Genomic DNA, 144,179 nt, shown 5'->3' with positions numbered 1-144,179 from the left:
AGGCGTCTCAGAGGTGAAACTCAACTGGGATCAACGCCTGCAGGATTGGTGGGAGTAACATTCCTACGTTTTCCTCATTACATCCACTATTGTCAAAAGAAGAACCAGGACCCGCGTTAGATTTTGAAGGAGAGGTAAGCCTGCAAAGATCAGATGATGTCATTCAGGTCACGCGTGATATTCGTGTTGATGTGCAATGCCTGAACGATCGATTCGACCTCTTCAAACGTACAACAGAGGACTCAAACAAATTAAACGAATAATTAACGGCGCACAATAGAAGCTTACGCGATAAATAAAACAATCTCACTGAATCAATGTTAAGTCTAGAAGTAAAAAGCTTCCGACAAACGAAACGAAACTAGAAAATAAGGAGGTCCCATTACACAGGGACAGCTTAATCTTCCATGGCATGCCATAAATCAAGGGAAGCGACTCTGAAAACATGATAAAAGAATATGCAAGGCAGACTCTGGCAAGTCGAAACTGAAACTGAACGCGAGAACCGTCAATATTCGAATCGGAATCCAAGGTCTGCAATTGTTAAATTTTTCTCGCATTAAAAACAAGGAAACAGTTTTGAAGAAGTCGAAAGAAGGCACAGTAGAAATATAGAGAAGGGTTCGCAACTGAAAGTGACAAGGTGTTCCAGAGATAGCTGAACCACATATCCTTAGTTCTGAGGACCTCCCAGAAAGAGTACGTTTAAAGGAGGTTAAAGGAGCTAGTCTTTTCAGATCGCTCACACAGCCCACGTGGGTTCTAGTCTAGGCTTGGCCAACGTGTGTATGTGACAAGGTTTGCGAGTAGTTTCTTCTAGGTCGGTGGTCCCTTTTTAGTTTTCCCGGGCTCTTCCTCCACCAACTATACTAGTCCCCATGTATAGCCTATCATGTGCTGAAACACATAGTGTGAAACCAACAAAAGCAAACAAACGCCGTGAACAAACAGTTCTCTAACTTTTCATCTCCCAGACGCTCAGATATAATTATACTGAATTATGAAGGACTTGTTATAAATGAACTATTACGTATTCAGTTATGCATTACACGAATAAACGATAAACAGGGGACTGGCCCAAACCTATGCGGCATGTGAGGTACGTAAGAATACTGAAACTAAGACCTGTATCTGGGCTATTTCAGGTTTGACAAGAAAATTATCTGGTGAACAGTCTAATGTAGATTGCATTGATTTGATTAGTGTTACGCGTGGTTTTGATATTTTTGCACTGATCGAGACGAAGGCTCACGATAAAATTTATGTAAATGGTTTAATGACTACACAAGTATTAGAGATAACGAGCTTAATGCAGAAAGGTATTCTTGAGATACTGCTCTCTTTGTAAAAAGAAAACATGATGGGTAGACTTTCAATATCTATCGTCTTGAGTGTAAATTTAAAAAAAAATAATGTTTGATTGATGTTGTTTCCCGACCACGGTACCTATTTTAGTCCATTCTGAATAAATTATTTCATCTCAGGACCGCTCCGATGGCATAGTGGTTAGAGCGTCCGCCTCAGATGCGGGAGGTCGCGAGTTCGAATCCCGGCCGAGTCATATCTAAGACTGATTAAAATGGTACTAGCAGCTGCCTGGCTTGGCGCTCAGCATTAAGAAGTCGGTGTTAGTATTGGTGTCAGGATAATGTGACTGGGTGGGACATCATGTTACATGTCTGCGGAATGCATCGCTATAAACTGCCACACTGCAGACATCGTAGCGAGTAGACTGAAAAATTGTAAGGCTACGTTAAACACACACACACACACACACACACACACACACACACACATTTCATCTCAGATACTTTCCGAAGTGCTCGAGAACAGCTGTTTTCGCACCCATTCACAATAAAGAGGAATATAACTATAACTTAAATAATTGAGGGATTAACCTTTTCCCAGTCATCAGAAAATTATTTTCCTCAATATTAAATGAAAGATTACTTAACTTGGTCAATGAAAAATAACATTTTAGGTGAAGAACAAGCAAGTTTTAGAAGTGGGATATTATATTTACTCCAAGCACCTTGATATGTAAATATCTGAAGAAAGGTAAAGTTACAGTTGTTTTTGTTAATTGTGAAAAAGCGTCTAATCGTATTGATCAGAGCTAACATTACCATAACTTAGTAAATAAAAATATAAACGGTAAAATGCTTACGGCATTGAAAGCTATGTATATAAATATCAAAACATTCACGAAAACGCCAAAATGGCTTGACAAAAATGCTTCAATATCTTGATGGGGTGAAGTTGTGTTTTATCACACATTTCATTTACATTGTTTCTAGATGTCTGTAAGACATACATTTTTGACCAGCATAGCGGTATAACATTACAATTGCTCAGATGTTTGCAATGTTTTATGCAGATGACGTGATTGCCTTTGCCGAAAATGCTATTCAGCTTCAAAGACTTCTAAATAAATTAAAGGAATACTGCAAGATCTGGAAACTAGAGATAAATCTGGAAAGGACTCAAATCGCAGTTTTTAGAAAAACGTGGATGTTTGATGGGATATGAAAGTTGGCATTTTGGTGATAACCTGATAATGTCATCTCATCATAAATTTCTTGGTTGTGTATTCTCTTTAAAAAAAAAAAACTCTTGGAATATGTATCACAAACCTCAGCAGAACTATCAGCATTTTATGGACTGAAGACTATATTAAATCGTTTTGGTAAAAAGGCTACACAGACTCTATTCCAAATATTCGATAATAAAATAGCAGCAAACTTGAATTATAGATCAGAGAAGTTTGGAATTTTTACAAAGCAAATGACGTAGATCTCTATATAAGTTATTTTACAGATATGTTACTGGTATTACAAAATACACACCGAATGCTTTTATCTACCACGAATCAGGTAGAATGCCGATGTAATTAGCAAAATATAGTAGAATTCTAAAGTACTAGTTCAGATGACCGATCTATTTCCAAAACAAAGCTTTAATATACATTTGACTAGGGGAGATAACTGTGAATGTTGGGTAAATAAAGTCACAACTATGTTGTTGCTTCTCACACGAAATAGAGGAAATTTCGGTAAATCAATGGGTGATGGGAACCTCTTACTGATTCTAATTAAACAACGATATAAAGATATTATGGTACAAGAACTAAATGGAGATTCAAATACAATGAGTATATTACGATTGTATATACGATCAGAAACAAGTTGAGTTGTCAGTAGTGTAGAGAATATATTGTTTAAATTCTCTGCACAGCCTTCGCTTATTTAATATATATGTTCAGAAATGCCACGTCTGTGGCATGATGCCCCAGTGCTAGACTCCACTATAAACTGCTACACTGCAGACATGGTAGCGATATGACTGGAAAATTGTTAAAGTTACGTCAAAAGTCCAAATCAAGCACACACACAAGAATTATTATTATTATTATTATTATTATTATTATTAGTAGTAGTAGTAGTAGTAGTAGTAGTAGTAGTAGCAGTAGTAGTGTTTACTGGCTTGACTTTGCTTTATCGAAATTCAGATACTCTAGAGAAAGTTTTTGTAGAAAATGTAACATAACTCATTTCTAAATTACTTGCTATTGTACAAAAGTATATCTGAAATCACTCGGCAAAATCATACGGAATGATTTGACTTGACTCAAAGACTTTTCTGTAGTAGAGATACTAATTTTTTCATTTTAGGGGATTATTATTATTATTGGCTATTATCCTAAATATTTATATTGTCACAATCAATATTTATTATTGTACTTCGTACGAGATTATGGGTAGTTATGCTATTTAACAGTTGCAATATATAGCAAAATGGGTGACTTTGTTACCGATAGAAGATAGGTTGGATGGAGGGAAAATGGAGGAGTTTTGCCATTGACTAAAATGTACACCTTGATGTTGCAAGGTTCTTCTTTCATCGTTAACAGAGACGGCGAATTGCACGTGTATTCAACCGGCAGCCTGGTGGAAACAAATACACTACTAACAGTACAATAGTTTTCTCGTATACCATTTGTGACTTGCACCATTATCTTGATATGACAATATAAAAGCAAACTACTGCTAAAAAAATTTGAAACAAACCTTTATTATCTCAGTGTAAACACTGTAGTTTCCGTTTCCATTCGAAGTGACTGACTTTCCTGGTGTTAGCCCTTCGCAAGTTCAATCGGTACGTCCTCGATCTTTTCCGTCATAACGAGAAGATACCTCGGATGTAATTCGTCGCCATTGAGAACTATATTCTGAACTACTTTTGTTTAAATGAAACCATCCGGTCGCGGAAGAAGACTAAGTCACAATCGGAATATTCTCGGTTTTTATTGTTATAACGTATATGATACATTCCGTCTGAGGCGAATCACCAAACACATCAAACTATTGTGGATTCCTAAAACCAATTCTGAGGTTACTTCACGACCTGACAGAAATAGCCAAGCGATGTTCTGATAAACGCCTGTTTCATCCAAGTTATTTAGACGTTTGTTCATTGCTGTGATCCCACACGCTCTTCTACTTTTGAATGAGAGAATAAGATTCAATTTGCAAGAGTGCGCTGTTTCAAAACAATCGGCTACTTTCCGATACGTCCCCAAGTCGTTTTTCACCACATGCATATGGATAAACCTAGTCTTTATCACGACGAGGTATATCCGGTTTCAACCTAATGGCGAAGGATTAACATTAGTAACGCCAATAACTTCGAATGGGAACGGACACGACAGTATTTACATAGAAATACGACAGGTTGGTTTGAAAATCTAAAATAATTTAAAGAAGTTATTAACTTTCATCCTGTTTTATGCAAGAATGTGCCTTTTGTCGTCAGATCTAAATAAGGGCACGCATCTCCATGAGTCCCGCATCTTCGCCGGCCATGGTTCCGATGTGTTAACCATATCTTCACCTTGCAGGATCGATCAGATATTTCGGTGCTTCGGGTCTATGAATTTAATTGGATACGGCAGCAGGCCACTGCATGCAATCAAAATCAAGTTAATCAAATTTGAACACTGTTCATACATAATCGAGACAAGGGGAGCACACAACTAGAATGGACTCATAAATAAGCAATTTTCCACACGAAGTCAGGTAGGGGACGGTTCTCTAAGTATTTCAGAAAACGTCAATTCCATGAGTATTTTCAATGGAGAAAGATTGAAGTAAACAAATAACTAAATTCATTTCAAGATAACTCATTCTCGGTATCTTAGATGCGACAATCAACATTTCTTAGTTAGCAGTTGCTACCATGTGTACTCGCATAAAAGTCCCGTCAAACTGCAAAAAACATCCACCCAGATCTCCTGGCGTATTATGCATTCGATTTGTGTGGTTTGCAGACGGAATGGACTTATCCTCGATTGGTATATGGCAATTATAATTTTATTGTTGCGCAATTAGGGATCGACAAAAATTCTGTAATAGTAACCTCACTATTACACCTTGATAGTATTGCTTATTGACAATATTATTTCATAGATTCAAATACACGCGTGCATGTGATTTGGATTTTTAACGTAGCATTAATAATTTTAATCGTATCGCTACGATGTCTGCAGCCTTGAAGTTGATAGTAATGTCTAGCTTTGGGGCATCATGCCGCAGACATATATCATCATGTCCCACCCAGGCACATTATCATGATACCAGGCCGACCAGTCCTAACACTACCCTCTTAATGCTGAGCACCAAGCCAGGCAGCTGTTAGTACGATTTTTATAAGTCTTTGGTATGACTCGGCCGGGATACGAACCCTCGACCTCCCGCATCCGAGGCAAACGTTCTAACCACTTAGGCCACCGGAGCGGTAATTTATTTTACTGAATATCCAAGCATGAAATTCTTCGCGTCAGGTGTTACGTGTTTAGGCTCTAATAAACAGTAACAAAGAAAGAGTGAAAACAACAAGCTTTGAAAAATGTAACAAATAATTTATTTCCCTGGAAAAACAATGTAAAAATGAAGAAAAAAAATTAAGAACTTACGGTTTTAAGAATAAAATCCGAAAATAATCCAAGAATAATCACGAACTAAATTTTAGAAGTCCTAGTAATGAAATGTTCTAATAAATTCAAGTTCGAATCTCGACGAAAAATCCAAAATGGAAGGCAATGACTCATGCTGTAACCATTATATTACGGATGTGTCTACAGTTCTTTGTTGATCCACAAACAATATTCCGGTGTTTGAATATCCGAATAAAAGTTAAATAAATGTCTTTGTCCAAGAATTATGTATGAGCACTCACATATTACCAGGAAAAAGAATTAATCTTTTAGAATCCAATTAATTTGGGCAAAAACTAAAATGTAACTCCAAACTGGTCACAAACAAACACTTTCCAGTGTAAAAACCCATCTAATTTCTCTATAGACAAAGGTTTTACAGTCAAATAAGGCGCAAAATAGATACCCGTATGAGGGTCGCGTGATCACATTCTAGAACAGTTTAGAAGGTATTTAAATGTTAAGGTCACATATTCCAGTACAGCCTCGATCTCACTCTGTTTCCCACAATATAAATTAAAAAAGGAAGTTGTTTACTTGATTCTCTCTCAAGGCCAGGAAATAATTAGCAGAAAGATACAAAATTCTATTTTTAGGTGTTTTCGACTAAACAGTCAGGTCAAACTAATTTTTGGAAAGTATCAAATTCCAGTAAACAAAATTACATTACTTAACATGTAATGAAATAAAAATAAAAAGATTTTAAAACTTACAAACAATTAAATTAAATCAAATGTAAACTAAATCAAATATACATAAAACAGGAGTGAACACAACCCACTATTATGAATAAAGGTAGGTTGTTTCTTTCTTTTATCTCCCCGTCCGATTGGAAAGGAACAGCATGCTCATGTTCATGTGCGTGTCTCTCCGTCTGTCTGCATAAGAACTTAATAATTCGAGAACTGTTTGAACGAATTCGGTGAAATTTGAAACGATTGCACGGGTTATAGAAGGTAAGACTTATTGGTATTGATGTTCGAGTATAGCCTTCATTAAGAAGTAGAACCTGTAAGCACAGTGTTCAGTACCAGTGACGGCGTATCTAATTTCTGCTATAGATAGTATAGCAAACGCAGGTTGCTTTGGAGCTAGGGCGTCTCCAAGCGATAGGTGAAGATTAGAGTTCGAGCGCACGCATTGGTAGGTATGTTTTTCATAGGGCTGCAACGATATGCCTTTGCCGTATCGCGATATTTCATGTTCCATCACGATACTATCGATATATTTTTGAAACATTCATATAAAATGATAAAACTAGTACAAATTTAAGTAAATGTATATGCTTTAATGAAAAACTCGTTCTCTAAAGGGATCTACAAGTGTCTTTAACAAATGCATTAAAATTTGATGACCGTAACAACGAGTATCTTATAAATGTCTCAGCACAAATGTAGATAGGGGCCCCGAGTGGCCGAGTGGTCTAAAACGCTCACCGTTACGGATCACTGCCATCTCACCTCTGTCTGCGTGGGTTCGAGTCGCGGGTTCGGCCTATGTGGGTATGTGAGAAAGTAGCTTCTTGTGGGTCGGTGGTTCTTTCCGGGGGTTTTCCGGGTTCTTCCTCCACCATTAATACTGGCCGCCATGTACAGCCTATCTTGTGTTGAAAAATGGCGTTAAACTCCACAACAACAACAACAACAAATGTAGATACATGTACATTTAAACTGAGTGATTATATGTCATGATATCATGACATGTTCTTTGAGAAATATTAACATATCGACATTCTTCTGAATTTGGGATGCCCACTGTGCTTGTCCCTGATAGTGCTAAATACTCGTTCTGATGGACGGATTTCGCCTGAACACACATTTTTTTATTTTTTGTTGTTGCTAGATACACAAAGAGAGGCACTAGATCTTGTTTTCTTTTCACCAGTGTAATGGGTCATCTGTCATTGAAATCACAGACACGTCTTTGTACAAATTAGTTTCCATTTTCGCTCTATCAAGCCTTGACTTGGTTCCCTTTTGTTCATGCACAACGAATACATTGTCGAAGATGGATGTTAACCCTGTGAATATAGGTTTCGAAGTCACCGTCGTATCCATGGCGTCTACTGGAGGTTTGACATTTGTGAGTACAAGGTTCACACCTATGCAGGTGTGCAGTGTTCCGTTACTTTTTTGCGCTCGCCATTTTCTAACGCATTCGTGTAACATGTGTTCCTCACTTCTTTATTGCATTTGCTCGCTTATTTATTTAGCATTACCCCACTGCATCTATATATACAAAAATTTAAACGACGTTTTTCATATGTTTCTAATAAAATATTACATAAGTGTTATTGATAACGCCAATTAAATCACTTTTTTTTTTATTTCGATATTATATTACGATCCATTTAGTTTTTAATTAGGATATATAGGCTTGGATAAATGAAAATATTTCGCAAATCTGTACTAGAATTCGAATAGCATCACTCTGTCTACAATTTGTCTAAGGCATAACGCTTCAAAAAAGTCCTCTTTTATTGTGTGTCACAAATATCCTAAAAAGGAAAATACGTTTCACAAATACGTGCATCAATGTTATTCAGCTTGAACAACTGTCAAATTTGCACATATTAACTGCAAACTGCAGCATTGGCAAAGGTGACTGCATATGGAGGGGGGTTACCGCCATAATTTCATGCATGTATTTTCTAATCTTCCTTGATGCATTATTGTAAATGGCTGCTTGCAAGTGCTACTTTCATAATTCTATCAATGTATATTGTATTCTTCATTGATGCAGAGTGTACGTAGCAGTTTGCAAGTGCTACTATCCTTCTGCATTGTTGTAAATGACTGCTTGCAAGTGCTACATTCAAAATTCTAGTCATGAGTTTTCTATTCTTCATTGATGCAAGCTGTAAATTGCAGCTTGAAAGTGCCTAAATATACTTTCCTTCTGCGTCATTGTATCTTGCGCCAACTACTGAATTGATTCTGTAGTTTGTCGTATGTCAGTTATTACAAGTTTTAACATTCTATTTATAAACTTGCTATATTACAAGTTACACAAATTGCACCTTCCAAAATCATGACTATAATGTAGCATCAAGCACGTTGCAAGTTAGAATCAAGGAAGTTAGCATAAAATAATGCATCATTATGACAACAGATGGCGCTGTGACACGTTAATTTCTTACAATACGACTACTCTCCTGACCCTAGGAACATGAGGTTATACCACTTTACGACATGTTTGGGCGTCTTATTTAAAATAGCATTCGAATTATATTACAGCAGCTGATGTCTCAGAGTATTAACATTCGGAAGAGAGGTGGCCTGCAAGTAGCACAAAACAAATTAAATGTATCACATTGTATACAATTAGATGTATTTACACAACGTTATATTTCCGCTGACCCTTTCCACCCCATTTTATTTGAGCATTTTGTCTATTTAATTTACCGCTGACGCACGAGGGCAGAATAGCGTAGCCGCTTAGAAGCAAAATTTAAGGCCCTAATTTGTTTATATATTCTCATTCACAATGCTATCAGTTTAAAGCATATTTATTATTTTAGAGTGCATTGCAAATTCTGCTTTTTGTAGCAGTAAAGACCTCATAAGGTTTGAACAAATTGCAGATTATTGCACCTCGAGGTCATACTTTCATTTCTTCTTTATTCACGAGAGAGTGAGTGAGAGAGAGAGAGTACATTACAGAGATGAAGATCCTGTTTATTCTCTCAACCCTATGTAATTAAATTTTACTGTTAATCTGCAGTTTACAGTGGCAGTTAAATTATATATATATATATATATATATATTTGTCTGTGACAAGTATGTCATATCTCCAATTTCATTTTAAGTCTCCAATTCCAATACAATAGCAAGAGGCAAATGACTTGAAAAATGGACATCACATACAAAGCATATATGCTACAAAAATATGAACTTATTTCATTATATAAGAAAAGAAATTCTAAAAGTATGAAATATATTTTCTATATGTAAACATAAAGAACACTTCCATACAATTATGAGATGCTTTATTTCGACAGATATCAAACTGGAAACAAATTTTTTTTTAATTATTTAAAACCGTATTCATCCATATATGAAGCGATATTTATAGTACAGATAAGATGCCTGTTTGTATGGTACTTCAATGATAAAACATCAGACTTCTTTGGTAGCAATTATAAAAATATAATATATTGAATATAAATAACATTGCTACCGCTACCAGTAGCTAGCTCAATTTGTTTGTATTATTACTGCTACAGTACAGTACTAAAAGTGCTTTATACATTGGGATATGAAATTAATGTAGTAGTTAAAAAGATTAATACAAATTTTTACATGTATCTTCTACAGATGTGATTGTTTTCTGTTAGAAGAGTAAGACACCACCCCCACATACTTTTCTACAAAACTTGTAAAGTTTTAAGGCTACTCACAGCTCAGGCTGTTGTAGCATCTACCACCCCAAATAAACATCTTCATTTGTCTGTGAATTTATCATTATTTTATCCTGTTTAAAATATAAGTTAATATTGTCATGACACAACAAATATCAGCACAATACAACTATGCAATAAAGCAAAATAAATAAATAAAAACAATATACAGTCCTATGTTTAACTTTTCATAGGAAATATAAGAGAAAGAAAAGTTGAATTTAAACTGGCATTCATAAAAACAATATTTTAGATGAATTAGTCTGAAACAAAAATTATCATACAGGATGGCAATTATAAGGAACAAATACCTTGGTTGTCTTCTTACATTGTTCTTATAGATTTATTTGCCGATCCCTTTTGTTTTTCACTTTCACGTGAATAAAACATGAATGAAGACAAGCTTTTCAGGCAGTCTGGCTTTTGGATTGGACATACACTCATCATTGCAAATTCTGAGGAATTAAAATTCTGGATTGGCCAGGATACATTACCTTTTGTATACCACAAGCATTTGTAAATTATGACTCAAGAACAGTCAGGTTATATTCCCTAGTGTCTGTGTCAAGAATTAATCCCCAAAAACATTCCATTAATGGATCTGTATTCAATATATAAACTATACAAAAGTGCTCACTTTTTGGAGAATTTATCTTGCGGGCTATACAAAAAAAAAAATGTTTGCACTTGCTCTGAGCAAAAAAACCATGAAAAGGATTATATTTTATTTGCTAATTTGTTATTTCTGATACTTTGACCTTCACAAAACTATTATATTTATGAAACTGAGATGAAAGTTTAAATTTGGCCTCTTATCCCTAATGTATGTGCCTTGTAGCAATGGATAAGGTAAATTCCATAATTTAAATGTCTTAATCAATCAGAGAGAGAGAGAGAGAGAGAGAGAGAGAGAGAGCAGCTACTTTATTAGCATGCAAGTCATTTTAGTGTGAGTTAGAGGCCCCCAAGTACTATTCCTCAGAGAAGACACAAGACTAGGTTTTGGAAATTAAAGCCACGCAAGTACCAGTTTGTTACTTTGTGAAAAATGGGGTCATTATGAGAAAATGGAGACACCTGATGTACCTGATGGTGACGAGTAGTCAGTGAGCAATCAAATTGTTTTTCCTAAGTCATACAGACAGGATATGCATAGTCTAGCCCATAACACTCATCAAGCTGGTCATTTTGGTGTCAATAAGACTTATCACAAGATCCTCAATCATTTTTTTTTGCCGAAAATTAAAAGTGATGTTTATAAGTACCTTAGATCTTGTCACACTTGTCAAATGGTAGGAAATCCCAATCAGACGATATCTAAGGCACATCTGCAACCTATTCGCAATTTATAAGGAAATGAAAAGAATGACCCATCCAACTATCGACCCATATCTGTTTTATCCGTACTTTCAAAAATTATGGAAAAACATGTCAGCAAGCATATTTTCAGATATCTTGACAAGTACCAACTCCTCCATAGATCACAAACAGGTTTTCGAAGGAATCATTCATGTCAGACTGCATAGACAAAACTTATAGACCAATGGCTACTAGCAGTAGAATCAGGTGAACTTACTGGTGCAATCTTCATTGATTTTAAAAAAGCATTAGATTTGGTTGACCATTCGGTGCTCATTAAAAAACTTTCAGCCAACAAGTTTTCTCCAAACTCAGTTGCCTGGTTCACGTCGTATCTCACAAACAGACACCAGGTTGTTTGCACGAGTAAACATATATCCGAACCAAGTCATATCTTAAGTGGTGTTCCTCAAGGATCTATATTATGGCCTCTTCTTTTTCTACTATTTATCAATCACTTAGCCTTGTATCCAGCGCACGCTAACACAGACCTTTTTGCTGACGATTCGACATTGCATTTATCTGATAAATCTCTAGACTCCATTAAAAATAAACTTCAAATCGACCTCAACAATATATCAGTTTGGTGTCATCAAAACAAAATGCATATTAACATCTCTAAAACGAAATGTATGACAATTGGAACAAGGCAGCGTCTATCTACTAACATGGATTTACTTCTAACTGAAAATGGCTTAGACGTATCTATTGTCAAAAATCAAAAACTTCTTGGTATCTACATTGATCAAAACCTCAACTGGAATGCGCATATCGATCACTTATGTGCAATGGTAGTCAAAAGAATAACTATTAAAATTGCTTTCGAAATTTCTACCTCCACAATCATTTGAAATTTATTTTTCGGGTTATATACTACCACTGATAGATTACGGCTGTACCTTATGGGGAAACACATCAAATTATAATCTGTCCAGAACTGATAGACTCCAGAAAAGGGTAGCCCGAATAATACTGAAACTTCCTGTTATAACTCCCTCAAATGTTTTGTTTTCACGTCTGAAATGGCTACCTATACAAAAACGTATTCTTTATTTTAAAGGAATCATGACATAAAAGGCTTTAAACGGTCTTTCTCCAGATTATATCTCTAACATAATTGAACTAAGATCATCGAATACTGAGCGTAATCTCCGATCGACGACTAACAACGATCTCCAGATTCCTTAGTCGAAAACCAATCATTACAAAAGCTCATTTGCTGTATCAGCACCTACTGTATGGAATTCCTTACCAGTGAGGATACGTAATTCAACTTCCGTTGCTTCTTTTAAAATATCTTTAAAGAAATTCCTTCTAGACCAGCTGGAATGACATATTAATAGCTCTGACTAGAAAACTTTATAATCATATCCATAATTGATATATATTTGTATGTTTCCCAGTATAGTCACACAAAGTCATTCATGTCAAATATGTACGAATGAATGTGCGACGATACATGGTTATGTGCATGGTCTACTATTTTTTTTATTTTTTTTTTTATTATTACAAAACTGAGGACCACATGGCAGATGGGTCAGCCATGACCAAATGTGTTATCCTCGTTAAAGATAGTTTATTATTATTATTATTATTATTACTGCATTTGACCATTTTACAAGCCATTTAACAGAAAAATGATCGGCTGGAATCAGGTCACAATTAGTATTTCCAGTTCAGTACCCACGAATGTAGTTCTAGTCTTTTTTTAAGAACATTTATTCCTCTTTCATTTTGGTGATGATAGAAGAGTTATATTTATGGATTTTTAGTAGGGATTTAAAGGTAATTGTTTATTCTTGAGAATATGAGCTCAGGGTGTGGTGTTCCGTGTGTATTTCGGCGACAGTGCACAGTGAGTAATAAGGCCTTGGTGATGATTCGGAAGTGAAATCTGCGTTCTGTTTACATGCTGCTCTGTTGAGAGTCCAGCCTCTCCAAATAATGCAGGTCAACCTTTGACAAGAACGTCACCGTGAAGTCATCGTTGAAGGTATTTTAGATTGACATATGATTTGTAATGATTGTCACACAGTGGATAGGTCAGTATTTAGAAACAAATGTAGAGAACATATAGTAACATTAATTGTGTTCTGTGTCCTTATGTACACAGGAAAAGATAGACGTCTGTGAGGTGCGTCAAAATGGGTGAAGTACAATACAATCCTTACAACCAGGGTTCGTCTGATGAAAGCTCGTTAAGAAGAGTACGAGGGAATATACCATTTTCATTTCTGATCCTTACTTTGCTAAAATAACTAATGTTTCCAAAGTAATGAGAGATATTACTAAGAAGTAGATTTCTTAAATGGTGAGGGTAAATTCTTAAGTGCATCAAAACTGGGGTTGAAAAAGATGGACCACCCTGCTGTAGTGAATGCGTTTTTGTTTTCGTAAGGTATTTTAAATCACTTCGATCTTCGAGAAAGCATATGGTTTTAGAGACGATTAAAAATTGTTGCTAACGTACACCTTAAAAAGGGGACTGAAAGAGTTATCGAGACAAAACGAATGCCGTAAAGCTCCGTGGGGAGCATTCATTATTTCTGGTAAAGGAAACTATAAATTTAGAGCGCTGTCTGTTGTCATAATGCCATGCTAATCGTGCCATTATGACGACAGATGCCGACACGAGTTGGACAACAAAGACGATACTGATAAAATTTATATTTACATTGTTGCAAGGCCAAATCTGTATGAAAACAGCAGTTGGAATGTTGTAATTGTAAAGTTTATAAACAGAATATACAAAACTTGTAATAACTGACATAGAATTTGTCATACAACAAACTATAGAATCAGTTCAGAAGTTGGCAAATCGCAAGATACAATGATGTAGAAGGAAAGGAGATCGAATAAATTGCAAGCAACCATTTACAGCTTGGATCAATGAAAAATAGAAAATTCATGCCTAGAATTGTGAATGTAGCACTTGCAATCAGTCATTTACAATAATGCAGAAGGAAAGTAGCAATTGCCAACTGCCACGTACAATTTGCATCAATGAAAATATAATATACATTGATAGAATTATGAAAGTAGCACTTGCAAGCAGCCATTTACAATAACGCATCAAGGAAGTTTAGGAAATACATGCATATAATTATGGCGGCAATCCCCCTCCATAACTGCAGTGAATGGTTCATTACCAGCTGCAGTGGATGCTCCAGTTCCGGTTTTACTTTAGCAGAAGACTCTTCTACGGCGACCGCCAACCTCTTGTAAACGTCTAAATGCTCTTGTTCGAGAGGCCAGCATCTTTGGACCTTGTATTTAGCATCATGCATTTCTGAAGAAGAAAGAAAGTCCTGCTTATCGTCATGACTTGAAAACAAACAAAGAAAGTCCTGCTTATCGTCATGACTTGAAAACAAAGAAAGTCCTGCTTATCGTCATGACTTGAAAACAAAGTCCTGCTTATCATCATGACTTGAAAACAAAGAAAGTCCTGCTTATCGTCATGACTTGAAAACGAACACATGGTTTAATTATGTCGTAAATATTCTGATAGCTATTTTTCCGAAACCTAAACATCTAAACAACATTGCTTAGTGAACGCTTGAGAATATTTGGACAAGTACATAAGAATATAATTTAAATAATTTATCATGTAGTTAAACGTGGAAGACGAAATGTAAATTAGTTTCGCATACGTTTGAAATAGCATTACCATGACGACAAGTTAACTGCTACAGCTCTCTTCATTTACCTCACCGAGTATGAATCATTTTCTTAGACGACCAAGTCTTTTGACGAGAATTTTCGTCTGAAGTGGATGTATGATCGAGACCGTGGTCATGTGCTCTGTGCACAATACCGTGTTGATGGTTCTCAGTGGAACAAGACGCGCCATGATATCCTAAGTAATACCGTATCTGCTTTAAACAAGATTCCTATATCACCAAAATTACATCGAACATCCTTAACGATAAGGCAGTGGCGTCGCTAGGGGGGTGCGGGGGGTGAGGACCGCACCGGGTGACACCATCTCAGAGGGGTGACACCAAAATAAAAAATTGCAAATTTTACAGAGCACACACTGCTCGGTCTAGTCGGATTTCATAAGCGGATAACCGATCATAGTTGAATACATGACTAGCAGGCACAGCAGTGGCGTCGCTAGGTGGATGCGGGGGGTGCGGACTGCACCATGTGACACCATCAGAGGGGGTGACACCAAAATGACATTACTAAGGATTCTGTATGGTCTGTTACAGAAGGAGGACCATGGGGGTGACACCATGAGCTACCGCACTGGGTGACACCAACCCGAGTGACGCCACTGCGATAAGGGTAGCATATATCGCGTTGTGCATCTCTAGAAACTTCTCTAAGGTGTCAGCAGCAGAGTTCCATCTTGTGCAGACAGCTGTGACTAAGGTAACCCTTTGCTATCCCAGACGTTTTGCCTTTTTCCCTATGTATCGCCGCAGCAGTATTACATCTATGGAAACTTGATGCTATTGGGCGGATATGGACCAGGATTGGGGATAAATTACTGATATGTCAGGCTTTCCTGGCAGCCAAATTTAGTGTATGTGCGTATCAGTCTACATGGATAGAGCACCCCGCCTCCTTGTTTGCCATAGTTATGTTCGCTGCATTGTCCGTTACCAAAGGCGGGTTATCCCACAAATTCCGCAGCAATCGCGTCTGACAACGCATTAGTGATATTAGTCTCAGCATGGATCTCGAGAAGCTTCAGCGTTGGAAAACGTGCGACTTGAGCTCACAGTCACCTGTAATATGCGATGTTGTTATGATAATGAAGACTATGTGACAGGCCCGTCCACCCATCAGTTGTCAAGGCGACGGACACGTTCTTAACAATATGTCTGACCCTTTCTTTACACTCGTTGCACATCTCTGGAATAAGCTTTCTCCAAAGTGCGCCTGTGACGGTAAAGTTTATCTCGGGGCCAACACATTAATTAAATTCCCAAAATCATAATTACTCACGACACTAAATGGTCTCAGATCCGTGACAGTTGCATATGAAGTTGCATTGTACCTGTCACTGTTTGCACTGTATTTCGTGGATTGTGCAAACAAAGGTGGAATTGTACCCTTTTCACTCGAGCACTCTTCGCCGGGAGTTTAAGTTGACTAGGCAGACGGCTAGTTAAACTGGTTGCATTTCCACTATATTTGACGTCATATTTACCCTGCTTGCACACAGCGACACCACAAATCTCATCGTCTTATTTTCCTTTCATTTAAGTCCAAAATAATCTCAAACATAACATTGCGCGCTTGTATTTGGAACCAATTCGTAATTCTATTCCTTGAATGTGTCGCTCTGTGTGCTTCTCAGTAGAACATTTCAATGTTACCTTTAAACTTTTCACAGCTGGATTCGTTTTTGGTTTGGTTTTGTGTTTTATGGCACTGTAACTCCTGAAGATAATATAGCGCCGAGGCATCTAAACTGAAGTGTCTTGCATAGGGGCACATTTGGTAACTAACTTGGGATGATATGAAAGTAGGATTAGAACCCGCACCCTTGTGGTCGCGTGTTAGGAGTGTTAATCACTTAGCAAAACTCTTGGTTCACAGCTTTGAGCTAGAAACGACTACAAACGAAAATCATTCCTAATATCAACGTAACAGCATCCAATTTTAAAAGAAACCAGTATCGTTTCCTTATTCCTTTATATGCTTGCCGGTGGATTATTTCTGAAAACAAGTAGAATATATGATACTTTTTTGATACTTGTAACGCACAACGAAATACTGGTTAGTGGGTTATTTTTGATGCACTCAAATTTCGCGTTGTTTAACTATGTTTATGTGGTGTTTGATTTCACACTGAGCTGGTGGAAGATGTTCTTTGTTATTCATCATTATTTCATTTGTTTTCTTCTCTTAAATGTATGTCCTTTTGCCATGTTATTGTGAAAGAAAACTGAACAATACAGCAACAACAAAAACAACAAATACAAAAAATAAACAATTAGACACAAAAAAGCACAGTACAACAGGTGGTGCAACAGGTGTCACGAGCCATACGAGCCCTATTATGAATCTCATACTTAAATAAACGTCATCTTTGACCTCTGAATACCAATTAGTACACTGAAAACCTTGTTGTATACTTAACTCATACTGTTAAACTAGTGACAAATATATAAATATATACATACTACTATTAAGCTAGCGACTATCGTATGCTTATATCCCTTTACGAATGAACAAGATAGAGTGTGTGTGTGTGTGTGTGTGTGTGTGTGATTTGAATTTTTAACGTGGGTTTAACAGTTTTCAGCCATATCGCTAAGATGTCTGCAGTGTGGCAATTTATAGTGATGTCTAGAACGGGGGCATCATGCCGCAGACATAGTATCATATCCCACCCTGTCACGTTATCCTCACATCAGTCATAACATTAACATCTTAATCCTGAACGCCAAGCCAGGCAGATGCTAGTACCATTTTTATAAGTCTTTGGTATGACTCGGTCGGGGTTCGAACCCGCGACCTCCCGTATCCGAGACGGACGCTCTAACCACTTTAGCCACCGGGTCGGTCAACGGAGCGGTGAATATATGGTATGGTGATAAATATCAATGTGGCAGGGGATAGTTTCGTAAAATTGGGCCTTGTAAAATTTCTTAACTTTTGGCTATGATATGGCTTTTTCAGATATTTTTGTTTACTAATTAAAGATATGATTTAGGTGTTTCGGGTTTGTGTTGTTCACAAAATTGATGTAAAGCATATACATCTCCCAAAGTTACTTTACATTAGGTAGACAGTGGCATGCCAATAGTCTGCTAACAGTTGATATGTGGGTTCAGGGCAAGTAGAATATCTCAAAACGGATAAGATGGCAACCATTTTGAAGTGCATCAAATCTGTTTAGTGCACAGTGGTGTTTTTTTAAATTGTTTTGTTTGATTTATCACATAGGAAACGCAATGCTGTTATGAGAAAGTAAATATTTGAGATACCAACCATAACCGTTTGATAGGAACACATGTCAAATAGTTATTTTCAATGGGAAGTTGATTGCAAGGTACGTCAGAGATTCTAGGCAATCCCAAATCTGACGAAAAAAATGATGTTCTTGGGAACAATTTAGGAACCACTGCGTACGATTGGTAAATTAAGGCGTACACTTTGGAAGTAATGTGAATTTAAAGTGATGATCTTGGTTGAAATTCTCTAGTCCGAAATTTCATGAGAGAGGAGAAGTTTGACTCTGATGACGCCTGAAAAGAATAGTGTTTTCCTCGTTAAACAAGAAAAGGGTACCAGGTGGCTGTCTTGTAAGAGAAGAGAGGTTTTAGTGCTATGACGCACTATTTCTGAAAGAGAACAGCATTAAGGTACGCAATTTTAATTTTTTCACTTAATTTTCTGTTTTTGATTGCTTGTTTTATGCAAATGTGTTTGTATGACTATGATCCATATTATGCATCGTTTATTCGATTTCATGGAAATCTGTTGATGCTAGAGTTGTTATGCAATTTTTCTCTTTAATTTTACAGTTATTAGTTCATTGATAGAATTGACGGATTGCATGCGATCCAGATTGATATATGTGTAGTGGTTCATAGGGTAATATGAAATAATTTACTTTGTTAGGACGATACTGATTATCATGAGTTAACGATACTCGCAAGTTATATCTGATTTTGTAATGTTTGAATAATCTGGTAAGTTAGGTATTGATGTAAGGTAGAATTTTGTGAATTTTATGCGATAGTAATTAAGCATTTGGCAGCGTAAGTGAAGATATAGGGTAATGTTAGATACACCGCTCACGTGTTAATTTATGGTCGGTCGCTTTGAAGTAAGAATGATGATCTATCGAATTAGGTCAGAATTTATGCAGTATTTGGATAGCTAGTTATGCTTCTGAGTAACGTAAGTGACGAAATTTTATGTACGTATAGAAAGTGATACGTATAGAGATTATGGGATAATTTTGTCCTTTAAGGAAACGACTTTCTGGGAGAGACAGGGCAGATAGAAGACGAAAGTTGGAAGTCCGGAAATAAATGACGTGTTCAGAATAAAGGACTAGGAGGTCCAGGAAAAGATGTAGAGTTCAGAGTAGGAAGACTAGAGAATTGGAAAGCGTGATCTACGGGTCACGAGAGGAGGTAATGCAACCAGTGGTGGACATTGAGCTCTTTTCGCCACTCGTTATTATGGTGAAATAAATCCAAATTAGACACTGCTATTAAATTATGTTGACATAACGTAGATTGAATTGGAGTTGTCGCTATTAATTGACTTTGATTAAATTTTGTTATTTTTCGTGTCTAAGGGGGCTCGTATTGCATTATTTCTTCCCAAAAGTCTTGCTCAGTTCTCTGTTGATATCCTATCTATCCAATCCCACCGGGATATAAAATCGAGGGTGGTCATCCCCTAGATAACGCCAGCCAAATCCAGTTAACCACCCCTCTTACTAAGAGGGCGACGTTACAATGGTATTTAAACAGTTTAATTAGTTCAGAAAGATTTCTGCTGTAACAATGCAGTTTCACCTATGAAATTCTCAAGTTTCCACTGAGTATTAAAAGAGCAGCAGTATTACTCGATTCATTCTCTTTTACAGGTCTCAGTTTGCATGGTAAAATATCAGGATTAATTAATTTATCACGCTGAGAGAAGCACTAGCTTGAACCTCATTCAGATCCACGTCCTGATCTAAGTGCACAAGAGGGTGACATTGACGGACATTTAAGCTTCCGCAAGAGTTGTATTTTGTGTTATACGCTTAATAAAAGCCAAACAGTGAAATGATTTTCCTTTTGAACATAACTTTCCACTGTTAATATATGTTATATACCTTACGTCACTACTTCCCATCATATTATAAACTCCACAAAATCATTAAAGTCATTTGTAAGTGAATTCGGGTCCGAAAAGAAAATTTCTTTGCTAAATTTTTTTATGGATTATGAATATATATGTATGACCCGTTTCAGTAGCCATGTATCAAGACATTTATTTGATATGTTACTAATGTTGTTTGTTGATTAAGCTTTAATCTATCCTGATTAGCTAGAATGTTGTGATTACCCCCACCCCACCCCATCACCAAGACCCACACCCACAAAACATTGCTGCTGCTACAAGCACCGCCAGAACAATAATGAAAAGCTATTAACTGTCTATTTTATATCAGACAAAAATTGCTTCTAAACCAGAATATTTACTTGACTGGGTGTTTCCTTTCTGTTAAGTTAGCTAGAATAGTTCAGAAAACCTGTTCAGTTTTGTCACGGATTACTAACACAGCTTTTATGTCGTTCACTCCTGAAATTTGTAACTCCATAGTCCCTTCTCGGCACTCAAGCAGCATTGTACGGGAGTTTTTGGTTCTGTCCTGATGCTATAGTGGAAAATGAAGGCAAGAAGCATCTAACGTTACACACAGTTTTAAATCTTTGAAGAAAAGCAGTCAGCCATAACTCACAACAAAACACTTCTTTTTACTGCAAAGTAGTCATTTTCTAAATGAGTACTAAGATTATTTGCAAACAAATACTTTTCAATTCTACCATTTTACTACTTAATGTCTAAATATTTGATATGTACACAACCTGGATAAGCAATTTTGAGCTAAATGTTTAAGGTGGCAGGGGATAGTTTCGTAAATTGGCCCGTAAAATTTCTTAACTTAAGGCTGTGAAGTGACTTTTTCAGATATTATTGATTAATAGTTAAATATATGGATGTATTTGTGAATTAAGCGTTTCTAGCTTGTGTTGTTCTTGAAAGTGATGTGAAGCATGCACTCCTCCCATAGTTACTTTACAGTATGTAAACAGTGAAATGTCAATAGTCATCTAGGAAAAAGACCTATCCACCATAGCAGTAAACATGCCGATTTAGGGCACGTAGAATATCTCAAAAACGGCTTGCTTGGCAACGATTTTCAATCGCATTCAGTCCATTTAGTACACAATGTTTTTCAGAATTGTCAGCTAGGAAAGATGTTAGGTTTACAGTGAGTATCACTTGGTGTCAAAAATGACTTCCGGACCTAAAAAATGAAGATATACATTTTGTGTTAGGTTGCATGAACTTCTTTTGCAATGAACTGCTGCTATTGGCTACTCAGGTCAAGTAAATAATATTCTTATGATTTGTTTTAATATAGCAATCAGAGAAATGGCACTTTCTGATCTTGTGTATTTTAATTTTTATAAAAAAATTTTATTTCAGACAGGAGGATGCGGCATTGAATTTGTGCATAAAATCTGTCCCTTGTACCTCAAGTATACCTCTAAATTGGAGCTAATGAGGAAATAGACTGCCCCTTGTGTGGTCCATACCTTTGCAATCCAAATAAAAACCACCGACCCACTACTGCCTCTGCTATTCGGCTGGCTGCAGACTGATAATGCACGAGGCATTCTTCTTCATACATTCCTTCAAAGCAGCAGGTGCAGCACTGTGTACATAATGCTTTCGATAGTAAATAGTGAAATCACTAGTGGTATGAGTACCAGCTGTAGCGATAGTAGTAGTAGATGTGGTGGTAGTAGCTTGGGGCACGTAGTTGTATTGTTAATAACATTCTTAGTGGTGGTAGTCAGTGGTAGTTACTACTTGGCTTGTAGTAGCAGTAGTTTTGTTTGTTTGTTTTATTGTTGGTGTACGACACAGCAACATAAATAGGTTATTTAGTGTGGAGGCAACTTGAGTAATGTGTCTTGCCCAAGGACACACCATGGTAGCTCACTCAGGCTGATCCGATGGTAGTATTCGAACCCACTCCATTTCGGTCGTGCGTCCGGCACACTAACTACTGAACCACAGCAGTTCCCAGTATTATAATAATAATAATAATAATAATAATAATAATAATAATAATAATGTAAGAAGAACGCTAGAGGTAGCAAAAGTATTTACTTTAAACCCACACAGATTTATGAGAACCAATATATGTGGTGATTGCAGCAGTGGGTTTTAGAGCTTGGTTTTGTAACAAGGCATACAAAATCACAATTAAATCTGTGTTCTTCCTGAGTGATAACATTTGATTCAGTGCTGTACTTATGCCCTCCCCACCCCAACCTAAAAATAGAACCCATTAAAAGGTATTAATCGATTTGTCTTGGCGTTTGTTTTAGTGCTGATCTTGCGTATTAACGAGTTGTCTATCCGCCACCCCACCCACACCCCCGTCCTCATTTACGCTGCGTGAACGTGACCGTGTTAAATACTGTATTTCATCAGAACTCGCAGATTATCTATTCCATCAAACCTTTCTTTTTTAATATTACTTACATATTCTACTTTTTAAAATAAAGTTTAGTATTTAATATAATCCAAATTATAATATTTGTGACTTAACCAAACCAGCGATTCTTTTCAGATTAAATTTCACTTGTAAAAATAATCGTCTGTCCTTAGCAGTATAATAACGATCATTTTAGTGCTGAAAGTTTTGTTCCAAACATGCGATCAGGTACGTTTTAACTGAGTGCAAATTTCTCGTTCACTTTTCCACTTTTTTATTGAAGTAAAGTTCTGATGGTGTGTGTCATTTTATTTTATACCTTGGTCATTTATATTGATCACGTTCCTTTTTTTCGCCCTTTTTAACCACACAAAATTGCTTAGTATGAACGATGACTTAGTCCATATTCAAAATTTAAAACACACATCCGTTACCATTCTTTTCACGCCTTTCCATAGTTAAGTTTACGCTCGCGAGAACGCGCACGTGGAGGTAAAGTTTATTTTAATTAAAGACCTGGTCCGTGTGGCTTTAAATTCGGAAAGAAAAGCTTATTGATAACGAGCCCGACTGATGTGCATAAAGTAATGGGGCTTCCTTTTGTTCAGCTACCAGCTGTTTATCTGTTTAGTAAATCGCGTCCAAGTTTTATGAGGGGAAAAGACAAACACAATCCTGAACTTGTGATGGAGAGCAAACGGTTCAATGGGTAGACGGATTAAGTCATATAAGACGCATCCGTCTGTTCTCATACGAAGTATATGTACCAATCTAAAAGCAGAAATTGTAAAGGCAGTTATGTCGGAGCACACAGTGACCTCCGTTTGACCCAGGTTCGGAGTTTAAAACTTTCTGATAATCTGAAATTTATCTTGGAGACGCTAGCACGCGCCGCATCATTACAACTGTCGACAGATGCCTTGCTACGCGCGTGCATATATTAAGATGAGTGCACAACCACCGGAGCTACTTTAAAATTGGAGGTGCATGTGAAAGCGTTTCGTTTGTGAGCTCTAACAAAGTGAACATATTCTCTTTGGATTATATTTTACAATACTTTCATTGCGCTCACTGATTTATCGGGAAACATTTCGTTCAGTTACTCAGCTTCAGCATGAGACAAGAACGTCATGACTGGCAATCTTAATAACAAATTTAGCCATATTATTACTCAAGCTGACTGCATTCGATAACGTACGCCGGACTATTAACGTAGGTTGTAAAGGTAAGTACATTTTGATCCGAACCTTTGAAAGAATTTATTATTGCTTTTTATAATTTGTGATATCAGTGTCCTGCAGTTATATTTTACGACTGTTTGATCGCTTTGGATACATCAGAAGAACGTGAAGAAACAAGACTTAATCATAATATTGCCCTACTCTCGGTATCTGTTGATAACACAGGGAGTGTTTTATTTATAAATTAAATAGGAAACATTTTTTAAAATAAATTCTAATGTGTGGAGATACCACAAGAAGGTATATCCTATATCTTATCGATACTGCTACTACTATTACCACTACTACTATTGGTTTTGCTATTCCGACTGCTGCTGCTGTTGCCGCTCCTCCTCTTCCTCCTACTACCTATTATTTTAAATTTATTTTATGTCTGTTTTATTTCATAAACCTTTTAAAGAATTTGAACATACTTACCTTTTAACTCGTATATTTTCGGATTATGTGCTTACGTTTAGTTTGGAATGATTTTTCTTCATACAGTAATTTTTGCATTTTTTTCTTCTGTACATCTTTAGAACTTAGCTTTTAATTGTCGCTTTATTGCCTTGATTGTGTTGATGTGCCGTTAACAATTACACACACACACACACACACACACATACATACATACATACATACATACATACTTTACTTAAAGTGGGTTTGTGCTTAGTACTATTCTGTCATTCAGGAGTTACAGCATATCAGAAGTAACCCAAAATTGTACTTATTCTTGTGTTTCCTGCTATTGTTTGTATTACTTCTGCATCTACATTTGCAACTCCTATTATTATCACTACCACCACCACCATTACTACTGCTGCTTTTATTGCTTTTACTATCACTGCTACTGGTACAAATACTATCACCATGTGGTCGACTACTGGCCAATGGCTTGCAGAGACACTGCATACACCGTTAGCTCATTCCATTGAAATTATATATCGTAAACTGTGTAAAATAACGATGCGAATAACTTCATTCCTCTGTACTTTTTATAAATGAACACTTTCTAAATGGTATTGTTTTTAGCTATGCCCAATATGTTTGTCTTGAAGGCAGTCATCTTTTCCATGCTCATATATTTGAAAGTGTCTAAGTGGGAAACTATTAGGATGTAAATGTTTCTAATCCAGTGCTGGACTTCTGATTCTCTACTTCTTCTTGCATCAAATGTCAAATTTTTACTTTTTAGCCTAAGGGTTGAAAGCTTGCAGTCCTAATGAATGTACTTTTTCTTTAAAGTGATTACTATGAATTCTGTACAAATCGTATTAAAGGCACACGCACACAGATAGATATATATATATATATATATATATATATATATATATATATATATATATATATATATATATATATATATAACACCATACTGCATTATGTAAAATGTAATGCAATAATAATAATAATAATAATAATAATTTATTATTATTTTTATTATTATTATTATTATTATTATTTATTTATTTATTTATTATTATTATTATTGATAATAATACGTTACAACCGACGTATGATTATTTTGGTCTGGAACGGAAGTTCGAATGTTTATGCGATAACATACACAACTGTTGCAGACTAACATAAGAAACGTGCTTTCCCAGCTATGATACCAAAGAAGCCAAATCAGGAAGTCTGTTGGTATTAGAACATAGTGAGTGATGCAGTGGCGGTGCGAGAGGAGGTCGGGGCAATTGCGCCCGGGTGCCAGGCAAAGGGGTCACCGTCGGGAACTTCTGTTTTGTTGGAGCTGCATTTTTTTAGTATTTCAAATGCACCTTAGTCTAACGGGGGATAATTCTTCACGAAATTTTTTAGTATTTCATGTGCACCTTAGTCTAACGGGGGATAATTCTTCACGAAATTTTTTAGTATTTCAAATGCACCTTAGTCTAACGGGTGATAATTCTTCACGAAAAGTTTTATTAGGAGCGGAGGAGAGAGGTTGGCAATTGACATAAAAGCTGTTCTATGTAGCAATATAGGGGCGCTACTAAAGAACATTGCCTCCGGGCGCCAAGGTAGGAGAACGCTAAGGAATATTACTCGCGTGAGCCTTGAACCCTCAGGCCACCACTGGAGTGATGACAGAAATCGTAATATCCCGCTTCAATTTACACAGCATCACGCACCATCACCAAGAAAAATCCCCGTCTCTTTAGAAATGACAGACATGAATGCAATGTGTGTTGTTCCACGAAAGAACCACAAACGACACATATCATTCACCCATTTATTAAATCACGTAATTTGCTATCAGTATTGAAGAAGTTCCGCTTGAACGAAATTGCAATTAGTGTAGAGGTATCTGCTGCTGATATAATTAGATGTTTTGGACACCTATCCGCTCTCCAGATATCCTAAATCCTGGGGACCATTAATGTGACCCCTTTTGCTCCGAAAGTTAGGAAGAATTTGAAATGTTCTTTTCCCCCATGATATGTTGTTTTGTGTAAGAAAAATGGAATAGAATTTGGTTTTTCTTTTACATAATTTTGATTAGGTTCATTCATTTTATTTTGATGGACGCGTACTTGTTCAGACTCCTTTTCAGGATTATGTTGTTGTTTTTTTTCTTCTGCTTCTGGGCCTAAAAGTGTACTACCATCCATAAGGTATTGTACCTTTTGTCTGGTTTCCTTGCCAAGTTCCCTATCAGGGACCTCTTGGTGACCGGTGTTTGCTATGTATAGTTATGCTATATTGCTTGGACATTGCTATATCTTGTTTGTACTTGGGCAGGCTGTAATTGATCAAATTGTTTGGTTTTCATGATTCTTTGTTTATTGAAGGAACTTTCGTTAAGAAAAGGAAAACAAAAAGAGTTGGAGGTGATCCATCGGGCGAGGCGGATTGATGCCTTTCAGCTACCAACTAGCTGAATTTGGTATATCTTCCAACTCTTTCACAGAAGCCTCCTTTTCTTCCTCCATTTCTGCCCATCATGGATCTTAATTAGATTTGGTTTCGTGAAATATCTTTCTCATTTCTAATTGTTATTACTGGTCATTACTTTTACACGTACTTTTAATTAACAGTTAATACAAATTTATAAGTTCCGTACATCGTGATATAAACATCCTGCCTTTGTGGAAACAATGCCTGTACCTCGTGGAATGTGCATGCACATGTACTTCTTAACCATATTGTGTTAGAAATGTGTACTTGGATATGTGTACACCCCAGAATTATGCAGTTATAGGGCAAAGTTCTAAAGACAAACCGGCCATAACTCCATTATATTTTGTCGAAAAATGCTGAACATCGAACTTGACTTAGAGCTTCTTAATCCAAGGCATCATCATAAATGTGGTTTTCATCATCATAACTGTGGTTTTCATCATCATAAACGTGGTTTCAATCCATAAAGTCCTTCAAAAGTGTTTGAACGTAAACAAATTTCGCGACTGACGGTACGCGATAGAACGTGCGGACATGGATACAGTATATGCGATCTCCACACGTATAGCGCGTGCATTTAAATATATCATCTTACTCTAAGCAAAACCAAATAATAACAGAATGTATTAAGATACCATGTATACACACTTTTAAGTAAAATCCGACTGCAAAGAGCTGAGACTCTGATCTGCAGTAGCATAATGCGCCGGCATATAAGTGTATATGTTGTATCTTCTACTGATTACTCTTAACAAACATCATAGAGCCAGATCTGCTGGCGCATTTTACGATGGAAGATCTGGACTATGCAGATTGTAGATTGACCTGGCTTATAAACGAGTACAAAAGATATACCGTAAAGCCCCAAAGCTACCGTTGCCTGCAAAAAGTCGTATAAGCCAAATCATCTGAATAATAATGAATCTGAAAAGATACTGGTCCAAACCATCGTTAGATTCCATTAAAACGAATTAATCTGATGTTTATAGGCTACATCCGTGGGTGAACAGATTTCAGTCGAAAGCTGGAACACAAGATTTGAAGACGTCAACGTTGTAAACCTAAAAGTCTACGTCACGCTATGTCGGATTGTCTTCAGCCCAAGTTCGCGCCTCAAAGTATTCAAGAACCCCATCTAATCACCATTATTTACCTGAGTGTTATCTTTTGTATAATAAACGCTTTTCCTTCTCAGATCCACTTTAAAGTAAAGCGGGCTTACCACTCTTCATTCCCTCTCGAATCAGTTTGTGCGTCACGTGCAAATATTGTTAAATTTGTCACTTAACAGAATTTGTCGAATGTATACTTTTGGAGCGTTCCAGAAAAAGAACGGAATTACGAGCGACTTCTTTGACTGAATTAATGGGTGGCACCTCTTAATTCTAAACTGAATATTTTAACGTCGTTTAAACCTGACGTCTTGACTATGTCAAGTAACGGTTTATGTCAGATAAATTATGTCAGATAAACCATTGGTTCTTGAGCAGCCTGCGAGCAAAAAAACACCTTCCCTGAAATTTCCTGTAATATCCAAATTATTTTGGATTTTAATTTTGGTGAGCGTGAAAGATGTTTCAGCTTCAGATATTGTTACCTTCGTCCACGTTAGACATATGTCCTTTGTATAAATGACGTTGACATGTGTCCTTTGTATAAATGACGTTGACATATGTCCTTTGTATAAATTACGTTAACATCAGTCTTTTGTATAAATGACGTTGACATATGTCCTTTGCATAAATGACATTAACATATGTCCTTTGTAAAAAAAATGTTGACATATGTCTTTTGTATAAATGAGTTGACGTATGTCCTTTATATAAATGACGTTGACATATGTGCTTTCACTGGTGATCCTTAATGTATCCTTTATCTCAGTTCCGACAAAATTGTAATCAATACCCATGCTTGGTTACCAGAGCATAACAATGTTGTTTAAAGTCCATCTTCCACTATACAAGCAACGCACACTCACTCACACACACACACACGCACACGCACACACACACAGAGAAATATATATTAAATTAAAAGTTAATTTGTGAAGACAAAGTTTTAATTCATTGAAGCTACATGTGTTTTTACTCAAAAGGATGAACGTGATTTGAGTCACGAAATCTCGGTCTGAAAAACTTCGTTCTGCCTGGTCTTACAAATTACTCATGTAAATAATTTTTCATTGTATAGTGACATAGTTCAGCAGAAACTAGTTATTGTCAGTTAACCCTCTCGATGGGAGGGGGAAGTGGTATATTTGTCTTACAACTTGCATGTCTTGAGGAATGTTCTGTATCCAACGAAATTTAAAGGCACGACTTTAAAAAAAGCACACGCATATGCACAGTTAACATACACAACGCTTAGAACAAAGCTAATGTAAATAAAATTATTTGCACTTTCAACTGTATCATAGCTTTCTCTTTGCAGGATAGTGTTATTTATCCATCTGCAAAAACGGATTTCTCTGCATTAGATTATTATTTTACATCTGGAAGGACATTCCTATAAACAAATAGGAAATTCCAGCTGTGAATAAAGTGCACAGCACTGATGGAAAAAAATGGTAAAGATGCAAGCTATTAGAGTGATGGTAACTATAAAGATCAGTTTTCCGGTTAAATATTTTTAAATAGGCAGCAAACGCCAACATTTGATTTCAGGTTTGATAACAATATCAGATGCACCTTTGAACGTAATGGAAATCGTTCTCTTGATTTTGAGAACCAAGAGCCATCGCAGATTGTGGTTTCTCTCAAATTTCGATTTGGCTAAACATTAATGTCAATTTCAGACTTTGTCCTTAAACTTTTAGCAGATTGAAGAAAAATGTGTCATCCACTTTGTATTCATTGAATCTGATCTTCTGGCAAAACAACAGGTGTTGCGGATAATATATCCCATTCTTACTTGTGCAGTACGATCGTGCTTTCGTTTCTTTCATGCTTTCTTTTAATACTAGTGCATAAGCTACGTGCGGGGGTAATTCAGTAGAAATGGTTCAGAGGTTAAAACAAAGCTTTGTACTGAAACATATTTCTTACTACAGATGAAATTGCAAAAAGAACTCTGCCTGAAGATCAAAAGTGTTATTTGCCGCCAAAATATTAGCTTTAGTTCTCATTTATTACACACACACACACACACACACACACACATTCATCTCTCTCTCTATCTATATATCTATATCTATCTATCTATCTATCTATCTATCTGTCTATCTATCTATCTATCTATATATATATATATATATATATATATATATATATATATATATATATATATATATATATATATATATATATATATATATATATATATATATATACTTCAATAACGCAAAGTTTAATGTTATTGAGACTCGTTTTCACGTTCACTATATCATAATTGTACAATTATTTAACTCGTGCTAGATTTTAGTTGTTAATAATCTAATGATGACAAAGATGATAAATAAAAAAGTCAAGGTTGGAATAATCATTATTCATAGGTACGTCACACGGTTTTGAGAAAGGTTTCAAAGGAGCCCAAAAAGTAACACATAAACAATGACGCATAATTATTTTTGTGTCCTCGATCCTACATCGATTGGAAAAAAATGTACACTGTTCACCTTTTGGCTTGAAAAGAAATTTTGGCAACGTATTAAGCTCAGTGAATGACACATCTTACCAAAATATTTACTATACACAAGGAATTCTACCTTGCAGTAACTGGACTATTAGAAACATTTCTTCATTGTAATGTACCTTACTGTGCTAGTTCTGTTAGCGTAGTTTCAAAGACGAGATTGAGGCCAGATTATTGGAGGAGGAATAGTCATTTACGTTGCAAACAGCTTAAAGTACAGAAGAAGAACTGATTTCGAAATATTCACTGCGGAATCAATATGGTTCGAATTAAGTTCCTTTAATAGTAAATCTTTTTATATCTGCTCTGCCTACCGGTCTACAAACACTTTCTAATCATGGACCGGCCAATTTGAACGCGGGACAGAGGTCACATTTGATTTTTACTTTGAAGTAATTATCGTGGGAGACTTTAATATTGATTTCCTCTCCGAAACTAACACTAAATAGTTTCATTTGATACAACTCCACGACTTTACAGACGTAATTCATGTTCATATAAGAGTGACAGCCTGTGCTTGACCCTCTTTAACCATATCAACACTAACCACCCCGACAACCTCTACTAGATTTTAGTAATCAATAACCCAGATATACAACTCATAAACAACAAAGCGCAACGACAAACATTTCACACTCAAATATGCAATGCCGATGCTTTACAAATTTTATGAAAATTAATTCTATCTGAACTCTCTCCCAACAGTCGCTGATTAACTTTCTCTAATACAGGCAATAATTATAATTTGTCTACCGGGAACCATTGTTTTCTTACTATCTTAAAAAAACATGCACCCAAACAATTCACAAGAAGTAAATGATCAAAACAACCAGAATGTTATACAAATGAAATCGCTAATGCGCAACGTAAACGAAACAACTGTAATAAATGTAAGGAATGCACCAATTATAGTTTACAGCAGAGGAAAGTCAAATCACTCATTGTAAATCATGAACTTTCCTTTTTAAAATAAGCCCTGGCCTCAAATTCTGATAACAGGTCCATCGGAATCATTTGAGAGAATTAATTTCCACAAAACCAGTTTGTCCATGGCCATGTGAAATGATAGTTACTGTAATGATACTAGTTGCACTGATGATCACAATATTGCAATCCAACTGAACATCATTTGTTTTACTAATATTTCCCAAACACTTAACAGGTAAAATTTTACGGAACCTAACACAGCTTATGTTAGTTTCGATTATCTTCATAATTACATTACCTGATACTATTAATATTATCAAAACAAACACTAACAAATCCACGGGTCTAGATGGAATTCAACCTAAAACTCCGCAAATGTCGGCTTTACCCATCTCAGAGTCATTGAAATAAGTAATTAACTGCAGTATCACTTTCTGTATAGAGTCATGTCATTAAAATTAGCAAAAGTATTCGCAGTTCGTAAAAGAAATGGAAAGAATGAACCATAAAAGATATAAAGGTATGAAACAGAGTAATTTAATGCATATCGTAACGACTATAGGTCTTAAACTATATAACAGAAAGAAGCTAAACCAACAAGATTAATAAAATGAACAGATTATTTATTTCTCTAAGATAAGACCGCTCCGATGGCCTGGTGGTTAGAACATCCGCCTCGGATGCGGGAGGTCGGGGGTTCGAACCCCTGTTCAAGTCATACCAAAGATTTTTAAAAATGGTAATAACACCTGCCTCGCTAGACGCTCACCATTAAGAGGCTAGTGTTAGGACTGGTCGGCCTGGTGTCAGGATAATGTGAATGGGTGGGACATCATGCTAAATGTCTGCGGCATGATGCTCCAGTGCTAGACATAACTACAAACTGCCAAACTGCAGCCATTGTAGCGACATGACTGAAATTTTTTAAAGCTAAGTTAAAAATCAAAATCATACACACAAACACACACGTACAGACACACACGTACAGACACACACACACACACACACACACACACACACATTCTCTCTAAGGTACGAGAATTTAAGAGACGGTTACAGTATTTGTAAATGATCACAAATTTGTAGTCAGGCGGAGGCCCCAGAGCTCGATCATCGACTTGTTTTCGCCCAATCTTTGAATATAGGCATTTCAAAATTTAACTCTACCCCAGTTTTGTGTCGAAGATAGGTTGCCTTTAGTGATAGTTTTCTATTTTTATCCCCCCTCTCCAGAACACATCTGACACTCCAATTTGAATTTTTCGGACGTTGCTCTATTCACAACACTGCAGAGACTCTTATAAATCACAAATTATCTTAAATTTTCTTTCACAATTCCAAAAGTATAGAATGTTCCGAATGAAGTCCAATGGTCTTTAATGTCCTGATGTATCACAGTGATACAGTCCAGAATGTATTAGAATTAGTTCTCAAGAAAATCCCAAAGTAGTGTTTTAGTCCAAAAGGTGAATAAGCACTTTGTAATTCCAATTAATAATTTCAATAAATACTTCCTCTAAAGTTATATATGAACTCATCTATACATTATCCTGCAGACTTATCATAAACGGGAACTAATAATTGTTTACCTAACCTCTCTCTATATACAAATACCCATTTGACCTACTCCGCAACAGATTGTTTTGGAAACCAACATTTCCGATGGAAATTCCACTAATTCTTGAATCTCGTTTGCTACTTAAATCATGACAAAAATCAGGTAGGCAACAAAACAAAAAAAAAACAACCCCAAAAACATTCACGACCCTCATGGGATCGTGATTGAAGGTAATAACCACCAGTCTCTCCCCCCCCCAGTTTATAAGGTAAGCAAGACACCAAGGTTGTCTATAATAATAAGGTGTCCTTTATGTTGATAAACACTTCTTGATTCAATCCGAATTGATATGTACACGTGCATGTACTAAGGCGTGCTTATCAGTTAAGACTGACAGGCATTTTTACGTCTCGAATTAAACTGTTCTCATTGACAGCAGTTAACGAGAGAACACGTGTATTCTAAAATCTGCGAGAAAGATTACAGTTTTAACTGTCTTATCTAGTACAGAATTCTGACTATGTGTTAGAGTTGAGATACGTGTCGAAATAAGTCTTTCGTCCACGTTAATCAGATGTTCTTGCATCAGTGACATTCACATAAGGGTTTTCATTCCTTTACATGTCCTTTATGGTCAGGTGTCCCTTCATACACAGGTATTATTTGCTGCATGTGTCACCGCAGATTCCATCTTCCCCTTAATAAGCATGGTCTTATGGTCTCTAATCTGTTAAAAATAATATTGTCTACCACTATAACCTCATCCAGATATTTAAGGGTTAACCCCCCCGCCCCCAATTATCATCGTGAGAAAAATGTACCTTGGTCCGAGCTCAAGGTAACTTTTCTGAAAAATCGATACAACCCGAGAAGCGATAATGTCTACAAAGACATCGACTTCTATCCATCACATTTTTGCGACGTATTTCTTTTGCTATAAAACCCGTGCAAGTTACCAACCTTTATTATCACTACTACACAAAGGTTCGGATCAGTGCCAATATATTTGAATGAAATGATTTTTTTTACTATCATTGCGACCAGTAAATTTTCCTAATTTGAAATAAATGAATAGTTAATTTTTGGGCCGGGCGTATCGATTATTAAACGCTTATGAAGATAACGATGTATGTAACATTCTTTGTGTATAAACCAAGTAAAGTTTTGAACCGAGATTACACGACACTTTATCTCTGTTGCTTATCAACTTTGAGGCGGACAAGTTATTCAAACTGACATTCTCATTGTGAGAACAATTTGGTGGTCACATTTATATCAGGATTGCTCCCTATTTTAGAGGTATTACATAAGACTGACACTGATAGATAGAAGTCAAATGTGACCTGGAAAAGCAATACTGTTTGGGGAAGGGGATTCAGATCGTTATTATACAAATAAAGTCACATTGCTAGATGTAGTTTAAAATATTCACTGTGTTCTCTCTGTACTAAAAAAAAAACCGTTAGGTTATGTGCTACGAGACATCGGTTACCGCAGCACAGAACAATTTGTCTTGACTACCACAGAGGGGAAACAAAATGCACCAGCCAAAGTTTTTGCCCGGAATGTTTTTGAGACGTCACCATTATCAGTTTTTTTTTTTGCAGTTTTATGTGAAATGCCATTGAAATTATTTTGTAAAGAACTAATTAGAAATGAAGTTGGAGTCCATAGCCTAAATACGTTTATACGTTTAAAATCGGAATTCAGATTAAAATCAAGTTGTAAGTGGGAGTTAAGGTGGGCCTCACATTCTTTCTGAACTCGTTTACGTCTGCTTGGGGATAGTGATGTAAATATAATACGTTATAAAGCTGGAAGTAAAATCCACGATAACTTCTCTTTTTCTTTTTTTATTACAAACGAAGAGTCGGATAATATATTTCACAACATTCCGAGTTCCCTGAGTTAATTCTCCATGCAATGCAGTAAGTGATTTTCTTTATTCTTATTTCAGCTAGGATTAAGATATGTTCCGAAAAAGTACATACAGTGACGTACTCACTGTATGGGAGAGAATCAAAGGCAAAGCATTCTACATCCTGTGAGATCCTTATCTTTGAAAAGTTTTTACAGTTTAGGCAAAATTGAGAGGATGGACGATGACGACAGATTTTCTGTAGGTCCCGTTTAGCTCCCTTTTTGCCAGGAAAGGATACTGCACTATTCCGTGTAAAAAATAAACTTTTAACGAAACAACCGTTTTAAAAATGATCAACCCTTTGGAACACCCCTCCCAAAAAAAAAACAAAAACAAAACAAAAAAAAACATCCGACTGTGCACAATTGTGAATGGACATGAACCGATTATTCACAATTGTGTAGCCAGGCGGAGGTCTCTGAGTTCGAGCATCAACATGTTTTCGCTCGATATTTGAATATAGGCATCTAAGAATTATCTACCCCAGTTTTGTGTCGAAGATAAGTTGCCTTAGGGGATAGTTTCCTATTTTTATCCCCCAACTCTTTAACACTTCTCTAACATTCCAATAATAATCAGCAAATTTAAATTTTTCGGACTTTGCTTTATTCACAACACTGCAGAGACTCTTGTACAGAAAGCCCCAGGAAACATGGTAACTAAGTAGTTTGCGTGCTCGATTCGCAACTGAAAGGATGCGTGTTCGAATACCAACATTGGATCAGTTTGTATATACTACTGTAGCGTGTCCATAGGAATGGCAATTCATTTTAATTGTCTCACACAAAATAACCTATATGTTTTACTGTACCGTTAAACACCAATCCAAAATAAACTTAAACATATTTGGAACCTTAAGATGCCACGGGGTCGACTTGTCCCCAGTGTTAAGTGCGTATCATTTGTGGCAGAGAGAAATTTAGATAATAAACGCGACAATGAATAGTAGCCTGAAAAGCTCAAAAATTAAGCTCGATTTGAATTTTAGGGGCTCTTCAGCTATGACAAATTATAAACCTCACTGATACTTCAAATTTTATTTTCATTTTGATCAATTTCACAAAAGTAATGATAGATCGTTTTGATTTATTACCCTGAATATATTTTGTTTCGCGAAAATTTGTCCGAATTTTAAAAAAAAAAACAATTTCTCGAATGACATCAACTTTCTTTTTCTCTAATTAGAGCAAACTATCTCCATTACACATATACACGATTATAAATGGTTTGACGTTAACCTCAGTAGAGGAAATAACGAACACAGTAACGATTTCTAATCAGGTACACACAAAAAACGTGAAATGGGAGTATTAAAACATATTGCACAGAAAAAAATTGATCAACATTATTAGGACTATGATTCCCCAATATGATACGTATACTTTTACCGCTCTGATATATAAAAATAAAACAAAATAAATTATAATAAATTATCATTTATACTTTGTTTTAGTCGGCAAAAATCATACAAAAACTTCACATCTCCTTGCCATAAATTTGTTCACCGCTTTAGATAGTGAATCCATATATTTTAGGAAACAGTCAACCCCCATTCCCCCATCTCTAGACTCACCGCCTCCAGAACACACGAAAGAAAGACCCACAAAAAATGCTCTCTCAGTACATATATCAAATTAAGAAAGACTGATTGTGTATTCAGTATCACAGATAAAATGTTTATATCTAATTTAAATCTGACAATATGAATGTAAATATATACGGTATTTATTATGCTAGTACTTCTTGCAGCAGAGCCATCTTGATCTGGTCAAGTTTCTTCCGTACGTCTCGGGGGCCCCGAGTGGCCGAGTTGTCTAAACCGCTCACCGTTACGGATCACTGTCATCTCACCTCCGTCAGCGCGGGTTCGAGTCTCGGATTCGGCCAATATGGGTATGTGAGAAATTTTGCCAGTAGCTTCTCGTGGGTCGGTGGTTCTTCCCGGGGTTTTCCCGGGTTCTTCCTCCACCATTAATACTGGCCGCCATACATAGCCTATCGTGTGCTGAAAAATGGTGTTAAACCCCACAACAACAATCCGTACGTCCCTAGTCAGTCTTGGGAAACGTGTATGTGTGATTACGTAAAACCTATTTGACACAGAACACCCCCAATTTAATCATTTCTCCGATTTGAAATGGTTTTCATATCAAACAAATTGCTTAACAAGAACTTCAAAGCTAATGTGTCAACCAACCTTAAATCGTTGCAGTAGTGTGCTAATTGTCCTCTTTTATATTGTTTTGCGCTATTGCTTCATTTTTAAATCGCAGATAGAGTTACATGTCTTTAGTTCCACTTTCCGTTTCTTTCTCGTCTTCTCTCACTGGCTTTCGATTCCTCCAAATCGCCCTCTCCAGCTTCCACACACCCTCTATTATTCCAGCTCGTTCTCTTCCGTTTGCCCTACGATCACCCCTGATCGCCCAATTACATATCCAGGCTACTCCAGTTCACCCCATAATCCTCCCAGTTCGCCTTCACCTTCTCGCTCTCGGTTATTGGAGCTCGATTTCGATGTTTTTTTCTCTCGTCAATTTGAACGATTTGGCATTCGATACAAAACCATTCAGCTTTGTAGGATAGCTATTTAATATATATGGACTTGGAACATTTAATTGCATATTGTACGGTACATTTAATTCTATTGTTTACGTGTCAATAGATTCAGTTAAACGGTCATTTGCGGCAAAAATAAAACCATTTTCATTCTCAAGCTTCAGACTCCCAAATTTAAAACTCTTGTATCTTATCTAAGATAAATTCGCTTATTTTGTCGAAATCTTATTGAAAATATAGTTCTCCGTGTGGCCGACGTCTCCAACAGGGCCATGACGTCACAATGCTGTTAATGTTTCTGACACTATTTAAATTTTAGACTATGCTTATCTTGCCGAGGGAACAGGACTATGATGACCCTTCCGCCATATTGTTTCTTTCTTAGATGAGGAGTGAATGCTTGCAACGCTCTTTTCATTTGTGATTACATAGTACTTACTCATACGCCAAACACCGAGCGTTACAAAGACGGAGTAAAACAGAAACAGACAAGAACATCTAAATCGTGGAAAACGAAGAATTATTTTTTATGGAAACAGAATCACTATATCCAACGTACAGGAAAGCGAGGGAAATGACCTTTAAGGATAATAGAGAAAACAAAATAATAATCTCACATCAATATGTTGCTAATTCGGAAAATGTGAGAAAACTCGCCAGTAGCTTCCTGTGGGACGGTGGTTCTTCCCGCTCTCTACCTCAGCGAAATATACAGGCCGCTATACGGCCTATCATGTGCTAAAAGTTGCATTAAACAGCCAAAACCACAATGTAGTTTTTAAAAAGATAATTATTCTCTTATATAAGAAAACTAATTTTTATGGACTAAGTTACAATAAGTTCCTTAAAACAAGAAGAAAATAATATAGATGGCGGAGGACCGAAATACTCTCGTCCTGTCTGCCAGTATGAGATCTGTAAATGGACTAGGTGTATTGAGTCTTCCTAATTGTCCGTACATAGATTAGGCAGTATTCTTGGATTTTTAACTGCCAGACATTTTGACATTCATCTAACAAGAAGGCCCTTTACATTCAGATGTGTACTTGAATTTTATCAATCAAAGCGATTTTCAATCTACAAATATGTTCAAAATGAAAAATTTGTTACTAAAGAGAAAAAAAAGGTATTGGCTAGCAAAATTAACTTTTTATAAGCATGAGGGTCCAAGTTTATGTTATCAACAAGACATCTAATGGGATAGTAATTACTACAACGATACTGACGCTCGGCGCATAGTGACGTTTACTAGAAATGACATGAAATTCACTTTGGCATAAATTAAAAAACCCAAGAATACAACAGCACATACAGAAAGATTTCTGAGATGAGAAACATAGCTCTTGGTGCTTTCATACTTGACTTCTAATTTACTCAACGTCATTCGAATAGGATTGGTTTACTTTGGATTTTATACGATACAGCGACACAGGTTGGATATTCTTACAAAAACAAAAGAAACATGTAGGACAAGGTCGAGATAAAACTTGAACTACTTACATGCATATATGGAAAGTGAAATATAAAAAAAGAAAATCATTTGAAAATAAATAAATAAATAAATAAATAAATAAACCCAGATGAAAACAATTTTGAAATGTGTTTCTACGTGTCTGTTTTATGTGGTTGGAAAACAGCAATATGTAAAAAGAGTGTGATTAGTGTAAATGGGTGTGATCCGTGTAAATGGGTATGATCCGTGTAAATGGGTAAGATCCGTGTAAATGGGTGTGATCAGTGTAAATGGGTATGATCCGGATGAGCAACTTACTGAACCTAAAGACAAAAGACGGATACCGTGCGTAGGGAAAAGCGATGCCATTAAAGATCAGAATAATAATAATTTCATGTGATGTTTCAAGGAGTATTTTTACATGGGTAAGAATTGTAACAGCAAAGTTGCATAAAAACTGATGTCCAGCTGGAATATTGACAAAACTGAATCGGGAAGATTATTTGTCTTCATTTAGACCCAGTTCCCTGTGTTTTCAGTTAAACAGTTCAATATGGTTGCTTACGTGCGCGTTCTATATCGGTCCACACCGGGTTAGACTCAGAATGCTGAATATACTGTTAAGTTATAGTGGTTGGCGAGTTTCGCAATGATTTAATTGCCAACGTGAGTCTTGTGGTTATTCATTCGTTTTCTGAAGTCAACGGTTTCACTTACATATTGGATGGCACACATTCAGGATGGCAGACAAAATCAATTTGCACGTGCAATAATAATAAAATAAATTAATCGGACTCCCTCGGTGTTTGATTTTGTTCAGCTTGCTTCACAGAGCTCCTAGAATTGGCTAGCAGCTAATGAGAAATACATATTGCCGAATGGAAGCTTTCTGATTCAGTCCGACGTGATGACTGGAAATGATACTGATTGCTTCATGAAAGCAATATATCCATAGAAGACGAATGTAGTCTACGTAATTTCTTCACCTCCAGGGAAATCTTGACCCCCCCCCCCCCATCTAATTGCTCGCGACAAGGGGTTTTGAAAGGGAAGTTCTGCTAACGATTATTTTGGTTTTTGCCAATAACCATGTTTGTGATCCAGTTACTCATGCGTCTGTTTTCACTTCAACCGTAAACATAATCGCCGATCCCTGCATTATTAAATTACGAACTTCCGCGTATGAAGAAAACCTCGTATAGCACATTAGTGATTCAGAATAAATACTTGTCACTTCTGCTTTCCTCTACTCAAGCACACTTGAGAATGGGCAGATTACTACTGGAGAGTCCACTGAACATTATTATTGAGAGTCCACTGAACATTATTATTGAGAGTCCATTGAACGTTAATATTGAGAGTTCATTAACCATTACAGTTAGAGAATTCATTGAATATTACTATTTGAGAATTCATTGAACATTACTATTTAAGAGTCCATTGAACGTTACACTTGATCATTCTGAATTAAACTTAGTCATTTACCATTTAAGATGAAGAACTATTCCGAGTTTCAGCCTTGTAACAAGAATAAAAATGGTTCAAAGCTAGACGCGATCATGCATATATATAATCACTGCGCATCCTTTTAGTCATATTTAAATTCAAAGGAAATATAACCCATTTAACAAAAAATAAAGAATTGCTTGGTTTCTTTGTACACACACACACACACACACACACACACACACACACACATATATATATATATATATATATATATATATATATATATATATATATATATATATATATATATATATATATATATATAAGCTTTAGTTGTCGGAATTACCACTGCTTTTGTGACCTTCGATATAAACAAAAGTTGTTTTTTATTGTTATGGTCAACCGTTTTGGCGGTCCTTTCTTTGTGGTCGTATGACGTCATGTGTAACCGAGGATTATAATTTCTTCCAAGTCAACAAGATGGCGAACACATCGGCCCACCATATTTAGTCTACATTTATGCACTGAAATAAGATGGTCGACAAGAGATTCATCTATGTTTGTTTTCAACTCGTTTTCGCACGCGGAGAAGAATATCTTCCTGTTTGACTAATAACATTGTCCGGGTCGTGATGGTTTCCAAATGGTAATATGAACGACCCGTGCAAATGACCTTACCCCAGACAATCATTCCTGAATCATGATCCGTCCTAACATAATACACTGACAGTCGCAGGCAAATTTGCAAAATTAAACTAAATTCAAAGCGACTTTAGCTGGGTTATGTTTATATCTTTCCAACAAGCCTACAAGCAAACTTCCTTCACGTCTGGTTAAAGCGGGAGATCAGTGGCATCTCATTTGATAGAACGCGTGACTCGTATTCTAAGGGACACGTGCTTGATACCAGATTAGCCCGGGTCGGCTGCTTTTGTATGTCCTTGGGAACGGTAGTTAGCTCTTATCTTTTCAGAATGATATAGCCAATACTGTTTTTTTATATTAAGAAGGAGCCATTTTCATTTTTACAGCTACTCACCGACACTCTTCTGTTATGTATAGTAATTTATATTGTGTGCTTAACTTTTGTCCATGATTGCAAGTTGTAATTAGAAAGTTTACATAACATTCGAGTATAAGGTCAGTCTCGTTTAAACTTCTGCTGGGTTTAACCTTTAGAGTGCTTGACATTCAATTACATTACTGGTCTTATATGTATATAGGCATTTGACCATGCGTATAAATGTGGATTGATAAACAAATAATTAATTCCTTTTTTAAGACAGTAATTGGTAATCCATTTTGACCAGAATTTATAGTTATGTTCAGCTATAATTCGAGAATGATTTATCTAAAATATCAATTGGAATTATTAAAGTGCTCGATGACGTTTGGATTAATACATTACTTTGGATTTGTGTAAACTCATTCAAATACATTCTGGATTGCATCATTGTCGTATATCAGGGCATTCAAGACTATCGGAATTCATTCACAGCGAAAAATAATTATGGACTCCTGATAGGATATTTATGATTATTTGGGATTTAATTCACAATACTGTGTATCTTCAATTTTCACTTTGTATTGAAGAGAAATAAATTACCTGTTGAGTTTACTTAAATTGTTGGTTTCAATTTCTTTCTGAAATATCTGCAGGTCATGTTTGATGTGTGCTGTACACATCATGTTGGCTCAGAGTAGAAAAGAAATTATTGGTCTTTTATAAGCTGCTCAAAGTAAATTACTGGTGGAAAGCTATTGCTGTATGTAGGAGCGTAGCGCCGATCATCGGAAACACATCATTCATTACATGCCCATAGCAGAATGAACAATGTGATGTGACATCGTATTTGATCAAAAAGCATTATTTCGATCAGAATTATCTTCAACTTGTAATTATATAATTATTTCATCAAAGCGATATGAGAGATTATTAAAGAATTACTATTATTATTACTATTATTATTGTTTTTATTATTGTTGTTGTTGTTGTTATTATTATTATTGTTGTTATTATTATTATTATTATTATTATTGTTGTTGTTGTTGTTATTATTATTGTTGTTGTTATTATTATTATTATTATTATTATTATTATTGAGAACGTTATTTGGTTCATCTCTGCTGCTTTTTCTGGTCTTGACCAGTAATATAAGAAAATAATTGAAAGAGACTGAACAACTATTAGTCATGATCGTTCGAGTTGTGACAGGGATGAAATATGCCGGTCTGAAGAATATCACTGTTTTATGCTCTATTACAGTAATGGTTTGATTCTTTTCTTTCCTTATCAACGTCTGTTATATTTGAACTCTTTTTAAAAAATTACAAACGGTATAAAATGCATGTGAAATTACACTATAAAATTCAAAAATTGGATTGATTGTCTGACATACGGCTAGTTATTGCGCCATACTTACAGTGTTTGTGAGACAGCAGCAAAAACATCAACCACCACTTTAATCCCAGCATGCACCATGCTAATATGAAACTACCACTCAGTCGTTGGAGTTCATGGGGGAGTGGGGAGCAGTCATCAACGTAGAAATAATGACACCCGATGTTTTTAATCGGGTACCCGTTTTGCTTTCTGTCCTCTTGATGACCATCATCCCGAGCATACATGAACAGCAAATGTAAAAAAGGTTACAATTTGATAAGCCTAGGTTTCCGTTGGATGTACCAGACATTACAAAGTTTGAGAAACTTAACTACCATTGTTGTTAACGACGTTGGATGGGACCACACGCTTTACTTTATACACATTTCCGATAAAGTGCTGAAAAAGAACCGCCAGACTGATGCGGTAAAGGCTCCGAGTCACAGATGACCTCTCTAACAGAACCTGAAAGAACAAGCTTTACTCTAAGCACATCTTTCATCAGATGACGTAATCCTACGTTATCTATGATGATCTCAAGGTATATGAAAAGGGATAAGATTGAACCCACGCACACCGTTACCTATACAACTTCCAGTAAGCCTCCCTGCGGCTTCTGCTACGTCACTTAAGCGATGTGACGGCGAAACTATCACCCCACCCCTGTAATCGAACAGAACACTGAGGGGACGTTCATTAATTATGTCAACAATTTTTAGGCAATTTTTTACCCACCCCCCTTGTCAACAACTGTCAAACTTTCAATGACCCCCCTAATAAAATTGTCAATTTTTTTACCCCCCCCCCCACAAATTAGCAATATTTTATACGGCTGGCTTTTATGCTAAAAATAGAATTATGGAAATTAAAAGGTCTACAAATAAATTTTAATACATTTTTTAAACTTGTTTAACAGATTTCAAATTGACTATAACACTTTAAATTCATGAAAAAATCGAGACTTTATATTCTAGCTTCTATCATCTTCCCATGGGGAAGCCAAATGTTCCTCAATTGTTATAATGGGCATAGTGGCCGATTCATTAATTTCTTCAGATTAATACCATATGTGGTTAATCTGTCTACAGTCTACAATCTACACTGAATAAAAACAAAATATGATGATACAAGACTATGACTTCCTTGGCAAGAGCTCAACCGGTTTAGGATTAAACTGGTGGGCTGTTGACGGGCGAGCGTGTGCCATACCAACGCACCGACTAATTTCCTATTTTTTTATTTATTAAATTTATTGTAAAAAATAACATTGTTGACGTCAGTTTATCTTGAACTCCCCCCTCCTCCATGTCAACAATTGTCAAACTTCTTCAAACCCCCTCCCCCCATTTTGTTGACATAATTAATGGACGACCCCTGATGGATAAGCTATGTTTTAAGCCATCCGAGGATTTATCAGCTTCACCTGCCTTGAGAAATTATGCTGCCGTAACATTTCACAATCTAATACTATGATATTCCTGTTTCTGTGGCATTTTGCAGACGTTAATATAATGTTGTTCTCGCTTCAAAACATGTTTAGATTGCGAGAGTTGTGTAGTCACGTGACTAGGAATGCAAATAGCCAGATCCAGGTCAAATTTCAGCAACGATGTACTTTCGTCTCGTCTGTCAGCGGATTAAAGACAGAACGATTGCTATGATCGCAATTTCTGAGAAAATAAATCATATACCTATCAATTTCATGCAGGTATATCTCGATGAAAGGTCGTTCAAGTTTGCTGGGCCGGTCAGTAAGCGGCTACCCCATGCGACACTAAATGGTGTCGGCGAATTCCAACTTTTCGATAGGGAATTGACTCTGACCCTACATCCCAACATATATGTCGAAATATGAAAAATGGGGTGGCAAGGGTCAGAGGAAACTCGGACTAGGTTATTCCATACGTCCAAGCCACATGCTCCGTCGGGATCCCCATATTTTACAGAATCTCCGCAATCCGCGCGAGAGTCGGTTTGAACGAGACTAACATTGATCTGACAGCGCTTTTTCTCAGTCGGACCTTTCGTCAGCGCGCTTAAAGCACGCCGAAGAATGACCTTTAGTGGGCTATTTATAATGATGTATTTCACCCGAAGAAATAGTCTTTACTCGCATATAAAACGGAACAAACAGGACACTGTAAAGACCCAGATCTGCCGTACCATAATGCGGAATAGTAGAACAATCAGCGTAGACCCCGATCTTCTCCTACACGACGACAGAGCAGGATCGGAGCTGCATGCAGCTGGCTCCAACATATAAACGAGTACAACATATTGCAATGCATGCACCTGGCACCATGCGTGATTTCGATGACTTATCTAGTTCACGTCAATCCAGGAAGCAGACCGTTGTGCCATTTCATAGATGGGCTAGGCCCTACTAGCTATGTGAATGCAAGGTCAAAGGGACAGGACATGTCGGTCTAGCCGTAGCATTCATTCACTCAATTCACATATCGAAATAAATTTCCTCTTGTTCAAGTATCAGGTTTCAGGAAATCAAAGATTTTGATCCTACCTTTGAGTTTAAGAAGTGGCATCAGCCAGTAAAAAAGAAACACCACCAAAAGACCTATTTGGCAAAGACACTTGTTTGGCTGGGAGTGAGAACTGAGTCTCATACTTCATGCTTTATGATCAGTTATTTTCAGCTATGGTTTGTTTCAACTCAAGAACAGGAAATGATGCTGTAATTGTTAATTTTCACAGAAGCGTTTTGATGAAGTTTAAGTTGGCGAATATCGTTTATCACGCCAATCAAAGTTTATTTTAATCTGAGCTATTTTATACAAAAGTAACATAAAATGTTATATATAATTCTTGTTTTCAGAAACAATTTAACCCAAATGTGTACTTTAGTTTTATCCATCAATTAATGATTTCTGTGTGAGCAATACCGTCCCACAACTCGGCCTGTTTCACCGGTAAAGACTGATTTATGCATCGACGTTACTTGTATTGTAATAACGTTGCATTGGCTGCACCATCTGCGATTTGATTACATTAACAACACGTGGTGTACAGTTTCAAGGCGATATAAAAGCATGAGCAAATGAAATGAAGAACATGTTAACATAATGATAGTGATTAATGAAGGTTAATCTCTCTTTTTCAGTTATGGGTTTATATTATGCAGAATATCGTGAATCGTTTTTTTCTTCTTCTTCAATCTTATCGTGTCGTTATGTTTCTAGAGTAATAAAAAAGGACATGTAAACAAGCGGTTTTATGCTCTCATTTGCCAAGTTTTGAGGGATGTAAGATATTGATGAGAGCATACACGTGGAGGTACAAACAAAATTCGATCTACACTCCTACCCCTAAAAATATTGCATTTTTTTATAATTTCGGAAGCTACGAGTAAAATTTTAAAAAATTCACATTTTATACACAAATTTTATGTAATCTTCTAGCTCTGTTCTCTCGCTAAAGAAACACATGAATGGTTGCTTCTGAGAAACTAATTAGCATAACAAGATTAAAACTGAGAACAAGAAAATATGGTGTTGTCAGATTGGAATTATCTGTATTGTTGCAGAAAACGATGTTTCATTTCTCTCTGTTGCCTTGGGTTTGACAAATGCGTTCTATCTGAATTGTTGTTCATTAATTGGGTCTCGGGAACTCAAAGGAGGTACACATTTTACCAAATATGAATAAGTAGATTCTGTTTCTGCGAATTCTACAAGATCGCAACGTATCCAAAACGCGCAACCAAGTGATGACATTTGGCAAGACAGCCCAGGCTATTACATAGCAAGTAGTTGTATTGCGTAGTCACTTTTGGTATTGCTACACGAAGGAATTGTAAGGTAAGGAACTTTCGTGCATTTTTCATGAGGATACTTTTTCTGATTTGGAAATCGAGATTATATGACGATGAAACTGATTATATTAAAGTATCTTTGTATGTACATTTTGAAAGATGTTATCGCAATTAACTTAGAACCAATTCAGTATATTGCGTTATTCAATCTTTTATCTATCAACTGTTGTGTTGTTGGGGAATTAATCCCATGGACAGACAGATAGACAGATAGAGAGATAGACAGACATACAGACAGATAGATCGATAGATAGATATGATTTTGTATCGAGTATTGTTCATACACATTTATGAGTATATTTTTTATTTGCTTTTTAAAAAGCAACTGTGTTTTGATGAAGGCTCTTTCCTTTCTGTTTGCATGAATTTTGAACCGGTTCTTCAAGAAATTAGAATTGAGAGTGAAATAAAATCACTCTCGTATGAATACTCTGCATGGAGTTACTCTAGAACATAAAGAGGTGTTTACAATCAATACTCCAAGAAATAAGTTTTATTAAGAATTTGGGTATTTCGCAGTGCTGTAAATGATTGCCCGATTGGGCGACAAGTAGTTATTTTAAGTCGAAGAAGAAATGGTAGTATGACACTTGTCACGTTTAGCATAGCCTGTCTCACCAGGTGAATATGACATTATACATAGCCTGTCTCACCAGGTGAATATGACATTATACACAGCCTATCTTACCAGGTGAATATGACATTATACATAGCCTGTCTCACCAGGTGAATATGACATTATACATAGCCTGTCTTACCAGGTGAATATGACATTATACATAGCCTGTCTCACCAGGTGAATATGACATTATACATAGCCTGTCTCACCAGGTGAATATGACATTATACATAGCCTATCTTACCAGGTGAATATGACATTATACATAGCCTGTCTCACCAGGTGAATATGACATTATACATAGCCTGTCTCACCAGGTGAATATGACATTATACATAGCCTATTTCACCAGGTGAATATGACATTATACATAGCCTGTCTCACCAGGTGTATATGACATTATACATAGCCTGTCTCACCAGGTGAATATGACATTATACATAGCCTATCTTACCAGGTGAATATGACATTATACATAGCCTATCTTACCAGGTGAATATGACATTATACATAGCCTATCTTACCAGGTGAATATGACATTATACATAGCCTATCTTACCAGGTGAATATGACATTATACATAGCCTATCTTACCAGGTGAATATGACATTATACATAGCCTATCTTACCAGGTGAATATGACATTATACATAGCCTGTCTCACCAGGTGAATATTCACATTATAAGCCAATCGCACGAGGTGAATATCACATTATACATGGCAATCACACCAGATGAATATTATATTGTATTTGACCTATATCACAGGTGAATATCACATTTACAGAGCTTATCTCACCAGGTGAATAACACATTGTGCGGTCTGTCTTACGAGGTGAATATCACAGTATACATAGACTATCTCACCAGGTGAATATGACAATTTACAGAGCCTATCTCACCAGGTGAATAACTCATTATACAGTCAATCTTACCAGGTGAATATCACATTATACATAGTCTGTCTCACAAGGTGGACATCTCATTTTACATAGTCTATCTCACCCGTTGAATATCACACTCAACATTCTACACAGTCCGTCTCACCAGGTTAACATCACATTAGAAAGTCTATCTCAACAGGTGAATATCATATTCCACACAGTCTCTCACCAGGTAAATATTATGATATACATAGTCTATCTCACCAGGTGAACGTCACATTCCATATTGTCTCTCTCGCCAGGTGAACCACACTAAATTCTGCTAAGATCCACTGTTTTAAAATTTAATTGTAAGGTAGCTCTCTCACGAGGGTCACAAGAGATTTTTTTTCAACCTGTTCAAATAATCACTTTGGGATAGCATTTTCTAGGAGACATATTTTAGGGATACAATATGTATAACAATTATATACAGTACATCAACGGAAAAAACTCTTATACATACAAAAACAACAACTTAACAGTGATGGTTCGATGTATCCATCTTTCCTGGGAAATGTGGAAATCTGAGAATCAATATGTTGTTGTTTTTTTTTATTAATTGGGTCAGCCTGTTTTGCGGTCATGTCAGTGCAGTTCGCATGCTTTCTTACTCCATGTTTTCATTATATGTCATGGCTGTTCAAATTGTTTTATCACAGTTATACCTTATTGCAAATGCGAAATCTTGTAATATCAGTGATTAACTCAGCTTCTGGTTATCATGTACTTCTTTCTTCGATACTACAGACTACAGGTAGAAAGACATTGACGCAATCACCGTACTAATTGGAAAGACTGTATTTTAAACCGTTAGGGATCATTTTACTTGGTCTTATAAATTTTTACTTACTTTTGTTCTGATGGCGGATAATATTGACTGTTTTACCTTTATGTATGTAATACTGTAACGTGTTTTATTATTTTCAAGGCCATACCTCCAGTGATAAAGGCCGTATAATGGACAGCATCTGTTTTTACCATAATTTGGAATAAGAAACCTTACATAACAGATGTGCGATCTGAGGAGCTTGGTGGGATTGGTGGTTTTCGCTACCTGTTTCACGAAGGTGAGTGGAAAGATAAACTACTCGTTTCGGCTCTTAAGCAGACGAACATTTTTGCAGATGTTATAAATATTTTCTTTGCTTTTTTATTTTTATTAATATTTGTGAGGTTGTTATCTTATTGTTGCATTGCTATTATATTGTATTGTATTAATAATAGTTGTTAATACTAGTATCATTATTATTATTATTATCATTATTATTATTATTATTATTATTATTATTATTATTATTATTATTATTATTAAATTAGGGGATCAATTTCAGAATTCACGAAACAGCGTTAACACCTAAAGTGAACTGCTATTAGACGATAACGTTAATCTAAATAGATGGAAACGTATTTATTTTCGTAGCTGTTATTTTGAAGATATTTTGGACTGATTATTTATTGTAGAAATTAAGGCATTTCGGGCGAAAGAAAACTCGTCCCATCTATTTAATTTATGTTCATACTTTCAGGATCTACTAAAAACCAAGGATAACAAAACTTTTAAGCGACCAACCTCTAAAGCCGCCAATTCTAAATTATTTTTTTTCCCTCCATTTTACGGCATTGATCATTGTCCCTTAAATGATGATTTAATGCTAAAGAAATCTTAAGTTTTCTATCAACATTTGTTAAAATAAATGAGCGATTCAATTATTCTTCATTTATATAATGGTATGATCGGATTTATAATTAGTAAATGGATAAATGGTTAGTCTTCTCCCCGAAAACTGATGTATCTTTTAAATTAATTATATTTCTACACAGACAGCTAACAGAATTGAAATTGCCTTGTCCAAATGCAGTTTGAATTTGCACATGGCCATGAGTCATACGCTTGTTCTAAAAAAATCTTGCTAATTGCTGACTTCCTTGCATGTTGGTTCTAGTAGAGACGATATTTGTCGTATTCACTGATTCTGAACTTTTCACCATTTCAAGCATTTATCTGTGGATTGAAATTCATATTTTGCAAGATTCATGATGTCACGAAGCTTGAAAAGCGGTTGCACGTGCATGAGCGACCGTAGCGAAGCGAAGCCGTTCGTGCATAGGCAGTAAAAGATTTTCGAGTTCAAGACTTCATGATTTCTGTAAACTATAAGTTCAGTTCGCCTCACTGCAAATGGTTATAAAAAAAACAAAAAACACAAGAAATAAATAACTATATCTTGGCCATTGTTAACAAATATTGTCAAAGCGCATGAATACAGAAGTAGTTCATTTCTGGTGTCGCTCTAATAACTTAAAGTTTTCTGCATCACATGATACAGTTTTAACCAATTATAATGTTTGTTACAGAGGGTTCGTAAAATCATGTAATTATAATATGGTCCTTAAAATTTACTATAAAACAATATGTGCAAGCTGTGTGGAAATCACGACAACAGTGAACTAAAACACCTTTCTTAAACAAAAATCAAATTAAGGACGCCTTATTGGATTGAATAAACCGTCAGTCATTGATATCCTGGCATAAAAAGAAAAAAGTCATCGCCACTCCACCCCACCCACCCCCAAAATTCCAAACATTTAAGCACATGCATACACCTGATTCTTTGGATTAACACCTAAATTTACTTGGCACGAAATTTTCGCATAGCTAGCATTAGTCTAACAACCAGGTTTACCTTTGGGATTATTTAAGTTTGTCATTAATTGTAATCTTTAGGTGCATCTGAAACAAAAAAAAAAAACAAAAACGAGAGAAAAAAAGACCCATGTGGGACACATGTGGCTAAAGGAAGACCTAAAACGTGAAACTAGTGTCGGATATAAAATTCCTACTAACGCGAAAATAACTTTCTTTCAAAATGGTAACTTTTGGAATAAGTTTAGTCTTAGGTAGCAGCTAGTAGTTTCGTATGATTAGCCCTGGGGTCGCAGAGTTATTCATACTTTATCTCTATTAGCCCAGGGGTCGCAGCGTTATTCATACTTTATTTCTATTAGCCCAGGGGTCGCAGAGTTATTCATACTTTATCTCTGTTAGGCCTGGGGTCGCAGAGTTATTCATACTTTATCTCTATTAGGCCTGGGGTCGCAGAGTTATTCATACTTTATCTCTATTAGCCCTGGGGTCGCAGAGTTATTCATACTTTATCTCTATTAGCCCTGGGGTCGCATATTTATTCATACTTTATCTCTATTGGCCCTGGGGTCGCATATTTATTCATACTTTATCTCTATTAGCCCTGGGGTCGCAGAGTTAGTCATACTTTATCTCTATCAGACCTGGGGTCGCAGAGTTGTTCATACTTTATCTCTATTAGGCCTGGGGTCGCAGAGTTAATCATACTTTATCTCTATTAGGCCTGGGGTCGCAGAGTTATTCATACTTTATCGCTATTAGACCTGGGGTCGCAGAGTTATTCATATTTTATCCCTGTGTTTCGCCCTCGTAAATTACAGTGGTATAACAAATGCACGATTTATTGTTGCACGCACAAAAGTCCGATTTTAATACGGAAACACGTTTGTGATAAAAGGTTTAAAGATTAGGTTTGGAATATAATGTACATGAACGGCTGCCCATTTTCTCCTAGCTCTATTTTTATTTGCTTATATAAATTTTCATAGTAATTTTGTAGGAAATTGGTCACGTTCCTTTTCAGTAATGTAATATCCGAAACGCAATCTTCACCTCCTTATATATGAAATATCACTGATTTGTTTGGTGTACGTTCACAATGGTGTTGAAAATCGTGATTTTTTTAAATAGGAATTTTCACGCGTTCGGTGGAGGGGGATAAATGTCAAAAGAGAAGGGTCAGCTTTACCAAGTCAATCTTGTTACTGATTCGCCATTTTTCTCCATTCTCTGACGATTTTCAAAAGCATATACTTATTGATGGCTGGACGTTTTACTTTGATAGCGGGTGGGATCAAAGGTTAGATGATATGAAAATTATTTAGTGCTACCGTAACCAACATTTACATATGGTTTAGGCTTGCTTCTTTGGATATTAATGTCATATTTGACATTAAGTGATATTACTCCTGTCCCTGAAAAAGAGTTTCCCTAGAATAAAGTATGATTAAAAACCTTAAATCTTATGAAACATGGCCTCTCTCTCCCCCCCCCCCCCCCCCCCCCCCGTATAAACCTACAGGATACAGGAAAACAATTGTCAGCATTAGCGTACTAAGTGGGATGGGGTGGTGGACGGGGCGGTTGCCAGGGCTCAAGAGGTCTTGGGGTGCCAAAACCCCTTTGGGCCATCATCTTCGCCCCGCGCGCCATTAACCTTATCACGCCACTGATTTTCAGTATGCGAACAAACAATTTGTTCACCCTAGCAAAGTTAACTATGGTAATATACAAAAATTTGAAACTTTCATATTACAGTGTGTATTCACTGGAAACAAAATTCAAGGTCACCGGGGTCAAGAGTCAGAAATGGCAAAAGCATGGCATTTATAAATGTATGGTATCTGTATTCAGAAAATCGTTATTAATTTTTGTGCTGATGGACTATGGTATAGATGGAACAGACGAGAAGCATGGCTGATAGACACTAGAGTCAGGTTTTTTCTCTTGTCGTAATCATGGTGAATATTTTAAGCCGGCTTAAAAATTTCACAGCAAAGTACGTCTTTATTATCGGAATCTTAATAGAAGCAGAACTGGTCCATATTAAGGTAGGAATAGTGACATTTCTGTTTGTTATACAGGTCCCAGTGACTACTTTCTGCTGTTTTTGTTCTTGCGGTTCGAGTTTTTCATAGAATTCCACCTCACTGAACATGAAAATCTGCAACACCTGTGCCATCAGAGCTGCAATTAACCGCAGTTGGTTCTGCTTGGGGGGGGGAGTGGCAGTTTGAAGCTGAAAGCTTATGAAAATGACATCTTCTATGCGCTCAGGAAACAAACGTTAAAACGTCCAAATTATACAGACATTTCCTGTTTGTAAAATGATACAACGGATTTTTCACATTGTGGGAATTAATATTGTTTTAAAGTGTACTTATTAATTTTGCAAAATATGTTTTAAAAACATACAACAAAGGTGTTGGCTTGGTATTAAAAAAACTAGCGGTGAAGTGCAGAAAGTGAAAATAACCCTGCTTAAGGGGGTCCGGGCCAAACAGCAACTTTTAATTTTATAAAAATGTAATATCAGTATTATCTCTACAAACTGTGAGGATCACAGTCTGTCTGTCAAATTAATAAGGACTTGCAGCTTCCGTGTTCGCTCCATGCTCTATCCGAGATAGTGCCTACTTGAAAGATGCAGATCTGAGATCTAGGGCTCCGTGGATGATGCAATACACTAGAGATGCTCCGTCTTAATCTAATACCCTACTGACTCGTTTAAGATATATATATATATATATATATATATATATATATATATATATATATATATATATATATATATATACAGAGAGGGGGGGGGGAAGCGGGTGACACGTGTGCCTCATTTTCTATTTACCTCGATCCATCTGATACACTCTTATCACCTGCTTATCAGCCTCTTATGACAGATACGCCATATCGCATGACCTTTTCTCGTGTCTGAATGTATCAAGTAACATTTCTGTAATGAATTATCCATTAGAATAAACAACAATAATACATTAAATAAATATGTCTTAATACCGCATTTTCAAGCGAATTAAAACAATGGAATATTGTATATCTTTGTAAATATTTATAAAATATGAAAAGAAAAAAAAATGTTAAGAAATATTATCTCATGGACACAATTTTAGAAGCGAGATTCAGGTGCGTAACCGGGTGGTGGCGTGGAAAGGAGTGCGGAGCCGGCACCCCTCCCCCCGAAAAATGAGCGCGTGACAACCAATACCTTTTCTGGATTAAGTTTTTCTTTACAGTTAGTTTAAATTATGTCCGGGAAACGCTTAAAATGCAGGAATTATGCCCCCACCGGGAGTTATTTCATAGATTAGATTTTAGCTGAACGTTGAATGAATCTGACAGCCAATTCTTGCGCCAAACAGTCGAACAAAGGATTTTTACAGAATGCTGCGCACCGAGTTAAACAACTGATACCAGGAAATTATATCGTTCCTAACTGGAACTAATCGGAAAAAAGATCCGTGTTTAGATATGTACCACCATCCTACTAAAGCTTATAAAAGGTATTCCATTCGAACGTATAGAGTTTTTTTATGAAGGCAAATGAAGCACAACAATAACATTTGACCGTTATATTGATGTTTTTTTCTGTTCTTTTATGACTCTATCTCCATTCCTAAATAGCTGTAATAAATCTTCATGTACGGATAAAGTTTTGTATTGTAATCCTATTCACCTGCAACACAGTTGTGACTGCTGCTGAACAGGAAAACACAAGCTTGACACCATGCAGACCAAGTTAGCTAATACTTCGAATACTCCCCCATTTACCACCAATTAAAAACGTTAATTATGAAATTTAAAACAATAATTGAAACGGGAAAACGAAATTTCGCCGTCTTGATATTTAAATCATACGATAATGTTGTTCTTCGTTTCATATCTGCTGATACCAGTGATGTTGTACGGTATGACAACCGTAAACACATGCATTTAAGAGATATGAACTCAAGTCATGTCTGGACAACAATCACTCGTTGTTAGATTTAGACGGTATAAAAATATTTGATTGATTCGAATTACATTAAGCATTTCCCTGGAAGACTATTTTCTTACAAAATTTCTCATCTGTTTACATAATGAAATGATGCTGGGCTTCACCAGGAAAAAAAAACAACAACAGCTCCTTCATCAGCTAAATTTTCATTTAATTTATTTCAGTAATTTATTTTCAGTATGTGTGGAAAAGAGCAGAGCAAACTTTTTGGTTCAAAACAGATATTCTCGAAACATTTGAGTACGATAATGAAGTTCAGAAAAAAACAAGAAAACAATCAAAATCAAATAGGGTTACTTCAAGTACATCGTATGTCATAGACAAGTTAATTTGAATTTGTTCTGGTGTTTTACGACACACAGCATAACTAGGTTATGTGGTGCTGAGGCTATTGCAGCATATTTCCTGGCCAAGGATAAAGCACACTAGCAGACCAGGGCTGATCCAACGGTAAAACTCAAACGAGCATCCTTTCGGTTGCGAATCAGATATGTTAACAGCTGAACAAAGCGGCTTCTTGAAATTTAGCATTCTATTAGATGAACGATATTTTTATTTTCCTTGTAACGTTCCATCATTTAAACTTTAAGTATAACAAAAGAAGAAAGACATAACGTTAAAATTGTCTGATTCCAAGCATGAATCCAATGATGTCTTGCACAAAATTGTCATTCAGAGCCCTGTATAGCCATGTGGTCTGATCACTCATACACCTCACCTCTATCCACACGAGTTCGAGTTTCGGCTCGACCAATCTATTTTTCAACACATTTTGCAGAACATGACAGGCTGCACATGGCAGCCGCCGGTGTTGTTGGTGGAGGAAGAATCTTGGAACACCTCGGCTTGGAACCAACGACCCACTGAAAGCTACCGGTAAGCTTTGTCACACACTCACGTTGGTCGGGCCAAAACTCGAATTCACGCGGACAAGATGTGACGTCCAATGTAGGTATGTGGGAAAGCTGACCAGTAGCTTCCCGTTGATCGGTGGTTGTTCCATGGATCTTAATGGCTTCTTCCTCACCAAATGTACTGGCTGCTATGTGCAACGTATAATGTTCTGCAAAATGGCGTTAAACCCCACTACAACAATAAAATATCAAAACATTCTAGCCAGTAAGAAATATAACTTAGAATCAATGAACAATAAATATTTCTTCAAATCTAATACATAGGAAATAAAAACTAAGAATGTATTAATTAGACTACGTTTATTTTGCTGAAAACTCATTTCTTCAATCAGAGAGTAGTGTCTGGTTTATTATTATCTCTCATGGGATTATATTTGATGCGTTTCAAAATCGACTTGTTGCGATGAGTGACGTGTATTCTCTAATGTGGTGTAGATAATCTCGTTTCATCTTTGATAGCGATATCCCTAACAATACTCTTCCAGTGATATGTCCTCCGCAAGACCTAATTTAAATTGATTCCAGACTGTCCATCTGCTTAAACAGAGGCTGCATTTCTAGATAAGAAAAAAGCGCCATTTTTTTGGGGGGGGGGGGCCTCGACAGAAGTTTACTGAAACTTTTTCCGCAAAACAACGATGCAAAAAGATCGTCTCCTGTAATGCATAGGAATGAAGCCATTTATCCATTCTTATCTACACAGTTAAAGATTTTCATTCCTTTGACCTGAGATGTCATAAATCTTCGCCTAATTCCCAGTGATAATACGAGCTAGGAAACAAATGTTTCTGAGGAAATAATGTCATATTAGTTATGGGTTTACGATATAATACATGCAAACGGCATTATCCAAAATATGTACATGTGTACCCATACATTGATTCACGTATTAAATACCGTAGTCTCCATGTATATACGGACGCGTGAGTGCGTATGTATGTATGTGTGTGTGTGTGTGTGTGTGTGTGTGTGCGCGTGTATGTATGTATGTATTTATGTATGTCAAACTGCAGATTATAATCCATCAAATATTGCTGGTGGATTGTAAGATTATATGTATCACGGAATTGTGTGTAGTTAATATGTATGCATTCTGCATGAACGAAAATGTTTTCGGGTTTCCTTCCCGCGTACAGCGTTTCACGGATTTCGGTTCACCCATTGTTACATGAGAAAAGTTCTTGCAGTGAGAAAACAAACCATTTTACCTTAAGCTCTCCGCCGTGAATTTCGCCATAACCAGAGTTCTTATAGAATAATGCCTTACTATATTTATCAAAACACAACGAGTTTTGTCAGGAAGTTGGCAACTTTACGGGAGCAATCTATGTGGATTTTCGTGCAACACGTACGCTTCTGTCACCGTGACGTTGGCTTGGAGACGGTTTGTTCTTTTACGGCTTAGGAACACAAGTAGGTTATTTAGTGCCTTGGTAATTGGAGAACAGCGCCTTGCTCAAGGACACACCATGGAAGCAGGCTGGTCCGATGGTAGGATTCGAACCCGTACCCATTCGGTCGTGAGTTAGACACGCTAACCACTGGGCCACCGGGGATCCGCTTCGGAGACTGTAGTGGTTTTATCGCAGTGATGGACCAAAGCTTCGGGATCAATGTATCTGCAACGAATAGAGGGAGGGGGACTCTTGATGGATCGTTCGGAAGACTGGGAGGGCCGGCCATATATGGTGTCTCTATGACCATTCGACGAGAGTCGATAATCAACAGGACGCCACGAGTTACATTACATATAGCTGTTGGAGAGAGAGAGAGAGAGAGAGAGAGAGAGAGAGAGAGATTATAACACATACATAGATTGATGAACGTCAGTTTATCTTACCTTAACTATAAAATCGACTAAAATAATTTAGGCAAGAAAGCAAATCTTTTCGAAGCATATGAGTGGTCCTGAAAAGGGCCTTTGGGATTGTTTGTCTTCTTTTAGTTTCCTCTTTTTCTGTACCATCTTCTTAGTTTTGTAATCGATGTTGTCTTCTTTTTCTCCATCTTTTCATCCTCCTCTTTTTCCTTAGCCTCTTCCTCTTTCTTCCTTTAATATTCTTCTTCCTTTTGTATTTTATTATTTCATTCTCACATCCTCTGTATGTCTTCTTCATCCTCCTTCTCTTCCTTATTTTCTTATATCAGCTCTCTTAACATATCCTTAAAACGGTAGTAGGCCAATATAGCGTCAAGGGTTATTGGAAGGTCGTGGGCCACTGTAGCGTTAAGGGGAACTGAACATGGGGAAACTGAATGGAATACTTTGGCGTCAAGAGGAATTGAACATGGGAATATTGGGGTTGTATAGTCGTTATGTGTTAGCTTAAAATGTAAGAGAGGGAGATAAAATCTTACAAAATAGACTGACTCTTACACTGCCAAAATTACTATGTGGAAAAACGATAGCATCTTTTTACAGTCACCACTGGTAGGAAATTTCTTTGGAAAAACCTAGTATTAATTTTAAATACAACTTGTGTGAAATTCCTTTGGAAAGCCCACAATCTATGTATAGCCTCAATTTGTGTGGCGTTCTTATTTAAAAAATCCTAGTATCTATTTATAGCTAGAACCTGTGGGAAAAACCCAAGTCTATATTTATAGTCTCAAAATTTACAGCTCAAACAACGTCACTGTACTGGTCAATAGGGAAATAATGGGAACAGTGTTGCAAGTGGATGACCTGAATGGAAATTGATAGGGATAAAGGGAGTTTTATCGGGACAAACAAAGACCAGTATATACACACAAACAAACGCGCGCACACATACACATAAACAAATACACAAACCAAATGTACGCGTGCACACAAACACATACACACACAAACGTACGAGTGCACACACACACACACACACACACACACACACACACAGAGGGAAGAAGAAAACACAAATCCACAATATACTATTCACACTGAGAGAAGAAGATAAAACAAACCGAAAATCTAATATCCACACAGGGAAGAGGAAACAACAAAGCCCAAATACACTATCCACACAGAGTGAAGAAGAAGATGAAAAAACCAAATATACTGTCCACACAAACGTACCCGAACGCATACAAACATAATATCTATTATCCACACAAACGTACGTGAACGCATACAAACACAATACATACTATCCACACAAACGTATGCGAAAGCATACAAACCCAAACTATGCTATCCACACACGGGACGGAGAAAAAAAAACAATATCCATACAAACGTACAAGAATGCATAAAAACTCAAAATCTACTATCCACACAGCATACCCACACGCACATAAATCACAAAATATACTATCCACGCACGGGAAGAAGAAAACACAAACCCCAAATATCATATTCACACAAACGTACGCAAACGCATACAAACACAATATATATTATCCACACAATCGTACGAGAATGCATATAAACCAAAAATATATTATCCATAACAACGTACGCGCACGCATACAAACCCCAAAATATACTATCCACTCACGGGAAAGAGAAAAAAACCCACACTATTTACACAAACGTACGCGAACGCATAGAAACACAATATTTACTCTCCACACAAAAGTGTGTGTGTGTGTGTGTGTCCGTCGATGTGTCGATCACTATCACTTTCAAGTACAAGTAACTGCTATTCAGATCGATGTAATCTTCCGGCTGTCCTTTGATTTCAAACCTGATGGGAGCTGATCCTGAGTCATCGACAGAGCAGACGGGATGAAATTTGACCCATTGGGATTATTGCATCATCATCATGGTGGCTGGCATCGCAAACAGATCCAGTTCCGACTAGGAACAGGCTTAAGACTCTCGGTGTATCATTTTCTTTCTTTCTTTCTTTTTTCTCTCAGTTTTACAATAATTAGAAGTTTCTTAGTCTCAGACGGTTCTTCTTTTCTTGGTCTTTCTAGCTCTAGGGGTGTGAAGTCTTCTGGAAGAGTGTCTTCGTCGTGTCTTTCTGCCTTGCCTTTGCTGTGGCGTCAGGAAAGCAGGAATGCATGACGGGGAAGCGTCCAGGGCATTTATAGGGGTTTCTCGTCGGTCCAAAATGTCTTTGCCTGTTTGAAGCAATACATTTTTGCCTGCTATCAAGAAAGCTCCTTTGTGGTCTTGTTTGTCGATGATGACATTTTGGAGAAATTCATTATCTTTCAAATCGTGCATTCCTCATGTCACCGTTGGTTTTCAAAACCGGGTAATCTGAACAAAAGGCCTATTTCAGCATATCTCTTAAACCATGTCCTCGTTGCTGAGCGACGCCTCGGTACACTGGATATATGACTTACAACTCGTTAAAGAATCGTTTTCGAAAATGGAGTTTCACTGTGACTTTCTCTTTGGAGAATGAAAGACCTACCTGGTCTTTGGTCGTGGTAGAATCCACTTTGAAAGGAATGAATTATAGTAACGGTACGGAGGTGTGTCTCACTACGTTGTACTCCACCACATCGGAATATACAAGGATCAAATCGAGTCATTGGTTTAGTTCTGCATGGGATCCAAAAATCCCTGTACAAATCCATATTAGTGTTGATCTTCGGGCTCAGATTCTGTGCTACCAACTGTGGATGTCCACCAAATATTTCAAACAAACTACTGATGGACAACGTTTCGATATCCTGCAATTTCATCAGTAGGCGACGAGGAACATTATGGTACTCAATCCTAACACTTTTTTGTTGTTGCTCTGTTCGGGGATTTGCCAAACGCTGACTCGAGCCTGTCAATTATTGTGTCCACCAAACGTTAACCCCTAAAATAATAACCTGATGGAATTTTCAACGTGTAGATGATGAATAATAGATTGCTTGATGACTTTGTGTCACCTAAAATCCCGATTTTATTAATCTCTTCTTGCAAATCGGACGTTCAGGATTTCGACCTAGATAGTGTTTTGAGTTTCAGTGACGTTTTTGATTTGTGATGGATAAATCATTTCCACCAAAGTCACTTCCCCATGGGCTTCATGATCCAGTTAATGGCATGAGATAATTTGGCCGTGTAACAACACAAAGTATTGTTGGGAAACACCTCCATGGAACTGTCACTGGGTAACGTTAAGTAAAATTGGTTGTTGTTGTTCATAAGTATAGAGTTCTGCTGATGTCAGAGGGGTCACTAGAAGTCAGAAGGGTGTAAAAAAGAGGATTGCCGTTGTGGTTTTTGTTGGAGTGGTGACTCACGTTGGACACAAGACTCCCGTTGGTCCCGTTTGAGGAGTATTTCAGAGAAGGATTGAGGAGAAGTTAAACGATGCAACTGCTCAGTAAAATTGTCCACAATTGTTTTTCTCCTTGCAAACTCAAATTGGCAATGGCCTTATCAATGACACAATACACCACAACGATTTGGCAGAAAAAGACGATTTGCGTTTTAGGCAAACGTTCTCCACATCACACCCACAAGGGTTGCTATGGTCGATCTCACAGAGAAGAACTGGGTGAAGGAGTGGTCACGATTGTAGCGGAAGCTGAAGCTGAGATTAAGGGCATGATGGTTACTTCTTTTTTTTTATAGCCGATGACTTACGAAGCATATATCCAAGAATCAAAACTGGAAGGATATAGTTTCCAACGTAATATGACTTTTTTGACACGTCGTTTTCCCACTTGTCGTACTCTTAGTCTTCTTTTTTGGTGACGCGTTTTAACTCGGGCAAGTAAAATGTTCCTCTTAACACTTCCCGTTCGTGTCTTCCAATTTAAAGACGGCAGGATGACACTCACGCACTCGTCCAGTGACACGAAACAATTCGGTGATCCAGTTGGGTAAGTAACCTTTGTAGAAAGTTCGTTTGGTTTTGCCAATGCACACCCAATCTCCTGCTGACAACACTTAACCTTTCTTGGGGACAGCCACCGTCCGGGACGTACCAAGCATGCGCTCAAAAACAGTCGCTTTGTTGTCGACAGTCACTTCTTGGGGGGCACATCCGATGCTCCGATGGTAAGATTGGTTGTACGCTTGGACCATGTGAGGTAAGATGTCGATGTACTTGAGAGTGTTGATGCGTAAAATATTTCCACATGTGTTCTTTCGATGTGCATTGAAAACGTTCCCCGATGATGGATTTGGTTTCTAGATTCTCTGTGTTGAAAAAATAGATGTCTCGTTTCTTTAATTCTTTTTGGAAAGCTTGGTTCAGAAATTCGGTGACTTTGTCGGTTTACCATCAAAGAGGGTGACGACTACTTTGTTTCATCACTAGTGTGAGGGCTCACACAAACTCACTGTTCGATTTGGAAGTCAACGGCGCGACCCAGGCAAATTAGGAAAAGACGTCGATGACATAAAACAAATATGTTGTAGCTACGATTGTAGGTGGCCAAATGAGAGATATGGGATAAATCGGTTTGCCATTGATGATATATGCCTTCAGTTTCGGTGCGATTTCTGGAAACGTTTCGTTGAATGGGTTTGTGTAAAATGTGCGTGGCTTGTTCTTGTAACCATCACTGCGGAGACGTTTCAGTCGGATTCTGAAAGCACGATACAATTTCTGAACTCCTCAGTAACCTGCAGGATGGGATAAATCGTAGTAAATGTTGGCTAACACCTTCTACATTTTAAATAAGCCACCCACTTTCCACTGATTCTACTCTGGATAGGGCGAGATGGTGGTTTATAAACGGCGTTACGTGTCCGATGTGTCACGGGGCTAGAAGTTGATGTTAGTGGTGGCGGTGGTAGTTGTAAAAACACCCACAATATCCATACAAACGTACGAGAATGCATAAAAACCGAAAACCTACTATCCACACAACGTACGCACAACAAGCTTTTGGTAACAAATGTGTCCACGGGACAGTGTGTAACGTTCTTCCAGTCTCTAGATTGGGTAGAGTTACACAGATGTCTTGCCGGATTGGTCTTTCGGGAATGTCCATGACAGTCCTCCCCTGAACGGAGTGATTGTCCTCGATGACGGTTTCTTCTTCTTCTGACACTGTCACTAACACAGGTTTAAAAGTTACTTTTTTCCCTGGACGTTTGAATTTAGGATCACAACTCATGGGCGTAATTAGACACTTCTTTGGTCCAAGCCTCGAAACACCAACTTTTCCTATCACGTACATATATCCAGTAAAGGTGTAAGTCACACGCTACATACACATCGTCGTACACATCTTCAGTATCTAAAAGCTGACGAATCTTTTTTACCCGTAGAGGTCGAGAAGTACCGAAATTAAAACGCAATGCATTTAACAGAATGAGTCTCGTGGACATTTAAAGGGACCAGTTTCATGTTTCATTTGGTGGTAGGTACTGCTCGTAAAGAGTCCACAAGGAATCTACTGGTAAACGAAATCCCAGAAAGGAAGTCACTATGGCATACACCACACGTCGACCGCAATTCATGTGACGCAGTTCTCGTAATAAGTGTTGGTAATTCTCTACCGTTTAAATACTCATTGATTTCCTTCCATGAAACCTGTCGTATCACCACTGATAAAGGTCATGGCATGATAGCTCGTTTGTATACCTCTTTTTTGTCAGAGGCAATAAGTATACCTTCTGCACAGAGATGATCGTACTCCAGTGGGGGAATCTAAATGGTTTAGTCACTAGCTTGCACATTACAAATCGTTCTGAATATTCCTCTTGAACTAAGCTTACGTTGTGTAAAAGATTTTGGTAACCCTCTAACTCTTCCTCTGGATAGAAAGGCCACAGAAAGGTCAGGACAGTGGGAGATCATTGAGTATGGTCCAGAATAGCTGAATCTTTATAAATACATCGATCCATTCGCATCTTCAGACCACAAGAGAGGGGTTAAGAAGAAGAAGAAATTGATGATGAAGAAGAATATGTGCCACTAAAAAGATGGAAATGGAAAAATTGAAATTTGAGCCGATGCATTGGCCCTGATGTGAAATTTCATATTAACTTCTAAAGGAGAATAGACCAGAAGGAAAACGTACGTTTATATCGGTCTTGACTTTTTATAATAAGGATGATGTGTTTTGTTTTTATTGACACGGCATGAATATGTGCTCTTTTACGTCTCCTTATCCCTCTGCGTCATTTGTGTTAGTTAGAATTGAAATGGAAGGGATGTTTTCCTTCACGCACGCACTTTAGGTATGCAGGTGGGTAAAAAAGAATAATCAGTCTGTTCATCCATCATTTTGTGTCTTGATTTGTTTCTAGAATCACACACTGACACCATAAAATAACGGGTTAAATAGGTTTTGGAGTGTCTGTGTCGGTGTGGCTGTTTGGTAGAGTTGGTCATTGTAGCTGAGGGCTTAGGTGCTTTAAAAAAAAAAGCTATTTCTTCTTCACTCTGTGTTGATCGTATATAATGGGTTATTTTCTTCGCTCTGTATGGATAGTATATAAAATGGGTTATTTCTTCACTCTGTGTGAATAGTATATCATGGTTTTTCTTCTTCCCTCTGTGTGGATAGTGTATATTGGGTTAGTTTTTCTTCTTCCCTCTGTGTGCATAGTTGATATGGGGTTTGTTTTTTACTTCTCACCTCGGTGTGGATGGTAGATTTGGGGTTTGTTTTGTTTTTCTCTTCTCTGTGTGGATAGTACAGTGTGTGTTTGTATGCGTTCGCGTACGCTTGTGTGGATAGTAGATATTGGGTTTGTATGCGTTCGATTACGTTGATGTGGATATTAGAGTGTGTGTTTGTATGCGTTCGCATACGGCTGTGTGGATAGTATATTTGGGGTTTGTATGCATTCACATACGCTTGTGTGGATAGTAGATATTGTATCTGTATGAGCTGAAGTACGTTTGTGAGGATAATAGTTATTGTGTCTGTATGCGTTTGCGTACGTTTGTGTGGATATCATATTTGGGGTTTGTTTTGTTTTTCCTTTCAGTTTGTATGCGTTCGCGTACGTTTGTGTGGATAGTATATTTGGGTTTGTATGCTTTCACGTACGTTTGTGTGGATAGTATATATTCTGTTTGCATGCGTTCACGTACGTTTGTCTGGATATAATATATTGTGATTGTATGCGTTCACGTACGTTTGTGTGGATAGTAGAGTGTGTGTTTGTATGCGGTAGCGTACGTTTATGTGGATAGTATATTTGGGTTTGTATGCTTTCATCTACGTTTGTGTGGAAAGTAGATAGTGTGTTTGTATGTGTTCACGTACGTTTGTCTGGATAGAAGATATTGTGTTTGTATGCGTTCGCGTACGTTGGAGTGGAGAGTAGAGTGTTTGTATGCTTTTGCGTTCATTTATGTGGTTCTATATTTGGGGTTTGAATGCGTTCATGTACGTTTTGTGGATAGTAGATATTGTGTTTGTATGCGTTCGCGTACGTTTGTGTGGATAGCATATTCGGGGCTTGTTTTTTCATCTTCCCTCTGTGTGGATAGTGTATTTGTTTTTTTTTCTTCCCTTTGTGGTGTGTGTGTGCACTCGTACATTTGTGTGTGTATGTGTTTGTGTGCAGGCGTACGTTTGATTTGTGTGTATGTATTGGTTATTGTTTCTCCCTATATAACTCCCTTTATCCCAGTCACATTCGTTTCACCTACCTACCTATAGTAACTCATATTCAGGCCAGCAACTTGCAACACTGTTGCCATTATTCACCTTGTGGCCAGTACTGTGACGTTATTGGAGCTGGATATTTTGAGACTATACATATAGACTTGGACTTTTCCAAAGGTTGTAGCTATAAATATATGCTAGGATTTTAAAACAGTAACGTCACACAAGTTGAGGCTATAAATAGATAGTGGGTTTTTCCAAAGGAAATTCGCACAAATTGTAGCTAAAAATAAATACTAGGCTTTTCCAAAGGACTTTCCTACCAGTGGCGACTATAATTAGATACTAGCGTGTTTCCACATATTAATTTTGGCAGTGTAAGAGTTAGTCTATTTTGTGAGATTTTATCTTCCCCTCTTACATTTTATGCTAACACATAACGACTATACAACCCCAACATTCCCATGTTCAATTCCTCTTGACGCCAAATTAGCCGTTTCAATTTCCCATGTTCAGTTCCCCTTGACGCTATAGTGGCCTATTCAATTTCCCCATGTTAAATTTCCCTTTACGATATGGTGACTTACGAACTTCCAATAACTCTTGACGCTATAGTGGCCTACGACTGTTTTAAGGATATGTTATGAAAGCTGATTAAAGAATAAAAGGACGAGAAGGAGGATGAAGAGGACATAGAGAGGATGTGAGAATGGAATAATAAAATACAAAAGGGAGAAGAAAATCAAAGAAAGAAAGGGGAAGAGGAGAAGGAAAAACAGGAGGAGGATAAAAATGAAAGAGAAGAAAACATCGATTACAAAATTAAGAAGATGGTAGAGTGAAAGAAGAAACTAAGATAAGAAGACAAACAAAAAAAAAAACAACCTCAAAAACCATTTTCAGGGTCACTTACATGCCTCGAAAGGATTTGCTTTCTTGCTAAAAATTTTTTTAGTCGATTTTGTAGTTAAGGTATGATAGATTGATGTTCATCAATCTATGTATGTGTTATATATGTCTATGTCTACATCTCTCTCTCTCTCTCTCTAGAGTAGCGCGTATTCAGGTCACACCCTTGCCACATTGTTGCCAATCTACAGTATCGTGACGTCATCTCACCTGTTCCATTCCTATTCAACCCAACTTTCCCTTGCACTTAAACAGGCTGAATATACCGCGTGTTGAATTCCCATTGTCCGTAAACAGCCCCGGGGTGATCTGAAAAACCTTGTCCGTAAACAACCCAAAGGGGTTTTGTAATGTATTTTCCCATTGTCCGTAAACAGCCCTCATACACTAACCTGCCGTCCTTCTGCGTTATTATTAATGGCTGCTTGCAAGTGCTACATTCATAATTCTAGTCATGAATTTTCTATTCTTTATTGATGCAAGCTGTAAATGGTTGCTTGCAAGTGCTTATATCTTCTTTTCTTCTGCTTCATTATATCTTGCAGTTTGCCAACTACTGAGCTGATTCTCTAGTTTGTCGTATGGCAAACTCTATGTCAGTTATTACAATTTTTTTTTTGCATTCTGTTTATAGACTTGCCATATTATAATTGCATCATTCCCACGGCTGTTTTCATGTAGATATGGTCTTTCAACAATATAAATTCTAAGTTTTATCAGTATCGTCTTTGCTGTCCAACTTGTGTCGCCATCTGCTGTCATATTGGCATACTAGAGATTAGCATGGTATGATGACAACAGACGGCGCTCTAAATTTCTCAAGTTTTTCCGTTACCAAAAATAATTAATGCCCCACACAGAGCTTTACGGCATTCATTTTGCGTCGATAAACATTGTAACTCTTTTAGTTCCCTTTTTAAGGTGTACTTTAGCAACGAAGTTTTATTCGTTCTCTAAAACCATGTGCTTTCTCGAAAATCTAAGTGATGTATAGCAACTTCAGAAAAGATCATCGCATACACTGCAACTGGGTGGTCCAACTTTTTCAAGCCCAGATTTGACGCAATTAAGTATTTACTTTCACCGTTTAAGAAATCTACTTCTTATTGATATCTCTCATTTCTTTGGAAACATTACCTATTTTAGTAAGGATCAGAAATGACAATGATTTATTCCCTCGTACTCTTCTTAACGAGCTTTCATCAGATGACCCCTGGTTGTAAGGATCGTAATTATACGTCACCCCTTTTGACGCACCTCACAGAATTATATCTTTTCCTGCGATACTAATGTACATAGGCTCTGGCGAAAATAATACATTTCAGAGCAACATCAACATCACATAAAAAAGTTTAAACGTAAAATGACATTAGACAAAAAATGGTATTCTTATCACATTCTTCAGTTTGGAATATATTTTGTCACAAAAGCCGAAAAAATCAAATTGTGGAAAATCATGTTCTTATCATGACAAAAATTTTTATTTGCAATTAGAAGTATTAGATTTAGTGTACGATTGTTTTCCAATACATACTTTGCATTGTTAATGTGCAGAACCTCAACCTTTGAATGTATTTTTTTTTTTAAACAGCCTTAAAATTGGTTTGCATCCTTTAAAACTGTTGTCTGTAAAAGTGGAAATAATCAGAGACAAACTACATAATGGTACATGAGAGTTTACATTTATTTATTGTAATTCTTACCATTATCAAACCAATTAAAATTAATGAATTGGTTCAAGATTTTTAAAATTATAAGTATAGCACCCTAAGGTTCTAATTATTCAACTGGTCTTCGTCACATTAAAGATTTTTAAAAAACTTTAAAATAATTTTTGAAATAAGAATGTAGTGACGCAGCTTCCGACTTATTAAGTGTGCTGTTATTTGCAATATAAAAGTAGTTTAGTGAATTATATATGATCAACGCGAGAGAGAGAGAGAGAGAGAGAGAGAGAGAGAGCAGGTATCAACAAGAGAAAAAACTACTGATCTTACTCGATAATTATACAGGGTAGAATTTTACTGATCACTGTATTTTTTTATTTTTTTTTAATTGGTTACATGTATCCTGGGTAGCTGAGAGTGTTTGCGACAGCCTTTTGCTGTTTTAGGGTAGTCATGGGGTCTTCCATTCGGTGATAATTACCAACATGGGGGAAAAACTCTCCTGATTTTACTCGATAATTATACATTGCAGAATTTTACTGATCACTGTCTTTTTCAAAGGTCACTGGCCACCTATATTGCACAAACGTGTGATATTATTATAGTTATAAACAAAACGCATTGATTATGCATGCACACCATAAAATGTTTAATTAGACTTGAAACTCCGCCTTTTTAAATGAAAAAATGATTCGGCAATCTCCGTAAACAATCGGTAGTTTCCGCGTGCCAAAACCGGATATGACGTACCTTTATCCCTTATATTCAACCTAGCCATTCAAGTATTTAATTTCCCCACGTAAATGTCTATGTGATATAGCGTACGATCGTGCTTTTATACAGCAACTATGGTGCACTGTGTTGCATACGGTTGTAACCAAAAGAGTGATCATGGAAAAAAGGTTGTTTTTTTTTTCTTTTCGAAAGACCATGTTTACCAGAAAAAAGTGGATTTAATCTGTGGGATCGAATATGGGAGAGATGGGAAAGTTGTATCATTTATGCCGCATTATAGTGAATTCGGCCCACAGACAATTCCGTCCAACTCGAAATACAATTCGGCCAAACTTAACAATTGTTTGTACGTTCTTTTTCTTAAACAAACAAGTAGATGTAATGTAAGATAGGTTTTTTGAGAGAAAAAAATAAAATAAATTTAAACAAACTATTATGATATTCTTTGAAAGGAAATAATCATACTTCGTAACGTACATATTTATGAGAGAAAACACAAACTGACAAATCTTGCTTGTTCTAATTAAAATATTTATATACATTTTGTATGCTAAAAAATATATGCATCTGCACAACGACATTCTCAGTTTAAGTCTTCCGGTCAAATTATCAATATTGATTTATAAAACAATAATACTTAATATATAATATTCTACAGAATATATATACATTTTGCTAAGGGTAGTGTACATGAGATATTATAACAAATATACTTAATTTTAGGCTTCACGTTGTAACACTGCTGCATACAATACACACTCAATTACACATGAGAGAGAGAGAATAATGTTGAGCATTTTGTCAGTATTAAATTGCTGCAATATGAAGCTCTTACCAGTTAATTTTATTGTTTGTTTTTATTTTTCGAGTTGTCTTAGTGTATGCGCGCGTAAATTGAAAGCTTGTCATTACTGGTGAATATCGTCAATCATATTTGCTCCATTATTCCGTACAAATTAGAAAGGAAATACTTTTGTTTAATTTGTGCCCCCCCCCCCATACATTCACGGTACAAAAGAAATTGATAAACATACACTTGTTTGAAAATAAAACGAAAGAAATTAGCCTTGCATTGTTATCATATATACCTTCTTTTTTCATCATGCGAAAATTATTTTTAAAAATATATATCCACGAACTCCGTATATGTAGCGGATGCCGGCTTGCGAATGCATCCTTAGTGTAGAGTATCGCTTATGTCAACTAACACAATCGCAAATGAGACGAAAATATCACCCGATTGCTTGAAGGCACCTGCCATTTACGCATGATAAGTTACTTATTGCAAACTGACCCAGATTATATTGTATCCAGGTTAACTATAAGACGGTATCTCCCAAATAAAAAATCATTATTTTAAAATACATTCAATGTGAGTGCAAATGATAATCTTTTTGCTAGCATGGCTTACAGAAGTATTATTAAAGCAAGTTAGTATTGTGCATACTATTTGCCCTGCAAACATTAATTATGATTTCATATGGCAAACAAACAGAAGACCGGGTGATAAACACAACTGGCAGGGAGCAATAAGCTCATTGTTTAAACTTACCGACAGGATATCAAATACATAGATTATTTTATTACAAAGCAAACCAACCCCGGAAACTGACTTAGGTATCTTTTTAGTGTGCCGATTTTTTCTTCTGAAGCCGGCCGACAAAAGGAAGTCAAGTTTGGTTCTTTTGGATTCTTTAAGTGTGCCGATTTCTTTCTTCGTTTTTTTTTTTTTTTTATAAAGTCTGCCGACACAGGGAAGCCAGCATTGATTATTTTTACCTGTATTAACGGGAATTTTCAAAATAAATTGAAACAATGGAACAGTTTTGAAAGCGACACAATCTAGTGCGTCGTGCACGCTTACCGATATATGGCTGAACAGTAAATTAGTTTTCATTAGTTTCATCTAAATATTCCCTATCCATAATTTATATTTTTGTATTTTTCGACAACAAAAAGCATGTACTTCGTCTTGTAGGGATACATGTACGTCATTTCCGGTTGGCGTCCTCTGTAGGTGGGAAATCGTAGCTAAGGGGAAGTAACAGCGTTGTATACTTCTATTTCGAGCAATTAAACAATTAAATTATTATTTCTCCTTTACACTTGTTATTTTTGTTTTTGTTCTTTTTGTGCGAGTATAACTACTTTTAATCATATAATGCAAATCTGATGTAAAAAGAAACATGTTGGAGTATGGCCGGTGACCTTTAAGGTTTGATTGTATACATGTATCATGGCAAGAACATCAACTTCAAATGCCATGCATATAAAAAAATCTCTGTAATTTGAACAATTACCTTACTCTCTCTCTCTCTCTCTCTCTCTCTCTCTCTCTCTCTATATATATATATATATATATATATATATATATATATATATATACTGCCACTGTAAACCGCAGGTTAACAGTAAAAATTAATTTCATAGGAATGAAAAAATAAACAGAATCTTCATCTCTGTAATATACTATCTCTCTCTCTCTCTCTCTCTCTCTCTCTCGTGAATGAACAAGAAAGAGAAAGTATGGCCTTGAGGTGCATTTTCTTCCATTTCCTCAAACCTTATGAGGTCTTTACTGATAAAAAGCAGAATTTGCACTGCACTCTAAAATAATAAACATGCTCTAAATTGATAAGATTGTGAATGAGAATATATAAACAAATTAGGACCTTTAACCTTGCTTGTAAGCGTCTACCCTATTCTGCCACCGTGCGGTAGGGGTACATTAGACCCACAAAATGTCCAAATACAAATTGGGTGGGAAGGGTCAGCGGAATTATAACATTGTGTAAATACATCTAGTTGTATACAATTTGATACATTTAATTTGTTATATGCTTCTTGCAGGTCACCTATCTTGCGAATATTAATACTCTAATAAATCAGCTGACTGCAATGCGGTAATATAATTCGAATGATATTTTAAATAAGACGTACAAACATGAGGTAAAGTGATATAACCTCTTGTTGCTAGGGTGACGGGAGTAGTAGTATTGTAAGAAATTGACGTGTCACAGTGCCATCTGTTGTGATAATGAGGCATTATTTTATGCTAACTTCCGTGATGCTAACTTGCAGCGTGCTTGATACTACATTATAATCGTGATTTTAGAAGGTGCAATCTGTGTAACTTATGATATAGCAAGTTTATAAAAAGAATAGTAAAACTTGTAATAATTGACATAGCATTTGCCATACGACAAAACTAAAGAATCGGTTCAGTGGATGGCAAATTGCAAGATACAATGACGCATAAGGAAAGTAGATCTAAGCACTTGTAAGCAGCCATTTACAATTTGCACCAATGAAAAATAGAAAATTCACGACTAGAATTATGAATGTAGCACTTGCAAGCAGCCATCGACAATAATGCGGAAGGAAGGCAGCACTTCCAAACTGCCACGTACAGTTTGCATCAATGAAGAATACAATATACATGGATATAATTATGAAAGTAGCACTTGCAAGCAGCCAATTACAATAATGCATTAAGGAAGATTAGAAAATACACACATATAATTATGGCGTTAATCCCCTCCCTAGTCAGCAGACGGTTGAGTGAGGGCGAACTTGAGTAAAGTTTCATTACATATGTAGTACAGTATCATTTATCCGTATAGTTGAGACAGCCTGCGTTGCATAACTGAGATATAGACTGTACCTACTTTCATAGAAATAATTCCGAGTGAGCTTCCTTAAGTTTCATTTCGGCACGTTGTTTCGTCAGTCTCAGTGTTGCTGGATTATCGTTCATATAACCATCTGGTGACCCTTTCAGCAATGCCTGTCACGTGTTGAAAGATTAGGAACACGCTGTCAGGCCTATCGCATATATCGTGAAGTTAGTGCGCGTGTGACAATTTCAGTGCGTTAATCCTGGCATATATGACGCGTTTACAGTATTACTCAAATTACAAGATGGCTTTTCTGACTAGGTATGATATCTGTGCAATACTCTTGATTTGCTGTGCTATGATAAGAGATCTGAGGAATTTAACGGAACATAAATAAATAAATAAATTAAATTAAATAAATAAATAAATAAATAAATAAATAAATAAATAAAAGATGTTGAGCTGGTCGTTTTCCAATACTTCCAAAGGCAATGTGAACTAACCAAATCATCCAGTATGAGAGTGACCACCCTTCACTCGCCCTTTAAATTTTTCACATTGTCACACTTTTCAATATGCCAGGAAACAAATCCGGACCATTATTTTTGTACACGTAGCTTGTTAGTCTGCTGCCTAAAGCCGAAAATGGGAAAAATAAAAAAGTGGTATTAATGTTGATTACGTTTTTAAATAGCTTGAAGTCTTGGAAAGGTCATGAAGACTAACACTAATTGTTTTTGGGTGGTGGTGGTGGTGGTGTTTATTGCGCAAAAGACATTTAGATATGATCTCAGTTTAATAGCAAACGGGATTGCTTAAATTGAAGATTATCTGTATTAGTCCAATATTATTTAATTCTGTGTTCAAATTAACCTGAGACGATGTGTGTCAAAACTTAAATGATAGAATCAGCCATTCCTTAAAACCAAATGATCTGGGCCTTGTATCTGATTGGCCCGGCGTTTTTCGCTTTAACCTGCCCTCACTTTAATGACTGTAAGAAAGACGCATTTTATATACAAAACTTTGACTAGTCTATATAGTTCATTAAACGCCAATCTGTTCATTTTCTGACAAAAGCTGTTCACGCAGCAAACCAGAAACTGTAATGCATGTTCTCTTTGGCTGCATACAATATCTTGCTTTCAGAAATGGAACACTAGGAGTTCGTCCAATCTTATACACATAACTTCGTTAGTAAGGGGTACCACGTAGCACTCGCAAAAGAAAGATTTCTAAGGCAGTCTACAAATTCTTGATAGCAACTAACAGATTTGTTTAACCAGTATGTCTTCACACTAACCTGATAGGTATCTGGTATGTACTTAATTGCAATGTTTATACCATCTGAACTGAGAATAAAAAGTTCTATACCAACAATCCTTCAAGATTTTCATATATTGTCTTTTGATATCAGACATCGTGCTGTGCTATAAACGCTAAGGAAGGACCTTTATACTAACACAATATGACGACGTCATATCAGGCTACACCTGGTACCGTAATTAACAGTAGTCAGTACAACCGCTGGTGGATCATACGGCCGATCAGATCTGCTCCTGTCCCTCCACCAACCCCGACACTAGATAACTTTAAGTATTGTGGCGATTGGCGAGCAGTAAAGCAGCAGGTGTGTATATACTGGACTATGAGACTGCAACCATGCAACATACCGCTCAGGACATAAGGTCACTTACACTGGACCGAAGCAGCAGTGGAATTCCGCAGTCTTCTGGATGACTTAGCAGCCCCATTTAGGATCACATTGCCCACCTCCATATCATGCGGAAACGGCTGGAAGAGGTGCCATAAACATTTCCTCAGTTGATAGGGATCCCACATTAGCGGCCGAAATACTAAAGAGACGACAAAGATTATGCCGCTCATCGTTGGTGCCTGGAATGTGCGCACACTAACGAAAAACGCATCAGCAAAAAGACCTGAGCCTATCCAAAAGGCCTGTGTAGAAGACAGCACTTCATCATGTAAGAAATCAGCTCTCAACAACATCCATAGGACAGACCAAACTCAACAACAAGGCAGACGAGAGTCAGTCATAGGCAGACAGGAATGAAGCGTCAGAGTTATATGATGCTTTTAAGACAATCCTCAGGCTAAAGTAATCAGTAGCATATCCAACTCTGAGTGCTGAAGGCGCCACACTGCTTGTGGAGAAAGGAAAGATACTTCAAAGACGGGCAAAACACTTCTACAACGTTCTAAATTAACAATCATCTCTCAGTGATGAATGAATTGATCGACTTCCTCATGTGGAAATCAACGTATCTCTTGCTGGTCATGTTATATTAACTGGAACTGAGAATTCAATTGACCCGCTTTCAAATGGCTAACCGCCTGGAGCAGATGTTGTACGATCAGAAGTCTATAAAGTCAGAGGTTCGCAAATAGCAGATAACCTTTCTGCACTCTTCCTTTTCATGTGGACTCAAAGAACTATACCGTCAGAGTACAAAGATGCATCCATCATTCACTCGTGAAAGTGTTAAAGTGAGAAGAAAAAAAAAAAAACAATCCTTAAACACCCATCGGGGCATATCCTTGCAATCAGTGGTAGGCAAAATCCTCGCTAGAGTTATGGTGAAACGCATTGCACAGCACATCGATCAATGAATCCTGCCTTAATGTTAGCCTTGCTTCGGGAATGAATGTTGGACAACGGACATAGTGTTTGGAGCTCGTTAGCTCCAAGAGAACTGACAGATACAGAATTAAACCTGTATACGACATTAGTCGACCTGACAACAGCCATTGACACAATCAGTCATAGGGACCTCTAGAAAATCACGAAAAAGTTTGGTTGTCCAGAGCAAGGTAGGTCATTCCATGATGACATGCTGCTTGCTCGCGTCAGGGACTACGTTGAGTCATCAGAATTATCCCCAATCACCACCAAGGCTTCAAGAAATGCTGCGTTCTGGCCTTAGACATCTTCAGTATTATGTCTTCAGCCATGCTTGAAAACGTCTTCCTTAATTATGAAACTGGGATCAACATCAGATAGCTGACTGATTGTAAGCTCTTCAATCTACGGAGGCTAGCTATTGGCGAATACAAAGTTACAGGAAGTGATTGTTGATGATCTCCTATTTGCTGATGACTGTTCCCTGAATGCCAAATTGGAGTATGACATGCAATAGAGTATGGACCATTTCTCTTCTGCTTTTGATAATTTCGATATGACAATCAGTATTAAAAAGCCAGAGGTGATGTAACAACCTTCGCCAAGAAAGCATTTCGTAGAGCCTACCATCACAGTTAATGGCCAAATCCTCCAAGCTGCGAATCAGGTCACGTTTAGGGAGCGCAGAAGCGTTAGTCTGCAAACATACCTGAGGGTCTACAAACCCACTGTGTTGCCAACCCTGATATATGCTCTCGAAATCTGGAAGGTTTGCAGAAGCCACCCCAGGAAGTTGAACCATTCTAATATAGGGTGCGTAAAGAAGCTGATGAGGATACGATGGCAGGGCAAGGTCCTAGACTCTGAGGTTATCAAACGGGTAGTCATTCCAAACATCCACACTTTCCTGATACAATCACAATTGAGATGGGCAGGCCACGTTACCAGGATGTCAGACTAGCGACTACTAAATTTAATGCTTAATGGTGAGGTGAAGTAGAGAATGCGATCTCAGGGAAGTCGGAAGATACCTAAGACTCCATCAAATCATCAATGAAACACTTCAATACTGACCGTGAGTCTGGGAAGATCTCGCCCAAGATAGCTTCACCTGGTGAAGTCTCTTCTATGCTGGAGCCACGGACTATGAGCTGGGGAAGTGAAGAAGCGGGAGCGGAGTGGACCTCTGAACTGTGTGATGCGTGCTATATTCATCAAGCAACCTCAAGCGGGATCTCCTGTCCAGTGTACCACATACAGTTCAGAGCATAAATTGACCCGAAGGACCACGCATGTGCTCACAGAAATCATCCTCAAAGTAGGACGAACGACAACAAAAATAATAGTATGGGATGCATTTTGTTTTTACAATATTTCATTAGCCTGCATCAGTGTGTCTGCTTATTGAATATATCTAGACAACTCATTTAAGGGGAGAATAAACAAGACGACAAAGGGGCCGTGGATCTCGGAAGTACCACAGGTGTCGAAACTCCTATGATGCTATTGCATTGTAAAAGTTACCAGGCATATTTTGATCATCTACTGTAAAGAAACCGTACTCTAAGAAATGTTCCTGTTCTTTGGCGATAATTTTTTTTTTTTTGGGGGGGGGGGAGGGCGCCAGCTGAACCATTACTTCTCTCGCCCCACCCCAGCAGCAAGTAAGGTGCAAAATTTATTTATCTATTGCATCTGTGTGGTTTTCTCAAATGTCAAAGTAACCGATCCTCGAGAAATCAACATCATATACATTACACCGTATCGTGCTGATTTTTTCTGTGACGTAAATGTCGTTCAAAATTGACTTGTTCATATAATTAACGTTTGGCATCTTGCTGATGTGCATGCATGAAATTCGATTGATAAGAGAATGTAACGCTATCTCTGTGCCAAAGGTCATGGGTGATCAAGGTCATATATCTTCCCAATCTACATCTCTTTCCTGAATTGACTAACTAGAATGTGGAATTCAGTATGTTTGATTGTGCCAGCATGTTGCAAATAATAATGTAATGATCAACCGATAATGAAATCTTAACTAAACATGTAAATGCAATCCGATCAATCTCAGCGAAAATATCATTTAAGTTATTTATGCAATAGCTTCTTTGCCCGACATCGTAATAAACATTAAACCGACAGTGTCTTAACTTCATTCCTTGATAAAGTATTCAATTTTAACGATAAAACAATATGTCAGTATATCGCAGAACAATCTAAAGAAGATTTTTCAAGCAAGTGTACAATGTTCGAAATATACGAAGCATTGGTACAGGAGATGAAATTCAGTTTTACACATAAGTGAAGAGGTTAGACAAGTCTTATCATGTAATATTCAGGGAAAAAGATAAATTCCGTTCGAACTTTGAAACAGTGCCCGAAAATATCTATGTCTGGTGATAACACAATTAAAATATATATATATATATATATATATATATATATATATATATATATATATATATATATATATATATATATATATATATATATATATAAAAGAAACAAATCAAAAGATTCCATAACTCTTCACTACACGCCATGTATTTAAATAAATATCGAATGAGGAAACCAGGCAGCAGTAATAATTCAACATTACGTATGGCTGTTTCACTGCAATTAATTTTGTCCGTATGACTGTTTCACTGCTATTTTTTTGTCCGTATGTCTATTTCACTGCTATTACTTTTATCAGTATGGCTGTTTCACTGGAATGACTTTTGTCCGTATTGCTATTTCGCTCCTATTATTTTGTCTGTATGTATCCATGCAATTAGGCTTTTAATCTACAATAACGGTAAAAGTTCCCAGCCACGACTCGAAGAAAGTGTTTCTCTAAAAAATTAAAGTATTACAGCTGATTCCATTTAAAACTGATCGCAAATACCTTATTACTTTTAAAATTAAAATAAGTTTCATTTTAAGGATAAATCGATATTGTGTATAAAAATATTCTTAGAAACTTTTGAAAAGTTATATTTTGGTATGTGGACTTAAATGTAAAGTGTGCAGAAAAAGAATTCAATTTGTTCATTAACATGACATGAGAGGTTACTGATAGAAATACTTCAAGTTGTTCAACGTGCACTCTAAATCATTCTTACATTATAACAACAGCCACTTATGAAACAGAACAGGTTTATTTAATATTTATTCCTAATTATAACAAGGTCGTGGGTTCTAACCCCGGCCGAGTCATATCAAAAACTTACAAAAATGATACTAATAGCTGCCTCGCTAGGCGATCAGCTATAAGAGGTTAGTGTTAGGACTGGTCGGCCTGGTGTCAGGATAATGTGACTGGGTGGGACATCATGATACATGTCTGCGGCATGATGCCCCAGTGCTAGACATCACTATAAAATGCGACACTGTACTGCAGACATCGTAGCGATATGACTGAATTTTTTAAAAACCTACGTTAAAAATCCTAATCACATACACACACACACACCTAATTATAACATACAAGGCAACGCTTAAGAGACGTAGGGCAGTTTCAATCATTTGTGTACTGACAAAACGAGTGTCCTGACCACACACTTCTCCGTGTAGTGCAGGTAAAGACGAGAACAGCATCAACTTTACTAGACTACTGTGTTATTTGAATTAACATACCCACGCCATCTGTAACATGCGTAACAACACCTCGTGATGTTACACATGACGTCATAACATCGTGCAAAAGAAAAAGCCAGACATCCGAATATACATTAATGTCATTTCACTAAACTATTCTGCTATTTTGTCCCCAAAGATTAGTATTTTTCTCATGTGACAAATATAATCTTACATGTAAGCTCATTTTAAATGCAGTTTATAGATCAAGTTGATAACACTGGACAACAAATTTTTACAAAAGTCATGTTACTGAAATAAAATTAGTCAATTCTTATCAATTTTTATGTGCTGAACACGAATATGACAGTCAAATTGCAAAATTGGCTCTAGTTTTTTTTGTAATCTGCAAGAAATTAATGTTTACATAACGAAATGCATTCCAATAGTAAAAGGTCAACTGTAATAGCCTACCTATAAAAAATCAAGTCATTGACTACATCTTAGATTTCTTCGCCTGTCTCTTGTACAGCTGTTCGGGAGCATCTCTGAGGAGTGTCCAGCAGTAGTCAGCCAGCATTGTAGTGGACCATTTTCCCTGGTATCTTTGTTCCATTGTTGCGATATCTTGATGAAAACGTTCGCCGTGTTCATCACTAACAATACCACAGTTGCTAGGAAAGAAATCCAAATGGGAATGAAGGAAGTGAATCTTTAGAGACATATTGCAGCCAAGTTTCTTATACTTCATCAACATGTCTTCTACTAGTTCCTTATAGTTTTCTGCCCTAACATTTCCGAGGAAGTTTGTAGAAACTAGGCGAAAAGCATTCCATGCTTGTTTCGCGTCACCTTGCAGCAAGTTGTTGAACCGGTCATCTTTGAAAAGCTCTCGAATCTGAGGACCCACAAAAACTCCCTCTTTAATCTTTGCTTCGCTGAGTCGAGGGAATTTTTCATGCAGGTATCGGAATGCTGGCAAAGTCCGGTCAATGGCTTTCACGAAGTTCTTCATCAAACCTAGTTTGATGTGAAGGGGTGGTAGCAAGATTTTCTGAGCCTCAACCAGAGCTGGGTGTTGGATATTCTTCTCTCCAATGGCTACATTCTGCCTGTGAGTCCATTCCTTCCTCATGTAGTGCATTTCCCTTGCTCGGCTATCCCACTCGCATAAGAAACACATGTATTTTGTATATCCTTGCTGCAGTCCCATTAAAAGGGCAACTACCTTCAAATCACCACAGAGGTGCCAGCTGTACTTGTTATACTCAATGGAATTCAGTAGCTGCCTTAAGTTATCGTATGTCTCTTTCATGTGGACAGCATACGCTACTGGAATAGATGGAAGAATGTTTCCATTGTGCAAAAGCACAGCCTTGAGACTCAGTTTCGAAGAGTCCACAAATAGTCTCCATTCTTGTGGGTCATGAGTGATTTTTAAAGCATTCATGAGGCCCTCAATATCGGAACAGAATATCAGATTACTTTCCTTTCTGAAGAAAGGCTCCAATTGCTGGTGGCGCTTTCGATATGCAGTAATTGTGACATCTTCTTCTAGAAGATTCCATTGTTGGAGTCTTGATCCTAGCAATTCTGCCTTGTTCTTTGATAAGTCCAAATCACGAATCAGGTCATTTAGTTCTTCCTGTGTTATTCTGTGTGGGGTTGATGATGCACCACAGTGAAAATCTGGATCACTGCATGCTGATGGACCAGGAGAAGAACAGGTCGACTCACCTTTGTCTTCGTCAGATGAATCAAGAGAATATTCTGCTGGAGGTTCTGGAATAGGAAGTCCCTCACCATGTGGAACTGGTCTCAATGCAGACGGAATGTTTGGGTAGACTATTCTCGACTTCTTTCGCTTCGTTATTCCGCCGGAAAGAGGAGGAACCAAGCAGAAGTAACAGTCATTTAGGTGGTTGCTTGGCTCTCTCCACACCATTGGGACTGCAAATGGCATTGATTACCTTTTGCAATTCAACCACTGTGAAAGCTGTGTTGTACATGTAGCACAGCATATATGCGGAGCCCAAGGCTTGTCTTGGTCACCAACCTTGCATCCGAAGTAAAGATGATATGCCTTCTTCACTTGAGAATTGATACTTTTCTTCTGGTTGGCAAATGTCACTTCCCCACAAATATAGCAAAAATTGTCCGCGGTATTAACACACTTTCGAGGCATTACTGTTCTTTATTGTACGTAAATGGATAAAATAATAAGTTTTATGTAACAGTAGCTTGAACTGTCTCGCACAACGTCTAAAATATTTTAAATGCTGAACCTATCTGATTGGGCTTTATATAGTACACTGCTTACGTCAGCTTCAGCAGCCGCCTGGCATTAGTATAATAGGCCTACACATGTATAGTACACTGCTGACGTCAACTTACTTCAGCAGCCGCATGGCATTAGTATTGCATTGCATCAGAAAATGATGCAATCAACTGTGGATGATGTGAGCATGATGGTATTATGCAATGTTACATCATTATTCCGGATGTTGCTGCAGTCCTACTGGAGAAATTTACACAGTGAAACATAGAAAATGAGGTATATGAATATCTTCAAAACGAGAGCCAATACAAATTTTTCACGGTTATATTCGTGTTCGGCACACCAAAATACTACAGATTAGGGCCTTTTCAAGTCAGTAATGATTTCACTGTTGACCAGTGTAATTCGCAATCTTTTACTGCCCAGTCTCCTGCATGACGTCATGGAAAACACGAGCGGTTTACTCCATTGTAAAGGAAGTGACGTTGCGTGGAAATATTAATATTGCAAGCATATTTAAAGTCTGTAAATTTGTATTGGTCAATTATTTTCCCTTCCTGTTTTCAAATTTGCATTCTCTACTGATGTCGTCTACGGAGAAAATCGTGGAAACCAATTCTGTATCCGGACAACTGCATAAACCTTTGCGAAAACGAAGTATAAACACATGTACACAAGTGATTGAAGCTGCGGTCTATGAAAAAATGGTCATAGATAATTCAGAAAGATAGTTTCCAGCTGGACAATCAATGTAAAGATCTTCGAATCGCTCGAGCCGTTCTCAGTTTTAATACACGGTGTTCTGACTTGTTATTCGAGGATTATTCAACATATAAAAAATACGCTTTGACTTTGCCACACAATATGGTGCGATGAACTTTTAACTAAAGGCTGATAAATTAATATTTAGTTTGTGAAAGAACATTTTTTGTTATTGAAAGGTGCATTTCATCTATCCATTTGAGTATATTACTGGGAATTACATTTTTATCGGTTAATATATATGAAATTATTGTAAACTTTTCTTGCATTATCGATTACTTTTTTTTAAAAATTTTTCGGTTAGTAAAACATTTGTTTTGCTTTCCATGTGCCGGCTAGGATGTATACTAGACTTGATACGTCCCACTGTATACTAGACTTCATAGATCCCACTGTATACCAGACTTGATACGTCCCACTGCATACTAGACTTGATACGTCCCACTATATATTAGACTTCATAGATCCCACTGTATACTAGACTTCATATATCCCACTGTATACTAAACTTCATATATCCCACTGTATACTAGACTTGATACGTCCCACTGTATACTAGACTTGATACGTCCCACTGTATACTAGACTTCATATATCCCACTGTACACTAGACTTCATATATCCCACTGTATGCTAGACTTCATATATCCCACTGTATACTAGACTTCATATATCCCACTGTATACTAGGCTTGATACGTCCCACTGTATACTAGACTTCATATATCCCACTGTATACTAGACTTCATATATCCCACTGTATACTAGACTTGATACGTCCCACTGTATACTAGACTTCATATATCCCAGTGTATACTAGACTTCATATATCCCACTGTATACTAGACTAAATATATCCCACTGTATACTAGGCTTGATACGTCCCACTGTATACTAGACTTCATATATCCCACTGTATACTAGACTAAATATATCCCACTGTATACTAGACTTCATACGTCCCACTGTATACTAGACTTCATTTATCCCACTGTATACTAGACTTGATACGTCCCACTGTATACTAGACTTCATATATCCCAGTGTATACTAGACTTCATATATCCCACTGTATACTAGACTTCATATATTCCACTGTATACTAGACTTCATATATCCCACTGTATACTAGACTTCTTATATCCCACTGTATACTAGACTTCATATATCCCATTGTATACTAGACTTAATATATCCCATTGTATACTAGACTGCATATATCCCACTGTATACTAGGCTTGATACGTCCCACTGGATACTAGACTTCATATATCCCACTGTATACTAGACTTCATATATTCCACCGTATACTAGACTTCTTATATCCCACTGTATACTAGACTTCATATATCCCACTGTATACTAGACTTCTTAAATCCAACTGTATACTAGACTTCATATATCCCACTGTATACTAGACTTCATATATCCCACTGTATACCAGACTTGATACGTCCCACTGTATACTAGACTTCATATATCCCAGTGTATACTAGACTTTATATATCCCACTGTATAATAGACTTCATATATCCCACTGTATACTAGGCTTGATACGTCCCACTGTATAATAGACTTCATATATCCCACTGTATACTAGACTTGATACGTCCCACTGTATACTAGACTTCATATATCCCAGTGTATACTAGATTTCATATATCCCAGTGTATACTAGACTTCATATATCCCACTGTATACTAGGCTTGATACGTCCCACTGTATACTAGACTTCATATATCCCACTGTATACTAGACTTCATATATCCCACTGTATACTAGACTTGATATGACCCACTGTATACTACACGTGATACATCCCACTCTGTACTAGACTTGATACGTCCCATTGTATAATAGACTTGATGCGACACGGTGCACTGCGTCTTACGATGCACTTAATGGAGTGAACCGTCTGACCGAGGATGCCCACATTCAGAAGGTTTTCGATGTTTAATTTTTTTTTACTTAAGTTGATATAAAAGTTTAACCGTTTAGTTTAAGTATTTTAACTTTTTCTGCCTTTATCTTTGTTTTATATTCTCTATGGGGATGCCAAACATTCTGGGATCTCTATTGCCAGGATTGTGTCTCAACGTTGTAATTACACACACACACACACACACACACACACACACACACACACACAAATACGCACGTACACACATACATGCATATATACAAAGAAACACACATACATACAAGTGATATTTCAAACGTTTGATACTGATACGCTGTACAACTAACTTCATTATTGGTGAATAGTATGTCAGTACATCCCCTCCAAGTAGGCTCATCTACGAACATGCTCAGCCTGATTATCTAAGTGTTAGATGCCACGTTTGGTATATTGTTCATAAAATGGAAAATTGCACATGCAACTACATGGTGGCTTTCAAAATGCCTGCACCTCAGCCAGGTTTTGATAAAGGAATTCAGCCAAAATCACTTGGTGCGAAATCAGGACCGTATGAAGGATGTAGTCAAGTTTCGACGTCTGTCACCACTGCGTGTTGCAATCTAATTAAAATCATATCTCCGCTGTTATACATGAAGATCTAACATCGACCGCTCAGGGGTCATGTTCAGGTAACCTATGATATTAGCATAATCGCCAATTTCATCAACCAATCAGACAAAGTCATTCATATCTTCGCGTTTGGAGAAAGAGCACTGTGAATGAAGAGCATCAGTTTGTACCGAACGATTTGATTCACTTTCACTACGATTCAGATTTCACTGGAACATGACCCGTAAGCGGTCGTCGTCAGATCTTCATGTAGGACAGCGGATATCTGATTTTAATCAAATTGCGGCGGATTTGTGAGCCATGAAGCATATCAATACTTTGGGTAACGGCATTGTAGTTTTCCGCAACATTTGGCTACACTTTGGCGGCATACAAATGTGTAGTGACGCAGACAGGACATGTACCTGGACCCCAGGTCTTTTGCATAAAAAAGAATGCGTATAAAACTATGTTGACATTCCGACTACATCGAGCGGTTTGTGGTCTCTGTTCGTTTTGTCCGGTCCAAACTTTATTGTTTTCTCTTGAGTCGGGTTAGTAAAATAAGTCCATGTTACATCACACGTGACAGTCTCATTCAAACGTCTCTGGTCATTCTTCTCGTATTTGATGATTAGTTGTTTGGCGATTTCAACCCAGCCTGCTTTTGATCAGCCGTCAACAAATACATCACCCATCTTGCCCAATCCCTTATGAGCTTAAAATTATTTTTCGTTACATTAAAAACAGCTGACGAATTATTGCCCGTCATAATATAAATATTTTCTACTGTGTATCAAGCATTGTCGTCCATAGTCCCTTTGATAGCAGCCATCTCATCAATCGCAGACAATGATCTTCCATTACGTGGGTGATCTTCCACGACTTCAAGAAACCACTTGAAAATGGTAGAATATAAAAGAAAATAGCATCCGCAAATTTTATCCAGCTTCGCCTTGATATCAGTCAGAGATTACACGTAGAGTGCTGTGATTCTTATGTATACGTTTTCTCAATAATGGAGTTGTTCTCCGACATTTTTACGTCACTGTCATTTACGTATGCTACTACACACGCATATATCTGCAGGTATCTAGCGTGCTGCAGGTGTCTAGCGCGCTGAATGTGCAGCTGCAGTAATTCAGTTGAACGTTATTTCGTCAATCGATCGACATTAAATGTTTTGATGAGTTCAAATAAGCAAAAAGATTAGACCAAAGTATTCAGAACGTTTCAAATACCTCTTGTACCTACATACAAACATTGTACGCATATATTATGTATTACTGGTTAAACTTTATTAGATTATCGTCTGTTATTACATCATTGGTAATTATCAAATTATTGGTTAAAATACGGTAATCTCTTAAAAATTCCCAGCCAGAAGCAGTTGTGGATACATTGCTCTGTGGTTTATTATCAAATTTCTTCAACCAGCAGACGCAATTTTCATTGATGCACAGCGATGTAATAATACCAACGAAGGGGAGGTTTTTTTCTCACTTTGTTCAAAGACAATTTTACTGATAATAACATATTTTACATTTTATAACTTTGATCTATCGCTCTGTGCGATGAACCTTTGGCGTATCGCGGTGTTTTTGTGTTGTCTACGGCTTTGAATTAATTCTATGGCGGTAAAACGAGAGAGAACGGAAGAAAGGGATTATCCAGTCGCACTCGTCGTGTTCTATGACTTTTTACTGACTTAACTCCTATCTTGGACTAATAACATAGTATGCATCGTATGACCTCGTTTGGAGAAAAGAAACGTAAGTTGAGGAATTGGGACTCATCTCCTGTATATATTTCTTCAAATTAATATTAACTTAAGTTTCAAATCCACAAGAGGACTCGGAAAGGCGAATCAGTAGGTACACATGTGGAAAGATTCTCCATAATTTTAAGCTCGACGGAGATTATATTTTTCTTTTGGCCGTAGCCGCATTGATGAATCAAAATATGTTACAGTAGTTGCTTTGTGTGTGTGTCTGTGTGTTTTTTTTTTTCTTCTTCTTCTTCTCTATTTACATTGGATAATCCCCACCTCAGGACAGCTGCAATTGTTTAGTCTTACCAGAGTACGATTCGTGTCAAACTAAGGAATCCAAATTAAAAGAATTAAATGTTTCGGAAAGTACATATTCGTTATGTATCCCATGATTATCAGTCCTTTCAACATTCTGTCTTTTGAATTACTTTACACCAACTCGTCTTTGTAAATTTGAGTTCCATTCGCCTTGAAATACGGTGTATCATCGTTCTGTAATTATAATCTAGTGATTGAAAACATGTAACATTTTTTCCATTCATTTTACACCATAGTCTTACATCTTGTTTAGTGAACTAGTTCTTACAGACATGTCCCATTCTGTACAGTTCAGATTTTTTTCCCCTTTTGTATACTTCGAAACATAATGTCTATAAAGAACATAAAAAAGCCTCGTTCTGAAAAAGCTGTGAACGGGCGTTTTCATCCAATCACGTTTTAAGTATAAACCACTTATGTATGTAATTAAGTAGACTTGTGTTTAGTTTCATGCTTTGAATCCATATTTCTCCAACTTGCTTTTTTATTTTGTTATTTTGTTTCTTTACACATAATTGTGTTTGATCTGTCAAAGCATTCGCTGACAAGTGAGTCACCCTTGCTCTGTCTGTAAATAACTATCAACGAATATCTTTGGAAAAGGGGCACATGTTTAATACCCATTATGCACTGCGCCAAAGATAAGCTACTAGCCAATAGAGATTCAGAAATTGGACTAAATACCGGCCTATGATATAGGATTGCCAATGTTGACTGGGATCAGCCTTTTGTTCAATTCTCTTTAGCACCGATGTGAACAACAATAGATTCAGTCCGTGCCTAAACGTAAGCTAAAAAGACCATGTACTCAAACGTAAGCTTACAGTAAGTATAAACAATTACGTAGACTGAAAATGAACAAAAGTTGTGAGATTAAGCTCGAGCAAAGCTTGATTACGCCTTCTCGAGGGCCAACATGCTAGAGGGCTGATTTGAAAATCACAACGAGGGTAAGATGTATGTAAACGTGTGACTTATCTCGATGAAGTCATGAATACTTGAGACACTGATGATTTGTATATTTAAGAATTGAACTTCATATGTTATGGGATTCTTGGAGTCCTGAAGAAATCGATTACACTCTATTAGGCCATGGCCATTCATGCATAACGTGTAGTCGATTTTCACGCTTTATTATAAGGATGATCGTGATCATTCAATCCTTATAAATCCAGTCCTTTCTGGCATAAAATCAGCGGATTTCATCAACAAGGCATTTGAATTCAGGTAGCTAGTAATTTTTCAGTCATTTCGCTACGATGTCTGCATTGTGTCAGTTTATAGTGATGTCTAGCACTTGAGCATCTTGCGCAGACAAGTTGCATGATGTCCCACCCAGTCACATTATCCTGACACCAGGCCGACAAGTCCTAACACTAACATCCTAATGCTGAGCGCCAAGCGAGGAAGCTGTTAGTACCATTCTTGCAAGTCTTTGGTATGACTCGGCCGGGGATCGAACTCACGACCTCCCGCATCCACTAGGCCATCGGAGCGGTTTAAGAACAGCGATTCTCACTAAATCCAGACACCTATAATGAATGCTAATCATGTTAAGTATATCTTGTCCGATCAAAATCATTGTGACCCTAATCAACTCCTGTATTGTGATTTCGTTCTTAATACAGTTCCACGTCGATGATAAATGAAGTTTGGTCCACAAAATTGGCTAGCGAGGATGGCGCTCGGTTTTCTGGCGTCAAGCGAAGAGGCTAACGCAAGAAAACATCGTGCTACCTAAAACAAAATGTTTTGTCGATGGCATCCACTGATTTGACCACAGAAAAGGGAAAACTTGTAATTACTAGGATTAAAATATGCTGGTTCGAGATATTTCGAAGTGTAAACGTGACCTAGTTAACACAAAGCCAAGTGCCTGACTGGGACAAAACTTTGAATCTGCCCATAGGTCAGGTGGCCCAACATCATGGCGGTCCTCCCCTTTTGATGATACCTAAATACCCGCGGCCCGTCTGCTGTTAGACAGGTTGCTAGATGGGCCAGTCTGACACTGGTGATTAGATAAACATTATACTTAAATAAAATATCCAACTATGATCATTCGATCCCATCAGTGGTGTTACATTAGGGGTTTGAGATTTTGATTTCTCACCCATGCGGCAGAGAAATCTACTTATTTTGCTAACCTTACTTTTCCTGTCTCAGTCTAGTCATCTCAGACCAGCCGTTTCAGTCAAGGTGTCCACGCGCTGAGAACTACTTTTGAAAAAAGAAACTCTTGTTGTCTTCTGTTGTGCCTGACGTAGTTGTACTAAAATCAAACAACAACAACAACATCAACACATATATAACAAAAACATAGTAACTAAAGTTAAAGCCATTTTTGAAAACACACCATACAAAAACATTTCGAGAGAGACAAAGATAAACGCATATGATGTCGAGCTTTTTGGTTTTATGCTTGTTCGTTCCACACAGCATGGTCAATTTTATCCTATATGCAGGCCTAGCTCAGTACATTTTTAAATCAGCGTCATTAAATGTAGCTAAAGCTAACTAACTAGTTTTAAATACTTCGTGTGAAACAAATTATACAATGTTAGCTACATTTAATGACGCTGACATGAAAATGTCTGTGCTACAGATATGATAAAATTCTCAGTGCTGTGTGAAATGAACAATATAACAGAAAACACTGATCCATGCATATAGACTATAGACCTATACACTTCATAGCCTCCCAACTCTCTTAACAACTACGGAAAACTTAGCAACAGCCAGAAAAGTGTTATATAAAACATGCTTTTTTCTAATTTTGTTAAGCATCTCCATTGTGCCCCGGTTGAATAAAAAATATACCTACACTATTTAATGACAAATAATACACTTACCAGCCAGAAGGAATTATTTATCCGTCAGCACATTAATCAATAAGCAAATTTCACTGTAGCACTTGCCATATTTCCAGGACAGAAAAATAAATGTTCAAAGAATCCGTGAACTTGAAAGCTTAGCACATGGTTATCCGCTATAGTCCGTTTTTGGAGGGTCTATTATACACGGGGGTAATTTTACAATCAATATTAAGGACAACACAAGTATGTCACACACAGTTTCACCTCCTCCAAAGAAATGAATAGTTATATACGATAGTGACACAGATCTCTAATTACCCATGAATAATCTAAAGAAAGATGTTACTCTTCGTTACAGCTTATACTAAGTATAACTACAGTAGAGCTGAGTAGCCAATATCGTTTTATTATTTACAATATAACTTTTCAAAGTTGGAACTGATGAAAATAAAAGTTTCTTGTAATAAATATTAATTATTTATTGTCAGTTTCATATAACATCCATATATTAAATGTGATAATACCTCATTATTATGCGACGCTTTATGTTGTTATTTTTCTTTGCTCACGCGTATAAACTATGTACTTCGGACGCAACAGTCACACCACAGCCCTCATTAACATAGTTATATTCATGCGCCGCATGTAAACATTGTACGTGAACACTAGTGCAGAATTCTTTTTACTTTAAAGGAAAATATTGGGTGAGAAAAATAATCTACGTTGGGAATTGGACCGAGACAAGGAAATCCCAGTCGCGGGTTTATATTATATGTCTCCCCACTCTGGCAAGCCTCGTGGGCAGACAGATAATATAAACCCTTGACCGAGATTTCCTTGACATAGATTCTATATAGCTGCGACAAGCCAACTCCTTCTATTCCCCATGACTTTATTACTTTTACCCCGATCGTCACACGTGAGTGGATGCGTTATGTGATAATAAACAATAACGAATAATCACGCCAACAACAAATCAACAACAAACCACATAAATACACTTGCCACGAATTTAAGCTCAGCTGGTGTGGTTTTATTAGTTTATTAAGGTCATACTTAAAACATTTTACAACATAAAAATGTAATCAGCTTGACAGTATGACCAAGAAAAAGACAACAATTATTATCTTTATTAATTTCTCATAGTAAAAATTTCACAGCTTATTAGTAGGAAAAAGTGTCCGACTGCACTGACATCGTAGACGATGTTTGCTTGATTTTCACTGCTTGTTACTCAATTGCTTTTGTTCACTAACGCCTCGGTTTCATTACCTGTCCTCAATTTCGTCGTTGATTTGCATTTCCATCAACACGGTCTCGAACGGATTATCTTTAATGATTACTGATTACATTTTGCTAATCGTATTGTGACTGATTTGTGCAGCTGCGAAAAGCTATGAATAGAAGAAATGTATTCGTGAATAGAAATTATTTTACCAGTCCCACAGGTTGCTATTGATATAGTCTCGGCAATACTTTTGGTTGGCGTGTCCACGATTGGTGCTGTGGTCATAATTCCAGGAATACTCAGGCCTACAATGGTCGCGGAGGCGAGTCCATAAATAGAATCAGCATCCATGCATAAACGTTTGTATTTCTCTAGTAAGACAGTCTTTCTAGTGATTTCACCTCGCACTTTTAGTTCCGCTTCGATAATATTCTCACGTATGTAACATTCAAGGTCTGTCATAGTTCTTCTATTGATTATGTGATCGCGTAGTATAATTATATAATGGCTCGAAAGGCTGACACTGATCACATGCAACAAGCACACGCGCTTTTAACAAATTATTATTTTATACTGGTACAACTACCATACAATTATAGAAAATATCTGCCTGAAAATATTTAAGTCTTTAGCAATTTTGCCATCTGGGGGCATAACATTAAGATTATACAGAAAAAGTCAATTGCACCATAGAATGGTGTTTGAAACGATTGTTAGTAGTCTTTGTCCAAAACTGTTACCCGAACAAGTACGTCCTTGGAGTATTACAGTCGATGTTGTTCTCTTCTTGGTTAAGTCATTTTCGGTCTAACATGATAAACGACGAATGCAGTCTGGGTAGATTTGTCGGTGAATTCCACTTCAACACTGTAGAAACAATATATGACTGCTTTCATACCTGGTGATACAGTCACGCTTGAGAGTTTTCACGTGTTAATGCTATAACTTCAAGCTGACCTCGAGTTGGTATTGGTACACCAGGACCGCTCTGGTAGCCAAAGTGGTTTATGCGTCCGCCTCTGATGCAGGATGTCAGGGCTTCGAACCCCGACCGAATCATACCATACATTTATAACAATAGTACAAGCTGCTGCCACGCGTGGCGCTCAGCATTAAGTGGATAGTTTTACAACTGGTTCTCCGTATGTCAGGATAAGGTGACTTGGTGGGACATGATGCTACATGTCTGCAACTTCATGCTCCTGTACTACACATCAACATAAACTGCCACTCTGCAGACATCACAGCGATATGACTGAGATTGTTAAAGCTACGTTAAAAATCTAAATCACACACACACACATACACAGACACACACACGAGGATACATAAGGTTGGTTGCAACTGTTGATTTCTGTTTGGCTCTTATCAAGATTATATTGCAGTGTATACGAGGGTTTGTTAACCACACTCTGGCGCAGATATTCATCGACAAGTGGAACAAAATCACAATGTTTATTATCGCAACTTCCTCACCGCGGTTAGAATTCATCACTTATATGTAATGATAAATCTAATCTTAAACACAGACGCTAGAGACAGTCCAGTTCCTACATGGATAGATGTAGAATGCTTCAGTCGTTGACAACTATTTATACTGATGTAATATATGTGAAAGATTCTACAAGTTCTTCGGGATTATTATGTATTATTATTCGTGGACCAGACTGGTTATTTGTCAATAATGTTGCCCATTGTAACCGGATACGATCAATAAATGTGACCCGGACTTGCGTGCAGTTAAGATGCGAAGTTTAGGCTTATAAAAAAAACAAAAAAAACATTCACATTAGCAAAAAGAATTCGACCATTCGATATTATATTATCATTTTTTTCCTCATGGTGGCAACGGTATCCCAGTAATTTGTTCGTCCTCGTATTGCTTTGTTGCATCATCACCATCATCAAGATAGTCTTTGATAAGGGCAATCCACACGCCATTGTCTTTAACCCCCCCCCCCGATTTTGTTAATTTAGACGATTTAAGCTTTCCACTCTCATCTCGGAAAACCACGAGCTCGCCTGGGTCAACGTCAGTTACAACCAGTCTGGTAAATTCAGCCAAAGCCGATTTGGTAGCCAACCTGCTCAGATCCACATGATCGCGGCATTTGGACTGCACTTCGTCCTAAAGATGAAGAGATATATTGTTTACTAATAAATGTTGTTTCTAAATGACAATGCAAATTCAATAATCATTTGTCGCGTTGGTGTTTGTTTCAAGCAAGTGCATATAACTCTTTAACAGCACGGTGTCCACAAATGAACTCATCAGCCGAGTTTGTAACAGCGGTGTTGAATAAATTAGCGGTTGTCGTCCAGCCAGTTAAATAATCAAAAGCTTATCGCTGGTACAATCCCGTACGAGCCAAGCGTTGTCATGTTTTCAACCCAATGAATTTCAGGAAATGCTGTGGAATCCAGGTTGACGATGCCTATATCGTAGCTCCAGGTACGTCGCACATAAAAATACATCGTATATGCTTGACCGATTTGGTCATCGTTAGTAAATCAAACTTAATAAATGGACGCTAAGAAGCTTCTCTTTTGTCAACGAGGAAACCCTGACCAAAGGTCAGTTGGTCAGTTGGTATTGTTTCGGGTAGTCGAAGACCTTTGCCTGAATATAATCTTCGAATCGTCTCGGTAATCAAATGCTTTTTTTATTTTTTTTGACGAGATGCTATGCTCATTCCAAAGCCACTGATGATGCTGTTTCTATAGCTGCTAATTCAGTCGGTTTGGAAACCGTAGGAGACGCAGCTGATGACAAAGCTGGAAATGTTGCGAGGAATACCATCGTATACAAGTGTTCCCTAGATTTCTAAAAAGGGCTCACCTGGGAGAAAATATTGAGACGTGTTTTTAATCCTATCTTTTGTTGATCATGATCTCTTTCCGGGTACGAATAATACTGAAAATATTGGACACTGTGATCTACTAACAAAGGAACGTTCACGTCAAGCGCGGAACTGGATGCGTCAATAAATGGTATCATTGTTGATACATTATCAGTTTCGCTTCTTACCTTCAGGTTTATGCCACATTCGTAATCAGCTTCCCATTGCCGCATTTGCATTAATTGAATCAGCCTGATGTTGTTGAGCCGCCTCATTGATGGTTTTACAAACCTTCCCACGGTACTTGAGTCCATAATCGTCGTAGTCGATCTCGAATCGATTGAACCGCTTAAAATCCCTGATCTTTCAAATGACTCCCAGCTCAGGTCCAGCATTTGCCCGTCCTGGTCCACAAGAGTAAACTGAAGCTATTTCAGCTGAGGATTGTAGCATGAAATATATATGGATCCAAACAAAATCTAACCATGCGGTGTAATACTTATGGAAATACCACTTCCTGCATTATAACTGCCACTGATTTGTCACATGTTTTATTAAACTGTATGTGGCGCAATAATATATCCCATGAAACGTGTATCCTCAGAAATCTCTTCTGGCCAACCGAGAACTGTTCTAAGCGACGACTGTTTCATATCAACCTTGTACTGTGGAGACTCAATCATTATAGTAGAGGTGAGTGTTGGATCATGTACTCGTATGTAGATCTTGGAAACTTTACGGGTCACTAATGAAATTCTTCATCGGATTTCATCATTGATTGTTACATTAATATAAGTGCCATTGGGAAGTTCAACAGTATCCCAGGTTGCGCGATCATTCGCTGAAAACACGAACATAAAACATAAACGCGAAGACCAGCAAACGGTTGTGATCCAATATTTGTCCAACCGTAATAAACACACAACGATCTATGTGCAATTTTCTTATGTGTGACCGTTCCCGCGGTGATTGAGGTATGAAAAGTCATATAAAAGTTTAGCTCGTGGACGAAGTTATAATCATTGAAGAAACGCTCGAGTTGTATTTGCAATGACACGCTACATTGTAGCATTGATTCATGTAAAACGAGAAGGCCTTTAGTACTCGTCATCAGTGTTGTAAAAATCATCATTATCATCATCAATATCTTCAACAAGTTCTTGCATCAATGCGAGAAACGTTCCCTGGTCCTTGATGTCATTGGTGGGCATCCGCTGCGAGATGGAAGAGGCCAAGACCGTTTCCTATAGGTAGTTGTTGGGATCAGAGTGGACATTTGTATTTTTGTATGTATTCTTACCACAATCACTTGCCTTGTTCGGGGTCTCGATCATAAATTCATTGTATCTGTTTCTAAGGTGAGTCTACTTCGCACCGGCGGCTTTTGTTTCCCAATAAACTCCTTAAATACCAGTTTAGGCATTTCAACATCGATGTTTGCATCATACACCATCGGTGGTATTTGAAAAGGTGTTCGTTCCAATACAGGGGTCTTAAAACAGCTGCACGCATTGGATTTTTAAGCATTCATTGGCAAACCTCTTTAAAAATTGAGACATTGTTTCGATCATTGATAATCACGTAGATGGATCGGTTGTTGAAAAATTCAAAATTGCCCCCGACCCTTTTGTCGAGTACCTGAGTACATTTTGCCTCCACACGAACTCCCTCGCGTATTTCCTCGATGTTTGTTTATTTAATACATCAATATATTTTATTTCCAATGAATAAACTTGCTTGTTCAAGTTCACTGACAATTCGCTTTCTCAAATGTTTCGTCGTCCTACTGAACACAGCATTGTTGATAAATTTAAAGAAATCTTTCTCATACTCATTCGTAGCCGTTGTACACAGATCTGTATTCATCTGTGTATGTGGAGTCATCCACGTACTTTAGTGAAACCTAAGGACCTGGTGGACTCGCAGCGCATGCGTAATTGCTCAAGGATATTACTGCATGTTTCTCACATGTACTACGTAATTGCTCATAGTTCTCATGTTCAGAATAAGCTTGGTGTATTATGTTATTGTTGTTGTTGTGTAGAGTTTAACGCCATTTGTCAGTACACGATAGGCTATACATGGCGACCAGTTTTAATGGTGGAGGAAGAACCCGGAAAAAACCCGGAAAGAACCATCGACCCACGAGAAGCTACTGGCAAGCTTTCTCACATGCCCACATTAGCCCAATCCGAGACTCGAACTCACGCAGACAGAGGTGAGATGGCAGTGATCCGTAACGGAGAGCGCTTTAGACCACTCGGCCACTCGGGGCCCCTGGTTTATTATGTATACAGACGTTGTAACCCCTCGATGATTTGGCATGAATGATTTGGGTACAGTCATTGCTTCTAGTGCTAGTGGGTCATCGTTGTGAAAGTGCTGAATATTTTCTAATACTCCAAGTCATCTTTATAAAAGTACCCGATGTCTCTGTTACGATCGTATCCTAATATTTGTTTTTGTATATTTGTGTTGTTTTAAGGGTACATGATTCGATTATGTATGACAGTGGGGTCATACCCATTTATGTTTTTTGGTTGTTGTCATGCGCGTAACGGTGATTCGACATGGAAATACTGCCACAAATACCACATTCAATAAATAGATGCTGATCTGTGTTTTCGAGTAATTCCAGTTTTACTCTTTTTTATAGCAGCGCATCCCATGCCATATCTGGTGATGAAAAGTAGTGCGCAGGATCGAGATAGTACACACACATGGCAGTACTACGAAATGTCTCGAAGGCTCTCACAAGCAACAACACATCTGCACGCAAATTCATTCATGAAATTCACCAAAGGTTTGACAACAAAACGCGGACCACATATTGTTTGCATGTGCATAGTCTTTGTTGGAAATACCTTAGCAATACAATGATCAATATAATACCTCGATCGGTGGTAAGTAAGTTTCAGCAAACTTGTTCCAATCGGGTATGCCCTTGTAAGGATGGATTTCTTTGCGTGTGAATAAACCAAAATTATCGTCCAGTGATTTTAAATCGATCATTGCCATGAAAAACTCCACTTCCCACTGATTAGTTTTTCACGAGTTTATCCCGGCTAGAATTGTGAAACTGCAGCAAGTCAATAAACTGCAGTTGCCCGAGCCTAAACAGCATGTATTTTTCCATTGCGTTATTATGTTTGGAGTGACGGCTATTGGTGCGTTTAGCACGGTTACTACTGCTTGTATTATTAAATGATCATCCTGCACATACATGTTATGAAGCACAACGGGAATTCCTGTTTTGTATGGATAAATTCATAACTGTTAATGCATTTTGCGCGGCTCCTCTTCACGCATCATTGATGTGACAGAAATAATGAAATTTAGTATTAGTGGAACTGAAAAAGTTATTGCAGATCCAGCAATGAGTGGCCTTACGAACTCACGATTGGCATCCTTTGTCATAATCATGTCTGCGGGCTTAAAGAGACGTTGTTTGACCCATTTGGCGGTAACGTTCAGTAATTTAGGAAACATCTCAAATAAGTCCTGACCACGATACAATACTGGTGACTCAGTTACTCCATCATATCTGACTACAGTATAACAAAACCCGCATGAAACTTGTTCAGCAACTTGAATTGTCCTTGACTGCACGTCGTTGGTTGTGTCAGGAAGCGGAACATAAAATCAGTTTAAAGTAAATACTATACGGAACTTTTATGTTTCGTTGCATCACTGTGAATTTCAGATCATTTTCTCCGGGTTCTTTCATGAGTGTACGCTGCTCTTTCGCGTTCATTCCACGGCTGCAAAACGCATGGTCGTCATGAAAATGTTGTGTGGTAAATAAATGTAGGCAACTTCTGTATGGAAACATTTTACCATGGTATTAACTCTGTCGTTAAACAACTGGGAAAGATTCTTTATCCACACGTATTGATACCTCGACTTTGAATTATTCGTTTCGCTTAGCAACAGCTGATCAGTCTGGGTGAAGTTTAATTTTATACACGTGACGATAGTGCAAGCGCATAAAAGCCATTGTTCCAAGCGAACACATTAACATCGATACTACGGTTCAGTTCTTCAATTTTTGGGTGGAATGTACCCCTAGTTATCTGCACAGAAAAGTTTATGCTACCAAAATTGAATTCAATGTTTGCAGCATATTTGCTATACCAGGATCAGAAACCGCAATCGTTTCAACCCTGGCTATTTTTTTAATTGACTTCTGTATCTTTTTGGTTGACCTTGCTGGGTGTTTCTACAGTCATATCGCCTTATGTTTCTACAATTATAGGTTCAGCGAATCTTTGACACCTCGTGCACGATATTAGTAGCGAAGAGATCCGCATGGGCGGCAAAGCTGATTAAGAGAGTTTACTCTGATACCACATTCAAGGAATAGTCGAGCATCTAGACCAACACGTGACTAAAACAGATGCGATTTACATTATTCATAATGACATGTTGTGCCGCACAGTTGCGTCCTAATGCCATTGAACTTCTTTTACATATGTAAAAGGTTCATTCTTTACTTAAATTTCATTTGATTGATTCCCTCGTCTTTTTCTTGGTATCTGCTTGATATACTGTGGTATGTAAGTAAACGCTTCACAATCCCGAGGCCAGTACTCAAATTGACGGCCATAAATTGTGAAATACATTTTTCATCTATGAAGTTGAGTTTTAATCTCACACCAGGCTCTGCTAAGTAAATGGGCTCATCTTCTCTATTCTGACCAAATGTTTAAAGTCCCAACTCAGAAGGAATTTCCATGAAAAGTAGGCCAAAGTACCTCTAATCCATGATACAAATGTACAGCAACTAATATTCCATTCTTTTTGTGTTGATATCCAGTAGTCTCAAACATATTGTGCTAGTAATGCATGCTGCTGATTATTTGCTTCGAAATATCTTTAGTAAAGTATCACATAAAGCCAACTGTCTTGCTTCTGCGTCGTCGTAGATTTGTGTTCTATTTCTTCTCACAGTGAGTGTGGATGCCAGTGTTGTATTATAATTCTAAGAGCATTTCTGAATTAATTCATCCGTAATGATCTTCATTGCTACTGGATGCATTTTATTCAATAATTACATCATCGCCATTATTATCATTCACTGCTCTATTCATCAACAGTGAGAGGTCTTATCTTGTCAAAATCATCGACTTAATTTTTCCTGCACAATATCGAATTTTACTGACTTTTCACGTTTTTTCACATTGTTGCTGTTCTAAGATAATTTCTAATCCAATTAGTCAGCAAGTTCCAGAAAGGTATTAGAATAATCATACAACTTTCTTTGAGTATTTGTGTCAAACGCGTATGATGTATTTAAACGAAACAGAGATTTAATCTTTTCTGAAACGATATAAATTGTTCATAGCTCTGGAAATATAATCTCAGAAATGTGTAGATTAATAAATTCTTCAAAATAACATATTCATCAATCTTTGAATTTTTCGACAGTTATATCATATACCGCTGTGACGGTACAATATTCCAACAAACCACTGCCACAGTCAACATACACAGGGAAAATATTATCAGTTGAATATTTTTAAACATTATTTTATGCTCATTTTTTTCGTTAACTTTACATTGTCAGAACTGTGCAGTATTTTTCCATACGGAACGGCTCCATATTGCACGGTACGTGTGTATATACATAGTATCATGTATTAGGAACTACTTTGATTGGAAACAAACAATGTACGCTCATGTTGCAGAGGCTTTAGCTTTTGGTTTATTAGATTTCCTTGTGAATGAACTAAAAAAGTTACGTGTCCATTTGAAAGTAGAGATGATAAAGTTGAAGATGTGGATAAGTTCACTGAGTCACAAAAGAAACTTTCAAGCAAGCAAACAAAAAAATGAACTTAGTGTTCACAAAACACTGTATTGAGAATATCATTCTGATCATGTTAACAGTTATTTCGTAGAAATATTAATACCTTTTCGCAAATAGAATTGTTCCGACTATGACCAGTGCTGTCTAATGTCTGTACAAATAGCCTTAAATAGCATATTGAGGCCATAGGCTGTCACATTTCTATCAGAAATGAACCAGTCAATCAAGACACTAAATTCGAGAAAAAATGTAACTGAAGGTTTTGGTAGAAAGCTAAAAACCTCAGAACCACTAATCCAAGATGACGAAGAAGTCTTATTTCCTGCTTGTTAAATGGACTGCCACACAGCAACTGCTTTGCAGTTTTGCCCGTTAACTTTTTTGATACAGTGTTTTGGATTTAGGCGATAGAAGCCATACAGGTCATATACAAAGCTGGGGTCCTTCCATCAAAGAGTATGTGACAAAAAATAAACATATATCGTCTTTAGCTGGTAAAAAGAATAGCAATTAATATACTTACATGTTCGCATCTTGACCTTCCTCAAAATGTGCTTTCTGAGGGGATTCTATAATCCAAAATTACATGATCCATGTCATGGATATAAAAACTTGATACACACTGCGAAACTGTACGGTAATGTTGACCACATTTCCAACAGAAATCGTATTCTCCTTACTGCACTCAAAACGAAATGAATGTGATATTCCAGAAAGTAATTTTGATAATTTCAATTAAAATAATTCATATTTTTCCATTAAATCAATTACAGAGCAGAAAAATTGATCAAGACCATTCTCTTCATTGCTCAGATCACATATACATCGTACGAAATTGACCTAATACATCCTGTCCATCACAAGCAAACAAAGCAGAAATAAATTGAATCGATAGAAAATAAAAATCAGTCCATTCCAGACCAACTGGAAAACTTGTTTCAATGCGAATTCATTCAAACTATGATCTTAAGTTTCAATTTTAAGTACGAGAATTACTTTTTAAACTTATGTCGAGCGCGCGACCATGTTCAGAAGTCGCTGGATGGTTTGTATGTGCCCAAACCAGTCCTTGTGCTTTCTGGAGAACAGCACAAATGTCGGCCTTACGATCAACACACAGAAGACTGGGGTGGGGGGCGGGGGTAACGGGAGTGTATTGGAAGGGTAGCATCTCTGGTGGGGGAACAGTCGTGCCGTCCTTTGGGGTAGTTCTCCCACCTTTAATCCAAACAGGCACCCGGCTCTCACATGTGGCTCCAAGAAGCTATAACAGGCGCAGGAGCCACACCCTGGTAAACCTCTTCGACTGGCGGGCTAAACAAGGTAAGGGTAGCAAACGGGTTTTAAACCTTCGGTAAGTCAGGGCTTGCCAACCCAAGCATGTGAAGACTGGATTCCGTAGACAGCGCGGGAGAAACCAATAGCTAGTTCAACGGGCAGAAAGGCGATTCTCAGCAATGCGATGTGGAGCGCAAAGAACAGGACGAGGCATGTAGGTAGTCCTGGTCATCCACTACATCCGATTCCATCTCCAGCCGTCTTGACCTTGTTTTGCCTCTGGATCCAGATGGTCTTGGATGAAATAATGAAGTCGACGACGCGCAATTCTTCCTCACCTTAAACCAAGTCAACGCGGAAGTCACTTGTTTATCCTTCCCCCCAAAGTCCTGTGACCATGGTTGAGCGACCATGGGGCAGGTGTGCGTACAATGGCAGCCGTAGCTTCAAATCTGCACACACGTGGCTCAGGCTATATGGTCGTTTTTCACTGACACGGAGCAGCAGTGGAGTTCGGCAGCCCCCTGAATGACTGAGCAGCCCTTTTCAGGATTCGCGCTGCACACCTACATATCACGAGGAAGGGGCTAGAAAATATGCCCTAAAATTGCCTGCTCCATCCCTCCCTAGCCAGCTAACTCGGGTTGGAGGGGACCCTGCATCAGCGATGGAAACACAACAAAGACAGACGTGATGCTGAGAGACCTCAGAGGAGAACTGCCCCGATTTTCAGGGAGCTAGCCAGATATACCATTGATATTGCAGCCTTGAGTCAAATCCGCCTGCAGGAGAGGGCAAACTTTGTGAAAGGGGCGCTGGCTACACAATCTTTTGTTGCGGAAAAGAAAGCGAGGAGCGACGTGAGGCTGGAGTTGGTTTTGCAGCGAAGACAGATTTTGTTTACAAGCTAGCTGGACTTCCAAAGGGTGTGAATGACAGGCTTATACCATGCAACTCCCACTGTCGAATGGAAGAAAGCATGTCACGATCAACAGTGCTTACGCTCCAACCATGGCCAATCCAGATGAACAAAGAACAAATTTTATGAAGAACTCAACTCTATCATAACCTCTGTTCCCAAATTTGACAAGTTCATCATCCTTGGTGACCTCAGTGCAGGAGTCGGCTCTGACAACATCTCCTGGGAAGGGGTCATTGGAAAGTATGGTGTCAGCCGCTGACACAGCAATGGTCTTCTATTGCTTCAGACCGGAGCAGAGTATGAACTGCTCATCACCAACACAGTCTTCCGCCTCCCTACCCGTAATGTGACAACATGGATGCGTCCCCGATCTAAGGACTGGCATCGCATTGACTGATTGATAGTCAGAAAGAGGGATAGGGAGGATGTACGGTTGACCAAGTCCATGTGTGGTGCAGAATATTGGACTGACCACCGCTTTGTAGTCTCCAAGCTAAACATCAGTATCCAACCTAAATGACACCCGCAAGGCAAGAAGATTCCAAAACGGCTTAACATCGCCAAGCTAAAAACTCGAACTCCAAATTGACTTTTGTCTAGAGAACCATCTTCAGTCCACTCGTCTGAACACCCAGAATGTGGAGGAAGCCTGGGCGACCCTTAGGGTGCTGGTCTACAACACCGCAACGGAGATTTTAAGGCCTTCCCCAAGAAAGCACAGGGACTGGTTTGACAAGAATTGCGGAGACATCAAGCAGTTCTTGGATGAAAAACATCGCCGCCACAAAGCATACATAAATGCTCCAATGTCCATTTCAAAGAGAGATGCCTTCAATGACATCCGCAGGACTGATCAACAGAAACTTCGGCAGATGCAGCACTCCTGGCTGAGTAACAAAGCTGATGAGATCCAAAACCACGCTGTCAAGCATGGTATTCTTATGTTACGTATTTAGTCTCGAATAAACAGTAACTCAAGAAAGAGTGAAAACAACAAGCTTTGGAAAATATAAAAAATAATTTATTTCCCTGGAAAAATACTTAAAGAATTAAAAAATATGAGAACTTACGGTTTCCAGAATCGAATCCTAAAATAATACAAGAATAATCCACGAATAAAATTTTTGAAGTCCTAATATTGAAATGTTCTAATGATTCAAAGTTCGAGTCCCAACGAAGAATCCAAGATGGAAGGCGATGACATATGGTGTAGCCTGTACTGTGTTGACGTCTACAGTTCCTTGTACAAACATAAAAATTTATCCTCCAGTCTTAGAAATCCAAACAGAATTTTCAATAAGTGTCCTTGTTCAAGAATTCTGTATGAATACAATATTTCCAGAGAAACTAATTAATCTTTTAGAGTCCAAATAATTTGGAAAAAAATTAACTAATAACTCAAAAACTCAAAAGTTCATTTCTTTTCACAACAGAAGAAAACAACTTGACATCACGTGTTTGAAAACCCTGGACTCTCCTCTCTCTCTCTCTCTCTCTCTAAATATCGCTATTAGTACTAAGTACTTTGCAATTTCGGAAATGCCTAATTGCGAAATATATTGCGAAATAGAGGATGACGTGATCATGTTTACATGTAAAAGTCACATAGCTCCTGTATGTCCTTGATAAGAACCAATACTTTTACTCCTAGAAAGAGTTGTTTACTTGATCCTCATTCAAGGCCATGAACTAAGCCAAAAATAGAAACAAGTGTTTCTATTGTTTGGTATCTAAGGAAAACATCAGATCAAACTAAATTTTCTGGAAATTATCAAATTCCTAGTAAACGAAATTACATTACATTGACATGTAAAGAAAAGAAAAAGACTTAAAACCCCGCAAACAATGAAATCAAATCAAACACAACTTAAATCAAGTATAAATTAACTCAAATATATGTAACAGTATGAAGAGGTTTTATGGTGCGCTGAATGAAGTCTATGGCCCATCACCCTCAGGATTATCACCTCTCCTCAGTGCGGATGGTAACGCAACGATCACAAACAAGAGAAGATCCTCGTAAGGTGGGTTGAACACTTCAACTTTGTCCTGAACCGCCCAACATCAATCAGTGATGAAGCCATCGGCTGCCCCAAGAGCCAGTCAATGAATCACTGGATGACCCACCAACCATGCTATAGACCCAGAAAGCAATACGTCTGCTCTCTAGTGGCAAGGCTCCTGGCTCAGACTCAATCTCAGCAGAGACATACAAGGAAGGCGGTGCAGCTCTAACTGGAAAACTGCATCAGTTGTTTCATCTAATGTGGCAAAAAGAGACGATCCCACAGGAATTCAACGATGCTACTATTTTACGCCTGTATAAACACAAAGGAAATATTCAGGCCTGTGACAACGACCGATGTATCTCTTTGCTCTTCATCGCAGGCAAGGTACTCGCCAGGATTCTCCTCGACCATCTCACATCACAGCTTGACCATGGACTCCTACCAGAAAGCCAGTGTGGATTTCGAAAGGAGCGTGGAACCGTCGACATGTTGTTCGCTGCTAGGCAGTTGCAAGAGAAAAGCCAAGAGTAGAATACTGACCTTTTCTCAACCTAAGTCGACCTGCCCATGGCCTTCGACACTGTTAGCAGAGAGGGCCTGTGGAACATCATAGCCAAGTACGGATGCCCAAGGAAAGTTGTCACCATGGTGCAGCAATTCCACGATGGTAAGAGAGCTAGAGTCCGGAACAATGGTGAGACATCTAATCCCGTTCTTGTCTCAAATGGAGTGAAGCATGGCCGTGTACTGGCACCATCACTGTTTAGTCTCATGTTCTCAGCCATGCTCACTGCTGCCTTTAGAGATGGTGACGTGGGAATAATCATCAGATACCGAATTGATGGCAAACTGCTCAACCTCAGGAGGCTTCAAGCAAAACCTAAGGTCACAACATACATCATCAGAGACTTTCTGTTTGCTGATGACTGCGCCCTGAACGCTGGCTCTGAAGCTTACATGCGAAGCAACGTCGACAAGTTCTCTAATGCTTGCACAAATTTTGGCCTTGCGGTCAACACAAAGAAGACTGAAATAATGTATTAGCCAGCCCCAGGAAAAATGTATGCTGAGCCAAAAATCACAGTCAACAAATACAAACTGAACGCAGTAAACAGGTTCACCTATCGTGACAGCACTCTGCCCCAGAATGTTGTAATAGATGACGAAGTTCATGCCAGGATTGCAAAGGCCAGCGCAGCATTCGGCAGACTAGGCGCCAAGGTCTGGAACAGAAGAGGCATTAGTCTTCAGACTACGTTAAAAGTGTAAAGAGAGATAATACTCCCTGCGAAACCCGGACAGTGTACCAGCGCCATGCAAGGAAGTTGAACCACTTCCATACTACCTGCCTCAGAAGACTCCTAAACATCAAGTGACAAGACATGATCCAGGATACTGAGGTCTTTGCCCAAGCAAACTTTCCCAGTATCTACACTATCGTGATGTAGTCACAGTTGCGATGGGCATGCCATGTAGCTCGCATGCCAGACTGCCGGCTTCCAACAAAAACTCTTTTATAGCGAGCTTGAACAAGGAAAACGCAACAAAGGGGGCCAGAGGAAACGATGCAAGGACACCCTGAAGACGTCATTGAAGAAATTTGGTATTAGCTACGACACGTGGGAGCGGACTGCCCAGGACAGGGTTGTGTGGCGCTCTTCCATCACTAAAGGTGCTGAATCTTGCGAGGCCAACATGACGGCCGCAGAAGAACAACAGAGGCAGGCCAGTCAATCCATAGCCAGTATCCACACGATCAGCGTTGCTACCATCCCATGTCCACAATGTCACAATGCCACAGAACATTCAGGGCACGCATCGGCCTCATCGGCCACGTACGCACCCACAAACAATTTGTTCCCGATAAAACACTGGATGACTAAAGTGGTCTTCATCTACTTGATGGACGAACTACATTTGCGCATTAATATTGTTACTGTGTATTGATGTATCTATGGTTGTATATTTATTCTGGAATACAGCATAAATTCAATTACTTCGTTTCTTTTAGTGTGCTATTTTTATTATTACGCCTTAGGTGCAAAAACAAAATAAAATGAGTATATAATGAAAATGTTACTTCATTTGTATGGGCAAATTTAAACTCGTTTTTTCGGAGTAATACTAATAAAACTCGTTCATATTTTCCCATAAAAATGCAATATCGTATAAATATAGTGGTAATCGATAATCATATTACTGTAGCAGCATTTAAGTCGCATAGAAAGAGAATCTCTACCTATTTAGTATAGTCACAATAAAAAATTTGGCCTGACTGTCAGTCGACTTTGCTTTTCGAATCGTTTACATAGTCAATGCGTACAGGTATGATATCATTAAAGTTAATATTACATCTGATGTCAAGGTGTTGTATACTTACCCCCACTGGTAAGCTGTGATGTTTTTACTTCGCGAAAATTATTAAGGATGTAATCTATGTTGTCTTTTACTTTGTCTCACTGACAACTGAGAACAACTGAGAATATGTTTACTTTGTAAACTATTTTGGGGGTTAACCTTAATAGACCAATAAAACAAACGCAAGTGGCAGTGTCTTGATATGGCTCAATTTGTATATTGCTGTCGTGATCTTTTTTAAATTGTTTATTATGTCATTGCGCATGTGTACTCACGTGTGACGATCGAGATAAAGTGAAAAAAGCTATGAGTTGGCTTATGTCAGCTATCAAAATCTAAAACGCAACTGTAACACTTCTCCAAATGAAATAATGATAGAACATAGAGTGGAGTATTCGAAAATGGCTTTCAATTTCATAAATGCGGCACTAACTTATGAAGATTTTGTATAATGATTTGAAAATAATAATGAGATAGTTTCATCTATAATGACATTTATATTTGGGCGGCTCAAAATTAAATCTTGTGCTTTTATTCAAGTGAAAAATACATTAATTTTCACCGTTTCCATTTACAGGCTCTTTCCAATGGTCGGTTCCAGGTGCATGTCGTTACTTTGAACAATAACCGTGGGGTGACCAGGGACGGAAGATGCTGCTCTGGACCAAGCTCCTATCCTCCATGCTTTGGTGCATGTTCTACATTCCTCAGGATTTGTATTCTCCATCGGTGGCATGGCAATCCTCGCGCATGCGGGCTAGGATTTGCTACAAGTCCTATATATAAAAAAAACAATCTTGCCACAGGAAATGACGTTGATAGTGTGGACTTGTTTCTTGAGGCCAATTTTCAGTACTCATGGCCGGTAAGAATAACCATTAGATAAATATAATACCAGTCCATATCTGACTTACGGAATCTTTAGTTTATCTATAATCTTTAATCTTATTTCCCACGATGCCAAGAGCTTTGACCAGGTCGAACCCAGTCGTAAGATAGGATCGAATGCGCCAACATGCGCGTATTTCCCATGGAGACTTGTTTAGGTTTCATTTGATATAGGACGTATTGGTCCAATGCAATAAATTCGTAGTCGAATTCATGCATTTCTCTATTAGCTGTGTATTACTAAAATATATCTCAGTATAAAGGGTAAAAACGGATGTGTGTGTCATAGGAAAGAAATTGCGTCTTTGATAAGATTATGCATAGATGTTGTGCATGCGGCGGCTGATCTAATAATATTGTAACCTCAAATACTGATAGATAAAATATAGCACGACAATAATTATTCTCGAAGAAATAAGTTTCAAGAGCAGATTCTGTATGGAGGCATTGTGCTCTACAGAGATGATTGTAGAAAGAAGTATGACTTAAAAAGCAAGGGTATAGTGAAGTCTACCATAAGACACCGGTATCTGAAAGAGCTTAAAATTGACATCCAGCTATCAAATAATACATTACAACCGTATTTGGAGACTAAAAACTGTATGGTATCATTCCACTTTGCTAGTTTCTGGGATGGTTAATCACAGTGCTCGACAGCCAGCAACTGTAACAACACTGGCTTTCTTTGCATTAACAAATTGAAAAAAAATTTGACGAAATTTCTCGTTATTAAGGAACTTGTCTCGTAAGGAATTACACCATTCATGCAACACCTCATAAAATAGAAACGTTTGAAGTGGAATATTAACTTGTTTTATACATTTGTACCAGAAATAAGAAATTTAAATTCTGAGTTTTTACATATTAATCGTATGTTATCGGTTATGCATACTTCAAAATAATTGAAAGATCTGTTTTATTTCGATAAATGCCCTATAACGACTTTCTCGTGGAGCTCGTATCTTGAGCCCCATGCTGTTGCAAATTTAGAACAAGAGGAAGCAACTCTAAATTGGCCTAATGACATCTGGCTATGTCTTTACCGGATTTAAATCCGCGGTTGTAGCGCCATGTTGTGTAATGCTTATCTTTCAAAATACCGAAGATAATGCAAGAAAGTGCATAAAGCCAAAAGTGCTAGTATACTCGATTTTAATCCTTCCTGACTATTAACATCTTTGAAGGCTTCTGATTAGTCTAAATGTCGTAGAGAGTTTTAAATGGTTCATACAAATTTATTGAATAATCTATTCTCAACATTGGTTTGTAAAATGCTCTAGTGAAGAAAGGGATACATTTCCGTTCAATTATACTTGATCCTAAACAATTACTATTGTGGCTAAAAGAGATTATACTTTCCTTCCTGTTCATTTCTGTATGTTTTTAATTTGCCTTCTAATCCATTGAATGGTTTCTGAAAAAGAGGTGGGTGGTGGTGAATTGAAATCAGAGCTGCCGATCCTTTTTTGGGGGTACTTATCATGATTCATCATTAAAACAATTTACTGTTAAAAAACAATGAAAAATCATCTCAACCAGCCTTATAAAACCCTATGAATTTCCTGTTATAGTTATTTCATTAGTTTGTTTTGAGTTTGTTTGGAATATATATCTCTTTATCTTGTATCTTTCAGAAGACGAAGTTTATTGATAGAACTTTCCCTTGTAAAATGTGGTATTCATAACTCGTTTCAGTTTAACGTCTGTGATTTGCCTCCCAACAACCGATGCATTGATATCGATTTATGCTAGTCTAAGAGGTTTCAGCACGCTTTTAAAGAGAGCTTGAGTATAGGTCTGTTTACATGGAAATAAGACTATCTCCCATTAACACCAATACTGGGTCTATTGCTGGACAAATATCCTTTCATGACATTAGGGGCTATATAAATATGCATGCGCAAAAAATAGTAATAGATAATCGGTGTTTATGATACGGGGGACAAAATGAATAAATATTTTGCATTTGGGAGTTCTCAGCTCTGGTGTTGCTGTTGGTTTAATTGGTTTTCTTGATTTAAACCAGCAATGGTTTCGCCCTGGGATGAAATGGATTTATTCACCTCCAAAGTATTTACCCACATGTGCCTCCAAATGCGAAATTAGTGGACTTCAGATCTGCTCATCGAATAATGCGCCGTCGGATCGGGGTTTTGGTTGTTGTATGAAATGACACCATAAGTAGAAATGACGTAGCCAACCCTAATGTGTGGGCTCACTGTGCGATGGCGTATCTTAGCCTAAACTGTTCGCAACTTGGCGTTGGTAATACACGACCAAAGACAGTATTAAGAAGTATGGAGCAGATTTCAGTAAAGAACTACGATGTTTACATTTCTACTTTTCATGTTTACATCTCTGTCAGTGCCATTATATAATGATTCAAAGTGTTGAAAACTAGCTGACGTTGACAAATAAAGACTGCCAAAAAGTAAACGGGTTGAAAGGAAGTTTCCAAGTCATTCTTTTCGGATCTGGCTGGTTCAAGAATGGCGCCATTTGTGTCTGGTCTCAGGGAACGAAATAACACATTTAGTTCGCTGCTGCTCTGCACCGGATAGTTGTAACTGAATTCATTTTATAGCAAACACAGCAAAACAAACCGACGTTATTTTTATATATCATATTGTAAACACATAACTAAATCATCTTTTTTCTTCAGAAAAGCATTGTACGTATTTAACAGTGTGAAAATTTAATAATTTAATAGTTTAACGATACAAAATAATTTTCCCGCGTGGGTTCGAGTCTCGGGCTCATCCAATGTTTATATGTGAGAAGGTTTGCAAGTAAGTTTCCCTTGGGTCGGTGATTCTTACCGGGGTTGTCCCGGGCTCTTCCTCCACCATTTATACTGGCTGCCATACATAGTCTATCTTGCGCTGAGAAATGGCGTTAAATCCAAAAGAAGAACAACAACAACTAAATACTTTTTGTTCTATCAATCTGCGGATGGTAGAGATTCACTCAAATATACATCTGAAACATTTGTCTATATTTGGAACCACTGGTGAAAGGTTCATTCAAACAGCCATGAAAATCATGTAAATGTAACGTGATTAACACTATATCGCTGTAACCTCCATTTCAAACGTTGTTGATACATAGATACACCGTAACATCTACCAACATCTAATTTAAAATAAATTATAAAAGAACTCACTCATGACTGACAGATAAAAGTGTGTGCTATCCAGAATTCGAAATACCTATTTTCGTTGTACCAGTATGTGTACCTCGAAACTATCTTGTTTTCCACACGAACAAATGTTTAGATTGAGAAGGCTGTTTAACGCCAAATGTAAACTTTAAAAAAATCTAGTCAGTTTTTGTATTAAGGCATAATTATAAGTTACCATCAAAAGAAAATGTAAGCATCTGCCGCATAATATAATCTAATGCGAATTTCACATGTATATTTTTCGCTTTCAAACTCGAAATTTTCAGCTTCAAACTTACTTTTAAATCTTAACAATTTATTCAAAATGAAACTGTCTGTCGCAAAACGTAACCTCGTGCAAGATGTAATCTTTGAAAGAACTGACCCTCAAGCTTCCGACTAAACATTTGGAAAGGTTGGAGTGTGGTCAAATGGAATCTAGAGGTCACACGTGCAATGGGTGCAGAGTATCTCATCCGCGTGCATATTATATCATTAGCACAACTCCTGTGCTTACTTTTCATGACCCATAAATGTAATTTAAAACTGTTTATACATATATATGGCCTATTGAACATCGGGCATCATGCATGAAACATGCAAACTTTTATATATTTATCTACCGCACCTAGAAACTAATCTATTTTTTAAACAACCCCCGCTTTGCCTGATGGCTTATGTTATCATTCTAAAGCTGATGTGAACACGTACAAATATTGTTGTCATATATTATACTTACAGACTAAAATAAGGGAGTAAATACATTTTCTTACCGTTTGACGCACGGAGGTAATATTTGCGTCACGAAATATTATTTGATTCCGTCTTGCATTCATGGTTACAATTTATATTTGACATTTTACGGCTCAGGAAGACTTTAAATAGTTTTCATTTGTTTCCGTCAGGTTTTGTATTTGTTTCTCTCTATTACTCTATTATATAGGGAAACATCACCATGTTGGTCGAAGCATGGCATGACATTGATGGTCAAGGAACAATTAATGGTATGACCCTTCTCTCTCTCTCTCTCTCTCTCTCTCTCTCTCTCACACACACACACACACAAAAATTAGAAGAAACGCATAATCCCACCCAGTTTTTTCAATGGAAAATCTTTTGAAGTCATTCGAAATCAGCCAATCAAAATTAAATCACATTAAACACTCTTGAAAGTACTTTACGTAGTAGCCTAAACAACAATTAGCAACAGTCGCTGTATTATCCATATAATACATTAAAGTCATCAGCTAGCGGTTACAAGAGCACACCTTACGAACTGTCTGTGTATGACTTCTTTTGTTCACGTATAACTATAATATAAATCTGATATCTTCAAATAGTATTGCCCCAGATCAACGCCCCTCTGTCTGTGTGTGTGTGTGTGTGTGTGTGTGTGTGTGTGTGTGTGTGTGTGATTTGGATTTTTAACGAAGCTTTAACAGTTTTAGTCATATCGCTACGATGGCTGCAGTGTGGCAGTTTATAGTGATGTCTAGCATCAAGGCACCATGCCGCAGACATGTAGCATGATGTCCTACCCAGGCACATTATTCTGACACCAGACCGACGAGTCCTAACACTAACAACTTAATGTTGAGCGCCAAGCGATAGCAGCTGTTAGTACCATTTATATAGGTCTTTGATATGACATGGCCGGGTTTCGAACCCTCAACCTCCCGCATCCGAGACGAACACTCTTAACTACCTAGGCCAACGGAGCGGTCGAAGATGGTGTTGGTGGCAGGCTGTCCAGAGATAAGATTACTAAATGTAGGAGATAATATAATTCAGAAAGAGTTGTTCATCAATATTTTTGTGTATAGGAGTCAAACAAATTTCCGATTTTTTTCTCCTTCAAAACCGACAGCTTCAATTTAGGCATTATGGGATTTCGGACTACATGGAATATTCACATACCCCAAAAATGAAAAGCTTGATCACATGCATACACTTCGCACTTCAGAAGCTGAAGATTAAACAACGGAAGTGCTCATATGCCTATTGGCAATGTCACGTTTTACAAAAACAAGCTTGCACATTTTTACAAAGAATGTGCTTAGTTCAAATTACAATCAAGTCATATAAATTATCAGCCTTAGCTAGTCATGACGGCAAAGAGAGAAAGAGACCGAGTGTTTGGAACTATTTTATCAGACTTTTAACACACATACGGGTGCGCCTAGTTGGTTGGCGTAGTGATAATAGTATATCGCTTATTTAGGGTGGTAGGTACAGAATGGTAGACAGTATTATTTAATCCAAATGGGAGTGATTAATGGATTATTTCAGTGTGCCTGCTTATTGTTATTTCCATCCTGGTTTTCACTCTATGGTATTAGTTGGCAAATTAGTACTTCATGATTACAAAAAGACCGATACAGAAATATTAGTAGATACTAAACAAATCAAAGTTAATGCGTGGTATGTGTCTTACTGTGACATATTAGTTTAGTCTTTCTCGATTACTGACTCATATATCAGATTGATCAGCGGCTGAATATCACTAAATAACGTTTATCTACTTAAATCCAGCTGAGAAAAAAAATGTTTAGATGCAAGAAAATATTTACATTAATATGATAAATACATTTCAATTCTGCTATAAACTTTAAGTGTCTAATTTAGGCAATAACTTTTGACTCGACGATATTTTATTTAGAGAATATAAATTATGTACTGATTGTGTTTACGTATTAATGTTACACACACATGATCTACATTCGGAATGTCTTAGACACTCGTCCATGAGCATACAGTGGAAAACAAAGGCGGCGTTCTGACTGTCATGATCTCATATCTCGGACCATCATAAAACCAGTTAGATAAGATTACATTCACATTACAGTAGATTTTAAACATAATCCTCTTTGAAAAGGTCCCGCATTATCATCATCACAATTTGTAAAGAATTTAGTAAAATAGACATACATTCCCCAGAGATAGGCTCACGAGGTAACTAATATTTCTTCAGCATCAATAAAACATTGATTTGCGCCTTCTAATTTTATTCTTCTTGCATTTCCTGGAAACTGGTCGCAATTGATACAGAATTTTATTGAGCTCACTTACTGCCATTTCCTACAGGGCTGTTAGGCAGCTGCCATCCGTGTGAAATTGGTTATCTGTGTTTATAAATTGTAGAATGGTTAGTAGCGATTGGTAAATAGGTTTGCCGGTAAAGAAATCAGCTTAATTTGCAGTGTGTGTGCAGGTGTGTGTGTGTTTTGCACTAATCCTAATACATGAGTTACACGTGCGTCTTTCCACTGTTTTAAATGTTTAAACTTGATCCATCGCGCAAAAGCACCTCAATGATATTGTACTACTGAAATCTCCCAACATTTTCTCAAACGTAGTAAATTTTATGAGAAAGTTTATTAATTCGCTAAATATACAACTGTCAAGAACTTCGGGAATTTACTTGTGACAATGTCTTCTTTCTTTATATGTTTAAACCAAGCATATATAAATCCTTGTAGTAATGTCTCAAGCGATGTTCTGTTATGTCGGGCACACAATCACAACTATGTCGATACTTAGAGAAACTTAGAATGAAAAATATTTATGCACTTCAGCAATACTATCTAAGTCGATCCCAGCCTGATTTGAATGAGAGGTACAAATAACATATATCTGTAGGTAAAACATTTAAAATGTAAATTTACATAAACGATATAATTTTTAAGTTTTTAACGATATACCAAAGCATTTTTCAGTATTGTATCTCTAAGTTTGAAAGACAGCGTGAAAAGGCCTTCACATTGTCACAAGCTATTTAAAATCCGAATCAAATAAGTGGAAACCACGGTGAATAATTGGGTTGATAATTTAGAGCGTACTTCGAAAAATGATATATCAATTCCCCTTCAAATGTGGCATGAAAGTAATTAACAAACATATACATAGCAGGCAGTTATTAGTTCCAATATATAATGCATGTTTTGCCCACTCGCATTTGCTTTAATAAATGTTTTTATTCTCATTGTCATGCGTTAATTGTGCAGACCAAAGTCAGCTGATCCTGAGAACAGAAGAATCTCTTGAACTTTTACCCTCTCCAGTCTGGATTAGAAGTTCTTCTGTAACACCGACATCTGAGATTGAATTCTCGTATCGCGTGATCTGCAGCGACAACTACCATGGAAACTCTTGCGAGATTTTCTGTCGACCACGTGATGATTCCTTTGGACATTTTCATTGTGCTGGAAACGGAAGAAGAGTTTGCATGCCTGGTTGGGAAGGCGAATTTTGCGACCGAGGTATGCGTAAGGAGTATTTATGATCACTTTCCTGAGATCACATTCTGGTTTCTATGACCATTTCCTTTTACATATTGAGCTTTTATGTCATATATCTCCAACAATCTTTAAGCTTTATTTCATCTTTAACGAAACATGATTTGAAACAAATGTAGGTTACAACGACCCGATAACGTCTACACTTTTGAACTTAATTTAGTAACAATTGATAAAATTGTAATTTTTTCCAGATTATTAGAATGTCTAAATTTAGACCTAGTTTTCCCGCTTTTAAACGGTTTGTCATTTATTAATTTTCTTACTCGAAGTCTTCTAATTAATTTAATGTAATGGTATACGAGTCTTATTAATATAATTTTCTATACTTTCAGCCATGTGCACGGAAAAGTGTCTGAACGCAAGCGGAATATGTGAAAGACCATTCGAATGCAAGTATGTATATATAACATATAACAAGGCCATGTCTAAATCATAATTTCTTTCTTCCTTCAGTACAAGATATTCATAATTGAAGTTTATCTCATATTATCTTGTATTAAAATTAGTATTTGGTATCCCGATTTATCCGAACATTCACAAGCACGTGTTATTGAAAAATGATGAGAACAAAAAAATCGTTTTAGGTCCTATCTTTCTTATTGCCAAGAAAAACCATAACAATCCTTCTCTTTGCTTTCAGTAAGGTTTCTGTAGTAATATATAACTTTTGAAGCACCTTGTCAGCACAAAAATTACAAACATGTGAAAAGTACAGAACAAATCAAGCAGTTTTAAAACTTGGGCTGAGGTATATATACGAACGCTGACACGTGCATCTTACCATTTTAAACTTTAAACTTTAAATGTTTTTTGTTTCGTTCTTATCATATTTATCTGCAGTTTGCACAAGAGGTAGTCCATAATTAAAACAGCCAAAAAATAAAAAAATAAAAAAATAGTTATTACCGAGTCTAATAATAGTAACTACGTGCATCTCTATGGGTGAGCTCGTGCAGTTGCTTGGGCCACCGATACGGTCTTAAGCGCGTTATAATAGGCATCATGTGGCAACCAGTCACATCTTGTTTATGTGCCGTTCAATTCACTCATTAGCACGTGTGCGTCAATTTTGCTGAAGTACGTGATTGTGAAATGTTAAAATATGGGCAAAAAACATTTCACAAGATCTGAAGAAATCTAATAAAAGTATGCAGTCGTATATTCAATGATAAATTAAATGTCGGCTCATAATTGTCTGGAATATTCAAAATTGCAGAAAATGAATTGTAGGGCCAGGCAAAGGACAGCAAACGGAATATATATATATATATATATATATATATATATATATATATATATATATATATATATATATATATATATATATATATATATATCAAGCAGAATGTCTCTTCAAAATACAATACCTTTTGTAACATATCCTTATTTTGGACGGTCCAAGTACATTCCCTACTATTATTTATATATTGCTTTATTCTCCATTCAGTTGGTCGTCAGAACGCATAATCGGAACATCCTCAACGTTTTAAGTCAAGTAACCCCTTCCCCCCCCCCCCCAAAAAAAGAAAGAAAATACCCAACGAAAACCTACGGATGTAATTCACCGCCATTAAGAACTATATTCTGAACAATTCTGGTTCACCTAGCACAATATTGCGGCAGAGAGAAAGTAAAAATTGGAATAGTTTCGGCGTGTATTGTCGAAACATATGTGATGCATTCCGTCCAAGGTAAGTCATCTAACACATCAAATTAATGTGTTTTCCTACAACTTCTTCTGAGAATTGTTTTCTCCACTTGATTGAAGAAAAAAAACTTTCATACACGATCTTGAAAGAAAGTTTGTGAATTTTCGTACTTTTTACGTATCATGCACCGTGCCCATTTATAAGCTACCAACCAGTCACTCAATTTCTGGGTGGGGATTGGGTTAGGGTGGCTGGAGTTCCACACGTTATTTAGACTAGTTTTTATGGGTATGACGTCACTGTTGTGCGAATTACATCACTTAGTACCCAGTCGCATGACAGTTTGTACATGTCATCGACCGATGATACTGATCTGCCAATTTAGGCCGGTTACCAACGAACGTAATCACAAAATGGTGTTTGAGTAGCATAAAAGAAACGGGACTCTATCAAGAATGAAGATCAAGTCCTGAAAAGCATAATAGCCACAGTACCTAATTCCATTATTTCTCTGTCAAGTGTTAATTCTGACAGGCTGCATAGGGATTTAAAGTCATACTTGACCAGACAGCAAACAAGAAACAATAGTATTTCACACTATTTGTACCCCCTACACCAATTTTGAAAACAGAAAGTATTAAGGATATACAAAATACACAGAACTTAAGTCATTCCATTCAATGATTTAAAAGTTTCAATATGATTGTCTTTGGGGGGGGGGGGCAAAATGTTGCTAACTTTTTGGCGTTTCAAATCAAACGGGAGTTTCTTTAGTCGCCATATTTGCTTGTGCTAGTCTATCTTTTCAAGCAACATATTTGCTATAGTTCACCGTCTTTGAAAATCTCAATAATTCCGTAAATGACAGAACTATATCTGTATGATTCAATACCGAATATGATTTAAGTACCTATTTGATAGAACTAAATCTGTATGATTCAATACCTAATATGATTTAAATACCTATTTGACAGAACTATATCTGTATGATTCAATAGCGAATATGATTTAAGTACCTATTTGACATAACTACATCTGTATGATTCAGTACTGAATAGAATTGAAGTGCAATGGTGGAACTACATCTGTATGATTCAATAAAATAGGATTTAAATATAATGACAGAACTACATCTGTATGATTCACAACCGAATAGGATTTAAGTACCTATTTGACAGAACTACATCTGTATGATTCAATACCGAATATGATTTAAATGCAATGACAGAACTACATCAGTATGATTCAGTACCGAATAGGATTTAAGTGCAATGACAGAACTACATCTATATGATTCAATACCGAATAGGATTTTAAGTACCTTTTTGACAGAACTAAATCTGCATGATTCAATACAGAATAGGATTTTAAGTACCTTTTTGACAGAACTAAATCTGCAAGAGTCAATGCCGAATAGGATTTTAAGTACCTATCTGACAGAACTGCATATGTATGATTCAATACCGAACATGAATAGGATTTAAGGGGAATGACAGAACTACATCTGTATGATTCAATACCGAAGAGGATCTTAAGTACCTATTTGACAGAACTACATATGTATGATTCAATACCAAACATGAATAGGATTTAAGGACAATGACAGAACTACATCTGTATGATTCAATACCGAATAGGATTGACGTGTAATGACAGAACAACATCTGTTTGATTCAATGTCGAATAGGATTTAAGTACCTATTTGACAGAAATACATCTATATGATTCAATGCCTAATAGGATTTAAGGACAATGACAGAACTATATCTCTATGATTCCATACTGAAGTGCAATGACAAAACTACATCTGTATGATTCAATACCGAATAGGATTTAAGGACAATGACAGAACTACATCTGTATCATTCAATACCGAATATAATTTAAGGGCATTGACCGAACGGAATAGGATTTAAATATAATGACAGAACTACATCTGTATGATTCAAAACCGAAGAGGATTTAAGTACCTATTTGACAGAACTACATCTGTATGATTCAATACCGAATAGGTTTCAAGTACCTATTTGACAGAACTACATCTCTATGACTCAATACCGAATAGGATTTAAGGGCAATGACAGAACTGCATCTGTATGATTCAATACCGAATAGGATTTAATCACCTATTTGACAGAACTACGTCTGTAGGATTCAATACCGAATAGGATTTAAGTGCAATGACAGAACTATATCTGTATGATCCAATACCGAACAGGATTTAAGTACCTATTTGACAGAACTACATCTGTATGATTCAATACCGAATAGGATTTAAGGACAATGACAGAACTATATCTGTATGATTCAATACCGAATATGACTGACGTGTAATGACAGAACAACATCTGTATAATTCAATACCGAATAGGATTAAAGTGCAATGACTGAACTATATCTCTATGATTCAATACCGAATAGGATTTAAGTGCCTATTTGACAGAACTTCATCTGCATGATTCAATACCGAATAGGAATTCAAGTACCTATTTGACATAACTACATCTGTATGATTCAATACCGAATAGGATTTAAGTACCTATTTGACAGAACTACATCTGTATGATTCAGTACTGAATAGGAATTAAGGACAATGACAGAACTATATATGTATGATTTAATACCGAATATGATTTAAATGCAATGACAGAGCTACATCTGTATGAATCAATACCGAATAGGATTTAAGTGCAATGACAGAACTACAGCTGTATGATTCGGTACTGGATAGGATTTAAATGCCTATTTGACAGAAGTACATCTATATGATTCAATACCAAATAGGGTTTACGTGCCTATTTGACAGAACTGTATCTGTATGATTCAGTTCCGAATAGGATTTAAGTGCGTATTCGACAGAACTAAGTCTGTATGATTCAGTACCGAATAGGATTTAAGTGCAATGACAGAACTATATCTGTGTGATTAAAATACCGAGTTGGATTTAAGTACCTATTTGACAGAACTACATCTGTATGACTCAGTACCGAATAGGATTTAAGGGCAATGACAGAACTACATCTGTATGATTCAATACCGAATATGATTTATGTGCAACGACAGAACTTCATCTGTATGATTCAGTACCGAATAGGATTTAAGTACCTATTTGACATAACTACATCTGTATGATTCAATACCGAATAGGATTTAAGTGCAATGACCGAACTAGATCTGTATGATTCAATACCGAATAGGATTTAAATGCAATGACCGAACCGCATCTGTATGATGCAATACCGAATAGGATTTAAGTACCTATTTGACAGAACTGTATCTGTATGTTTCATTACCGAATAGGATTTAAGTACCTATTTGACAGAACTACATATGTATGATTCAATACCGAATAGGATTTAAGTGCAATGGCCGAACTACATCTGTATGATTCAATACCGAATAGGATTCAAGTACCTATTTGACAGAACTACATATGTATGATTCAATACGAATAGGATTGAAGTGCAATGACCGAACTACATCTGTATGATTCAATACCGAATAGGATTTAAATCCAATGACAGAACTACATCTGTATGATTTAATATCGAATAGGATTTAAGTACCTATTTGACAGAACTACATCTGTATGATTCAATACCGAATAGGATTTGAGTACCTATTTGACAGAACTACATCTGTATGATTCAATACCGAATAGGATTTAAGTGCAATGACCGAACTACATCTGTATGATTCAATACCGAATAGGATTTAAATGCAATGACAGAACTACATCTGTGTGATTCAATATCGAATAGGATTCAAGTACCTATTTGACAGAACTACATAGGTATGATTCAATACCAAATAGGATTTAAGTGGAATGACCTAACTACATCTGTATGATTCAATACCGAATAGGATTTAAGTATCTCTTTGACAGAACTACATCTGTATGATTCAATATCGAATATGATTTAAGGGCAATGACCGAACCACATCTGTATGATGGAATACCGCACAGGATTTAAGTTCCTATTTGACAGAACTACGTCTGTATGATTCAATACCGAATAGGATTTAAGGGCAATGACCGAACTACATCTGTATGATTCAATTCCGAATAGGATTTAAGTACCTATTTGACATAACTACATATCTATGATTCAGTACTGAATAGGAATTAAGGACAATGATAGAACTATATCTGTATGATTCAATACCGAATATGATTTAAATGCAATGACAGAGCTACATCTGTATGAATCAATACCGAATAGGATTTAAGTGCAATGACAGATCTACAGCTGTATGATTCGGTGCTGGATAGGATTTAAGTGCCTATTTGACAGAACTATATCTATATGATTCAATACCGAATAAGGTTTACGTGCCTATTCGACAGAACTACGTCTGTATGATTCAATACCGAATGGATTTAAGTGCAATGACATAACTATATTTGTGTGATTAAAATACCGAATTGGATTTAAGTACCTATTTGACAGAACTACATCTGTATGACTCAGTACCGAATAGGATTTAAGGGCAATGACAGAACTACATCTGCATGATTCAATATCGAATATGATTTAAGTGCAATGACAGAACTTCATCTGTATGATTCAGTACCGAATAGGATTTAAGTACCTATTTGACGGAACTACATCTGTATGATTCAATACCGAATAAGGTTTAAGTGCAAAGACCGAACTACTTCTGTATGATTGAGTACCGAATTGGATTTAGGTACCTATTTGACAGAACTACATCTGTATGATTCAATACCGAATAGGATTTAAGTGCAATGACCGAACTAGATCTGTATGATTCAGTATCGAATAGGATTTAAGTACCTATTTGACATAATTACATCTGTATGATTCAATACCGAATAGGATTTAAGTACCTATTTGACAGAACTACATCTGTATGATTCAATACCGAATTGGATTTAAATGCAATGACCGAACCGCATCTGTATGATGCAATACCGATTAGGATTTAAGTAACTATTTGACAGAACTATATCTGTATGTTTCAATACCGAATAGGATTTGAGTACCTATTTGACAGAACTACATCTGTATGATTCAATACCGAATAGGATTTAAGTGCAATGACCGAACTACATCTGTATGATTCAGTACCGAATAGGATTTAAATCCAATGACAGAACTACATCTGTATGATTTAACATCGAATAGGATTTAAGTACCTATTTGACAGAACTACATATGTATGATTCAACACCGAATAGGATTTAAGTGCAATGACCGAACTACATCTGTATGATTCAATACCGAATATGATTTAATCCAATGACAGAACTACATCTGTGTGATTCAATATCGAATAGGATTTAAGTACCTATTTGACAGAACTACATATGTATGATTCAATACCAAATAGGATTTAAGTGCAATGACCGAACTACATCTGTATGATTCAATACCGAATAGGATTTAAATCCAATGACAGAACTACATCTGTGTGATTCAATATCGAATAGGATTTAAGTACCTATTTGACATAATTACATCTGTATGATTCAATACCGAATAGGATTTAAGTACTTATTTGACAGAACTACATCTGTATGATTCAATACCGAATTGGATTTAAATGCAATGACCGAACCGTATCTGTATGATGCAATACCGATTAGGATTTAAGTAACTATTTGACAGAACTATATCTGTATGTTTCAATACCGAATAGGATTTAAGTACCTATTTGACAGAACTACATATGTATGATTCAATACCGATTAGGATTTAAGTGCAATGACCGAACTACATCTGTATGATTCAATACCGAATAGGATTTAAGTACCTGTTTGACAGAACTACATATGTATGATTCAATACCGAATTGGATTTAAATGCAATGACCGAACCGTATCTGTATGATGCAATACCGATTAGGATTTAAGTACCTATTTGACAGAACTATATCTGTATGTTTCAATACCGAATAGGATTTAAGTACCTATTTGACAGAACTACATATGTATGATTCAATACCGAATAGGATTTAAGTGCAATGACCGAACTACATCTGTATGATTCAATACCGAATAGGATTTAAGTACCTGTTTGACAGAACTACATATGTATGATTCAATACCGAATAGGATTTAAGTCCAATGACCGAACTTCATCTGTATGATTCAATACCGAATAGGATTTAAATCCAATGACAGACCTACATCTGTGTGATTCAATATCGAATAGGATTTACGTACCTATTTGACAGACCTGCATCTGTATGATTCAATACCGAATAGGATTTAAATCCAATGACAGAACTACATCTGTGTGATTCAATATCGAATAGGATTTAAGTACCTATTTGACAGAACTACATTTCTATGATTCAATACCGAATAGGATTTAAGTGCAATGACCGAGCTACATCTGTATGATTCAATTCCGAATAGGATTTAAGTACCTATCTGACATAACTACATCTGTATATTCAATGCCGAATAGGATTTAAGTACCTATTTGACAGAACTACATCTGTATGATTCAGTACTGAATAGGAATTAAGGACAATGACAGAACTATATCTGTATGATTCAATACCGAATATGATTTAAATGCAATGACAGAGCTACATCTGTATGAATCAATACCGAATAGGATTTAAGTGCAATGACAGAACCACAGCTGTATGATTCGGTACTGGATAGGATTTAAGTGCCTGTTTGACAGAACTACATCTATATGATTCAATACCGAATAAGGTTTACGTGCCTATTTGACAGAACTGTATCTGTATGATTCAGTTCCGAATAGGATTTAAGTGCCTATTCGATAGAACAACGTCTGTATGATTCAATACCGAATGGATTTAAGTGCAATGACAGAACTATATCTGTGTGATTAAAATACCGAATTGGATTTAAGTACCTATTTGACAGAACTACATCTGTATGACTCAGTACCGAATAGGATTTAAGGACAATGACAGAACTACATCTGTATGATTCAATACCGAATATGATTTAAGTGCAATGACCAAACTACATCTGTATGATTCAGTACCGAATAGGATTTAAATCCAATGACAGAACTACATCTGTATGATTTAATATCGAATAGGATTTAAGTACCTATTTCACAGAACTACATATGTATGATTCAACACCGAATAGGATTTAAGTGCAATGACCGAACTACATCTGTATGATTCAATACCGAATATGATTTAATCCAATGACAGAACTACATCTGTGTGATTCAATATCGAATAGGATTTAAGTACCTATTTGACAGAACTACATATGTATGATTCAATACCAAATAGGATTTAAGTGCAATGACCGAACTACATCTGTATGATTCAATACCGAATAGGATTTAAATCCAATGACAGAACTACATCTGTGTGATTCAATATCGAATAGGATTTAAGTACCTATTTGACAGAACTACATATGTATGATTCAATACCGATTAGGATTTAAGTGCAATGACCGAACTACATCTGTATGATTCAATACCGAATAGGATTTAAATCCAATGTCAGACCTACATCTGTGTGATTCAATATCGAATAGGATTTACGTACCTATTTGACAGACCTGCATCTGTATGATTCAATACCGAATAGGATTTAAATCCAATGACAGAACTACATCTGTGTGATTCAATATCGAATAGGATTTAAGTACCTATTTGACAGAACTACATTTCTATGATTCAATACCGAATAGGATTTAAGTGCAATGACCGAGCTACATCTGTATGATTCAATTCCGAATAGGATTTAAGTACCTATCTGACATAACTACATCTGTATATTCAATGCCGAATAGGATTTAAGTACCTATTTGACAGAACTACATCTGTATGATTCAGTACTGAATAGGAATTAAGGACAATGACAGAACTATATCTGTATGATTCAATACCGAATATGATTTAAATGCAATGACAGAGCTACATCTGTTTGAATCAGTACCGAATAGGATTTAAGTGCAATGACAGATCTACAGCCGTGTGATTCGGTACTGGATAGGATTTAAGTGCCTGTTTGACAGAACTACATCTATATGATTCAATACCGAATAAGGTTTACGTGCCTATTTGACAGAACTATATCTGTATGATTCAGTTCCGAATAGGATTTAAGTGCCTATTCGATAGAACAACGTCTGTATGATTCAATACCGAATGGATTTAAGTGCAATGACAGAACTATATCTGTGTGATTAAAATACCGAATTGGATTTAAGTACCTATTTGACAGAACTACATCTGTATGACTCAGTACCGAATAGGATTTAAGGACAATGACAGAACTACATCTGTATGATTCAATACCGAATATGATTTAAGTGCAATGACCAAACTACATCTGTATGATTCAGTACCGAATAGGATTTAAATCCAATGACAGAACTACATCTGTATGATTTAATATCGAATAGGATTTAAGTACCTATTTCACAGAACTACATATGTATGATTCAACACCGAATAGGATTTAAGTGCAATGACCGAACTACATCTGTATGATTCAATACCGAATATGATTTAATCCAATGACAGAACTACATCTGTGTGATTCAATATCGAATAGGATTTAAGTACCTATTTGACAGAACTACATATGTATGATTCAATACCAAATAGGATTTAAGTGCAATGACCGAACTACATCTGTATGATTCAATACCGAATAGGATTTAAATCCAATGACAGAACTACATCTGTGTGATTCAATATCGAATAGGATTTAAGTACCTATTTGACAGAACTACATATGTATGATTCAATACCGAATAGGATTTAAGTGCAATGACCGAACTACATCTGTATGATTCAATACCGAATAGGATTTAAATCCAATGTCAGACCTACATCTGTGTGATTCAATATCGAATAGGATTTACGTACCTATTTGACAGACCTGCATCTGTATGATTCAATACCGAATAGGATTTAAATCCAATGACAGAACTACATCTGTGTGATTCAATATCGAATAGGATTTAAGTACCTATTTGACAGAACTACATTTCTATGATTCAATACCGAATAGGATTTAAGTGCAATGACCGAGCTACATCTGTATGATTCAATTCCGAATAGGATTTAAGTACCTATCTGACATAACTACATCTGTATATTCAATGCCGAATAGGATTTAAGTACCTATTTGACAGAACTACATCTGTATGATTCAGTACTGAATAGGAATTAAGGACAATGACAGAACTATATATGTATGATTCAATACCGAATATGATTTAAATGCAATGACAGAGCTACATCTGTTTGAATCAGTACCGAATAGGATTTAAGTGCAATGACAGATCTACAGCCGTGTGATTCGGTACTGGATAGGATTTAAGTGCCTGTTTGACAGAACTACATCTATATGATTCAATACCGAATAAGGTTTACGTGCCTATTTGACAGAACTATATCTGTATGATTCAGTTCCGAATAGGATTTAAGTGCCTATTCGATAGAACAACGTCTGTATGATTCAATACCGAATGGATTTAAGTGCAATGACAGAACTATATCTGTGTGATTAAAATACCGAATTGGATTTAAGTACCTATTTGACAGAACTACATCTGTATGACTCAGTACCGAATAGGATTTAAGGACAATGACAGAACTACATCTGTATGATTCAATACCGAATATGATTTAAGTGCAATGACAGAGCTTCACCTGTATGATTCAGTACCGAATAGGATTTAAGTACCTATTTGACGGAACTACATCTGTATGTTTCAATACCGAATTGGATTTAAGTACCTATTTGACAGAACTACATATGTATGATTCAATACCAAATAGGCGTTAAGTGCAATGACCGAACTACATCTGTATGATTCAATACCGAATAGGATTTAAATCCAATGACAGAACTACATCTGTATGATTTAATATCGAATAGGATTTAAGTACCTATTTGACAGAACTACATCTGTATGATTCAACACCGAATATGATTTATGTGCAATGACCGAACTACATCTGTATGATTCAATACCGAATAGGATTTAATCCAATGACAGAACTACATCTGTGTGATTCAATATCGAATAGGATTTAAGTACCTATTTGACAGAACTACATATGTATGATTCAATACCAAATAGGATTTAAGTGCAATGACCGAACTACATCTGTATGATTCAATACCGAATAGGATTTAAATCCAATGACAGACCTACATCTGTGTGATTCAATATCGAATAGGATTTACGTACCTATTTGACAGAACTGCATCTGTATGATTCAATACCGAATGGGATTTAAATCCAATGACAGAACTACATCTGTGTGATTCAATATCGAATAGGATTTAAGTACCTATTTGACAGAACTACATTTGTATGATTCAATATCGAATAGGATTTAAATCCAATGACAGAACTACATCTGTGTGATTCAATATCGAATAGGATTTACGTACCTATTTGACAGAACTGCATCTGTATGATTCAGTGCCGAATAGGATTTAAGTGTGTTTGTGTGTGTATGTTTGATTTAGATTTTTAACTTTGCTTTAACAATTTTCCAGTCATATCCCTACGATTTATGCAGTGTGGAAGTTTAAAGTGAAGTCTAGCACTGAGGCATCATGCCTCAGACATGTAGCATGATGTCCCACCCAGTCACATTATCCTGACACAAGGCCGACCAGTCCTAATATTAGTAATGCTGAGCGGCAAGCGAGGCAGATGTTAGTACCATTTATAGACGTATGACTCGGCCGGGGATCGAACCCACGACCTCCCGCATCCAAGGCGGACGCTCTAACCACTAGGCCAACGGAGCGGTCGAAGATGATGTTGGTGGGTGGCTGTCCAGAGATAAGATTACTAAATGTAGGAGATAATGTAATTAAGAAAGGGTTGTTCATCAATATTTTTGTATATAGGAGTCAAACAAATTTCTGATTTTTTACTCATTCAAAACCGACAGCTTCAATTTAGGCAGTGTGGGATTTCGGACTACATGGAATATTCACATACCCCAAAAATGAAAAGCTTGATCACATGCATACACTTCGCACTTCAGAAGCTGAAGATTAAACAACGGAAGTGCTCATATGCTTATTGGCAATGTCACGTTTTGCAAAGACACGCTTGCACATTTTTACAAAGAATGTGCTTAGTTCAAATTACAATAAAGTTATATAAATTATCAGCTTTAGCTAGTCATGACGGCAAAGAGAGAAAGAGACCGAGTGTTTGGAACTATTTTATTAGACTTTTAACACACATACGGGTGCGCCTAGTTGGTTGGCGGTTGAAAATTGTACCTAAATACACTTAATAGAGTGATGCAGCTTTAATTTTCATCCTCATTAATTCACCCATTTTATAAATATGAAGAATGAATACATTAGACCAGCTTTCGAGAAAAATCATGTGTTAAAAATGATATTGCTTTTAAGAAATCTAGCTGCAGTATGGCATTACTAATGGCAAAAAAGTATTTCATCTGTTAGCTAACCAAGTTAATTTATCTTTCCAAATTTTAATTCTCTAATTTCTTTACTCATATATTATTCTGTAATAGCATCAACCAATTGTTAATGAGTGATTTCAAGATCACCCGTTATATATTTATTATAAACTTTCAGTGGTATCATCATTATCAATTACTTGCGGACCTTTACTTTGAAGGTGTCGTATCGGTTGGTATGGCGACCACTGTGACAAGTGCGAGGTTTTCCCGGGGTGTTTGAATGGCAACTGCTTTTACCCTGGACAGTGTATTTGTTACGATGGCTGGTTTGGCAGGCTGTGTGATATAGGTACACACTCTGTCTCTCTCTTAGTCTGTCTGCCCCCCCCCCCCCCATCTCTCTCTCTCTCTCTCTCTCTCCAAAAATACTACCGCTACCATTTCCGCTGAGAATATATACGAAACTGCGGAGTCCTGGTTAACCATAGCATCAGGATAATTATATTCTTGACACCAGGGTACTTCGATAGTATTATGTATTCTCTAAACCTGTTTACAAGGATGGAGGTGAATTATCGTCGAACACCGTAGAACACTGAATTACAGAACATTAGTACACATAACATCTTTGAATTGTATAACTTTTACCAGTACATAGAAGCTTTCTGAGCTTGTTTTGTTTCTGTTTTCTGTTTTTGTTTGTTGTTGTTTTATTCTGGTTTTTTGTGTGTATTGTTGTTGTTGTAGGGTTTAAGGCCATTTTTCAGCACACGATAGGCTATACACGGCGGCCAGTATTAATGGTGGAGGAAGAACACGGGAAAACCCCGGAAAGAACCACCGACCCACTAGAAGCTACTGGCAAGCTTTCTCACATACCCACATTAGCCGAATCCGAGACTCGAAACCACGCAGACAGGTGAGATGGCAGTGATCCGTAACGGAGACCACTCGGCCACTCGGGGCCCCTGTGTGTGTGTGTGTGTGTGTGTGTATGTGTGTTTTAAAGATCACAATACTTAAGTACTTCATTCCCCAACATTCAAAACCTATATTGTGTTCAAACCCAAATACAACTCGAAATTAAAAATAATGACCAACTGGTCGCCGACTCAACAAAAGCCTGTAAAAAATATCCTAAGTTTTAGTCTAGTCTCAGTTTGTGCATGAGAATGATCTTGAAATTCTTGTGCCAGATCTGGAATAGACCGTTCCGGTGGTCTAAGTGGGTACAGCGTCCGTCTTTGATGCGGGAGGTCGCGGGTTCGAACCCCGGCTGAGTCATACCAAAGACTTTAAAAATGGTAATAACAGCTGCCTCGATAGGCGCTCAGAATTAAGAGGTTACTGTTATGACTGGTCGGCCTGGTGTCAGAATAATGTGACTGGGTGGTGCGTCATGCTACATGTCTATGGCATGATGCGCCAGTGCTAGACATCACTATAAACTGCCACACTGAAGTCATTGTAGTGATATGACTGACATTTTTTAAAGCTACTTTAAACATCTATACCACACAGACACATACATACATACATACATACATACATACATGCATGCATGCATGCATACATACATACATATGCACACACACACGCGCGCACACACACACACACCTTCAATAAAATAAATAGATAGTATTATGTGGGGCCGGCCAATATATCCCATGTCGTCACAACTGAATATCAGTATATTATATTTACAGGCCAAGATACCTCAGACTAAATATCAGTATATTACATTTACAGGCCAAGATATATCAGACTGAATATCAGTATGTTATATTTACAGGCCAATATACCTCAGACTAAATATCAGTATATTATATATCACTCGTTTTATTTTTGCTGTAGACAGTATAAGGTACGCTCGACATTTGGATTTTATCGGTCTGTAAGAATGTGATTCCCACACAATCATGTATAACGTTTTTTGTAGAATGCTGCATGTTTTAATAGTTCAGTTACTCTCTTTAATCAAAGCATACTTTCCTAATAACCACTCTTGTCAACGAATTTCTCTTTCAATTCATAAAATCAGAACTTGTTTTTCATATCCTTATTTATTTTACATTCACACGCAATTTGTACTCAAGCAAATAGACTGTAGTATTCCCATCAGGATGAGGGCCGAAGACCATTCATAGACGTAATTTCGTCTCACTTTAATTTCATTGCTGAATTTAGACTAGGCTCTAGAGAAAATAAGTCTGTAGTTACTGCCATTAGGCTTCCTTACAACGAAAAATGTAATTTACTCTCTGAGAGTGTTTGAATGAAACTAGCTGTTTTGCAGACGCTGTAGTCTTTCCGACTCCAATTGACGGTCTGCCAATTAGGATTGTAATTGAAGTGTCTTTGATATCTCATTGCCACTCGTTCCTCTGGATCTGATGTATACACTGGTCTATTTTTTTAATTCAGATATCACACCACCATTTGCTGGTATATCTAGAAGAAATTCACCACAGCTGTAGAAATAAACTGTTTGACCATTAGAAATTCACAACTACTTTAGAAGTAAATTATTTGACCATTATCGTCCACCGCCTTAAGAAGCTGGCTCTATTTTAATTTTTTTAATTACAAAATGGCGCATGGTTATCAAGAATATATACGCACCTTTCGGCTAAAAAAAATACACACCATTATCATGCTTCAATACGTTGGTACAAAAATGAACTTCGGAACACCTTTAATAAATAATATCCGTACTCTAGCAATTAGACCACGTGGCGTCACAAAGAGGGTTGCTTAAAGTTTGATTGTATTTCGCCATCACCTTAATCTAAAGGTGGTGAGGGCGATGATTCTTTACAAAACTGGGGGGAGGGGGGGGCGAGCGAGGATGTCAACTGGCATCAAATCTGGTTTTTGTAGAAATGTAGGGGCGTCACTAGAGAACATTACTTCCGGGAGCCTCGAACCCTTGCGCAGCCACTGCATTAAACCGAAAAAATCATCATAACCCAGTTTTGAATTTCACCAACAGCACTTAATTTTAGACTTAAATTTAAGTTCAGAATCCGGAGAGCTGACTGAGTCAAATTAAAGTCTGACTAATCAAATGCCTTAGGTTTATACGTAATTTAAATTGGGACCAGGTCTGGATACTGAAAAGCTCCGAGTCAAAGCTACTAACAGTTACAACCATACAAATCTCCTATCCAAGACAACCAGTTTGCGGAAACCTATATTACGACTATGTGGTCTATGTAAACTATGTAACAGAAAAGAGCGAAACCAATAAGTTTTGTAAAATTCAGTAAATAAGTTATCTCCCAAGAACACAAAGTGAAAATTTAAAAGAACTTACAGCATTGTGAATTAAATCACAAATAGTCCTAAAAGTTGTACCACAAGTCCAAATTATGAAGCTCCAAATGAATTCCAGTGATATTCTAAAGTCGCATTAAACATCCCCGTTTGTTTGTACCCCCCTACCGATTTCAATAACAAAAACGTTTAATGTGATAAAAAGTGCACAGAACTAAGTCAGCTGCATCATTGATTTATAATTTCTAACCTGACTGTGACCAGAATGGCACTAATACTGGCAACCCCTTCACCTTTCATGCTTAACGGACTTTACATATTAACACGGCGCCATATTGCGTACACTATGGGTTAGTTTATTTCCATCCGACAACATAATGGTGTAGTTCGGTAACTGCCGAATAATTCCGTAAATTAACAAAACGTTGAGAGTTTGGAATTATATCCCTTTGCACACATGAACATAAAAATTAAACCGCTTGTTAAATCCACGTGAAAGGCAAATTTGTTGTTGTCATTCTATTCAACATTGTAAATATCGGAAGCAGACGACATATGTATGTAGTCGTGCACACACCCCTTTCTGAAAATGAACTTGTCCAGGAACTGGAAATGCATTTTGAGCGTGTCCGTCTATTATATTGAAAACTTCCGTTAAGCATGAAACGCGCAGAAGATGACACTGTTAGGGCCACTCTACTCACAGTCAGTTAAAAATTATAAATCAATGAATGAATTGACAAGGTTCCTTGCACTTTTTATCACATTAAAGTTTTCCATTATTCAAATCGGAAGGGGGTACAAACAAACGGGATGTATAGTCAGACTATATATGTTCTAAATAAATTCCATTATTGAATGTGCTGTTATGCATGTAATCTCGAACGTGCTACTGTGTCAATGATCTGGAATGTTGTGATTTGCTAATAGTGTATTGATGTACCCCAATAATATAATACAAAATGTCTTTGACTAAATTCACCTTGAAATTAATGTTTTAGTCCAAGAATATTATTGAGCACTTTGTAGTTCTAGTGAATAATAATTTGAATAAGTTAATCCACCCGAATTAAAGTTTGAACACAGTAATAAGAATGATTATGCTTCCGGTTTTAAAGGAAGAACGAATAATTCTTAGATAAAAAAGAGTATATACCCGTCTATTTAACCTACGTCGTAATTAACATTTTTTGCCAATACTCTGTAACTTCATAGGACATTTGCATTCGGAAATATTCTTAGGTCAGAATCAAGACTGTATCTTTAACTCAAATTGAAGTAAATATGTTTTTGCTATTAATAATGTTCAGAATGTTTAATCCACAAGGATAGTGAAATATTAGCTATGTATTATTTTGTTTACAAAATAAATGTCTTTTGGTTAGGTAGACCATTAAGTTGATTTTGGACAAAGGTCAAGTACAAAACACAGATGTGCATAACATATAATTATAAAAAGCCAACAAAGAATAAAAATGAAACATAAATAATGCTTTGTTGGACACCATATTTTAACTTAAATTCGACAAATTGCATAATCATAGTTGCAGTTATAACATAAAGCCGAATGTCTGCGTAAACAATTATTATTCTGCAGTGAAGACTGTGTCTTGTGTATTTTATGACTAACTTCTGATTTAACATACCCAAATCCATCCTTTTTTGTCAGTATGGTCCAGTACTTGTCGTTAACAGCAACTCCAAAATTCTGCTCAGTTGCTGTATTTTAACTAATCAACATTTATAGGGTTTTCTTCCGCAAATTGGACACTGTAAGTAAAATGAATACAAGTTGTGGCTTCCTGGTAAAATATATACAAGTTGTGGCTTCCCGGTAAAATGTATACAGATTGTGGCTCCCTGAATAAATCGCTGTCATTAGGAACAAATGGTACAATTACAGTTCAACCGGGATTGATGGTGACTTATAGATTATGTGGATACGCCAATTTTTATTTAAGTATATATTGATTTTACAAGGTTTTGCTATTTAGAGTAATATATTATTTTTATATGTTCGTGGCCATAATACGGTAACGGATCAAGTCCAGCTTTTGAGTTTAAGGATATGTGTCATGAATTGAAAACTAAGTGTTGAATGCAAGCAATAAACACCGTCGTTTAACCTTCAACCTATCCATCAACATGAGGTTTAATGGAGGTGTGCTTTGGCTATGTGATAGGAAAATTCATTCACCTTTTATTTGTTGTTCTGGTTTGTTACTGGCATTTGTTATTACGAAAAAAAAAAAAGAAAAGAGCGTATTCCGTATTCAGCTAAACCAAAACATTTCAACACCGATTAAGACAGAACCATACGTCTGGTCACAAACGCTACGTGTAGCCCGAGTATATGATTTATTTGTTTCCCCTTTTCTGGCTGGTTACAATGCAAGCAGTACAATCAAAATATCCTCAGCCTTTTCCGTCAGATCGAGAAAAAAACCTCCTATGTAATTAGCCGCCATTGAGAACTATATTCGAAACTATTTTGCTTTACTTGGCACAAGTGTCAAAGTCATAATCGGAACACTATTGGCATTTTCTGTCGCAACATATGTGGTACATTCGCCATTGGCGAATTACCGAACCCATTAATGTAGGCGCATTCCTACATCTACGTCTGAGGTTCTTTTTCAGACTGGACGGAAGGGCCTAGCGATCTTCTAACTGGCAATCTTTGTAGTCTCGTCAAGATCTATAAACCTGATTGTAATCTCCAAAACAAGTCTTACCGAAATACTATCCCCCCCCCCATCCCTCCCCCCCCCCCAACAAACAAGCAAACAAACAAACAAAAATTTGCACGAACAAATTATCAGTGAATGAAGAGAATGTAAGAGACAGTGACGAACGAACTTCGACAGTTAAAAAGACTTTGAACGCGACGGTAGTGATTGCAAACTACAAGATAATTTTTAAAGTTGTCATTGTGATTCACAGATCTCAACTACTGCTTCAAGAACAATCCATGCCTCCACGGTGGATCGTGTTTCAGAGATAACGTTAACAACTACACATGCGCATGTCCACAAGGGTTTGCTGGCCCTAACTGTCAGTATCAACTTTGTGAGGAGGAATTTTGTCAGAATGGCGGAACTTGTATGGTGAGTAACACTATCATTTTCAAAAGTGTATAATTTTTATGTAATAATAATAATAATAATAACAATAATGAGGACTTTGTATAGCGCCTAATCTTTAGAAGCTCTAAGCGCTTTACAACATTAGACAACACCTATAACATAAAGACATATATAATGATATTATTACAGAAAACATGAAATTAGAAAACATAAAACCATGATGAAAATATTTAAGGTAGGGGACATTATTAGGCCTTTAAGTTTGTTCTTATACAAGAGTAACTTACAGAAGATTTCTTATGATGTTGACATACATAACAAGGTTTGTTTAATGTAACATATTTTACAACAGGAACAAGTACTAGTTTTGATGATATGTAACAAAGACACCATTAGCTACTTGATGATAACATATTTTACATTAATTTGACAATATCTACTGTATACCATATTGTAGGACAACTACATTCTAGCACAACAACCAAAGTATATACTTTAATGATTTTGAACCGTTATGTCGCGCGTTCACGAGAATCACATGACAATCAGACACAACAGAACTGTTCCCCGTTAAATCTCTGTTATGGGTGCATACCCTGGATTCCCTGCATGACCCCTGCACTGACATGCAAGTAAAACGAAACATCCAGACCTTCGATGGTTTGAAATAAGTCATCTTTATCTGTTATATTTCTACTGCACGATGTTATTTGCAGTGCTAGTACTACATCCATGAGTCAGATTGTTCGTCAGTAATGTCATCTGTTTCCGTCCGCTCTTTCTGAGCCGTCCATATTTCTTAAGGGAATGAGCATTTAATTTTCGGTGTAGGGTGCAAAGATTTTGGAAAACGATTATACCCTCAAACAACTAGATAAAACTGTTATTGGTGTGAATTTCAGAAAGAAAATAAAAACCGAAGTATATCGACCATATAAGCCAAAGAACTGGCGGTGCGAAGGTTCGAGACACAGAGGAAAACGATCTTAAATAGCGCCATACCGAAGCGCCATGGGATAGTATTCTTTAGTGGCGCACCTACTTTGCTTGAGATAACATTTTTTATTTTAGTTGCTAACATCCCGCAATCCCACCCCGTATAAAATTTGTGAAGAATTGAGGGGGGGTTAGACTAAGTTGACGGTGAAATACCATGAAAATTTAATTGGCAAAAAAAAAAAAAAATACAAAATTCTCCCGACGGTGCCCACTTAATATGGCACCGGATACATTTGTCTTTACACAACAGACCTCGCGCTGCCACTGCTGAAGAAAGGAAGTGTTTTGGGGTGGGGTGGGGTGGGGTATCATATATATATATATATATATATATATATATATATAGGTTTGAATGAAAATCACAGCCTCCTTTTTCTCACCATATCCCACCTGAAAAGACTGTGAACTTGTCTTCAAGTACAGCGACCGAAAGTCTTGCTGGCAATCAGAAGGAAATCTTAGGGAAAGCTTTGTCCAATCTTTTTCACTACTTCTTGTTTCTGAAATCTTTACACTACTCTTTTTCCAGATGACAAACGTTTACGGAAGACGGTGTCTTTGTGCAAAAAGTTTCTATGGTCATAGATGTCAGTACTCCCTCCTTTCATGCGATGAAAATTTCTGTAAAAATGGCGGGAAATGCATTGAAAACGACAGCGAACAGTCATGTGACTGCCGTCCAGGTTACCTAGGTAACCAGTGCCAGGAAGAGATTGACGAATGTACATCAGACCCATGTCTAAATGGTGATTATTATAGTTTTGATAGCTGTCGGACTTAAGAACTGCCAAACTGCATGATATGTTTATTCTTTCCATTGTCAACATCTGCGTTTGTGGAATTTTGTGTGTTTCTGTGATATAACTATTACAGGAATTCGTGTATGTCGGTCCGTCTGTATGTATGTATGTATGTATGTCTGTATGAATGTATGTATAAATGTATGTATGTATGTATGTATGTATGTATGTATGTATGCATTTCTAAGTATAAATTTCCAGGTCTTTCCCAGGTTTTTTCTAGGATGAAATGAAGTTTTTCAAGGTTATAATATGACCATTACTGAATGGAATTAAAGAACATTTTGGATTAATAACATGGATTTTCCAAATCCCGAGATGTTTCTCTTTCAAGACTCTCCAAAACTTATATGTCAGAAAAGATGATCATGTACAAAACCACAGAAAGAGTCACACGAAACAAATTTGACTATATTCCCATAAACTGGCATTAAAAGCCATTTCAATGTACAGAATACAAATTCTAACTTTAATTTGCTGACCTGCATTATGTTGCTACATGGAAACAACAAAATGAGCATAAATTATTTTGTTTCCTTTCAAACCTTTAATTCCAAAGAATTCTGGAGCAATATGTTTGCATGTTGTACAAAGTAAACATTTCCCATCACAGTATGAAAAAATCCCCAATAAATGCAAAGTTTTAGAATCTTATCTTGCTACGAAAAAAGTTTAACCCTGAAATTATGTGTGCCAATAAAATTTCAAACAAGATTTTTCAACCAACCTAAACTCCTTAAGACAATTTGGTTAAAAATTCCATCATTTAAAGACTAATGATTTACAAAAGGGTTGATTTACATTTTGACAAATTATATATTGTTGTATAAACAAGGACTGAATTTTCTGTAATATCAACTTGACTTCTTGTAGTTCAATAAACCAGTCCCCAAACCTGTATTGATACATGAGCTATTATCGTTTCTTAATATATAATAAAAGGGACGACAATTTCCATTTCTCCTGCGTTCCGTTTAAGATCTGAAACCGGTGTTTCAAGCTACATGTCACTGTGTAATAGTTTCGCACCAAACGTTTAGCTCAGAGATTCGAAAGTTTTCTAATCCGGGTTTCCGCCGGATATTCCAACCTCATTTTTCAGATTTGGACATTTTGGATGGACTGTGGGTTCAGAGTAATTAATAACAAATTTGGAATCTGCCGCCACCGTAAGATAGCTACCAGCGGGCCTACCAAATTTAAACAAGGCTATTGACTTATACCTGCATGAAATCAATAGGGAAATTATTTATTTTCTCAAAAATGGCAAGTATTATAATCGTTATGTCTTTAACTCGCTGACAGACTAGACGAAACACAGCATAGATGAAATCTGACCCGGTACTTGCCATTTGCGTTAATAGTCACATGACTTCACATATTTCAAACAACGACATCGGAAGTCCAATTTTCACGTGATATCAACAACAAACTCCTTTTTAATGTTGTTGTGCAAAATTTCAATTATGTTAAATGAAAGTCTGATACCTTTTGTAAAAACCGGAAAGAACATATAATTCTCAACATATTTATTTCGAGAACAACTACAAGCAACTTGGCCAGTCTGATTCGTCAAGCAGAGTAGTCTGGTTACCTGCTTCGTGAGAGAGCACATGTCAACGTGGCAATCACGTGATACAACAAAACTCCGAAGTTGGTCTGTGAATAAATATAGAGAATTTTGTGCTCTTTCGTTTTTGTATTTTTATTACAACCAGGATACAGCTTTCATTTAATATTTTTTTCTCTCTACAATATTTGAAAGTGACGGTTGTGAGATTCTGTGTGCTCGTGCGACATGCTATCGAAATCGCTAGTACCAGCTCAGATTTCATCAACGCATTAGTTTCATCGTCTTTCAGCGGATTAAAGACATAACGATATTAATACTCTCGCAATTTCTGAGAAAATAAATAATTTTTCATATCCATTTCATGCAGGTTTAACTCGATTTAACGTTTAAGTTTGCTAGCCCATCCGCTGAGGGACTATGCTTTAACGCAACCATGTTGGCCTCTTGTGATGCTAGACTGGTTTTCTTACCTTCCATAATAATAAAAAAATACGGATATCGAGCTGTCTGTGAAACTTAAAGTCTGCTAGACGAATCTAATCCACTGAGCGTTTGGATTGTCTGAACAAATATATTTATGGCAAGCACCCAAATGATCCATACTGCAACCTCCTAATATTCTGGTTAGAAATCAATAAATTAAACTCACGATCAGTTCAGTTACGATTCAATTACGTAATTGTTTTGGGCGTTACGTTGTGGAATAAAATTCCCGGGTTTTTCCCGACTTTCGTCAATATTGGCAAAATTCAAGGACTTTTCACGGTCGGGAAAAAATTATAATTTCTCTCGACTTTTTCCCGACTTCCCGGTAGCGTGGGAACCCTGATGTATGTATGTATGTATGCATGTATGTTATCAACTTATATTAACTTTTCTGTCTCTTATTTTCTTTGTCTTTAGGTGGAACTTGCAGGGATAGAGTGAACGGTTACGTGTGTGAGTGTTCGACAGGATTCGCTGGATCCCAATGTGACATTCATATTGACCCTTGTGATCAGTTTCACTGTCTAAATGGTGGCACGTGCTTAGTAATGAGGGAAAGTCTGCGTGCATTTTGCAATTGTCGTCGAGGCTATAGTGGAGAGAGATGTGAGACTGCAGATCCCTGTATGTCATTTCAATGTTTTCATGGAGGATCATGTACAATTCAGGCCGGAGGTACTCGCCCATATTGTTTGTGTTCAACAGGTTATGAGGGTGATCATTGTGAAAGAAATAAAAACCTATGCCAAGGAATACTGTGCCAACATGGTGGCAAGTGTGCAGTCTCACCAATGCAAAACGGGTTTGTTTGTTTTTGTAAACAAGGCTATACTGGTGAAGTCTGTGAGACAAAAATCAATAACTGTGAAAGTTCTCCATGTAAAAATAACGGAATATGTAAAAGTTATTCAGACTCTTTTATATGCATTTGCCCGTCGGGATTCGGTGGAAAAAGATGTCAGAAAGCTTTAATGGTATCCGACCAGAGACAAAATACATTACAGCCTCTTCCAGACTCAGAAAAAGATGGTGCTGTGAGCGCTGTCGAGGTTGCTTCCTCCTCGTCGTTAACAACAGAAGCAAGATATTTGACGTTTTTAATTTCCTCGATAATCTTATTTATTTTCATATGTATTGTCGATCAGACCTGATACCTGATGGTTACTTGTTTTGAGAGATGTGATACTTGTTATGGGTACTGCAATGGTTGTAATGTTTTCACACATTTTTATTGTAAAGGCTGATGCACTGTGAAATAAAATACCTCTGTATTGTTGAAACATAGCAAGGAATCATTTGGCTTTATAATCACTTACTACGCAATATGTCCGCTTCATGTATAAACTGGAGCTTCGGATGCTCACTTGGCCGAACGTCAGACTTATAATCCAATGGACGTGGTTTTTTTACCCAACCAGTACAGGTCCACTGCCTCGGTGTGTCCTTGGGAAATGCAGTTTGCTCCCATTTCCTCGGCATAATAAAATAAATAATGTGTTAAAAGTTTAGTTAAAACAAAACCAACAACATCATGTGTAACCGTGTTATGAGAGAAGGTGCAGTTAAAATTGCAGTTACAAACAAACCAACAACGTCATGTGTTACGGTGTTATGATAGAAAGGTGCAGTTAAAATTGCAGTTTAAGCCAAACCAACAACATCATGTGTAACCGTGTTATGATAGAACGGTGCATTTAAAATTGCAGTTAAAACCAAACCAACATCATCATGTGTTACCGTGTTATATTAGAACGGTGCAGTTAAAATTGAAGTTAAAACCAAACCAACAACATAATGTGTTACCGTGTTATAATAGAACGGTGCAGTTAAAAAGTGGATAAACATAAAGAGGTTAATGATTAAAGACGGGCAATTTCAGCAGTTGTTCAAGAGAGCGAAAAGATTTTTACAAAAGTTATCAAAACATTGATAACTTTAAAACAGCTTGAAACATGTAACATATTTTTTCATCAACAAGAAAGAGGGTTTCTAAACTTGTTACATATTTCGTTTTACAATTAAAACGGTTATCATAGGACGATCTTGCTTTTGGTATTTCGGTCCATGATTAGGGACAAGTCTAGAACATAACAATGCAAAATTATCATAGTATAATCGGTATTTTTTATACGGTCTTTGATTTCCATTACTGGATAATATATGCCTAACTAATCTGGCTTGAGCATTTTCAATTCAAGAATACCGGCATTATTCATAATACTGAAAGTAAGTTCTTCAGTTTGTTGATACAATATCACGAATGTTATCTTGTGCTGCATCAAAAAATATAACGTAAACATGTCAAAAATGGCTAAAGAGAATTTTTTTAATTGGGCTTCAGTCATTTATACCTTTTTTCTCATGCAAACAATATGGATTCTATTCACCCTCGAACCTTCAAGGTTTTTGCAATATTAATATCGGGTATTTGAAACGAGTGTCCGGAAGTTGGAATGACCCTGGAGGGGTGGTCGCCCTTGAACAAACACATGGTAATGTCGTCAGAATCTTTATTGGCAGTCATTGTTTTTGTAAATAAAACAACTATGTAAGGATGCAAACGGCTGTCTATCTATGAAGAGCACATTAACTTGGGCCAGTGAACAATTAATTAGATTTATGGGAAGTGTGCTTGTTAAATCGCTATACTGCAATAATTTATAATGTCTGTGTCGGGAGAGGAGGTGATTCTTAATTAAGCCTTCGTTTATATAGCCGTCAGACAGACTAGAAAAGGGAAGGTTGACTTCGATTTTATATCGGAACTGTCAGAGTTGAGTTTTTCCAGAATCAGGCTTGGCAATCTAGAGATCAGGCTGATCGCAATTTTGGCGCCTATTTTAATGAGGCGGTCGATATATTTAGTCCTGATTGGTTTCGCTAAAAAAAGGGGTGTGGTTCCCACACGAAATTTCTTGGTCTTTAAAATTACCCTCATCGAAAAATCTAGCCAGTCTGTATTTTTTCTGCAAGAGTGAAAGAATATAGGAGACTCCGGGATTGAATTTGGAAGAAATTTCCGCGCAAAACATTTATCCAAGGGACTGAATGTCTGAAAAGTCGACGGACACAATTCTGGCGGTAGAAGCGAACAAAGCTTGAAAGCACAAGGTATTTGCGTCAGTCTCATGTAATTCGTTGATGCCAGTATAATGATTTGCTTGAATTTCTTTGCTTATATTTGCATGAATTTATTTGTTTAAATCCGTGGATCAGTTTTCTTGATATGAGCATAATTGTATTGAGTTCATCTATCTGAATTCGTACTATGATCTTCTTTATATAAGTATGACAACTTGTCTGAATTTGTCGTCTTGATTGTTATAGGAATCTAAGAATTTCCTGCATTACTTTAGTTGATATGAGTTATGAGAATCCGTGTGAATTCACCGATCTCAAGTAATTTCAAGTATGATAAAGACTTGAGTACATGTTGACTGAAATTTAACGTTCTTAAGCCATGCGGTGTGATTTCATGTATGCTAAAGACTTGAACGTGTGTATTCGCTGGAAATAACGTAGTTAAGTCATTCAATTAATTGTATTCATTCATTTATGTAATTGAGACGAAAAGGAACTGTTATGTCTCGTGTGATGTTAATGCGAGTTAGTAATTAAATAGCCGTTAGAAATTACATTAATTTTATGAAACTAGGTTTGTTTATGGTCTGCCATATTTAGCTTGACCAGATAGTCTCTGGTATCTGTTTGAATTCCGATAGGACGATATCTGACATAACGAGACAGGAGTAATGAGCTATTCCCAGTAGGATATCTGATAGAAGATTTAGGTTGCTTCTCTGTTTATTTTGAAAGGGGAAATAGCTCCACTGACGTATCCATGTACCTACTGATCTAAGTATCTACGTATTTACGTGTCCACCTACCCACACGAAGTTTGAGGACCGAAAAGAGGCGAGACATTAGGCAGGTCGGAGAAGGAAAAAAGCGAAATGACCGAGAAGAACAGCCACAGTGAAGTTGGATTGAACCGGAAATAAGCAGGTTATGAAGTTATACGAGGCAATGAGTTCGATTGTTCACTCAGTTCTATGATGAACCAATTCTATCATTTAAAACAGATCGGCTATTTATAAAATTATATTTGTATTTGAAATTCGCTGAATGATTTATTTCAAAGATAAGTGTATATTCCTGATTTAATATATTATCACAGTTGTTTATGTAATTGATTAAATTGTTGGTTTTCATGTACGGGGGCTCATGTCATTCTGTTATACGTATCTGCTCAGATATCTGTTTATTCCATCTGTAAGTGTCACACTTTATTTTAATATGTACTTCATCCGGGCAACAATACCGAGGGCGATCACCCTTTAGATAACGATAGCCAAATAAAGCGGACACCTTGTAAGAAGGTATAACCTCACAAACCACCATAAGTAGCAACTCTACAAACTAATAACATATTCTTTCGGGGGAAAAACTCTTCACCGCCAAAAGAAAAATGTTTAAAGAAATTGTTAATAGAGTAAAATGACAGGAAATAGATGGAAAGTTCGAGACGTGCAAGAAGAGACCTTGGGGCAACATGGCGACAGTTTTAACATTACGATCATCTTGAACATAAAAGGGTGAATTGAGTGCAAATGATTGGCATTGATGGATAAAAGAATGGCAATGTAATAAATTTGGAGTCTGAGCATTTGTTCATAGCTCTCTGTTTAAAGGATTTTTAGATTTTTTGTGATTACTTGTTTAATTATGGGAAGTCGTTCCTGGGGAAATCGTCCTCAGACCGAAATAATTAGCCAATTACTAGGAACAAACGCCATGGAGTGAAGTGTTATTGCGTTTCCTTGATGCCATTGCTTACTTTTTGGTGAATTCAAGTCAAAGCCGCATGAGTTTCCCTGGGGTTCAGTTGTTGTTGTTGTTGTGGGGTTTAACGCCATTTTGCAGCACATGATAGGCTATACATAGCGGCCAGTATTAATGGTGGAGGAAGAACCAGAGAAAACCCCGGAAAGAACCACCGACCCACGAGAAGCTACTGGCAAGCTTTCTCACATACCCACATTGGCTGAATCTTAGACTCGAACCGCCGCAGACAGAGGTGAGATGGCAGTGATCTGTAACGAAGAGCGCTTTAGACCACTCGGCCACTCGGGGCCCCCCCCTGGGGTTCAGTAGTCCCTATTAAAATCTATTTGCGTAAATTGATTGCGTGACTCCGGGTGCAGTATTTATAATTGGAGACAGGTAAATTGTACAATAGCATAAACGAGAAGGGACTGTTCCACCGTCAGCAGGTGCCGTTTATCGTTACAAAGTTACAGGCGAAATGTGGCTTAAAACCATGATTTGACTGGCCAAAGGTGGCGTAGTAAAAATAGTTCGCTGTATTAGGCGACTGAGTTATAGTTTTACGGCGTGAAATGCTGACGGTACGTTACAGAAAGTTAATGAAGAGAAACCATGCAGCTGTGCGGTTGATAGATAGTTGGGAAGTTGTGAGACCTGTGGTCTTTTATTAATCAGAGTAAATTTATTTATGGAATGGATACATTGGACTTTCCAGTTTACAACGGCAGTTGTATGGGAGTCTTTGGAATCAGGGGAAACTTATGACTCCTAGCGGGATTCGCACCAGGGTTTGATATCGCTCGGTCAAGTAACATTTTGCTTTTTACAGTAAAAAATTATTAAAGCCCATTTAAAATGCATTTTGTTTGAATATATTTCAGGCTCTTTGCATAAGTGCATGTTTATCGTGATAATCATGAGTGTTTAGCAATTGTAAACAACAGTACTGTGTGCACATGTAGTTATTTAAGATTTCTAATCATTAGTTTGACGGGAAATACTTGGAAAAACTCGTATATTGCTCAAACAAGTGAAACGTTGTTGTTAATGTTGGTACATAGAGTCTTATCAATATAAACCCCTTCCAGTATCAGAGATTGTAATAATACTGGATGATACTAGATTATGATAAAATGTCCAGGTAATAATACTGGATGATAAAATGTCCAGGTAATAATACTGGATGATAAAATGTCCAGATGATAAAATGTCCAGGTAATAATACTGGATGATAAAATGTCCAGGTAATAATACTGGATGATAAAATATCCAGTAATAATACTGGATGATAAAATATTTAAGTATGGTCAATTTTGAGAATACTATATACTTTTGGTTTCCAACCTTTTCAAGTTAAACGTCTTTACTTCAGCAAATTTTTCGAGGACCTCCACATACTAACGATGTCTGTACATTCACTATGTGGACACAGTCTCGGCCAGCCGAGACTATTCTTTCTTATATCTATTTAAGGGCTCCAACCTCTGAGGGAGATTATAAATAAAATATTTGTGACGTCTGTCCCTTTTTTAAATAATATAAAAGGTTAATGCTTATACAGTTTTAATACTTGCGGTAACAGTAACCTTGACCTTTTCCTTTTTCAACTCAAAATCGATTGATTTCTTAAGTGCACACAGATTGGAAACGGAAGATGGTGGAAGACTCGACCTATATAGAACTTAAAAACGGATAATAGTGTAGCCTAATACGCTTCGCCTTATTTTGGGTCATTTAAAAAAATGGTGGACATTGCTATTGTTGTGTTGCTACTTGTTGCCGAGAATGCCAAACGACAACGAACAATGACGAAGATGATGTTTAATATAACAACTGCCCCCACTCTATTAGGACATAAAATTATGGACATAAAAATTAGGGACTGTGGTCTCCAGCACTCTTGTGCTTGCCGATATTCTAAAAATATCAAGACCATGGTTTCTTGCCATTGTATGTTTACTTGAAACATGCCTAACTGAACATGTCATCATCAACTTTTCAATATTATGTTGTCGTAAAAAGTAATTTACGTACGAACGTTTCTTTGTTGTTTTCTTACATCGCACATGGTTGTAAGACTAATTAACATGCATACAACACCAAGCATTTTAATTTCAAATGACAACGACGTATTTATTTTGATGCGGTAACGTCTTTTCTATGTATTCCATCTTAACGTATAACACTTCAGTCCGCTAAACTTCACCTTCAAATGACCTAAAAACTGACTAAAACGGTGTATGTATACATATATGTCTCAGGTATCTTCACGTGTTCTCATGGCGTGCGCTTTACCAATGATTTGTTCAGAACAGAGGTATTTTGAGAAAAATCACATTAAATTATAGATGTACAA

The 144,179-nt window shown here is 37.0% G+C and overlaps 1 protein-coding gene across 2 annotated transcripts; it reads left to right on the top strand.

Moving 5' to 3' along the window:
* Window positions 1-23,613: 23,613 nt before the first annotated feature.
* On the top strand, window positions 23,614-138,280 carry LOC149798130 (uncharacterized). 2 transcript variants are annotated; one of them, XM_089963220.1, is made up of 10 exons: window positions 23,614-24,182; window positions 49,267-49,405; window positions 105,966-106,253; window positions 110,380-110,440; window positions 113,441-113,695; window positions 114,067-114,127; window positions 126,995-127,125; window positions 132,996-133,159; window positions 134,667-134,883; window positions 137,414-138,280. In XM_089963220.1, exons 2-10 carry the CDS (start codon window positions 49,349-49,351, stop codon window positions 138,145-138,147), a joined length of 1,968 nt encoding a protein of 655 aa, XP_089819346.1. In that variant the 5' UTR covers window positions 23,614-24,182; window positions 49,267-49,348; the 3' UTR covers window positions 138,148-138,280. The 2 variants fall into 2 exon arrangements, with proteins under 2 accessions (XP_089819346.1, XP_089819348.1); XM_089963222.1 differs by lacking the exon at window positions 23,614-24,182 and adding an exon at window positions 46,662-46,779.
* The last annotated feature ends 5,899 nt before the right edge of the window (window positions 138,281-144,179 follow it).

Source organism: Sinohyriopsis cumingii, chromosome 6 (assembly GCF_028554795.1).
Source record: "Sinohyriopsis cumingii isolate HCF-2022 chromosome 6, ASM2855479v2, whole genome shotgun sequence".
In the NCBI taxonomy this organism is placed as follows: domain Eukaryota; kingdom Metazoa; phylum Mollusca; class Bivalvia; order Unionida; family Unionidae; genus Sinohyriopsis; species Sinohyriopsis cumingii.
This window is presented reverse-complemented; position numbering and strand designations above follow the sequence as displayed.

What these genes read in the sequence shown, in the direction of transcription:
- LOC149798130 (XM_089963220.1), top strand. Translation starts at nt 49,349, where the DNA reads ATGTGCGATCTGAGGAGCTTGGTGGGATTGGTGGTTTTCGCTACCTGT. An exon ending in TCGCTACCTGTTTCACGAAG is followed by an intron (nt 49,406 to 105,965) that starts GTGAGTGGAAAG and finishes TTCCATTTACAG; the next exon opens with GCTCTTTCCAATGGTCGGTT. An exon ending in TGGTCAAGGAACAATTAATG is followed by an intron (nt 110,441 to 113,440) that starts GTATGACCCTTC and finishes TTAATTGTGCAG; the next exon opens with ACCAAAGTCAGCTGATCCTG.